The following is a 134,295-nucleotide window of genomic DNA, read 5'->3' as shown; positions in this document are numbered from 1 at the left end:
GGAAGTGGCTTCAGGGACCCAAGAGAAAGCCTCCAGCTGGCCCCATGGCCACCACCTGGCCTTGGATTTTGGAGAATGAGCAGCTTTTCTCAGGCAGTGCATCCTGAGGGCAGTCAGTTCCACAGGATGCAGGTGGAAGGAGCAGAGGAGCAGAGGCTGAGCAGGTGGGGAGTGGGGACCGCAGACCCAGGGTTCAAGGTGGGCTAGGCTGGGCTGAAAGGGGTGGGATGAAGGGAGCAGTTGGGTCTAAGAGGAAACATGGAGGGCTCTTGGAATAGGGGAGGAGGAGGATCTGACTCCAAAGACCTTGAGTTTGGGGCCATGTCCTGGGCCAGGGTGGGAGCCTAACTGCTGGACTAGGTAGACACAGGCTGAACCTCAGGGGCCCAGAGGTTGCCAGGGCCAGCCAATGCTCTTCAGGCTTTGAGCCTGAAGGAGGTAGCAGGGACGAGGGGGCCGACATCCCATTCCCTGAGTCAGCAGGACCCATCCCCACCAGGCTGTGATGTCGCCTTTGATGGCCTCTTCTCTCACTCTGCCCAGATTAACCCATCCCAGTGCAGCTCCCACCTTCTCCCCAAGCCTTCCCTGATCACCGTGATGTATAGTTTCATGTACATGGACGCATGAACAAGATCATATGCCAATCAAAGAGTTATCACCTATGTTTTATAAGGATGTCACTATAGAGTATGGGCTTCCCTGGTGGCTCAGTGGTAAAGATTCCATCTGCAAGGCAGGAGACACGGGTTCGATCCCTGGGTGAGGAAGATCCCTTGAAGGACGGCATGGCAACCCATTCCAGTATTCCTACCTGGAGAATCCCATGGACAGAGAAGCCACAGTCTGAAGGGTCACAAAGAGTCGAACACAACTAAGCCACTGAGTACACATGCTGCTGCTGCTGCTAAGTCGCTTCAGTCATGTCCGACTCCGTGCGACCCCATAGATGATAGCCCACCAGGCTCCCCCGTCCCTAGGATTCTCCAGGCAAGAACACTGGAGTGGGTTGCCATTTCCTTCTCCAATGCATGAAAGTGAAAAGTGAAAGTGAAGTTGCTCAGTCGTGTCCGACCCTCAGCGACCCCATGGACTGCAGCCTTCCAGGATCCTCCATCCGTGGGATTTTCCAGGCAAGAGCACTGGAGTGGGGGAGTACACATGCAGTATGCAGTATATCATATGTATTATAAATGCTTAAAAATAGAAATGAAAAAATATAAGAAAACAGCTACAAATAGAAGTTGGGATGTATTCTGCCTGCTCCTTAAAAGATGACCCAGCATCCCCAGGCTGCAGACATCCCGCTTTGAGACAATAGGGCTGCAGTGTGAGCTGCTGGGGTGTGTTGATATCTCAGATTTTCTCCCTGTGTCTCCTTTGTAAATAATAATTGTGTCATGGGCATAGTAGGTGGTCAGTAAATATTTGTGAAAGGGACAAAGAAACAAGTGACCCAGGAAGGTTTTATTTTTTTAATTTTTTTTCTTTTATTTTTTAAATTTTATTTTATTTAACTTTACAATATTGTATTGGTTTTGCCATATATCAAAATGAATCTGCCACAGGTATACATGTGTTCCCTATCCTGAAACCTCCCCCCTCCTCCCTTCCCATACCATCCCTCTGGGTCGTCCCAGTGCTCCAGCCCCAAGCATCCAGTATTGTGCATCAAACCTGGACTGGCGACTCGTTTCATATATGATATTATACATATTTCAATGCCGTTCTCCCAAATCATCCAACCCTCTACCTCTCCCACAGAGTCCAAAATCATCCCACCCTCTCCCTCTCCCACAGAGTCCAAAAGACTGATGTATAGAACAGGAAGGTTTTAGAATAGAGGCTGTGTCACATCATGGCCAGAGGTGTGGACTTTGGAATCAGATGGATTGCAGTTCAAGTTCCAGCTCTGCCCAGCCCTGACACTGAGGGCAAATTCTTAGGTCCCCTGGACCTTGATTTTCTCCCTGGCGAAAGGGGCACAATGCCCAGAGTTCCCTGTAGGGTGCTGTGGGTTGGAGCTCACCACGAGGGGGGCTACTGCCAAGCAGCGGTGTGACATGAGCCCCCTGAATAGCCAAGCTCTCATAGGAGGGCACAGGGTGGGTGTGAATTTCGGCCAAAGTCAGTGACTGGAACTTGAGCGCCAGGGGAAAGTGGTCAAGGCAGGACTGAACCAAGAGTAGCTTCCCTGATGTTGTTCCAGACAAAGGATTGGTTTGTTTTCAATTCTGAAAATGGTACTTATGGAAAACTGCTATGTGACCAAGCGATTTTCTGTTTTTTTCTTTAAATAAAGCTTATTATATTTGCTTCATTATAAAGCAAATTTATAAAAGGAATGAGAAAGATGTAGAAAAAATGAGATGAAAAAACTCACGTTTCCACCACGGAAAGATCATCTTTCTAACATTTGCTGTATGTTTAGTCTTAAAAAAATTCTATACCTTTTGAAAAATTGTGAATATTATATAAATACATATATGTGTGTGTAATCTATAAGTTTGTCCTATTTTGTATTTGACATTATGACATAGTGTTTTCCTCATTATGACAGATTCTTTCTGAGCATGAATTTTAGTGACCATGTCCATCCCTGGAGCTGTTTCCCCATGTGTTTATGGAGCCTCTGCAGCTCGGCTGTCTCCTCCGGTGGTGGGCAGTCCAGCCTCCATCCTTGTGTCTTCAATGGGCAGAGCCTGACTCCAGCATGGCATGGAGCTCCGTGGCACATGGACCCAGCAGCAGGATGAGGTCTGTGTTCAGAAGACGCAGGTGCCGAACCACACTCACCTCTGACCTTTACTCCTCTACTTCTTCCAAGTAGTAACCACGAGACCTGCCGAGCAAGGCAACTTTGAGGTTATGTGAGATTCTGGCTCTGAGGCCGCTCTCTGAATTGCCTGGTGTTGTCCAAACCTTGGTTTATTGGATTCATCAGCGTACTTTACCTGTGAGCAACAGGAAGCCAAGGTCAACACAACTGCCTCACAGACCTGCAGAGTCCAGATGCTGAGGTCCAGTGGGACCCAGAGCCTGAGGGACACAGTCACAAGCCTCAGTGACCTTTGTCCCACATTCCTGCTCCTTCAGTGGCCACATCCTGGGACAGATTCACCCAGCATCTGCGCCCTCCCCCACCCCTGCATCCAGGAAGGCGTCCCCACTGCTGGCAGCCCCCGAAGAAAGCATGCTCTCCCGACTGCTCCAGCAGAGGCCCAGGCCCCATGCCCTCTGCCCCAGTGGGGCCCACCCACCTACACTCATAACCTGAGAGTGGGAAGGGGGGAACCAGGAGATGTGGGGAAGGCTCAGCAGGAGATGTCCACTTCGCTGGCCATCACTCCTGCCACTGTGGCCAGAGTGAGGTTCTCAGAGCACCTCAGTGTGAGGGAACTGTGGATCTCCCGGGTCTTGGGTTCGAACACTCCCGGTGGCCCTCCTCCTCCTCCCCCATTGGCTTCACACGGAAACAATCAACATTCTCTTCCCGAATTCCCAGCAATGGGGCCACACCCCCCAGCGCTCCCGCCTGGTGACCCATGACCAGGGAGGAGGCCTCACGGAGAGGAGATCACTGGAAAGTGACCTCATCAGGTGACTCAGCACCCGAGGAACACAGGCCAGGGTGTGTTAGGGACCCCAGCCCAGTTGAAGGACCCCACAGAGCTCTAGAGGCCCCAAAGTTACCGCTGAGAAATCAGAGCTGTTTCTTCCTGGAAGGGTGGGGGCGGCAGAGGACAGACTGGGGAACTGTCAGAGGAAGGGTTGGCTGCATCAGGTCAGGTGCCCCAGAAGGCCCAGGTCTGTTTATCTGGGAGGTAAGGTGTGATCAGCGCACTGGGGGATCCCAGGTGTGGTGGGGGACTCTGCAGACAGCAGGGTTCCTGTTCTGTCTCCCGGGGCATCCTGCTATCTCCGTGTATTTGTCCTTGGTCCCTGCCCCGAAAGCTCACAATCCACCTGATATGGGGTCCGTCCAACAGCACAGAGGGTGTGTGCACAGCCAGGTAGGACCCATTCCCTCTAAGAGGAGGAGAAAGAAGCAGGCCTCAGAGAACCTTTTGGAGCCCTGGTGGGTAGGAGGGGAAGGAAAGAGGGAGCCAGAGGCCTTTCTGATGAAGAGGCCCCAGATCTGGACAAATACAGGAGGAGGAGATTTGGGTCAAGAAGCAAGACTGATAAAAGAACCGACTGCCTTCAGAAGCCAGGTGGGAGCATGAGGCCAGACCTTGACCCAGAGCCTTACAGGGAGCAGAGGAGGATCCAGTGCCCCCGGGGGACAATCAAAATTGTCCAGGCTGGGTGGGAACTTTCAGAAATTGGAAAAGTGCTTAGCACACCCTCCGTCGGGGCTCCCGTGGATTGACCCTGCTGTGGAAAATGTGAAGATTCAAGGAGAGGGCGGGGTGAGGACATGTCTCTGTGTTTGTGTTGCAGCCCAGGCCTCCAGCTCCCAGGCAGGGGGTGGTGGGGGGGTAGAATTCCAGGGCGGGGACCGGGACGCCCAGCTTCTCCTAGTGCACGTGGAGGGAACGAGGCGACGCTTCAGTGGGGAGAGTGGAGAGGGGACCTGGGAGGGTGCCTCACTCTGCGGTGCCCAGCTTCTCCTAGTGCACGTGGAGGGAACGAGGTGACGCTTCAGTGGGGAGAGTGGAGAGGGGACCTGGGAGGGCACCTCACTCTGCGGCGCCCCTCCTGGATCCCCAACTCCATCCCCACCATCAGGAGAGGGGGGGCTCCAGTTAAGCTCCTTAGGGACAGGCAGGTTGGGCCTTTCATGCCTTCAGCCACCTCAGGCCTGGGTGACAGGTGACCCCCCCCACCCCGCACGCAGCTGCCACAGTGGGGGCTGGATTAAGGGTCTCCTTGGAGAAGGAAATGGCAACCCACTCCAGTGTTCTTGCCTGGAGAATCCCAGGGACGGGGGAGCCTGGTGGGCTGCTGTCTATGGGGTCACATAGAGTTGGACACGACTGAAGTGACTTAGCAGCAGGCTCCCTCTGGGAAGACATTTCTGGAGAAAGGAGGCCTCCTAAGGAGAAAAGCAGGGAACAGCTGAGGATGGAACAGGGCCTAGGAGGGAGCACTGCTGAGCTGGCAGAAAACAACCACGCTACCAGTGATGATTGTATCGAGGGTTGTATCGAGGGCTTGTGAGTCCCGCTCACTCCTCATGCAGCTCCGAGAGGCCGATGCTGCACCAAGAGGTTGAGCGACTTGCCTTAGGCGACACAGCCAGTAAGCTGACAGGGCAGAGAGAAAAAGGGGTCCCTCTCTGGACCATACAGGTGCGGATCAGCTCTTTCTGGGAAGGTGCCTACCCGAGGCCTCTGACCTACAGTTCTTTCTCCAGAGCTGGGGGAGGGGAAAGAGCTGCAGATCAAGGCAGCCACATCACCTGGCACCCGTGGGTCAGCCTGGAGGTGTCTCTCTGAGTTCTGGGGCTCTGTTTGAGCCACTGGAAACAAGAAAGACCTTAGGAGGTCCCCAGGACCTGGGTGGACTTTACAGCAAGTCGGGCCATTTCCCCTGGGGGCCGGCCACCCTCTGCGGGAGCCAGGAGGGATGTCATTGGTGAGGAGAAGAGACCTAAATGGTAGAAATATAGCAGGAGGCATAATTTTGAATATCACAGAGAAAAATATCTAGCAGTGTTCAAATGACACTGTTGGCCATCAGTCCTAAGGCAAAGAGTTTTTTTGCAAAAAGTTATCCATCAAGTCTCTGTGTATAAAAGACAAAAGTTAGAGACACCCCCAACATTCAACAGCAGTGGAGCTTATATAACTCCTGGCTGTCCACACAGCCATTCAAAGAATGGTGACAAGCCCCTCGCAGCATGGAAAAATGCTTATTGTAAAAAGTAGGAGCCAAATAGTACACTGTGATTTTTCTAGGTGAAAACATGCTTATTGGAAAGAAACAGGAAAAATAGAAAAGTCAGTAAAGGTTTAATAGCGGTGCCAAATGATGGGTGGAGTAGAGTTCAAACACAGTTAAATTATTTTTGAAAGACTATAACCTAAAGATTAACAAACAGTTCAAAAACAAATGCCATGGCAAAGAGACAAAGCACTGGTTTTCTGGTTACTTGGCAACATCCATAGGACAGGATCCATGGGCCTGGGGCCCTCGCACGGCAGGATCAGGAGGTTGAGGTGAAGTCCGTGCGCTGCAGGAGGCTGGCTGGTGATCACACAGGAGGACTGGCTGTGATAACACCGCCTGGGGACAACCCGAACCTGGCTGGATGGAGCACAGAGGATGGGGGCCAGCTGGGGCTCCTTGCCCAGGGGGAGGAGTGCAGAGTCAGGGCTGTGGGGGTCTCTCTTCTTCCTGCCTCTGCTGAATCTCCTGCCATACCTCCTCTCAAAGCAGCAAGTAACCTGCACTGGGTGAGCCCCAGAGCTGGAACGACATCAGGCCGTGAGAAGCCCTTCCAGGAAGAAGGCAGACATGCCATCAGTGTGCCCACCCTGAGCAAACACTGGTGTCCCACAGGTAACACGCAATGCAGCTGGGGTCCCAGGAGTGGGACACCCTGCCCCTCCCTCTCTTTGCTGCATTTTCCCGTGGGGAGAGGGGAGCAAGGTCAGCCCCGAGTGAGGCCCAGGTGGGCTGCTGCAGGTGCCGCAGGAGGGAAGGTGCGGGTAGAGAAGAAAGGCGTGAAGGGCCCTCAGAGCTGGACTGAGAAGGATCCCAGTGGCCCCAGGCTGTGCTCAAACCCCCACTCAGGCTGGTGTGCTGCTGGCAGCGGAGGTCCTGAGGGGGCAGGGATGGGTGAGGCCCAAGGTGGGTTTCAGACCCCTGAAGGGCCCTCTGGTGGGGGAGGGGGGAGCAGGGGATGCACTTCGGAGCTGAGACTCTGCTCTGAGTGGCCAGGGTTTGAATTTTGGCTCTGTCACCTACTGGTTGTGTGGCCGTGAGCAAGTTATTTTAACCTCTCTAAGCCTCAGTTTCTCCAAATATGAAATGGCACTAATAAAAGTAACTCCTCTTATTGGGTTGTTCTGAGGATTAAATGAATCAGCTTTGTGCCAGTGCGAGGCAAGGACTGTCAACGCTGAGCGTTTGTTCAATAAAAATATAAACTAGTGGCCAGAGCTTCACAGGGGACTAGGTTGCCACACCAGAGTCAGTTGGATGCAGAGATACCCTGCACCTAGTAGGGTGTGTAGTCATTGGGGGACCCCTGCCCCATCCCAACCCCACCCCACCCCATGCCCATCACCTTGGCACACAAGGAGCTAGGTGGGCGATGAAGTGAAGTGAAGTGAAAGTCGCTTAGTCGTGTCCAACTCTTTGCAAACCCATGGACTACACAGTCCATGGAATTCTGCAGGCTAGAACACTGGAGTGGGGAGCCATTCCCTTCTCCAGGGGATCCTCCCAACCCAGGCAGAGTTAGCCCAAAATCATAGTTAAGTCCAAACTGTCATAGATCTCCATCTGTGGCTGCAGGAGTGGTGGGTGTGGCCCAGGGACCGATAAACACACCAAGGGGCCCCTGGCCACTCAACAGTGACAACAAGGCCGACTAGGAGGCCTAGGGTAGGGGGTGGAGGCGGCGGAGTGGAAGGGAGGGCAGCGGGAGGGGGGAGCCTGGTATGCAGGCAGTAGCGGCTTGGAGGCCTCTGGAGCAATGAGGCCTTCCCCAGTCACTGGGTCTTTCTGGGATTCATTTCAGCTCAATTCCACTTAATAAACATCTTAAAGCTACAGGATATGGTTGGCGAAGAGAATGAACACAGAAGCTTTGTCCCAAAGGGCTCACAACTGACTTAGAAGAAGAGACCAAGCTCAATCTTGCCAACCACCGGCGCCCACTGGGCACCAGCAACTCCCACACCAGCACTGGGAAGTTAGCACGGCCTCATGCACACTTACAACAGCCGGGAAGGGGCACAGAGGCACCGAGAGGTGATGCAGGCCTCTTTATTAAAGTAACACAGCTTGTGAGGAGGGGCAGTGGCGTTTATGTGTGACTCGGGGGTCTGTGCCCTCAGCAACACATGTATCGTCTCCACTGCTACCTGTGATAATAAAGGCAGGAGGAACACATGGAGTGTGTTAGGAAAGAGCTCCAAGCCTCAGTTTATTCACCTGTGAAATGGGCACAATGACCTTTAGTTTCCTTTAGTTCTATTGTTGTTATGGGGGCCCAGCACAGATAGTAACAGGAGCCACCCTTGAAGGGCAGAAACCAAGTGCTACAAGGCAGGGGGAGGAGCATGAGCCAAAGCCCGAGAGGAACGTAACTGCTCCAGTTTCAGGCGGAGAGGAAGTTTCAGGGCTAAGATGAGAAGCTGCTTGGCTCCTTTGTTTTTCTCCTCCCCTCTGCACCCCTAGAGCAAGTTCTACTGGCCCCTGTTTGCACTTTCTCCCTCTCAGGTCTTCCTCAGGCCACATAGTCTGGCCTCTGCTCGTATCACCCATCACAAACACTCCTGCCAAGGTCCTACTGCCAGTCCAATGGCCATCCTTGGATCTTATCGTCCCTCCTCAGCATCCCAGGCATGCTCCTGACCTCCTCCTCAGAACACTGCCCTGGGGCTCTATCAACATGCGGACGTGCGTTCTGGGGTTTGCTCCTCTCCATGTTGGACTCTTCCCCTCTGTCTCCTTTGCTGGCTTCACCCCCTGTGCCACCTGGGTGTTGCTGGGGCTGCTCCCGGACCTACTTCTCCAACACATGCTCACCAGGAGACACATCTGTTCTAGAGGGTTATCCACTGCCTCCATGTGGATACCCAGCCCCCGAGCTCTAGCCCAGCATACCCTCTGAGCACGGGACCCCTGTGCCAAACTGCCTGCTGGATCTTTTCCCTGCACTAACTCCAGGCAATCTGAACTCAAATGAGCCTCAGGGACTCACCACATTCCCCCAATTGCTGCAGCTCCTGGGCCCCTCTTCAGCACTCGGCATCACCAATGCAGGTTGCCCAAGTCAGACCCTGGGAGTCATCCCTAACATCTCCCTCATTGACACTTGGATGCCCAACATCTTTTGTGCCTTTCCTTCTTCCCCAGAATCATCCCCATTGCTGCAGAGCTCCTGGGATGTCTTCCAGACTGCCCCACTGCACACTGACCCAGCTGCCCCATAGGCCCAAGTAAAATGCAAACCAGCATGGTCACTCTCTGTTCAGAAGCCTTTAAAGGCACTCTATTATGTTGGGCAGAGAAGGCAATGGCACCCCACTCCAGTACTCTTGCCTGAAAAATCCCATGGATGGAGGAGCCTGGTGGGCTGCAGTCCATGGGGTCGCAAAGAGTCAGACACGACTGAGTGACTTCACTTTCATTTTTCATGCATTGGAGAAGGAAGTGGCAACCCACTCCAGTGTTTTTGTCTGGAGAATCCCAGGGACGGGGGAGCCTGGTGGGCTGCCATCTATGGGGCCGCACAGAGTCGGATACGACTGACGCAACTTAGCAGCAGCAGCATTATGTTGGAAATAAGACCTGCACTTCATTGCATGCCACTCGGTGTTCCACCTTCTTCACTGCACACCTCTCACTGTCTTCTGGTCTCAGTTCCAGCCAGGCTGAAATCATGGAGTAGATTTACCTTCCTTCACTCTAATCCTCCCGATCCTTACAGACCCTAGGGCTCAGCTTGAAAGTCACCTCCTCCAGGCAGCTTTCTTGTTGCCCTTCTTTTGTGTTCCCACAGCCAATGTACGCAACAGCTCTTTCGCTACGTTACGCTTATGCGTTCTCTTCTTGCTCCCCACCCTGAGACCTGAGAATCTTTGGAGTCAGGAACTGTCCTTGCGCTTTGTTTTTCTAGTGCTGAGAAGTATTTGCTGAAATCACAGGATCTGAAAAGAATCTTAGAAACAGACGCTGAGGGTGTTCTTTTAGGGGAAATGGGTTACTGTAGACACTGAAAGGAAGCAGTCAGATATTAACTACAATTCTTAGCCTCCTTCTAATGGGTGACCGTGTGACCCAGTTTGGGCCGACAAAATTTAAGGAAAAGTAGTTGAGCATGCCGGAGAAGGCAATGGCACCCCACTCCAGTACTCTTGCCTGGAAAATCCCATGGACGGAGGAGCCTGGTAGGCTGCAGTCCATGGGGTCCCTAGAGTCCGACACGACTGAGAGACTTCACTTTCACTTTTCACTTTCCTGCATTGGAGAAGGAAATGGCAACCCACTCCAGTGTTCTTGCCTGGAGAATCCCAGGGACGGGGGAGCCTGGTGGGCTGCCGTCTATGGGGTCGCACAGAGTTGGACACGACTGAAGCGACTTAGCAGCAGTAGCAGCAGCAGCAGTTGAGCATGCACAGGAGAGATCTGCTTCCCTGATGTGATCACAGCCCCTTCCTATTTTCCGTATTCCACCTCCTCCCTGGAATTAGGAGAGGAAGCTGGTAGAGGAGCCAGCCATGAGGACAAGAAAGTGAAAGTGTTAGTCGCTCAGTTGAGTCTGACTCTTTGTGACCCCATTCACTGTAGCTCTCTAGGCTCCTCTGTCCATGGGATTTTCCAGGCAAGAATACTGGAGTGGGTTGACATTCCCTTCTCCAGGGGATCTTCCCAACAGAGGGATCAAACCCAAGTCTCCTGCATTGCAGGTGGATTCTTTGCCATCTGAGCAACCAGGGAAGCGCACCACACTAAAGAATCTTGAAGGGACCTAGGTCATGATTCTGGACTACCTACTAGCGTCTTCTTGTTATGGGAGACCAGTAAAACTCATTTAAGTCCCAACTTCAGTTAGCCCAACTGTTGGGTCTCCACTACATTTAGGTGAACTCCCCCTAGGAAAGGTAGATGATGGCAGATAACCATCTGTGGGCATCTGAATAGACCTTTCCTTTAAAGATGATGCTAGTCCTGAGAATGGGCAAAGGCAAGATTAATGGAGGAGGAAAAGGTGGGGTTGGAGAGGCTGACCCTGCCTGGGATTCTATCAGAGGACCACAGCAAGGCCTCACTCAATGTGTGAGGAAGATGCTCTAGTGATGCAGCCCTAACATGACCATAACCTTGACCTGGGCCTTCTCTGCTAACTGCTTGGTCTCACTTGTGAAATGAGGCTGTTAGAATAGATAACTTTTCAAAGGTACAGCGCTATAAGTCTGGACTTTGGAGTCAGGAAAGCAAGGTCCATGTTCATGGCTTACTAGCTATATGACTTCCAGGCAGTCTTTGTGGTTGACCTCATCATCATCTGTAGAATCCAGGTTATAACAGTGCTAATAACTGTTGGGCTAATGCTGGGGTTCTGTGGCGTCACATCTGGGAGTGCTAGCAGAATGCCTGGTGGAGTCCGCCATGGCTGCTAGAGCCCAGTGCCCAACACATGCTGAGTGCTCTGTAGGGGGCCATTTTTGTGTTTCAAATTCTCCAAGCTGGCTTACTAACCACTGACGTTTCGTGTTTCCTCTGGGTCTGGGCCTGCTGCAGGGCTCCCAAAAGCCTCTCTGGTTGACTCTTGATCTGTGGGTGAGAGAACTGGCCCAAAGCCACTTACAGTCCAATGGCTTTTCCTCCAGCACTCTGTGCTGTTGTGTCCAGGGTCCTGGGGCCACAGGTGGAAAGGAGAAGCCCCTGGACACAGACAGCCCAGACCAGGCCCAGAAAGGCATCAATCAAGCCTTGGGTAGAAATAAGAGACCTACTTGGTCCATCTGTCCTGTGGCTCCTGTCTTAGCCAAATCTCCCTGGGAATTGAGGAGCGTCTTTTCCTGGGAATAGGTGGGAGGGGGGATGTGTGTGTGTGTGGGGGGGTGGCTTGAAAACGTTGGCTCTTCAAGAATGACAGGAATTAGGCAGCTGGAAAAACACCTCCAGAACTAGATTTCTTAGTGCAGCTGCTTTGGGCAGAACCTTCTTACCCTTCCTTGGAAGTCTCACCTTCTTTCTCTTTCCAGCACTATGTATCTTGGTGGAAAAAATCTTAGGGAAAAAAAATTAAGCGTCTGTTCTATTCCAGCCCTGAAAAGGAGATCAGTGGGTGTACCCCGTTTGTCCACGGCCCCACTCTCACCGCTCCTCCCGACTCCCACCCTCTTGGCAACACTCCAGGCCAGAGCGAGCCAGGCTGACACTCGACAGCACCTCCAGTTTACCTTGGCTCGGGTCCAGCCCGGGGCGGCCCCCACTTCTCCACCTTTGTTACCCGGCCCCTCTCTAGTGCAAAGAGCAGTTTAAATATAAATCAGTCCTCGACACAAACAGAGCCTCAGCGAGTCTCAGAGCCATCACCGGAACTGAGAGCCCAGGTTTTCGGCGAGTGCAAACAAGCAGAGACCGGCTCTGTAAATCTCCCAGATCGCATCGGGAGGGGCGCGGAAGCTCCCCCTCCCTTCACAAACTTCGGCTCCCCTCCAACCACCCTGGCTCCCGTTGGTTCCCTCAGCGCCCCTCGCCCCCGCCTCCTGTCTTCTAGCCTCGTAGCCCTGCCGATCCCTTCTCTGGCCCCCTCGAGTCTGCGGGCCCGCGGCGCCCACCCTGCCACGCCAGCGCCCCGGGTGCCCCCACGCTCTGCAGCCGGCCGCTCCCCCTGCAGACCTCCCTCTCCCCGGCCCGCCACCCCCGCCCCCACCCTCCGGCGGGCGGGACCTTCTCGAGGGGCGGTCGAGCCTTGCGGGTCCCAGCCCAGCTGCGGACGCAGAGACAACTTCGGCCGGAAAGAGGTCAAGCGCCGCCGGCCACCGCGTCACACCTGTCTGAGGGGGCGGCGGCGGCCGGGCGGGGGCTCGCAGCGCCTTTGACACCGAAGGGAAAGAGGGAGGAGGGAGTGCGCGTTTCATCATCGGCGGCGGCGGCGGCCACTTATAAAACTTCTAGGCGCGCACCCTCGCGCTCAGTCTCCTCCGGCCACCGACACGGCGCCTGCCACCCGCTGGCCGCCCGCCCCAGCCCAAGCGCCCCGGCCCCGCTCTCCCGGCCTCCCGCCCCGTGCTGCCGCCTCCATGGGGCTCCTGTCCAAGCCCGGCGCGCGCCAGGGTAGCGCCGCCTCTACTGGCCAAGCCGGCTGCAATCCCCGCTCTATCTTCAGCAACATTAAGGTGAGCGGAGAAGCGGGAACGTCGAGCCCGAGCCGCACGGGGCGCACCGTCGGCGCGGTCCCGGCGTCGGTGCTGCAGGCGCCTGGGAGGCGCTGAGGGTGCGGGCGCCCACCCTCGCAGTCCCTCGGTCGGTGCTGCGCTCCCCAACGCATCTTTGCGGACCCCGCACCTCGGGCAAGGGGGCGCCCTGCCAGGCAAGCCGGTGCTGGCCGTGTGTGCGTGTGCGTGTGTGCATGCGTGTGTGTGCATGTGTGTATGCATGCGTGAGTGTGTGTATGTGTGCGCGTGCGCTTACTCACGCCCTCCTCAGGGTAGGAAACGGCGATGCAAGTTACCTGCTTATTGGGCCAGCTCTATTCAGGTAGTCTTGGCACTAGGGTAGGGAATTGCCCAGTTCTTTGAACAAGAACATCTCCGGGACACGGTTTTGGGCTCCTGTGACAGTTACTTTGTTAAGGGCGTGGGCTTGGAAGTGCCTGGTCTGGCGCCTTGAGGGAACAGGCTGTGGTCCCTCTGAGATGAAGATCAGAGCCCGTTTCAGCTTGAGTGGGTGGCAGAAGAGCCATTCTCCACTATGCTTTCCTCGTCCCTGAGGGCGGCAGCCAGCGCGTGGGCTCTGCTACCTGATCGGGCTGCTGCCTGCAATGTTAAGAATTCCCCCGAGGCTGGCAACCTACACTGCAGCTCTTGGACCAGCTTTCCAGGTCCGGAACTAGCCCCCGGAAAGCAGCGGCTTTTGGTCTATGCAATAAAGTCTAGGCAGGTGCCTGGCAAGTTGTGGGGAGTGGGTGAAGAAAAGCTGGGTGTAGGCAGTTGTGTGGTGAGGTTGCTTTCCTCCACTCACAGGTCCAAGAGGACTGGAATGGTGGAATCCACACTCAGGCTTTTTTGCCTCTTCTGGGAGGGCAAAATGCACCTCCTGTGGTAAGGATGTGGGAGGTAGTGGAGCCCAGGTCAGGTTTCCTTGGAGTCAGGGCAAATGGTGCAGACAGGTTGTTTATGGCAGTCACACAGTCAGATTCGGGGTGGTAAAGCCTCCAGTGGTACAATTAAGGGGGACCCAGAACACACGAAGGGAGGATAAAGGTCTCTCTGGGCTGGTTTTGTGTCCAAAAGAAAGGGATCTGGAGGTCACATTGTTAGCAATAGAGCTGGGCTCCCCACTCCTGCTTCTCTTCTTTCCCCATACCACACTAGGCTGAATTGATTCCATGGTTGGATGTAAGTAAGACAGAAATTTTGAGAGAGTTTAAAATAATACTCAAATCTCCTCACCTTTGGCCAGACCCTGATGAGAACACTGTGTGTGGTTTTGGTCCCATCATTTTAAGAAAGTTTAGAAAGGTTTCAGCAGAGAATTGTGGAAAAATTTGGTGTTTATAAATTAGGAATTGGGAGGAAAGGGCCAGAGTAATCATCAGGTGGTCTGAAAAGAAAGAGGCCCAGAAGGGAGCCAGACTGAGGCTAAGTCCTCTATTTTCACCACTCGTAGTGTTGGGAGCAGGAGGGACAGCTCATAACCAGGGTATCCCCAAATGAAATTGATCTGTTTAGACCCGCCCTGAGTCTCTAAAATAAATGAGTTTATGGCAGCAGTTTCTTTGAAGATCTATAAAAATAAGATAATTTATCACATGCTGATGATTTAGTCACACGTGCCCGAGGCCTGGGCCCAGGCCAATTGGCCTCCTTAAGACTCATACCAGTTAAAAGTTTTTCTGATCTCTGAAAACCAGAATTTTTTCAATCATTTCCTCTCTTAATCCATAGTAATTCTAAGGCCAGAGTTAGGAGCAGCTTCCACTTAGCTTCACTTACCAGCTTGAAAACAGGTAGGAAATTTGATATCTCAAGGCAAATCTGGGGGCTGGAATTCCATTAGTTAAACTCCCTGAAGCCTTTTCTTCCAGGGGACATTGCTGACATGTGGGGGCTTTGCGATTTGATGAGAGATTTCCTCCTCCCAATAAGAAGGTTGGTGGCTGCCCTGCACCTTCCCAGGGGGTGTGGACTGCACATGTCTTGTGACATGTGTGATATGAGAGGAACAAGGGACACCCAACCTAAGGACCCATCATTTTTCCAGGTTCCTCATTGTTGGGACAGATTGACCAATAGGCTTTAGGTGTGCACGTGTTTAGACGCTCAATCATGTCCAACTCTTTGCAACCCCATAGACTTTAGCCCGCCAGGCTCTTCTGTCCATGGGATTTCCCAGGCAAGAATGCTGGCATGGGTTGCCATTTCCTCCTTCAGGGGAACTTCCTGACCCAGGGATCAAATCCTCCTGCACTGGCAGACAGATTCCTTACCACTGAACCACATGGGAAGCCCAGTAGGCTTTATGACATTCCTGCAATACCCCACATACCATATGGGTTGGGAAAAGGCATGAAACAAGGGGACTAAGACCCAAGCCTCATGCCATCCCCTTACTTAACTAGGTGACACAGGAAAGCATTCCTGAGCCTCAGAGTCCTTAAGTGAAAAATACTGGGTAATATGAACAATGCCTACCTCCCGAGGGCTGGTAGGGGAGGGCTTCCTAAGAATTATGTGGAAAGAGGCAGAGGAAACAGCTTTGTAAATCATGCTGGGCTTTCTGGTATTGGCATCACTGTGAGGTCAGTTCTTGCCTCAGCAAACAAGACTCAGCATACAAACGTCATTTCGGATCTATTATTCCACCAATTACACCTCATTCTGTGAGACACAGTTAATAGTTAAGAGAAACTGCCGTTTATAATAATAATATCCCCAAAATAACAATAGTAGCTAACAGCAACGGATCTGTCTGAATGTACTTGAACTATGGAAATAGTTTACCCACATGCAATCCTCATTACAGCTCTATCAACTTTATACTGTTACTGTTCCCATTAGTGATGAGGAAAACAAGGCTTTGTGAGGCTGGTCTCTTGGGTGTGGATACATAGGAAGGGTGGTGTGTAGAGGAACCAGGAATCTGAGCCTCCGGAGTCAGAGCCCCGAGCCCTAACCCCTGTGTGCCTGGCCCTGTCTATTGCACGGTGCTGGTTAGCTCTGTATAAGCACGTGGAGATACCTTGGATGTACTTATTCCGAGCAGTCAAGGGTTTCCCCAGACTCTGGTGACACATCCAGTTGTAACCAGTGGCTGCAGCTCAGATGTGTAGAGGCGCTAACAGGTTCAGATCTCTTCATTCTCCCTGGTCTCATTTCAAGAGCCTGGTGACTCTCAGGCGTGGGGTGAGTTTTTGGTACCTCCTTCTGCAGGAGTCAATACAATTGTTATTTACTCTGGAGAGTCACTGTTGCTTCTGACTTGTGTGCATGCCTGCATAATTGCTCAGTTGTGTCCGACTCTTTTGTGACCCTGTGGACCGCAGCCCACAGTGTTAGTGAACAAAATCTTGTCTTTCGCTGCCCACTGAAGCCAAATAAAAATTACAGAGACAGAGTCTGGAGGATATAAAAAGGTGGCTTTAATCCTCAGCTGGCTGAGAGGGCAGCATAGTAGGCTCATGCCTCAAGAACTGTGCCATCCCTCCTGAGGAGGGGCCTGGGGTTTATATGCAGTTAAGGGTCAGTGATGAGGAACAAAGGTGTTAGGATCTTGTCATCTTCCCTCTTGCCTTGTTTCAAAAATAGCCGTAGGCTGGCTTCAGGTAGCCTCTGGCAGTCTGGTGGCCCAATAGTTGGGTCCATTGTGTATTTTTACTTGGGCCTTCTTTCTGATACAGAAAAACTTCTGAGGGTTGATCTGCCAAGAGAGTGCTATAAAGGTGAACACCAAATACAGGATGTAATTGGCATAGAACCAAAGGATAATAGGTGCAAAATGTAGCTTATGCAGAATTAGGGGGCAGAAAACCAAACTTATTTACAGACATGCAGAGTTAGGGGGCAAAAAAGCAAGCTTAGTTACAGAGTACAGATTAGGAACAGTTAAAAGTAAAAACTAGGAAAGTTTGGGACTGTTCACTGTTCTCTTTATCTTCTTTGTTCTCAGGAAAGAGAAAGAAAAACTCATTCCTCATTTTTCCTTTTCACTGCAATACCAGGCTCCTCTGTCCATGGAATTCTCCAGGCAAGAATGCTGGAGTGTGTTGACTTTCCCTCCTCCAAGGGATCTTCCCATCCCAGGGATCAAACCCGCATCTCCTGCATTGGCAGACAGATGCTTTAGCACTGAGCCACCTTGCTTACAGCATTCTTTTTTTTTTTTTTTTTTTAACATGTAATGCTTTTTAGTAACATAAGGCTAATTAGAATGTTACTGAATACAAATTATAAACACATGTTTTTAGAAATAATTACTGTGTGTATTATATTTTTTAAACTTCTTTTCTTATTAAATAATTTTTAAATTAAGAAGTAGAGGACCTGCTCCGGAGAAGGCAATGGCAACCCACTCCAGTACTCTTGCCTGGAAAATCCAATGGGCGGAGGAGCCTGGTAGGCTGCAGTCCATGGGGTTGCAAAGAGTCTGACACGACTGAGCGACTTCACTTTCACTTTTCACTTTCATGCATTGGAGAAGGAAATGGCAACCCACTCCAGTGTTCTTGTCTGGAGAATCCCAGGGACGGGGGAGCCTGGTGGGCTGCCATCTATGGGGTTGCACAGAGTCAGACACGACTGAAGCGACTTAGCCGCAGCAGCAGAGTACCTGCTCACCAGCTATTGTCAGGGGGAGCAGTTCAGCATCCAGAACTCCTAAGCTTCAAATTAAGAACAGGTTCATTCAATGTTTATGGGGCACGAGTCGGGGAGGTGAGGGGAAATCTTGGTGGCTAACATATCCTAGCAACCTCAAAGAGATCTGTTGCTTCTTAAAATGAAACTTTTGGAGCCAAACTGGGGTTATCTTATAGAAGGAGTGGTTGATTTGGTAATTGCTGCCCACGAACTTTCACGCCCAGGGTCCCAGCCTAGCGAAATAATGGCTGTCCTGTCAGTGGGGGTGAAAGGCGGGGGAAGAACAGTGGGAAGAAGGAGATTTCACAGCTGGGCCTGAGTGGCTCTGGTGATTCCCCCCCCCAAGTGAGGGAGGGGTGCTTTGTTCTGGCCTGTGTCCATAATGTCCGGAGGCTTCTGATCCCCAGCCGTGGGGCAGCAGCTTGGGCCTAACCTCTCAGTTTCCAGAGGAAAGTGCTACATCCCCACAACCTGCAATCCATGCCTGGGGAGACTCTGAAGAGAATCCCCTGGGCCAGAGAATGCCCTCATCCCCCTATGAGTTGACATGCTTTCCTTCCTGGGCTGTTTCTCTGACACAAGGGACAGCATATGTTATTCTCTCCAGGGTGTCTATCCCCTGAGAGGCCCACCTTGCTCTGCTTATGGGTGTATTGGGGGTCGAGGAGGGAGAATTATGGGACTGGGTGGGGTGGAGGTCAAAGGTTATTCAGATCCTTTCCTCCTGTGATTGTGCCTCAAGCCCTTTCCTGGTTTTCATTTTGTCTCCTGGTGATGAATTTAACAAGTGGAAAGTGAAAGTGAAATTCGCTCAGTAGTGTCCGACTCTTTGCGACCCCATAGAGTATACAGTCCATGGAATTGTCCAGGCCAGAATACTGGAGTGGGTAGCCTTTCCCTTCTCCAGCAGATCTTCCCAACCCAGGGATCAAACCCAGGTCTTCCACATTGCAGGGGGATTCTTTACCAGCTGAGCCACCAGGGAAGCCCAAGAATACTGGAGTGGGTAGCCTATTCCTTCTCCAGCAGATCTTCCCGGTCTAGAAATCAAACCGGGGTCTCCTGCATTGCAGGCGGATTCTTTACCAACTGAGCTATCAGGGAAGCAAGTAGAAGAAGGATTTATTTTGAAATAATTACAGATTCATAGGAAAAATGGTGCTGAGAGGACCTATGTACTTTTTACCTGGTTCCTTCCAAGGGTTTCACCTTACATAGCTGCAATGTAAGACCAAAAATAGGAGAGTGAGATTGCAGTAATGTGTGAGTATAGTTCCAGGCCATTCGATCATGTGTACAGGTTTAGGGAACTGCCATCCCTCTGCTTTAAGACTGTCCCATTGCCACCGAGATCTCCTTCTGACAACCCTAATGTTCTCTAGCACTGTAACTTTGTCATTTTGAGAACATGATATAAATGAATCATGAAATATGTGTGTGACCTTTTGAGACTGCTTTTTTCATTCAGCATAATGCCCTTGAGATCATTCCAAGTTGTTCCATGTATCAATAGTTTGTTCCTCTTTATTGCTGAATACTGTTCCATGGCATGGATGTTATCATGATTTGTCCAGCCATTCACCTACTGAAGGACATCTGGATTGTTTCCAGTTTGGGGCTATTACAGATAAAGCTGCTATGAACAATCATGTATAGATTTTTGTGTGGGCATAAATTCTCATTTTGTTAGGGTAAAAACCCTAATGCTGGGAAAGATTGAAGGCAGGAGGAAAAGGGGATGACAGAGGATGAGATGGTTGGATGGCATCACTGACTCAATGGACGTGAGTTTGAGACAGCTCTGGGAGTTGGAGATGGACAGAGAAACGGCGTGCTGCAGTCTCTGGGGCCGTGGAGTCAGACACCACTGGTCGACTGAACTGAACTGAAAAACCCAGGAGTGCATTTTCTGGGTTGCATGGTGGTTTCCTGTTGATTTTTTTTTCTTAAAGAAACTGCCAAACTATTTTCCAGAGTGGGTATAACACTTTACATTTGCACTTGCAAGGTTTGAGAAATTCAGTTCCTCTACTGAATTTGATGTTGTTACTGTTTTTTATTTTAGCTATCCTTTTTTTTTTTTTGAAAGAATTCCTCCCCTACAGAAGGGCACTGCCTTCTGTAGTGAAAATAAACTGGAGGACCCCATTTTTATACAACAATAGAATGTCAACACTGGCCAGAACCTCCTCCAAATGAAAAAGGGACCCAGAGAGGGGTGGTGACCCCTGCAAGGTCTCAGGGAAGTAGGAGTATTTTAGCTGTTTGAATTGGTGTGTAGTGAGATCTCAGTGTGGTCTTTATTTGCCTTTCCCAATTGGCTGGCGCTGTTGAACATCTTTTCATGTGTGCATTTGCCATGTGTATACCCTCTTCAGGCTTCCCTGCTGGCTCAGTTGGTAAAGAATCCACCCACAATGCAGGAGCCCGAGGTTCAATCCCTGGGTTAGGAAGATCCTGTGGAGAAGCAAATTGTAACCCACTCCACTATGCACGCCTGGAGAATCCCATGGTAGACAGAGGAGCCTGACGGGCCAGAGTCCATGGGGTTGCAAGGAGTCAGACACGACTAAGCGACTAAACAGCAACAGCAGCAATACCGTCTTCACTGAAATATGTGTTCATATATTTTGTCCCTTTTCTTATTGATTTTTGAATTATTGTTTTGAGACTTTTTTTTTACATAAATGACATACAAGTCCTTCATCGGGCATATTGTTTGCAAACATTTTCTCCCAGTCTGTAGCTTTTCATCCTCTCAGCAGAATCTTTCACAGAGAAAAAGGTTTTGATTCCAATAAAGTCTAATTTATCAATTTTTAAACTTATGGATCCTGCTTTTATTGTTGTCTAAAAACTCTTCACCAAATCCTAACTCAAAAAGAGAAATCCTGTGTTTCTTCTAAAAGTTTTATATGTTTTTTTTACATTTCAATCTGTGACCCATTTTGAGTTAATTTTTTGTATAGGTGTGAGGTTTAGGTCAAGGTTTCATTGTTTTGCCTGTGGTTAGGAACAAATAAATGGTTCCTACACTGTCTATTGACAAGACTGTCCATACTCTACTGGATTGCCTCTGGGTCTTTGTCGAAGATCAGTCGGCCATACTTGTGTGTGTCCGTTCGGGCTTTTCCATCATGCTTCATTGATATATGTGTTTATCTCTCTGCCCACACCACCATGTCCTGATTACTGTAGCTAAACAGCAAGTCTCACTGTCAGGTTAAACTTGACTTTCATCCTGCAATGGTATGATTACCAAATCTTATCACCCACTCAGTTTCCCTTCTCCTTTGCCTTTTACGAAGACTTAAGAGCAGATTCAAAGCTTGCTTTTAGTAACTGGATGGAATCTTATGTATTTACATGCTCCAGCTTTTCTTCTGGCTTGAGCTGAATGGTTGTCTTTTCCCTTGAATTTGATTTTTCAGTATATGTTTCTAAACTTTTTCTATTCGTAATAACAGCCCCGCAAAGGAGGTATAAGCATTTCCATTTCATGCTTGAAATCTAGGTTCATCCAAGGCCACATATCCAGTCAGTGGCAAAGCAGGAATTCCCACAGGTGTCAGCTCACTCCAACCCTCTCCTTCCCATGGCCACAGAATGCCTCTCAGTTCCAGATACTCTTGTCCATGAGCATTTGGGTCTGAGCTTAGTGATCTCTGAGGTCCTTTTAGGTTCTCAGATTCCCACCTCATGCTAACAAGTTGCTGATTGAGATGAAACCAGGAGTAGGGCCAGATGGATCTGAGCTTTGCTGGCAGATCTGCTCTCAGTTCAGTTCAGTTCAGTCACTAAGTCGTGTCCGACTCTTTGCAACCCCATGGACTGCAGCACGCCAGGCCTCCTTGTCCATCACCAACTCCCAGCGTTCACTCAAACTCATGTCCATCGAGTCGGTGATGCCATCCAACCATCTCATCCTCTGTCGACCCCTTCTCCTCCTGCCCCCAATCCCTCCCAGCATCAGAGTCTTTTCCAATGAGTCAACTCTTTGCATGAGGTGGCCAAAGTACTGGAGTTTCAGCTTCAGCATCAGTCCTTCCAATGAACACCCAGGACTGATCTCCTTTAGGATGGACTGGTTGGATCTCCTTGCAGTCCAAGGGACTCTCAAGAGTCTTCTCTAACACCACAGTTCAAAAGCATCAACTCTTCAGCGCTCAGCTTTCTTCACAGTCCAACTCTCACATCCATACATGACCACTGGAAAAACCATAGCCTTGACTAGAGGGACCTTTGTTGGCAAAGTAATGTCTCTGCTTTTCAATATGCTGTCTAGGTTGGTCATAACTTTCCTTCCAAGGAGTAAGCATCTTTTAATTTCATGGCTGCAGTCACCATCTGCAGTGATTTTGGAACCCCCAAACATAAAGTCTGACACTGTTTCCACTGTTTCCCCATCAATTTCCCATGAAGTGATGGGACCAGATGCCATGATCTTTGTATTCTGAATGTTGAGCTTTAAGCCAACTTTTTCACTCTCCTCCTTCACTTTCATCAAGAGGCTTTTTAGTTCCTCTTCACTTTCTGCCGTAAGGGTGGTGTCATCTGCATATCTGAGGTTATTGATATTTCTCCTGGCAATCTTGATTCCAGCTTGTGCTTCTTCCAGCCCAGCGTTTCTCATGATGTACTCTGTATATAAGTTAAATAAGCAGGGTGACAATATACAGCCTTGACGTACTCCTTTTCCTATTTGGAACCAGTCTGTTGTTCCATGTCCAGTTCTAACTGTTGCTTCCTAACCTGCATACAGGTTTCTCAAGAGGCAGGTGAGGTGGTCTGGTATTCCCATCTCCTTCAGAATTTTCCACAGTTAATTGTGATCCACACAGTCAAAGGCTTTGGCATAGTCAATAAAGCAGAAATATATGTTTTTCTGGAACTCGCTTGCTTTTTCCATGATCCAGCGGATGTTGACAATCTGATCTCTGGTTCCTCTTCCTTTTCTAAAACCAGCTTGAACATCAGGAAGTTCACGGTTCATGTACTGCTGAAGCCTGGCTTGGAGAATTTTGAGCATTACTTTACTAGCTTATGAGATGAGTGCAATTGTGCGGTAGTTTGAGCATTCTTTGGCATTGCCTTTCTTTGGGATTGGAATGAAAACTGACCTTTTCCAGTCCTGTGGCCACTGCTGAGTTTTCCAAATTTGCTGGCATATGGAGTGCAGCACTTTCACAGCATCATCTTTCAGGATTTGAAATAGCTCAACTGGAATTCCATCACCTCCACTAGCTTTGTTCATAGTGATGCTTCCTGAGGCCCATTTAACTTCACATTCCAGGATGTCTGGCTCTAGGTGAGTGATCACACCATCGTGATTATCTTGGTCATGAAGATCTTTTTTGTACAATTCTTCTGTGTATACTTGCCACCTCTTCTTAATATCTTCTGCTTCTGTTAGGTCCATACCATTTCTGTCCTTTATTAAGCCCATCTTTGCATGAAATGTGTTCCCTTGGTATCTCTAATTTTCTTGAAGAGATCTCTAGTCTTTCCCATTCTGTTGTTTTTCTCTCTTTCTTTGCACTGATCACTGAGGAAGGCTTTCTTATCTCTCCTTGCTATTCTTTGGAACTCTGCATTCGATGCTTATATCTTTCCTTTTCTCCTTTGCTTTTCACTTCTCTTCTTTCCACAGCTATTTGTAAGGCCTCCCCAGACAGCCATTTTGCTTTTTTGCATTTATTTTCCATGGGGATGGTCTTGATCCCTGTCTCCTGTACAATGTCATGAACCTCAGTCCATAGTTCATCAGGCACTCTATTTATCAGATCTAGGCCCTTAAATCTATTTGTCACTTCCACTGTATAATCATAAGGGATTTGATTTAGGTCATACCTGAATGGTCTAGTGGTTTTCCCTACTTTCTTCAATTTAAGTCTGAATTTGGCAATAAGGATTTCATGATCTGAGCCACAGTCAGCTCCTGGTCTTGTTTTTGCTGACTGTATAGAGCTTCTGCATCTTTGGCTGCAAAGAATATAATCAATCTGATTTCGGTGTTGACCATCTGGTGATGTCCATGTGTAGAGTCTTCTCTTGTGTTGTTGGAAGAGGGTGTTTGCTATGACCAGTGCATTCTCTTGGCAAAACTCTATTAGTCTTTGCCCTGCTTCATTCTGTATCCCAAGGCCAAATTTGCCTGTTACTCCAGGTGTTTCTTGACTTCCTACTTTTGCATTCCAGTCCCCTATAATGAAAAGGACATCTTTTTTGGTATTAGTTCTAAAAGGTCTTGTAGATCTCCATAGAACTGTTCAACTTCAGCTTCTTCAGCGTTACTGGTTGGAGCATAGGCTTGGATTACCGTGGTATTGAATGGTTTGCCTTAGAAACGAACAGAGATCATTCTGTCGTTTTTGAGATTGCATCCAAGTACTGCATTTCGGACTCTTTTGTTGACAATGATGGCTACTCCATTTCTTCTAAGGGATTCCTGCCCGCAGTAGTAGGTATAATGGTCATCTGAGTTAAATTCACCGATTCCAGTCCATTTTATTTATTTATTTATACCTAATAGCTCCTTTTTATTTATTTATTTTAATTTTATTTATTTATTTATTTTTTAAATTTTATTTTATTTTTAAACTTTACAATATTGTATTGGTTTTTGCCAAATATTGAAATGAATCCACCACAGGTATACATGTGTTCCCCATCCTGAACCCTCCTCCCTCCTCCCTCCCTCCAGTCCATTTTAGTTTGCCGATTCCTAGAATGTTGACGTTCACTCTTGCCATCTCCTGTTTGACCACTTCCAGTTTGCCTTGATTCATGGACCTGACATTCCAGGTTCCTATGCAATATTGCTCTTTACAGCATCGGACCTTTCTTCTATCACCAGTCACATCCACAACTGAGTATTGTTTTTGCTTTGGCTCCATCCCTTCATTCTTTCTGGAGTTATTTCTCCACTGATCTCCAGAAGCATATTGGTCACCTACTGACCTGGGTGGGGAGTTCCTCTTTCAGTATACTATCATTTTGTCTTTTCATACTGTTCATGGGGTTCTCAAGGCAAGAATACTGAAGTGGTTTGCCATTCCCTTTCCAGTGGACCACATTCTGTCAGACCTCTCCACCATCTAAACTGCCCGTCTCGGGTGGCCCCACACGGCATGGCTTAGTTTCATTGAGTTAGACAAGGCTGTGGTCCGTGTAATTAGATTGACTAGTTTTCTGTGCTAATGGTTTCAGTGTGTGTGCCCTCTGATGCCCTCTTGCAGCACCTACCTCTTACTTGGGTTTCTCTTACCTTGGGTGTGGGGTATCTCCTCACAGCTGCTCCAGCAAAGCGCAGCCACTGCTCCTTACCTTGGATGAGGGGTATCTCCCCAGGGCTGCCCCTCCTGACCTTGAATGTGGAGTAGCTCCTCTCGGTCCTCCTGTGCCCACGCAGCCACTGCTCCTTGGACGTGGGGTTGCTCCTCTTGGCCTCCGTCCTGCTCTGAAACCTGGCAAAAGAGGAGGATGTGGGCTCGTTGGGTTGTCTGCAATTAATCCCAGCTCTCTTTGTTTAGAGGACCTTGATTCCCTGGAATGGATTAAATTTGATCAGGAGTGATGGATGAAACCAAGGCCCAGAGACTCAGACTACACTGCAGGCTGGATGGATGGGATGATGCTGTGCAGTGATCAGCCCTCTCACCATCTCCCCGGCCTCGTCACCTTGCTGGGTGGAGGTGCAACTGAGGCTGTGGGTTGAGCAGAGAGCACCAGCTGGGGCAGTAACCCGAGGACTGTGACCTGTGGGACACTCAGTCTGGTCAGCATCGGCACTGACCCCTACAGGGTTGACCTCTGCCTCTAGAAATGTGGGAACATTAACCCTTTCTTGAAGATTTAGTGTGTACCCAAGTCCTTTAGGACCCTGAGAGTCCCGATGATGAGTTTTGTTTACCCAAACATCAGCCTTAACTATATATGTTCTGAAGTGTGTCCCATCCAACACCCTTGGGAGGTGCTGGCCTGGAGCACAGAAGGCCTCAGTTAAAATGCAGATGGCACCAGGGGAACTTCAGTAAGCTAGTGGCTGGCCCTGAATTCTAAAGGAGTGACCAGATCTCCACACTGGAGGAGGACAAGGGGATGAAGGTGGGCTCTGGAGATGTGGTTTAACTAACAGTGATTATTACATTTCTGTGGTAGTTGACATTTTATCCTAGAATCAAGTGAATTTTATATTTTTCTCCCACACAATGTATCTGTGTGCTTCCAAATAATATGTTGTGTCTACCTCCAAATGTTGTAGTAACGCTGATGCTCCAGGAAGCCACACCATGTTTGGCTCAGGTCGTCCAGATGTGACCCCAGGTAAAGTTTGGGAAATGATACCCCAGGCCTCAAGTTAGAACTGGTTTATGTGATTAACTCACTCAGCCGGCTTGTTGGGCATGGAGGGAACGATACCTAGGAAATGTCAATGGGACAGGTATGGGGTGCAGATGCAGGCAATTCCTGGGCTAAGCCCATGGGACACCCCAGGAGAGGAGCTGGCTAGAGGGTGCATGAGGTCCCATGGGCTTCGGGAGAGGGGGTGCCTGGTTGGGGGCAGACAGCAGGCAGCAAGGGCCACACTGGTCCTGCCCCACTGGCTGCCTGAGAGATTGCAGGATGAATTAAACTGTTTTAGAAGTCCTTCCTGCCAGAGTCCAGGCCCTTATGAAATTGCCCTGCTTTGCCTTCTATTCACAGTGCATTTGAGGGAAGTGGGGGGAGCTAAGCATCACTCGCTCACAAGCCTGTACAGCATGTCTACGGTGGAGGCACGTCCCCAGACGTCACTGGTTTCACTCAGCTCCTTAAGAGGCCCCCATGTTTCCAAGAAACAATGATCTGTAGCGCCCTGCCTCTCAGTGTGATGCACGGCCTCAATTTGTGTAGGACCGAGGGGGTTCCCAGCATGTAGACTTTCAGTTTTTTTTATATATATAAATTTATTTTAATTGGAGGCTAATTACTTTGCAATATTGTATTGGTTTTGCCATACATCAACATGAATCTGCCATGGGTGTACAAGTGTTCCCCATCCTTCAGTTTTAAAACTGAAGATGTTCTGGGCAGATGGGGATAAGTTGGTCACCCCACTGCCTCCCTTGCTGTGACATTTTACAAGAATGGACTTCCAGCCCCTGACTATAGGGTGGGAGAGGAGACTATGGCAGGTCAGGGATGGTACCCAGGATGGAAATAAGCCTCACGGCAGGAAGGAACTGGAGGCTTCCAGGAGAAGACGGGTGGTAGGGCCCACTTCTCCCTCTTGTTTGTACGTGGAAGTCCTCCGGTCTGGCCCTGCCTTCGTTGCCCGTTATGACTTGTACAACATTTTAAACTTACTGTGTAGAATCCATACAAGTAATGATAAACCTGAGCTATAGAAACACAGCGCCAGAATGGAGCGGCGCAGTGGCAGAGGTTTCGGTATGACCAGGATGCAGATCCACATCTTGCTAACCGATCGAGTGAGGATCACCCCAGTGCCCAGGGCTCAAGAGCCCCTGTGCTGTTCACTCATTCATCGCCCATGCTCGCAACCTTATCTGGTGGGGCAGGAGTTTTGCTCAGCATATCCTCGAAGACAAGAATGCGCCTTGCAAGAGGCGAAAAATGGAAAAAGATGTCCCAGTGCTGCCCTAAAGCCTGAGAAGAAAGATGGGGTGTCCTTCTGTGCTGAACATGCCCGTGGGAATGCCCTGGTTCTTCATGCTCAAGCGAAGAAGACCAGTCCAGGGCTTGTGGGTGAAGCATTCTTGTGCCAGCTGAGCTCACATGCTAGGACAGAGCTGGGTCTTAGACTCCAAAATGTAGCTGCAGTGAGGCCAGCCAAATTTCGAATGTGCTGGCGTCTACATAGCTGAAGAAGTGGCCTTGATTATGCCTGAGAAGCTTATTTGTTTGCAATTTTTGTGCACTGACCAGGTCAGGAAGCAACAGTTAGAACTGAACATGGAACAACAGACTGGTTCCAAACAGGAAAAGGAGTACGTCAAGGCTGTATATTGTCACCCTGCTTATTTAACTTATATGCAGAGTACATCATGAGAAACACTGGGCTGGAAGAAACACAAGCTGGATCAAGATTGCCAGGAGAAATATAAAAAACCTCAGATATGCAGATGACACCACCCTTATGGCAGAAAGTGAAGAGGAACTAAAAAGCCTCTTGATGAAAGTGAAAGTGGAGAGTGAAAAGGTTGGCTTAAAGCTCAGCATTCAGAAAACAAAGATCATGGCATCCGGTCCCATCACTTCATGGGAAATTGATGGGGAAACAGTGGAAACAGTGTCAGACTTTAATTTTGGGGGTTCCAAAATCACTGCAGATGGTGACTGCAGCCATGAAATTAAAAGATGCTTACTCCTTGGAAGGAAAGTTATGACCAACCCAGACAGCATATTGAAAAGCAGAGACATTGCTTTGCCAACAAAGGTCCCTCTAGTAAAGCTATGGTTTTTCCAGTGGTCATGTATGGATGTGAGAGTTGGACTGTGAAGAAGGCTGAGCCCCAAAGAATTGATGCTTTTGAACTGTGGTGTTGGAGAAGACTCTTGAGAGTCCCTTGGACTGCAAGGAGATCCAACCAGTCCATTCTGAAGGAGATCAGCCCTGGAATTTCTTTGGAGGGAATGATGCTGAAGCTGAAACTCCAGTACTTTAAGGGCCACCTCATGCCAAGAATTGACTCATTGGAAAAGACTCTGATGCTGGGAGGGATTGGGGGCAGGAGGAGAAGGGGACGACAGAGGATGAGATGGCTGGATGGCATCACGGACTCGATGGACGTGAGTCTGAGTGAACTCCGGGAGTTGGTGATGGACAGGGAGGCCTGGTGTGCTGTGATTCATGGGGTCGCAAAGAGTCAGACATGACTGAGCGACTGAACTGAACTGAACTGAACTGAACTGACCAGTTTAAATGGCTTCAGCATCTGCTCAAAGAGAAGAAGCAATGTTACATAATTACAAAGTGGAACATGCAGCTCTAGGTAGTCTTGTGAGTGGCCCGGAGAGACTTCTGGCCAAAGAACGAGAGAAGTTAAAGCATCTAAAATGTCTTCAGTGGTATTGTCAGCGCTGTGGAGTGGAAGCCTTACCACACAGGCAAGCCGAAGGAGCGCAGAAAGCTGGCTGCACACAGTGCTGCCTGACAGGCTCATACCACTTGCTCCATTCAGAGGTGCTTGGTCTTTGTGGATTCCAGTGACCGGACACTGCCTTACTTCTGTATGTCAGGGCACAGATCAGGCTCTCTTCAATGCTGCCAGGGGTGTGAACAGGTACCGTGCAACAAACCAGTTCCCATCAGCCATTCTGAGGCTCCTTTTTGCTGTCCACTGCATTTCAAGTTGCCTCAGACGTATAAGCCCGAGCTGTGGGTGATGGTACACAGTGCCCTCCCTCACCCTTGCGTTTTGACCCTTCACTAACCCTTGAAGATCATCTGGTGAAAGAAATTGCTGAAGGTCCAGTGGACATTTTGGGCCACATGCAGATTCCTGGAGATGGCTGCTGATCACAGGGATCTCAAAATTCTGAGACAGCCTCTGCAACCATTGCCTCAGAGTGGCCAGAACCCACCCGTGTCAGTTGATACTGTGTTTCGGAAACCAGTTGACTTTGGGGGATTTGTATTTCCCATTCTCTAAGGCAGTATTTCTGACCCTCTCTCACTAAAGGACAACCCAGGCTACCTTGTTTTTCTTCTGGATTATTGAATGCTATATAGTCTAACCAAATGTTGGGGGCAGGGGCCAATAGTGTCTTTAAATTGTGATGTTTTCCCACTCTAGGCAAGGAAGAGAGTAGGTGATTCCTGTCATAGCTGCCGAGACTGGGGCTGTGCCTAAGGGGAGAGGGATTTTTGTAATGCTCTTTCCCAAGTCTTGGGATAGCGATAATCCCCTGGCTCATTATCTCTGTCTAGCAGCCTATATTTTAGCCTTTCCTCACCTTTTCCCTAATCGAGTAATCTGAAGCTCCTCTCCTCAGTGATCTCTGACCTATAGCCTCAGAAAATAGCCCACAGGACTGGGCCCTTCTTAACCATCTATTTTGCTTCTAAACTATGTAAATTTCTGTTGTGGCTATCTTATGTAAGATGCAATAAAAATATTATATATAGTTTCTGTTAAATGTTAAAATGTTATACATATATATATATATATATAAAGGAAACACAGTGCCCTTTGCACTTTTCAGAATTACTGAATTTCAGAATTGAAAGTGATGTGAAAGCTCATGTGTTCAAAGAGGCTGGAATCTTCCTGGCAATGTCCTTGCACAGCCCCAGTGATGGGGACCTCACCACATCACAAGCAGGCCCAACAGCTGTGGCCCCACAGGCAGTAGGCAGCTCTCTCCCATGTGGGGTCATGTCTGCCCTTCTATGTCTATCCCCTGGAGCCAATCCAGCAGAGCCCCTCTTCCTGGTCACTTTCCTCACTGTGTCTGATAGAAGGGCAATCTTCCTTCTCCCACAGGTCCTTCTAACTGGGTTGAAACAGAAAGCCCCAGGGGCCTGGGATACCCTCTTTAAAAACCTGTTTGGCCCTGAAGGTGGGCCTTGCTGAGGGGCAGATGTGGCCTCCAACTGCTCTTGTCCCGGGTCACAGAGCTGTAATCAGAACCTCACTGGTTCTGGTCATCACTCACAAGGGGGTCTCAGGCCCTGTGGAGGCTGGTGGGCCTGGGATTTCCTGGAACCAGCAAAAATCTTCCTATGATGGGCATCCTCACTCCATCAGGCCCTGCCAGTTTGTTATGCCCTCAGGAGCCCAAGGCCTACTCACAAGCTGCCTTCTCTCCACCGTCTTCTCTTACTTCTCCCTGACTTGGGAGCTCTTACGGAGAATCCTTGCCAAGCATGGAAGAACCCTGGAAAGGTCGTTGGGTCCATTCTCCAGGCTCCAGCTGGGCAACATCTCTCTGGAGCAAGTAGACGAGGGGCTTGCTGGGACCACACTCCTTGACTTTATCACCAGGGAGTGGGACAGAGACCCTTACGGAGGGCATCTGCCCTAATGCCAGTGGGAACACTCCTGTGGATCCCTGCCTGTACCCTAGACTGCACCCCCACATCCCACCCACCCATGGCCAAGCCAAAGTGATGTAGAACTGGCCTTGCTAGTGGGCCATCTGCAGCCCTGGACTTTGTCGCTGACTTGGACAAGTGAGCCTCAGGGCCGTGGCTGCTGTTGGGACGCTGCCCTGCTGGACTCGCTGCTGCTCCAGCCTCCCTGTCCTGGGAAAGCTTGGGGCCCATGAGTCAACCTGTAAGTTTAATACACAAACATGTATATACAGTTCATAAGGAGTGAAGAGGATATGCCTGAACAAAGGTAGTTCTCTGAGTGGGAAGCCTATAAATGGTTTTGTTCTTCCTCTTTGTGACATTCTGTGTTTCCTATATTTTTACAATAAATGTGTCCCGCATTTATAATTAGAAGAAACTACCAATTAAAAGCCCTGAAGTTTGTGATGATACCCCCATACCCACCTTTGCCTGGTGCAGTGAGGTCTGTCATTGTGGTCTGCGAAATGAGATGTGAGGAGGGACCTGCTCTCCAGGTCCCCGAGGATGGACCAAGGATGCGGCCAGGAGGGCAGCCAGGGGATGGGGTTGTCTGCAAGGACCATTCCTATGCCAGTCACTGTTCCCGCTGCAATTTTTTTTTTGGTTGCACTGGGTATTCGTTGTTGCATGCAGGCTTTCTCTAGTTTCAGTGCTAGGGCTTCTCATTGTCATGACTGCTCTTGTTGCAGAGCACAGGCTCTAGGCACGCGAGCTTCACTAGTTGTGGCTTTCAGGCTCAACAGTTGTGGCACATGGGCTTAGTTGCCCCATGGCATGTGGAATCTACCCAGACCAGGGATTGAACCTGTGTCCCCTTCATTGGCAGATGGATTCTTAACCACTAGACCACCAGGGAAGTCCTTCCACTGCATTTTTTTTGTTGTTGTTTTATGGCTCCTCAGGGATGGAGGTGAAGTAAGATAATAATACCTTAGTTCTTAAAGAGAGGCAAACCTATGGAACATTTTCTTTTCTGGGAAGATTGAGAAGTGTCTCTGTCCAGGAGGCCTCTCTGCTGTTCTGGTGCCCACTCCCAAAGGCTGGCTTAGAGCTTGGGAATCCAGTCCTAAGGGTTGGCCAAACGTCTTAGGGAAGTGAGTGTACCTGATGGGTTCTGTGCCATTTAGGAAGAGTGGGCCTGAGCAGTGAGGACAGAGGCCAGGACAGCATCTGCTCAGGGGTGCCTGGGATCCAGTGCTGAGTCTGGAGTTTTATACCTGGAAGGATGTGGTGACATCCCTGGGTGGGCTTTCATGCAATCATTTTGGTTAGCCCTGAGTCATTTGGTGACCACTCTTTGCAAGCTGGCACTCTGCTAATGTCATAAACAGCAAGGGTTTCAGAACTCTGAGGCCAGGAATGGTGTCAGGACGGCTGCCTGAAATGCAGTCATTCATTCATTTATTCATTGTTGTTCAGTAATTCAGTCATGTCTGACTCTTTGAGACCCTATGGACTGCAGCATGCCAGGCTTCCTTGCCCTTCACTATCTCCCAGAGTTTACTCAAACTCATGTCCATTGAGTCAGTGATGCCATCCAACCATCTCATCCTCTGTCATCCCCTTCTCCTCCTGCCCTCAACCTGTCCCAGCATCAGGGGCTTTTCCAATGAATCAGCTCTTCATACCAGGTAGCCAAAGCATTGGAGCTTCAGCTTCAGCATTAGTCCTTCCAATGAATATTCAAAGTTGATTTCTTTTAGGATTGACTGTTTTGATATCCTTGCTGTCCAAGGGACTCTCAAGAGTCTTCTCCAGCACCACAGTTTGAAAGCACCAATTCTTTGGCACTCAGCCTTCTTTATGATCCAACTCTCACATCCATACATGACTACTGGAAAAAACATAGCTTTGATGATATGGACCTTTTTAAGCAAAGTGATGTCTCTGCTTCATGTAATACGTAATTATTGATCACCTAGGCTCAACCATTGAAGGTACAATGATGAACAAAACAGAGTGGACCAAGCCCTCCTGAGAGACATAAACAGTAGGCAGATTCACAAATAGATGCAAAGTAATGTGTCAAATAAGAGGGGAAATAATTGGGTTTTGTGAGGAAGGAGGAGGTAGAAACAGAGCTGGATTCTGCTCAATACATTTGGGGTCATGTACTCTGAACCCTAACATGCCACCTTCATGCTTCTGCTATTTAACCTCTGCATGGGGAACACGAATGTGAATCGGAAGGTGCCTGTCTTCCAAAGGCTTTTGTTTGTTTGTTTGTTTACAGGTTTATTCAACATAAAACAACCCCTTTCCAAAGGCTCTTGTTAGTTGCAGTAAGATGAGAGAACTCTAGTGAATTGTGGTTTTCATCAATATGACAGGTTTACATAACATGGGACCCTCCTATTACAAATAATTAAGAGTTTCTGGATACAATAGAATACCATCAAATATTTGAATACAGAGCTGAACTTATAAGAAAGGAAGTGAAATCTTCAGGGGCAGGAAGTAAAGAACAGTGTATCTGCTGACTCTGTAGCAGGGATTAAGGGGAAACTGTGTAAAGAAACTCGTGATGGAGATTGGGTATTAGTAATCTCACAGGCACCAAATATGACATGGGGTGTTGGCACACAGACTCATGCATGAAATTGGGTCCTTGATGAGAAAGTAACCAGAAAAACTCTGCCCACCACCTGGTTAGAGGCAAGAGGCATATCTCTAACTGGACCTCTAGGTGAAACAATTCTGAGAAATAAAAATCTCATGTCTGAGCCACGTGAACTTGGAAGCAGAATGTATACTATCCACACAGTATGGGGATCTCTAATCAAGTAAATTAGCATAAGAAATTGGTTCTGGACTGGTGCTAACTCTTTGCTATCTGGTAGACATGGAGGAAAACCACTCTGGAGGGATACTTCTGCAATCCAGACCAAAAGTATCCCAAGAGAAGACTGTGCTCATGGAAGAGGAGCTTACGCTAAACAGTCACACAGAAAATGACCCACCATAAGCCACAGACAGCACATACATCATATATCATTGAGGAAGACTAGCACCTCAAGATTTTGAGATAATGGTACACTTTGAAAGAGACTATAAAATTATATTGAGGGCTTCCCTGGTGGTCCTGTGGTTAAGAATCCACCGTGCAATGCAGGGCACACTGGTTTGATCCCCAGTCTGAGAAGATTCCACATGCTGAGTGGCAACTAAGCCCGTGTAACACAACAACTGAGCCTGAGCTCTAGGAGCCTGGGAGCCACAATTACTGAGCAGTGGGCAGCGACCACTGAAGCCCATGTGCCCTAGAGCCCATACACCACAAGAGAAGCCACCACAAAGAGACGCCCATACACTGCACCTAGAGGTAGGCCCACTCCTGGCAACTAGAGCAAGCCCACGTGCAGCAATGGAGACCCAGTGGAGCCGATCAATAAATATAAATATATACTGACATGTTTAAAGAAATGTAAGAAGAAATAGAAAACACCAGGGAAGAACAAACACTATAAAAAAGGAACAAGCAGATTGGAGAAACACATAGAAATTTTATAGCTATAGAAAGTAAAAAGTGAATGGTTAGGTAGTAGGTTAGATGCGATGACTGGTTAATTAATAGAGTAGATAAGTTCCCAATTTGAAGTCCTTAACTTCATGACATCTGCACTAAATGATACTGAGTGGAAGACAGGGTTGAAGAGTCACCTGAACGCAGCACAGAGGAATAAAGAAGTGAAAACTGTGACGCTTCCAGAGGAGAAACCTGGCAAGCTCAGCCTTGGCCAAGTGACCAAGTTTAGCATCACCAGTGATAAGTTATCTTGAAAATATATACCCTTTAACTAATAGGGTGAGAAGAGCGTTTCACCTCTGTGGTCTTCCTCCCTGAAAAATATATCCCCTGTCTAACCTTGAGAAAATCATCAACAAACCCAATATGAAGAGCATTTTACAAAATATCTGATCAATACTCCTCCAAACTAGGAACATCTGAATGTCTTGTCACAGTCAAGAGGAGCCTAAGGAGACCAGACAGCCAAATGTGGTGTGGTGTCCTGGCTGGGATTCTGGGACAGAAAAAGGACATGAGAAAACCCAATGAGATCTGAATAAAGTATAGTTTCATGAGTTAAAAGAAAAAAAGAAGTGAAAAGTATAAAAGGCAGTTTAAGACACATGGAAACAGTAAAAACAAAGTCCAATTTAAGTCTGAAATGAGTCCCAAAGAAGAGAACAGAATGAATAGGTGAAATAGACAGTATTGAAAAAAATGACCAAAAAATCTCCAGAATTAATAAGACATATAGTACCTCAAAAAAAAAAAAAAAAAAAGCATAGTAATGTCTAACAGGAATTTACAAAAAGAAAGTATCCCTATACGTATCATGTATGGCTTCCCTGCACCAGCTTCCCTGGTGGCTCAGTGGTAAAGAGTCCGCCTGCAATGCAGGAGACCCTAGCGTGATCCCTTGGTTGGGAAGATCCCCTGGAGAAGGGAATGGCTACCCACACCAGTATTCTTGCCTGGAGAATTCCATGGACAGAAGAACCCGGAGGGCCCTAGTCCATGAGGTCGCAAAGAGTCAGACACAACTGAGCAACTAACAGGCTGATTTGACTTGAGTCCCTTACTTCTGTCTCCTACCCAGACTCAGGAAAAGGGAAGTAGCTCACTTCTGGGCTCTTTCTTCAGCAGCATCATTTCTCTGATCTACAATTACAATTTCCCCCCTGGAGAAAGGAATGGCTACCCACTCCAGTATTCTTGCCTCAAGAATCCCATGGACAGAGGAGCCTGGTGGGTTACAGTCCATGGGGTTGCAAAGAGTCAGACACGACTGAGCAACTAAGCACAGTGTCCGTATATAGGGGTTGGGAGGCTATTATTTTGTCTACTGCAGGGTTTAATCACACCAGAGCCAATAGCAGATACAAACACACATACGTATGTATTGATATATGCGTTAAAAGATTTATTTCAAGGAGTTGGCCTATACAATTGTGGGGGCTGAATAAGCAAACCCAGAATTCACAGGGCAAGCAGTCAGGAAAGGATGATCACAGGCATTGGGCCAAAGCTCCTGTTGAGGGGAGTCAATCTCTCTCTCTTTCCACTGTGCTTTTAATGTCTTCTGATTATTTAAACCAGGCCCACCCAGGTTATCTAAGATAATCTTCCTGAAAGTCAACTCATTATATATTTTAATTACAGCTGCAAACTTGCTTCACAGCCAACACCTAGATTAATGTTTGATTGAATAACTGGAGACTGTAGCGTAGCCAAATGGACACATGTAAATGCTGTCACAGGGTCAAAGGGCAGTGACATTCAGGACAAGTATGGAACAGAATGTGGCAGCAGGGAGGAGAGGTGAGGACCCCTGGGCAATAGGCCTGCAAAAGGAGAGATTTGCAGAGGGCTTTGCTGACATCACTGATGGGAGGAATGGGTACGTAGGGGTGAGCTTCTGCAAGGGGGCCTGAAATGGGGCATGACATTTTCTCCTTCCCACAGTGAAAATCCCATCATCAGTCTGTGCTTCCCTCCCCTCCACAGAGCAGACCCCCAGTGTATCACTAACATCTTGATGACCCTTCCTACTCTGCCCACTGGTGTTCATCTTTGACCTGCTGCTGCAGTCATAGCCCCCTGGGCTGCAGACATGAGTTGGTCAAGATACTGGAAAGGGGGTGAGCTCATGCCTGCCGCCCCCAAGGCTGTGGCTTGTAGGTGTCAAGTATTCACTTAGCTAATCTTTCTCCATCTACAGATGCCTATTGATGATTTCATTCAGGAGTCTTGAAACCTGCTGGGAGAGAGCACATGTGGATGATGAAACCACATTGCCTTGCACTTGCCGTCCAGAGCTCCAGGCGAGGCAGCGGGGGTGTTCCAAGGAGCTGAGAGGCCAATGGAAGTGCACAGTCAGAGCTAGTTGTGGGGTGCTCCTGGCTGCTGCCATGACAGTGCTGACAGAGCCTTAGCATGCAAACAGACCCCATACCCAGATGGGCAGATGGCCAAGGGGAGGGCAGAGGAATCAAGGGTGTGCCTCTCAGTTTTACCCTCATTCCTTTGTAATGGGTTTACAGAGGTTAGGCCTTGTCTCCAGGAAGGAGATGCTGGACAGAAGGATTTGGGTTAGAGTTCAGGGGGACCTACTTGAATCTGAGGCGATGGTTCCCAAAGTGTGGCCCCTGTACCAGCAGCATTGGCATTACATGGGATCTGGTTAGAAATGTGAGTTCTTGTGCCCTATTGCAGATTTACTGAATCCAAAACTGGCGGTGGGGCACACCACTTTAACAAACCCTCTAGGCCACTCTAGTGTGCCCTGAAGTTCAAGAACCTCTGCTCCGCCTCACTGAGGCAGCTGTGGTAGTCTTGTCCCCACAGTATTCGTTAAAGTGACTGATGGGAAGTAACCGTATTAAACCAAAATGGTTGCCAGGAATGTGTCTAATGTGGAGTCGTAATTGATGGGAAGAACGTTGGGGAACATTCCAGGCAGGCCAGTGGAGGCCTCCCAGGGCACACCGTGGAGAGAGGAGGTTGGGGAGGGGAGGGTGGGGTGGACAGAGCCTTCTTGGGCTTGACAAGCATGGTGGCCACGTGTTGGAATTGGGAGAATCTCCAGGGGAGCTTGGGTACACAGGCATGCTGTGCGAGGCTGAGTTCCATTTTAACCTCTTTCTTCCCACAGGTGGTTTGGAAATGGCAAATTTTCTCGGAGGTCAAGATCAGGGGTGTTCTAACTAGTGATATTTATAGCTTAAAGCTTACTGTAGGTAAACAAGGAATTTGAGAAATTGGCTTGCTTTCCCCCTTGCTCTTGCTCCTGCCCTCATTTCCTGTGTTTAGACTGGACATTTCACGTCATAGAAAAGACCTTGATACCCTGGATGACCCCTCTGGACAACAGGGTGACAGAGGAGGTCCCTGTGGCCCACTCCCCTGAGCACTCCCTGGGGCCCTGGGCGGCGGAGGTGGGAGGAAGCGGCTGAGGGTGCGGGTACCAGGGAAGGATGTTCGATTGCTTTTATATAATGTACTTTCTGATGGGAAGGAGGCTAGCATGCCTTGCTTGGCCTCCTGCCTTGACCTTTCCCGTAAGAGTTTCCTTTCCTCTCTCAGTCCAACCTAGCACCCGAGGAAATTTTCTAAGAAAGGTTTTCAGCATTTTCTGCAGTGCTGATGGTCCTCTCCTATCAGCTGAAGGCTGGATCCCACCCAGTGTCTTCTACCTTGCCCTCTCCAGACCCTGCAAGTGTTTCTCCCTTTCCCCTGCTCCTTGCTGATCTGAGGAGTGGAGTGGGGAGGAAGGCAGACAAAGCGGAGGACAAGTGGAGGCATATAGGAGTCCAAGAGGTGAGGCCGTGGAAGGGGAGGCCCTCAGTCCAGACAGGGCCGGAGATAAATTGAAGTGGTGGAGAGAGGGGAACTGGAATAGAGGCTCCTTCTGGGGCAGAGATATCCTGGGCCACTGTGCTGGCCAGGGGTGACCAAAGAAGACCAAGCAGATGTGCTGACCACCTGCATTCGGATGTAGCCTTCAGTGACAAAGCTGCCCACCCCTGGAGCAGGGGGCCAGACAAGCAGACTCTTACCCATTTAAAGACTAGACACAAGACTGGACTTGGATCAAATCATATATGTTGTTAGAAATCAGGTCGCCTCTGTCAGGCACCAGATCCTTTATCTTTCAAGTCAGAATTCCCTTGTCCCAGAGAGCCTCATCAAAGGCCCGTTTTCCCTCCAGATTCTTCTGCAAATTTAGCTAGTGACATTCTGTTAGGAGAAATCCCTGGGGCCCCACTGCAGGCAAACCTTACATCCATAGATGGTGTCATGCATCCGTGTGAAGTCTAACAAGGCACGAGGCTCTGCCCTCGTGGAACAAAAGGTAACAGAGATAATCAGACAAGACATCTTCCCACAGCTGCCTTCTTGCTCAAAGACTGTCAACATAAAGCCCTAAGGGGATTGATTTCAAGACCCCAAATAGTGGCTACTGAGTCACCATTTTAATTTAGTGATTAGTCCCTGGATTCTATATGGTCCCGAAGGGATCTTCTTTCTTCCGGGGTGTGGGGTTCAATAGCTGTCAGAAGTGAGTCTCTTTTTCCCTACGGGCACCTGCAGCTCTCCTGAAACCAGGGATGGCTCTATTAATATGCACTTGGGTCTTTCCCTGCCCCACAGCCCACTCTGCTTCCCACCACTTACCCTGCTCCCCATTGTCTTTGGAGCCCCCTGCTTCCCTTTCCTTGGTCTACAGATGCTCACCCCACCCCCACCTCTCCTTAGTCATCAGGTCATAACCTTCTCCCTTGCTGACGTCCCCTGGTCTACTGACACACCCTGACTGGAGACTCCTTCAGTCTTGTCCCCAGATCCTTCACTGGCCTCCCTGCCTCTACTCTGCTACAGGTTGTTGTTTTTCAGTCACTCAGTGATGTCTGACTTTTTGTGACTCCATGAGCTGCAGCACACCAGGCTTCCCTGTCCTTCACCATCTCCTAGAGTTTGCTCAAACTCATATCCATTGAGTCAATGTTGCCATCCAACCACCTCATCCTCTGCTTCCCCCTTCTCCTCCTGCCTTCAGTCTTTCCCAGCATAAGGGTTTTTCCAGTGAGTCAGCTCTTCGCATCAGGTGGCCAAAGTATTGGAGCTTCAGCATCAGTACATTCAACGAATATTCAGGGTTGATTTCCTTTAGGATTGACTGGTTTGATCTTGCTGTCCAAGGGATTCTCAAGAGTCTTCTGCAACACTACAGTTCAAAAGCATCAATTCTTCAGTGCTCAGCCTTCTATATGGTCCAACTCTCACATTTGTATATGACTACTGGAACATGGGAAATAGATGGGGAGACAGTGGAAACAGTGTCAGACTTTATTTTGGGGGGCTCCAAACTCACTGCAGATGGTGATTGCAGCCATGAAATTAAAAGACGCTTACTCCTTGGAAGGAAAGTTATGACCAACCTAGATAGCATATTCAAAAGCAGAGACATTACTTTGCCAACAAAGGTCCATCTAGTCAAGGCTATGGTTTTTCCTGTGGTCATGTATGGCTATGAGAGTTGGACTGTGAAGAAGGCTGAGTGCCGGATAATTGATGCTTTTGAACTGTGGTGTTGGAGAAGACTCTTGAGAGTCCCTTGGACTGCAAGGAGATCCAACCAGTCCATTCTGAAGGAGATCAGCCCTGGGATTTCTTTGGAAGGAATAATGCTAAAGCTGAAACTCCAGTACTTTGGCCACCTGATGCCAAGAGTTGACTCATTGGAAAAGACTCTGATGCTGGGAGGGATTGGGGGCAAGAGGAGAAGGGGATGACAGAGGATGAGATTGCTGGATGGCATCACGGACTCGATGGACGTGAGTCTGAGTGAACTCCGGGAGTTGGTGATGGACAGGGAGGCCTGGTGTGCTGCGATTCATGGGGTCACAAAGAGTTGGACACGACTGAGCGACTGAACTGAACTGAACTGGAAAAACCATAGCTTTGACTATATGGACTTTTGTCAGCAGCTTTACTTCCAAGGAGGAAGCATCTTTTAATTTCATGGCTGCAGTAACCATCCACAATGATTTTGGAGCCCAAGAAAATGAAATCTGTCACTGCTTCTACTTTTCCCCCTTCTGTTTGCTGTGAAGTGATGGGACCAAATGCCATGATCTTAGTTTTTTTTTTTTTTAATGTTGAGTTTCAAGCCAGCTTTTTCACTCTCTTCTTTCACCCTCATCAAGAGGTTCTTTAGTTCCTCCTCATTTTCTGCCATTATAGTATCATCTACGCATCTCAGTTTGTTGATGGTTCTCCTGGTGATCTTGATTCCAGCTTGTGATTCATCTGGCCCAGCATTTTGCATAATGTACTTTGCATATAAGTTAAATAAGCAGGGCGACAGTATACAGCCTTGTCATACTCCTTTCCCAATTTTAAACTTGTTGGTTGTTCCATGTCTGATACTAACTTTTGCTTCTTTACATGCCTACAGATTTCTCAGGAAAGATGTAAGGTGTTGTGTGTGTGGTGGTGTATGTGTGTACACATACCTCATCGTATTTACAAACTGCTCTAGAGGGGTTGAGCCCTGCTTAACCCATAATGATATTCAATAAACATTTGCTTATCACATTACTTCAAGTGTTCCTTCTGGGAGAAATTAGCAATAATGTACCCCTGTATCCCCTGCCCCCTCTAGCCCCCACTAAGATTTGTTAAAGCAAATAGACCAAGGGAATTGTAGACTGTGTCTGCACCTTTGCCAGAGGGAGGCACCGTTTCAGTTTTCATAAGGAGACACGGCATCCCATGAAGGTTAAGTCTTGACTTGTGTGTTTTTTGAACTAAGCAAGGTCTTTGGGAGCTGATCCGCTGTATAACCATGATGGCCCTGGGGTCACAATTGTGATGGTGTCAGAGAGAGAGGTCCACAGCTTCCTAAGGGGATGTGTCAGCAGGGGAGTAGCCTAAATAAGGGAAGCCATGTTCAAACAGAGCTTGACAAGGGGAATCAGGCCAGCAAGGAGGCAAGGGAAGGGGTGGGAGAATGTTCTAGGCATAAGGAAGCATACACAAGGACTCTGAACCTGGATGAAAAGGACCACATTCAAAGAGTAGATACAAGTTCAGTGTGTTGGGGCTGCTGAGCCAGGAGACCTCTTAAAGGTTTGCAGGCTGTGGGCTCTCATTTAGAGCAAGTCTAGAAAAGCCAATCAGTCTGGAGTTCGGTCCTTCATAAGGTCCAGACAGATTGGTGGGTAGACGTTTCTGGCCTGTGGAGAAATGCCTGGAGACTGACCCTGCTACTTGTGAGAATTTGCCCTCAGTGAAGGCGGCAGGACACCCTGCAAGACAGCTTCGAAAGGCAGGAGGGGAGGCAGTTTCACTTTGTGGAGACAAGGAAGGTCCCTCCATTCCACATGGGCTTCCTATAACTACTTGGTTTCCACAGAGGAGAGGTCCACACGTTTAGGGAAAATTCTCATGGAACGTGAGTCAGGTCCCTCCAGGAATGGAGAGAATGTGGGAGAGCCTGGGGATAAGAAGGAGACACCCAGGTCAGGGGAGTGGAGCCCAGAGGCAATCAAAACAAGGGTGGGAGGGGAAGAGGCATAGGAGGCTTTGGCTGTCATGGTGTTTGTCCACAAAGGAAAACCATGAGCAATAAAAGAATTAAGAAAACAGCTGGGTGAATTGGGAGGGACATGAACAGCTAAGAAAGCAACCTGCTTCCTCAGTCACCTGAAGAGTGGGTGAGTGCAGACTCTCTGAAGCTGGAGAAGGAAATGTAGTGGGCCTGAGAGAGGTTAAAGATGGTTTCTAGTAGGGTCAGCTGAGGACATCTGGGCCAGAGGGACAGGATTCTGTCATTTAACAGAGTGAAGAGGACCAAGGGAGTTGCAGGCATGCTTCTAGTGATTGCCAGAAATCCTTGGCTTGTAGCCACATCACTCCAGTGTCTTCTGCCTCCAGTGTCCTGTGTCTCTGGATCCAAATTTGCTCTTGTAAGGGCGCCTGTCATTGGATTAAGGCTCACCCTACTCCAGGATGACCTCATTGTAACTTGATTATATTTGCAAAGACCCTATTTCCAGTAATGTCACATTCACAATCACCAGGGGTTAGGCCTTTGACATATCTCTTTGGAGACACAATTCAGCCCATAATATCCAGCAAAGAGGCTGGGGACAGCACAGGTCATAGAAAGTGTCCCTAGCAGAGGCAGAGGGTGAAGAGAGAGGTAAGATCAGTCATGAAGATCATAAGATGCTGGGGGACATAAAGATCATAAAGATGCTGGGGGACCACATGGGGGACTGGAGGGAGGGGCTTGTGGGGAGGGGAAGTGGAGGCCCATGGGGCATGATGGCGACAGATATTCTGGGTTCCCTGTCAGAGTTATCTGCAGGTAGCGTGGTTCCTTTGGGTTCATATCCTTGATATTTTGACTGTCATCAATCAGTAGGGAATGGAGACCATCAGCTTCCACGTCCCTCTGGGGATCCCCAGGAGGTCAAGGGTGGGATCTGGATTTGTGCTCAGCACTTACAAAGGACACGTCATCCTCCTGATGCATCTGACAAAGCCTTTTCCTCCTGCCATGCTTCTACTAGCAGCCAGGAAAGCAGAAGGAAGTCATGCCACAAAGTGTAGCAATTGTGCTGTGTTGGGGCATCTGCCCTGAACATCTTGTCCTGCTGGCAGGGGCGGGCTGGAGTTTCCAGGGGGCTGCTGTCACTTTCAGATTGATGGGGTCTTGGAAGGAAATGGGCACGTGTGAGGACCACTGTGGTTGGGAATGGGCAGGGGAATGCTGGAGTGAGCAGGATGGGGCGTGAAGATGCTTCTATGCAGGAGAATGTTGCTGCCAGGGGCGGCCCATCGCAGGGGAGCATGCCTTTCTGTTGCTTGTGTACGGCTCTGGAACACTACAGCCTCAGGAGACGCTCTAACATCAGGTCAGCCAGTGAGGTGGACAGTGACAATGAGCAGACCCGGAGTCTTGGCGTCCATGCACGCCCATGTCCTGGCCTGTCCTGGTGGGCGGCCGGCCCACTCTTGTATCAGGCGTGTCTGCTGTCTTTGACTCTATTACAGGTTCTTCAAGCTTGGTTCTCAAATTTCCAGTGACTTTAATTGGGCGGGGTGTGCTGTGGTTTATCAGGAACTCGGCGGCCTCTGAGAGGGTGAGCACAGGCTTCCAGGCAGGGCTTCCCTGAGCGAGGATTCCTTCCTCGGCCTGCTGGGGCACCTACCATTCCCTATAGAACCTCAAACTCCTCGAGGGGCAGCCTCGGGGGGACACTCAGACCTGCCCCCTTCATTGCTCAGTGTGACTCCAGTCTTTCTGTTAAAAAGCCTGGCAAGAGGTGACCATGAGTCCAGGGTTTCATTTTTCCAAATGGAGATGTTTGGGAGCTCTGATGTGCAGCTGGCCCTGGGTGTCACCCTGCTGACAGTGAAAGAATTAACAAGAATTTGCTAAGTAATTGATTTATCTCCTTGGGAGATAAATGGGCACAATAGAAGGAGAAAAGGAAAAAAAAAACCCTATATCTTCAAGGAATTCACAATCTGCTTTAATAATTTTACATCTTCCTACTCATGGCTTACAGGTGCTGATGTAACCGGTGGTTACATTCCCTGAAGTTCATTCTTTCCCGTTGATTTGTTTATCGTCAGATATTTGCCAAGCAGATCACCTCCTTCTCATAAAGTAGTAGCCAGCCGTGCTTTGCGGTCATTTCCCTCCTCCGCCCACTGGCTGGCGACGGCTCTGTGCTGGATGCCAGGATTGCCGTAGGGCCCCAAACACGCAAGGTCGTTGTAATTGCAGTCTGGGCTCAGGGCCATGAAGGAAGAATGGAGAATGTGTGACAGGAGAGACATTCTTCACCATCATATAGATATGTGAGTAGAGGCTAAACAAGGGAGGCGGTGGGAATGAAGAGCCCCCTGCCCCAGACCCTGGTAGACAGAATGGGCCCCACCCCCAGAAGCTCTAAGGTAACACGTCATCTCACACAGGTGATGAGTTTTCCAGCCAGCTACAAATTTTACTGCCTGTTACCCCAGACCGTAGCTAGGGTAGTACGCAAGGAGAGGCCGTGGTGGCGGGAAGCTCAGCGAGGCCAGAGGTGGACGTGAGCTGGAACAGGGAGGCCCTGCAGGCTGGGGTGCTCTGTTTGATCTTGATCTGAGCTGGTGGAATTCCACTGGAGGGATTTTTCATGGGTCATGAGAGGCTCTGATCTCCATCTTCAGAAGATCACGCTGACACTCCATGCGATTGTACTTCTGTAAAGTACAAACCCGGCAAATTACGTGAGCTGCTAGAGGACAGGCGATCACTACCCTGGAGGGGAAGCTGACTGAGAGGGTGCCGGAGGCTGTCTGGGAAGCTAGAAATGTTCTGTTTCTCGGTCTGCGTGCTGTCCCTCTGGCACTGTATCAAGCTGACTTGTGCCTTTTTGTGGTGAATGTTATCCATTCTTCAAAGATCACTCTGGCTGCTGGCTAGAGAATCAATTGGAAGGAGGAAGGAGTGGGCTTCAGGAAAGCATAGACCCACCTGACCAGTAGTGGCCAAGTGGGCCTGCCAGCCTCTGGATGGAGGGCGGCAGTGGAGGCGGAGACACAGCATGGCCTGGAGCCTTGGTTTGAAGGTGAATCCGCAGGAGGCAGTGTAGGGTAATGTGGTCGTTTGAATTTCAGATACTGGTTGTTGGGAGTAAAGTCAAACCGTGTGGGAAGTAGGGGGTTGAGGTGGGAGGTCTGCAGTCTAGCATGGACTGGAGGCTTTGGCATGCCACAAGGGTGAGCTGTTTGGTGGATGAGCAGGATGCCCATGGGGTGTGTGTGTGTGCAGAGAGACAGACAACGGGGCTAAGGATGGAACAGAAAGAGCTCCCACAGGAATTTCTACGGAGGAACACTTACAGAGACTGCATGAGCTCGGGAAGCAATGGCATCAGAGATGCTGAGGGAAACAAGACTGGCAGGTGCTGCAGGACTCAGGTAAACCTGTCATCGGATTTGGCACTGGGTTTGGCAGTTAGGTAACCAGCTATCTTGATGAAGACAGCTTCAGTGGTGCCATTTTTGCCCAAACTCTCATGCGATCAGGGTGCTGGGTGGAGCAGAATGATGGTGTCACTTGGCGTACCTTGGGTGCTACCATTTACCAACTGTATGATAAGAGCATTTTGTAAGCTTAACTGAACCTCAGCTCCCTCGTCCTTAAACCAGCAGAATCGTATTTGCCTCTCAGGGGTATGAGGATTCACTGTATGCAGCAGGTATTTATTAGACATCTATTATATGCCAGATGGAGAAGGCAATGGCACCCCACTCCAGTACTCTTGCCTGGAAAATCCCATGGACGGAGGAGCCTGGTAGGCTGCAGTCCATGGGGTCACGAAGAGTCGGACACAACTGAGCGACTTCGCTTTCACTTTTCACTTTCCTGCATTGGAGAAGGAAATGGCAACCCACTCCAGTGTTCTTGCCTGGAGAATCCCAGGGACGGGGGAGCCTGGTGGGCTGCCATCTATGGGGTCACACAGAGTCGGACACAACTGAAGCAAATTAGCAGCAGCAGCAGCAGCAGCAGCATGTGCCAGATACTCAGCCAGATGCAGAAGATACAGATCAAAAACAAGCAGACAAACTAATCATTACACAAACAAGGTGATGTGAGGAGAACTGCCCTTCATGCTTCCCTGTGGCCGTGAACCAGCCTTCTTGGGCAGAGGGGTCCCTCCTTCCTGGCCAGCTTCCCAGGATCCTGGGCTCTTCCAATACATGCTTCCACACCCTACTTTCTCTCTGAAAAACTCACTTCCCCTTCCTTGAGAGCAGGAAGGGAAGGGCTTAATCTGCAAACCCTTCAGGGAGGTGAGGGAAAATATTAACATCCCATCTTGTTTTACAAAGAATAGGAAGAATATAAAATAGGTGAAGTTTCTATATTAATACAGTATGAGTGGTGTTTTCCTGCCACAAATGGATTCAAAGTTTCCCGAATGGCGCCTTATTTCACCTAACAAATTACTCTTGTGCCAACTTCCAAAAAAAGACAAATGGTACTTGTTTTCCAAGAAGGAAAGCTTTTCTGACTTAAAAAATAAAAGTGACTTTGGAAATTTCTAGAGAAGAATTTGGACACATACTTACATAAATGTCAATGATAATTTTGTTTCAAAGTTTTTATTTTTCTGGGAACCCTTGAGCACCATGGTTCTAGTTAATCTAAAGACTAAATCACAGACTAAATTCATTTAGTCTGTGTGCTCATGTTTCATCTCTTCCAGAATTTTTTTAAATCTACGATTTCTGAAGCCCACGCCACATGTCCTGGTCACCTTGGGCCATCTCTCGCCCTTCGCTCTTTCATCCTCCTTCACAAATGCCACCAGGAGAGTCTAGACATCTGACTTCCTCGTGGCTGGGGCTGAGCTTCAGACAGTCACCACCAGGGAAAAGCCAAAGGAAATCAACTGCAGCCAAAAGTGTTTGAAGATTTCTGGTATCACTGCAGTGTCCCTTCCGCTGCCACGGAAATCCACATGTTTCTTTATAGATAGTGCTGATTTTTGTACATCCAAGGGCCCTCAGGATTCAGTCCTATCAAAGGCCTCTCCTAGTCACAATAACAACAAAAACTAGAGAATTATGTGGCTTGGGGCTTGCAGTGTCCTGTTCAATTTTCTCTTACCTAGAGGCCTTTAGGCGAGATTTTTTTTTCTAAGCGAGTGGACTAAACTAAAAAATGGCTGGAAGATCCTGATCTAACCCAATTCCTTGGCGATCTGGATTGGAGAGGTCCTTGGCCCACCCCACACCCCCACCAAGCAGTGTGACCCATGGGAGAGACCACTGAAGTGCTGTGGTCCTCTGGGCTTGCTGTGGCATCTGGTGGACTCCCGGCCTCCACTGAAGCTCCAGTCCTCCGGAGAGCAGCTCCCACAGACCTCCGATGGCCGTTTGCGGTCGCATGAGGAGAACCTGCCAGACAGTAAGATCATGGTGTGGAGAGCAAAAGCTAGTGAGAGGGTGCTGGGCAGAGACGCCTAGGGGCCTCCCCGATGGGCAGAATCAGAGTCTCAGCTCTCCAGACTGGCCACTGCCCTTTTACGGAACAAGGAAGCCATGAGGGGAATCTGTGTTGTTCTTTTTAGATTGTTCTGATTTTCAAACTTCCCAGAGCACCCAGGACCATGTCTTATCAAAGGCTTTGTCTAGTTTATGATAATACGAAAGATACTACTACAGGTACCTTCCGTGACTACCTCCTGCTTGGACCCTGGGCTGGGCTGGCTATTTTGAATCTCTGAGCTTTATCTTGTTCAGGCATTCTTCCCACGTGGGAATGTACCTGATTTCCTGAATCACTTCTTAAAAGACATATTCCCCTTTGGGGCCACTGAACCATGGTTTGGATCCAAAGTCACACCCTGCTGAAGGTACAGGAGGGTAAGCAGGCGGATGGGGCTGAAGGAGGCCTTCACTCCATGACCCATCTTTGCTTTGCTTCCCTTCTTGGCAGGACAGGGGCAAGATTCCCCTCTCCCCTCCAGCTCAGAGGAGCCAACCCACAGACCTCCTTTCCTTTCAGATGCTGCCTCTTTGAGGTCATTGGGAACAGCCGGAAGTCACCTTTTCTGAGTTTCCTTCTTTGTCCCTATTGCATTAGGACCTCTTGAGCCTGGAGTCTCACCTCCCAGATCTTATCCATTGGGTGAACTTCCAACCAGGACTGAGAATGGGCTATGAGAGTAAAGACACTAAAAAAAAATAGAAATATTTAGGTGGAGATGGAGAGACACCCTAAGCCAGCACCACTTTCCAGCCATGTGACTTCTGTTGGAGATAGACTGACCACTTTGGAAAATCCTAGTCAAATGAATGAGGTGTCAGGATGCATGAGTATCCTAGGGGTGAGGGAGGGAAGGTTTTGGAGAAGAGCCTGGGCACACTTCTTGGCTTGACTACTTAGGCCCCTGACAAGTACATATGCCTTTTTTTTCCCTTTGAAAAAGTGAGGACAGAATTATTAATTTGTTTACTGGACTTAGCATCAGGAGGTGGGTTTGGTTCATAATTCAAGATGGCAGGCTCAGCATGTGTTTGTCTCCCTTCATCTCTAATACCCTCGTTAGGATAAGAGCAATGAATTAAAAAATTATGAGAACTAATAACAGAAAAAAGAAAAGTACAGGAATTATGAGTGGATGAAACACCCCCAAAATTTCAGTAAGATGGAGAGTGGTTGGAAAGTATCAATAGATGAGACAAAGTGGAGGAGAGTGGACTCTGAAGTGCATGTGTGGGGCTGATAGTGGGGGAGCCCCTGGACTTGGAACTTGGCACAGTCATGGAGAGCTGCAGGTTCAGAGTGGGCAGGGATGGAAGAAGGAAGAGATGACAGACAAGTGGAGCTGGACCTGAGGGGTTAATACAGCGCAGCCCTTTACCTTAGGCTTCTCTCCATGCCTTGAGGGATCGTCAGCTGGTGTGGGTGGGCACCCAGAGGGTAAGCCCCACTGCTGGCTCCAGGCTTGCTTGCCACAAAGTGAAGTATTTATATCCAATAAGGATATAAATACTGATAGAACTATTAAAAGTTGGGGGGAAGAGGGAGAGAGAGGGGACCTGAATAAGTGAGCTAAATCCTCTTCTATCGTGGCACACAGTCAAAAGTGATAAATCAAGAAATTGCAAAACAAGAATATTATTTTGAGATATGTGGATGTAATCGACAGAAACACTAAAAAGAGTATGTCCCTGGACTGTAGTACTTGAGGTAGCCTACAGTTGAGCATAGGGCTGGCCTTGTCATTCTTAGTCCTTCCACGTGACAATTAAAAAAAAAAAAATGTGCATGTGATACATTGAATTCAAAATAAAAGAAAAAAGTGAAAATAAATGTAAGTGGATTGTGATTAAGTAGGAGGGATCCCAGCTGACCATGAAAAGGGGCTTCTGAATGGCAATGTGGCTCAAACCCAGCTGGGTTGTCACTGTGGCTGGGCAGCTCTGGTGCTGCCCAAGGGATGTGCGAGCCTCCAGCTGTTCCTGCCTCCCTGCCCCAGTCCACTTCAACCTGGTGAGGAGGATCAACAAGGATTCTGGGGCCAGATCTTATCCCACACAGGTTGGAGGGACTAAAGTAAGTGGTACCTCTAAGACTCCTCTCCGACAGGAGAACTGTGAGCAGCCATCCTCTGAGCTCTGCCTGCACTGCTGGGCTGGGCCAGAGTAAGGTTTCCCTGAGCTCTTCTTTACTCTTTCTTCTCAGTCTTCCTCCTTCCTTCCTTCCTTCCAAATAGCTCCATTTAGACTACTGACATCTGCTGTTTAAGGATGGGAACATCCTTGATCTAAACTGGGAGGTCACAGCCAGTGTCCCAGTCCAGTCCCATCTCCTGCTCCTGAATGGCTTTCTTCCCACTCCTGGTTCCCATAAGTGTGTTAAACTATCTCAGAGACATCACATCCTGGTGAGCCTAAGGCATCGGCTGAATTTTCTAGAGTTTTGCCTTCATCGGGATGCATGTGGACAAAATCAGACTTGGTTGACAGCAGAGTCAGTGATTAGATGGGTAGTAATCCTGTGGGGACCACATTTCAGAAATTCTTCTAGTGTCCCTATAATTCCAAGTAGGTGCTTCAGATCATAGTTCTCTGTTTAGTTCAGAAAAGAATGTCATGAACCTGCAGAGCAGAAGAAACAATGGCTGGGCTGCACTTTGACCTTTTCTTTTCATCCCGAGCTCTAAGGGTGTCACTGTCTGTCCTAACAGTTTACCCTCACAGTCTGATTATTTACTTACACAGAGCTCTGCAGTTTGGCTGGGGCCTGGGGTTCCACTCTGAACCTTCACTTGGTGTCTCAGCATCTTTCAGCCATTCTTAGCTCTTTGGCAAAGGTGGTAAAAAGAGTCATCTCTGTTAGAAGAAAGATCTTCATGACCACTCCAATCTCTCTGCTTCCTTCCTGTCTGAATTTCCTCTCCATGTTTGTTAAGATTGGAAAAAGAATAGAGCTGTGAACGTGAACAGTTAGATGTTTTAGAGCTTCCTGTCCACCACACCCTGCAAGAATGTTGTTCCCTTGCATTAACTTTCCTTTCGTACTTCCTTCTACAAGATGTGCCTGAAGACTTGTATAGTTTTAACACACACACATTTAAATATCTACTTGGATTTTGATGGTTTCAAAGTGAACTCTTTAACAGATTTATTCCAATGACACTGCCAACGCTCATAGTTTAAAAAAAAAATACTGTTTGTGGAATTCCCTTCAAAGCCTCAGAAGATTATTTTGAATACCTTGCTGGTTGCAAATCATTTTGAAATTAAATTTTCCTTAAATCAACTTTATTGAGGTATAGTTTTCATATTATAGGGCTTCCTTGGTGGCTCAGATGGTAAAGAATCTGCCTGCAATGCAAGGGACCTGGGTTTGATCCCTGGATTGAGAAGATCCCCTGGAGAAGGGAACGGCAACCCACTCAGTATTACTGCCTAGAGAATTCCATAGACAGAGGAACCCAGTGGGCTACAATGTGTGACCCATGAGGTCACAAAGAATCACACACGACTGAGTGACTAACACTTCATTTCACTTTACATAATAAAGTGCACAGATTTTAAATGATTGATGAGTTCCTTTAGACTGATTAAAAGCAATGCTGAAGGGGAATTTTATAATGATTGAGGACAGACCATTGGAACAAACCTGCAGCTTCCCAAATGGCTCCTCTGATGGACATATATTCTGGAAGAGAGTTCATCAGTTAGACTATTTAAAGACCTATTCATTCACTTGACAATGAATGAGCCCCAATTAAGGACTAGGCATTGTTCCAGACAAGAAGACATGGCATCTTAAAAAGCACACATCATTTTTCCTCTGTGAATTCTTCTGGATTTTGGTGGGGTGATGACCATAAGTGATAAATGTGTGATGTAATTTTAGGAAGCAATTCCGTTCACTTCAGTTGCTCAGACGTGTCTGACACTTTGCGACCTCATGGACTGCAGCACACCAGGCTTACCTGTCCATCGTCAACTCCCAGAGCTTGCTCAAACTCATGTCCATTGAGTCAGTGATGCCATCTAACCATTTCATCCTCTATTGTTCCCTTTTTCTCCTGCTTTCAATATTTTCCAGCATCAGGGTCTTTTCTAATGAGCCAGTTCTTCGCATCAGGTGGCCAGAAGTATTGGAACTTCAGCTTCAGCATCAGTCCTTCCAATGAACATCAGGGTTGATTTCCTTTAGGATTGACTGGTTTGATCCCCTTGCCATCCAAGGGACTCTCAAGAGTCTTCTCCAACACCACAGTTCAAAAGCATCAATTCTTCAGCACTCAGCCTTCTTTATGGTCCAACTCTCACATTTATACATGACTACTGGAAAAACCATAGCTTTGACTAGACGGATTTTTGTTGGCAAAGTAATGTCTCTGCTTTTTAATATGCTTTCAAGGTTTATCATAGCTTTTCTTCCAAGGAGCAAGTGTCTTTCAATTTCATGGCTGCAGTCACCATCTGCAGTGATTTTGGAGCCCAAGAAAATAAAGCCTGTCACTGTTTCCATTGTTTCCCCATCTATTTGCCATGAAGTGATGGGGCCGGATGGCATGATCTTAGTTTTTGAATGTTGAGTTTTAAACCAGCTTTTTCACTCTCCTAGGAAGTAATAACGCTATAAAAAGGAAAAAAAAGTGGAGTGAGGAGACAGAAAATGCTGGTGGGCTATTTTAAAAAGATAATACAGCCATGTAATAGATATTTATTTTCTTTTCCTTTTGTGAAGAAATCTCAAGACCCAGATTCTACCATTAGCTACTTTTAAAAGGGATGTGGAATCCTTCCATAAACTATATTCTGCAGAATGCTAGAGTCTGTAGACATTTCATATATATACAGGGGTCACATGGCTAAAGAAACCATGGAGAAAGTTGGGTAAAACAAAGCTAAAAGCAAGTCTTTACTGAAGGTTTTCTTAGAGACTTTAATATTCTGATACGAACTGTAAATATTCACAAGGAAGGATGGTAGCATGCAAAGTTTTCCAAACTTTTTTGTCCTGGGAATCCTTTCAACTTGGAGCATCTCAAACAAGTGGTGACCTGCCTAACACATTGTGGGAAACTCTGTCCTAGAGTTTTCATGCTGCAGGAGATGGGAAAGCAACAGAGAGGTTCAATTATTTGAGCAGGAGGAGTGAGAGGTGGAAGCCTGGGCTTATTAGCTATCTCTCCAGAATGTGGAGCACACGCTGTGGGTCAAGCAGGTCTCTAGGGCTTTAAACACAGACCCTTTTATGCAAACCTCCCAAGACAGCAGGAGTAGGTATTGTCAAAGCTCCTGTTTGCCAGTGGGAAAACTGCTGTCAGAGGGTCAAATACATAGTCAGAGGTCACACCATTCATTACAGAGTCAGGATGTGAGCTTCAGCTTGTTTGAGTCCCAAACCCCAACTATCAAATCCCACGACACCATGTTGTCTAAATGGTAGTGGAGGATGGGTTGCAAACCCTTGAGCAAAGCTTTCCTTCTCCCACCAGTCCGTCTCCTTATGCTCATAAGCCCCACAGTCTCACAAGGGATGGATTTCTATCTGCCCTGTATGGTGTCAAGTGTTTGCTGCTCCATATTACACTGGCCATGGAGCTGCTACTGCTGCTGCTAAGTTGCTTCAGTTGTGTCCGACTCTGTGCGGCCTCATAGATGGCAGCCCACCAGGCTCCTCCATCCCTGGGATTCTCCAACCAAGAACACTGGAGTGGGTTGCCATTTCTTCTCCAATGCAGGAAAGTGAAAAGTGAAAGTGAAGTCGCTCAGTCATGTCCGACTCTTCGCGACCCCATGGACTGCAGCCTACCAGGCTCCTCTGTCCATGGGATTTTCCAGGCAAGAGTACTGGAGTGGGGTGCCATTGCCTTCTCCAGGCCATGGAGCAGGCACTTGATAACTTCCAGTAGCCTCAGTCCTGTCCATGTAAGCTCAGTAGTGAAACCAGATGGCTGTGACCTTGAGCAGCTCTGGACAGAAATCTACTGGAATCTTCTCTCCACTTCTATCTCTTTACCCGCATCTTCTCCCCACCTTTCCTTCCCTTGAAGCCACAGATCTCATTCCTCTTCATCTGCTGAGTCCACTGGAACCTGGGGTCTCAGATACACACCAGCACTTCCACTGGGGCACCTGTAAGGGACCCCAACCCGACAGGGCTGCAGTGAGTGAAAGCTGGCAGTGCAGTAGGCTCTGCTGGGGTGTGAAGTGAGAAAGGCGCCCTCTAGCTCTAGGTGGAGACTTCGACGTCGTGTCTGAAGGGATTTTTGTATTTACTGGAAAAAGCAAAGACGTATCTTTCAGGAAAAGATCTGAGACAGATTTTTTTCTCCACCATCCTCACCTTTCTCTCCTCAGACTGCTAGGGAACCAAGTAGAGATTGTGTGTGCTTCATCCCTCAGTCAGGTCCGACTCTGCAATCCCATGGTCTATAGCCCACCAGGCTCCTCTGTCCATTGGGGTTCGCCAGGCAAGAATACTGGAGTGGGTTGCCATGCCCTCTTCCAGGGGACCTTCCTAACCCAGGAACTGAACCCAGTTCTTCCGCATTGCAGGCAGATTCTTTACTGTCTGAGCCACCAATCAGCTGCTCGAGTAGAGATCAATCAGTCCTGTTAATTCATTACTGATTTGCTTAGAGGGAGACTGGTGTTTTTGAACTTTATCTGCAGTAACTTGGGTGTTCCAAACTTGAACTCCTGTCCTCTCTCTCCATCTGCACCTCCTCCTGGGCCCCCCGTCTCACGCACAGCCTTGACCCCTTCCTGGCCCTCAGGCTAGAAACTCTGCCCCTTTTCTTCCACCTCAAATCAAGAACAAGAGCCTTGTCAATTTAACCTCTGCAAGAGCCTCTAAGCTGCCACTCCCTGCCTCCCCACTGCCCTGGACATTGGCCCAGCCCTCAGTGTCTCTCCCAGGCTGCTCTAACAGCCCTCAGCCCTCTTCTGGATGCCACCCTGAATGCCAGTCACATGCCAAGTCATCCGGAAGCCTCTGTGCAGAAGTCAGCATCAGGTGCCAGGACTTTCGGAAGCTACTTTGAACTGGACACATAGCTGAGCCCTGTGCTGGGCAAGGGAAGCATTGAAGGGTTATCCAGACAGAGATGGGAAAGATGATTTTGTAAAGACTGAGCAGAGATGCAGACAGTGAGTGTGTGCTGTGGGGTAGTGTGTGACCTTGATGAAGTTTGAAGGACAAGAGGTTCTAGCTCTAGTGTACATAACAAAGCAGCCCTAAACTTAGTGCTTAAAACAAAGGCAACATTTAGTTTGCTCATGGATCTGCCCTCTGTGGAAGGCTTGGTGGGTATAGCTCACCTGTCATTGAAGTCTGGAATCCTAAGCTGGCTACAGGCTGAAACTTTAACTGGATTTATAGGCTGGAACATCACCATGTGGATTCCCCCATGAGTAGGGAAGAGGGGCTTCCTTATAGTGTGATGTCTGGAGTCTAAGTTTCCATGAAAGAGCTGGGGGATTCACTATTAACTTTCAAGACTTAACCACAGAGGTCACAGAGCCTCACTTCTGCTTCCTTCTCTTTTTCAGAAGCAAATAGGTCAGATTGACCCATATTGAAAGGAAGAGAACGCAGATGCCACTTCTTGATGGATGAATGTGATTGTCACATTGTAAGGGGTGTATGTGGGACAGGAGACATTGGTGTAGCCATCTTTGTAAAACATGATCCACCCAGCAGACTAGGGAAAAGAGGCAGTCAGAGTCCAGGACCCGTAGCATCATGGATGACTCTCCAAAGGGCATTGGTTTTCATCTTGTGAAAAGTGGGGAGCCAGTGAGAGGTATTAATCTGGGTGTAACTGGCTCACATTGCTGTTTGATAAAGCTCTTCCTGGAGTGATGAGATGGAAGACTGGAAGGCGGCAGACAGGAGATCTGTGATAGGCTGTTGAAGGAATCTGGCGGAGATAAGAGAGGGAGGGCCTGAAGCCAGACATAATCTGGAGGTGAGGGCAGGTCAAATGCAAGAGGCGCCAGATGAAATCACAGTGGCACCAAATGTCAGAGGTGAGGACCGTGCATCCAGGAGGATTTCCGGTTTCTGGCTTAGGGCACTGAGCAAACATGATGGGCAGTGAAGGAAAAACTGGAGAGGTTTCTGGGGGGAGGACATTGGACCCTATTTAGGAAGTGATTAGTCTGGGGGAGGGGTTTGAGAATGTCCATATGGACACGTCCAGCACAACGTGTGATGCCCTTGAGTGTAAAAACCCTGGGGGACATTCTGGAGCATAGTCTGAGATGTGGGCACCACAAAGGGGGTTTCCAGTGCACATGCACAGAAAGGGCACCGTCCAGGGACGGTGACTACAGACAATTTGAGTGGGGCAGGTTGGGGGGCGTTAACCTTCAGGGGGTAATCAGAAGAAGATAATCTGGTAAGGCATCCAAGACTAAATTGCCTGTATCCTGGACGTAGCAGGTGCTGCGGGCTTAGTGCCAGGCTCTCCAGGTGCCTGGCATGCCCGGTTCTGGGCCTGCCTCTCACACAACGGAGTAGCCATGGCAGGTTCCTGCCCTCGTGAGCCCTTGGTCTCCCCAGCTCTGAGGCGCTAGGATTTCCCGCCTCTCTCCCTCTCTGAACTTCTATTTCCCCATTCGTAAGAGAGACTGCCATTTTCCAGAGGGCCTTTATCACAAAATGTGGAGAATTCCAGTACACGAAAAGAAGCAGAGCTGAGCCTCCCTGAGGAGGCAGGGGTGGTGAGTGGACAGGCTTCCTTCTGCCACCCATGAGGCAGATGGCTGTGACCTTGAGCAGCTCTGGACAGAAATCCACTGAAACCTTCTACTCACTTCAGTCTCTTTACCCGGCAGTCTCTTTACTTCTGCCCACCTTTCCTTCCCCTGAAGCCACAGATCTCATTCCTCTTCATCTGCTGAGTCCACTGGAACCTGGGGTCTCAGATACACACCAGCACTTCCACTGGGGCACGTGTAAGGGACCCCAACCCGACAGGGCTGCAGTGAGTGAAAGCTGGCAGTGCAGTAGGCTCTGCTGGGGTGTGAAGTGAGAAAGGCGCCCTCTAGCTCTAGGTGGAGTCTTCCACGTTGTGTCTGAAGGGATTTTTGTATTTACTGGAAAAAGCAAAGACGTATCTTTCAGGAAAAGATCTGAGACAGATTTTTTTCTCCACCATCCTCACCTTTCTGTCCTCAGACTGCTAGGGAACCAAGTAGAGATTGTGTGTGCTTCATCCCTCAGTCAAGTCCGACTCTGCAACCCCATGGAATGTAGCCCACTAGGCTCCTCTGTCCATGGGAGTTCTCTAGGCAAGAATACTGGAGTGGATTTCCATGCCCTCCTCCAGAGGATCTTCCCAACCCAGGGACTGAACCCAGTTCCGCAATGCAGGCAGATTCTTTACCAGCTGAGCCACCAACACTGCTTCTGCCCTCTCTCCCTGGCTTCAGTGTCTCCTAGCTGATCCTGGCTTCTGACCTCTCAGCCCATCCTTCTTCCCTCTAACTTTGATTTGCATCACTGAGGGACAGTGTAAATTCCACGAGGCCCGCTGTTCTGGGGTGGAGGCCACAGCCTCCTCCTCCCGGGAGCCCAGGTGCAGTTAGATCTTCCCTTGACTTAGTGAAATTCAGGCCGACACAGGCAGCTTCTGAGATGGGTTGAAAAGACGGCAGACCAGGAGGGGAGTGGCAGTGCTTGGACAAGTGTCTGGTTTTGTGGTGTGTTGGCCACCTTGATTTGGATGTATGAGCAGGCAGCTTGGGCTGCACCCTGGGCTTCCAGAGGCTTTACATTGACAGGTTGGAGAGGAGACGTCAGTTCTGACCCCGAAGCCTAGAGTGGGGCCCCTGTGGATGGCTGGCTTGGCTTAACAAGGAAATAGAAATGAGGGTGGATCCCTCTTGCTTTCCTGAGATGCCAGCCCTTCCAGTGAGGGAAGAGCTTTGGCAGACTAGGAGACAGACTGGCACCCCGCCCTTCCCTGAAGGACAAGTGCTGTCCTCAGAAGGGGCACCTCCAGGGGGTTTGGGGCTCTGAGCCTGCTCTCAGCCCAACAGCCAAGAACCCAGGAGCGCTGAGCGTGCAGCCAACTCCAGATGCCACGATCCCTCTCCACCCTTGCCACTGTGTATCTGCCCCGGTCAACCACGGAAAGCACATTTGCTTGTCACATTTACTCACACCCACAGGACCAGGCCTATGGGACAGGGTGGGATGCCTTTCCCAGGCCTTTATCTTCATCCAGAGGAGGAGCCAGCATCGGCACAAACACCTCGTATAAGAAGAGGTGGTAGCAAGCTGGGCTGGTGTGTTCACTGAATCGGCCTGGGTGAGAGCCCACCTGCAGCCTCACTGGGGTATGAGAAGGGAGTCTGGGGGGATGGGTGTCGATGGGGAAGGGGAATGGAGGCCCGGTCAAGAGGTGTGGAGCAATGTGACCCCCCTGCTTGTTTGTGACATGAATGGGCTGGGAGGGGGACCCTCAACCTTCATGGGACCCAGGAGGAAGGGCAGAGCTATCAGAGAAAAATCTGATCAGCCAGACCTTTAAGGATGCTTCTCCAACCCTGCGGTTTTCCTGCTGTGTGAAAAGAATGGCTGAAATGATGGGAATGACTGCCATGCCTTGACCAAGGTCAGAGATGAAATGGGTCTGAGGATGACAGCATTTCACTGGGACCACCTGATGGAGAACGTGTTCCCAACGAACAAGGGAGGGAATGGGTCAGGCTGCTGGGCCTCTGTGCCCCAGAGGGGAGAGCGGAAGTGGGCAGCAGGGCTCACTGTCCAGCGGCCTCACTGCCCAGTCTCCTCCCAGGTGTTCGTGCTGTGCCATGGCCTCCTGCAGCTCTGCCAGCTCCTGTATAGTGCCTACTTCAGGAGCAGCCTCACCACCATCGAGAAGCGGTTTGGCCTCTCCAGTTCTTCGTCAGGCTTCATCTCCAGCTTGAATGAGGTAAGCAGGATGCTCGAGTCCATCGGAACCTACCCAAGCATCACTGTGCTCACGGGACCCAGCAGGGGGCTCTGGAGGAGCAGGTCAGGGCAGGGGGCACACGGGGGATGGAGACAGCCAGATACACTTCCCCTGGCACCAAGCACTGAGCTGAGAGCCTCCAGAGTTACCTGACCTCCTCACCACTCCCCTGCGAGTGGGTGATCTGCACCTCCTCCAACAGGTGAGGGCACTGGGGTTCAACAAGGTCAGCAGCTTGCCCGAGGTGTGCAGGCCTGCTGCCTCCAAACTCCGTGCCTCTGGCTGAGTTCTGCGACCACCTACCAGTTTACATGGCCTCCGTCCATCCCCATCCAGGGGAAGATGAGCCGCAGGATGCAGGTGGGGAGCAGCTCTTGGAGGCCAACTCAATGGCCTTGACTCCCAGACGGGGTCACAGGTCTATGACTTCCTGTCTTTCCTTTCCATGAGGCCCACTGTTCTGGGGTGGAGGCCACAGACTCCCCCTCCCAGGAGCCCAAGTGCAGTTAGGTCTTCTGTTGACTTAGTGAAATTCAGGCCGACGCAGGGACTCTCATGGGCAGCTTCTGAAATGAGCTGAAAAGAAGGCGGGAGGTCTCCCAGCGGCCCCTAACCACCACCTTCCGGCCAGCTCATCCCCCAGCCAGCTCCCTGCTGGAAATGCCCCTTTACCCTTCAGTCCTGTGCCCCCCCAGGCGCTCACAGGAGAGCCCCTCAGGAACCCTCCCCACCACCCCAGGGCAGATCCCCCTGCAGTCCTCACAGGAGGACTGCCTTCACAGAGGTCATGTCTTTTAGGCAGAAAGCCTACCCGATCCTGGTGGCCACACCAGATCAGAGCCCAGGTCTGTCTGACGGCCACCACCCCAGACCTCCCTCTGATCCCCAAAGCCCCTCTTCTACAACCCCCGCCCTGCCCTTTGTCCACCAGCCCTGCTCTGCTCAAAAGCTAGTCCCCAGACACACTGCTGGAATCTCTACTGCTGCCTCTCTTGACACGCGCGCTCTGCCTCCCTGGACTTCCTCCACTGTGATGGGCACACCCTTGCACACATGCAGCCCTGGGACCCATCAGTCATGCCTGCTGGCCTCATGGGCCTCAGATCCTCCTCTGAGCTCCCAGGCCCACGTGATATTTTCACTGTTTTCTGGATGTCTAATTTCTCTTTCCCAAACTCAGATGAGTTTTTCAACAATCAGGTTTTAGATATCCCTATGGGCATTGTTCGAAGCAAATATAAGAAAGTTAATTCCTTGAACCTAACAATCCTGTGTGTGTGCTTTGTATGAAAATGTGCATCTCTCTGTGTGTATATCTGTTTCTACATGTGTCTGAATCTTTGTGTGTGTCTGTGTATGACTGTGTGTGTCTGTGATCTGTGAGTATATTTGTGTATCTGTCTGTGTGTACTTGTGTATCTGTGTGTGTCTGGATGTGTATCTGTGTGTGTTGAAGGCAAGTGAATGGGTGAATGTGTGGAGTAGGTAGGATAGGAACTCAGCCAAAGGGTCTTCAACAATCCCACTGATTCTTTTTTTTTTTAATTTTTTGAAAAATTTATTATTTACTTATTTGGCTGCACCATATCTTAGTTGTGTCATGTGGACCCTTTGATCTTCATTGCAGCATGAGGGATCTTTATCTGTGGCATGTGGAATCTAGTTCCCTGATCAGGGATCAAACCCAGGCCCCCTGCACTGGGAGTATATGGAGTCTTAGCCACTGGACCATCAGGGAAGTCCCAATCCTATTGATTCTGACCCCAGCATTTAAAAACAGACTAGGAAAGTAGGGGTCTTACTGGGAGAGCAGAGGGCAGCCAAATAAGACGGAGCTTCATGGTCAGGCTCGAGGCTCCCAGCTATTGGGATGGGCAGCAAGGAACTGGCCTGGCTTCTTGAACAGAGTCAGGGCTGGGTGTATAGTCAGTGAAGATGAACCCTCTGGAGAGGAGCCTGGGAGACACCTGAGGTAGAAGACGGTGCATCCTGAAGTCAGATGGCTAGGAGGCCTTCACTAAGCCTGGCTTGAGCAGCTAGGGGAGAAGAGGGCCCTGGTGATCCTGCAAAAGAAGAAAAGACAGGATTTGGTAGCTACTTGAGCACAGGATTGAAGGCTAAGTGAAGTGAAAGTTGCTTAGCTGTGTCTGACTCTTTGCAACATCATGGACTACACAGTCCATGGAATTCTCCAGGCCAGAATACTGGAGTGGGTAGCCTTTCCCTTCTCCAGGGGATCTTCCCAACCCAGGGATTGAACCCAGGTCTCCCATATTGCAGGCAGATTCTTTACCAGCTGAGCCACAGGGGGATTGGAGGCACCACAGACCAAAAGGCAGCTGCCTATCAGAAGCATGAGGGGTGTGAGAAAGAAAAGGCCTGGTGGAGGGGAAGGCAAACCCATCTGATTGCCTGGAGTGTGCAGCCAGCTTCCAGAGGTGGGAGCCTGCACGCTGCAGGCCAGTCTCCAAGCCAGTGGGGCCCAGCGGTGAGGGGAAGGGGAGACAGGGTTGGTCGGACCAGGCCGGCAGCAGGAGGAGGGGCTTGGCTGGCAGGGAAGATGTGAGCATCTGCCAGTGAAGCACCAGCTTCACCTACAGTAGCCCTTAATGCCCGCTGTGGTTTGCCCTGGGTCCCTTTGTTCTGAGACATTAATGGGCAGGGATGTGTTACAAATGCTCTGACAGGAAGCCCACAGAGCTGTCTGGGGCCAGGTCAGGGCTGAGGGATGTGGCCTGGGCTGCAGAGCCCCTCCTCTCCTCAGCTAGAATTGCTGCTGCTGCTTCTTTTGTTTTTGTATTAAAGAAAGTAATTTTTTTCAAAGGAGCTCCACTGCTGAAGGGAAGATTGGGAACCAAGGGCTTAAGCCAGTCATAAGAGCCATAGAGGCCCAGGTCCCTCCAAGAAGCCAGCCAAGTCTGCTCCCAGTGCTTAGGGCTGGGCGCCCCCCAGTCCTTCCTGAGCCTCCCTTTGGGGCCCTCCACCATTCTTCTCCAAAACCTTGCAAGTCAGCCTCAGTTAGCTTAGCTGATATGGTCTGAAATTTACAATTACTTCCTGCAAAATGATAGGGAAACAAGAAGGGAATAAAATCTAAGAAGCATAACAAAGCTTTGTTTCCAGGTACTGGTTACAGAATGTCCTAGAACCACATCTGGCCGGGAACTGGCGCAACTTCTGAGTCAGGCTAGGCCTCCTCACCCACCTTCATATTCCCTTTCTCTGTGTGTCACAAACCATTCTTTTTCTTGGCCACACAGGAGGGGTCTCCTGGGTAATCCTTCCTCTTCTTGAAAAAGCCTACCATTTACTCCGTCATCCATTCATTTATTCAACAAACCTTTCATGAGCACCAAATGTGTGTCAAACACCATTCTAGGTGCTGGGGAGACAGGAATGAACAGACAGAAAAAAAATCTCTGCTCAAATATCATTCTAATGATAAGTGTGACATTTACTTGTAGAAATGTGCTTCTAATCTCCTTATGGGGGTTAGAAGCATATACAGAACAAGGAAAGCTGTGGGCTGGCTGAGCTCCCAAGACAAGAGCTGAGGTGCGGAGACTGAGCTCAGAGAGTTGAGACATCAGAGAGGCAAGAAGGAACCAGCCAAGGAGACTGAGAAGGAGCAGCCAGGGGCAGCAACTAGGAGACGGTGGTGTCAGGGAAACTCAGTGAAAGGAGGGTTTTAGGAAGAGAGCAGTGGTTAACTGAATCAAAAGGTGCTGAGAGATCAAGTGAGAAGAGGATTAGCCAGTGGGCTTGGCAATGAGGAGGTCACTGATGATCATGGGAAGAGCCACATACCAAGCCTCTGGTCCCTATTTCCTGAGACAGGGGCACCTGCTTTAATAGCCAGAAGGAGACTGTGGCATGGACAGGGCGGGTGCTATGCGTGCTGACATCCAGGGCTCCTCTGGCTCAGGCGAACTTACTTTCTGGGGTAGATGACCATCTTGGAGTCAAGGTCAGATCTGCCAGCCCCTCTTTTACCATTGAGGAGCCTGCTCCCCAGGCTGGGGCCTTTGATTCCCCTCTTTGGTGGGGCTCAGAGAGCACGCCTTCCAGGGAGCACCAGCTTGAGTTACTGGTGTTTCCAGTTGGGAAGGGACTTGGGGCACTTTAATCCTCATCCCTTATTCACAAAAGTGGAAACCAACCCAGGGAGAGCCAGGGCTGATTAGAAGCAGAGCTTCTGGGGCAGAAACCCACTTCTGCAAGGGGCAATAAACCAGCGCAGTTAAGACAGGGCACTTTAAACTCAGGTCATCCTGGTTTGAGCCACCTCTTGACCTCATGGACACAGCAAGTTACTTAATATACTGAGTCCCAATTGTGCCATCTGCAAAATGTCTTGCTGCATGCTGAAATGAGATAGTACATGTTGCTTGGTGGTTATTCTGACTATGAAATCAGAGTCCTTAGGGACTTTAGTTAGAGAACATGCACTGTTTCTAGGAGCCAGCCAGAATAGGAGGCTTTCTTGAATTTGGCCCCAAAAGGTTTGGCCCTAAGATGGTTGAACTTCCCGTGGTCTCTAGATACTTCCTTTGGTCTGGCCTAGAAGGCTAAGGCTGGGAAGGGTTTCTGACAACAGGGAGAAGGAGCTCTGCTTGAGCCCTTAGGTCACACCAGGCAGCTTCTTGCCTCTCTTTTTTGATGGTCAGGTCCACTATGGGTGGGTGAGGACATAGCCTGTGGTCTCACTCGGCTCCTCTGCTCTCTCTGCAGATCAGCAACGCCGTCCTCATCATCTTCGTCAGCTACTTTGGCAGCCGGGTGCACCGTCCAAGGCTGATTGGCATTGGGGGTCTTCTGCTAGCTTTGGGGGCCTTTATCCTCACCCTCCCACACTTCCTCTCAGAACCTTACCAATACACCAAGACCATCATGGGTAAGTGGCCTCCCATTACTGCTTCAAGGGAATGAGGGTACATAGTTCTGTGTGTTCTGACTGTCAGATACACTCTGGGGAGGAAAGCCAAGGAAACTTTCTGGTGGGATAGGACAGCAGAGCTCAGAGTGGTATCCATTGCCCAGAAGTCCCCCTGCCAACTTTGTGAGACACTCCCTCAATCCTCCTGTGCTTTTGGTGCACATTTAAGAATTTTTTGCTACATTCCAGTCAGGAAAAACTTCTACCCTGTGTTTTTATAAGTTTCATAGTTTCACATTTACGTTTTGAGTTAGTTTTTTATAAGGTTCTTTTTCTTCTTTTTGCATATGGATGTTAAATCCTTTAAGCTTCGTTTGTCAAAAAGACTCTCTTTTCTCCATTAAATATTTTTTGAATCGTTATAAAAAATCAGTTGGACATTTTTTAAAAATAAAATAAGAGACACATTTTTAATTTATTTTTCGCTGTGCTGGGTCTTCCTTGTTGCATGGGCTTTCTCTAGTTGCAGTCAGCAGCGGGGGCTCCTCTTTAGTTGTGGTGTGCAGGCTTCTCATTGCGGTAGCTTTTCTTGTTGCAGAGCATAGGCTCTAGGGTGTGCAGGCTTCAGTAGCTGTGGCCCGGAGGCTCAGCAGTTGCGGCTTCCAAGCTCTAGAGCGCAGGCTTAATAGTTGTGGTGCGTGGGCTTAGTTGTTCCATGGCAAGCGGGATCTTCCCGGACGAGGGTTCAGACTCTTGTCTCCGGTACTGGCAGGCAGATTCTTTACCACTGAGCCACCAGGGGAGCCCTCTGTTGGACATATTTGTAAGGGTCCATTTCTAGACTTTGTCTTCTGTTCCATCAGTCTGTGTGTCTATTCCTTTGTCACTGCCACACTCTTGATTACTGTAGCTTTACAAAGAAGTCTGAAAGCTGGGTAGTGTGATTCCTCCAACACTATTCTTCTTTTTCAGAATTGCTTCATCTATTCTTACTCATTTGTCATTCCATGTACATTTTATAATCGGCTTGTCTATATGTTAAAAAAAAAAAAACCTTCTGGAAGTTTGATTAGACTTGTATTAAATTCGTAGGTCACTTTGGGGATAGTTGACATTGAGTCTGCCAGTCTGTGAACGCAGTATGCATCACTGTTCAGTTCAGTTCAGTTCAGTTGCTCAGTCATGTCTGATTCTTTGCGACCCCACGAATTGCAGCACGCCAGGCCTCCCTGTCCATCACCAACTCCCGGAGTTCACTCAGACTCACGTCCATCGAGTCAGTGATGCCATCCAGCCATCTCATCCTCTGTCGTCCCCTTCTCCTCCTACCCCCAATCCCTCCCAGCATCAGAGTCTTTTCCAATGAGTCAACTCTTCTCATGAGGTGGCCAAAGTACTGGAGTTTCAGCGTTAGCATCATTCCTTTCAAAGAACACCCAGGACTGATCTCCTTTAGAACGGACTGGTTGGATCTCCTTGCAGTCCAAGGGACTCTCAAGAGTCTTCTCCAACACCACAGTTCAAAAGCATCAATTCTTCGGTGCTCAGCTTTCTTCACAGTCCAACTCTCACATTCTTACATGACCACTGGGAAAACCCTAGCCTTGACTAGACAGACCTTTGTTGGCAAAGCAATGTCTCTGCTTTTGAATATGCTATCTAGGTTGGTCATAACTTTCCTTCCAAGGAGTAAACGTCTTTTAATTTCATGGCTGCAATCACCATCTGCAGTGATTTTGGAGCCCCCAAAAATAAAGTCAGCCACTGTTTCCCCATCTATTTCCCATGAAGTGATGGGACCAGATGCCATGATCTACGTTCTGAATGTTGAGCTTTAAGCCAACTTTTTCACTCTCCTCTTTCACTTTCATCAAGAGGCTTTTGAGTTCCTCTTCACTTTCTGCCATGAGGGTGCTGTAATTTGCATATCTGAGGTTATTGATATTTCTCCCGGCAATCTTGATTCCAGCTTGTGCTTTTTCTAGCCCAGTGTTTCTCATGATGTACTCTCATATAAGTTAAATAAGCAGGGTGACAATATACAGCCTTGACGTACTCCTTTTCCTATTTGGAACCAGTCTGTTGTTCCATGTCCAGTTCTAACTGTTGCTTCCTGACCTGCATATAGGTTTCTCAAGAGGCAGGTCAAGTGGTCTGGTATGCACATCTCTTTGAGTATTTTCCACAGTTTATTGTGATCCACACAGTCAAAGCCTTTGGCATAGTCAATAAAGCAGAAAGAGATGTTTTTCTGGAACTCTCTTGCTTTTTCAATGATCTAGCAGATGTTGACAGTTTGATCTCTGGTTCCTCTGCCTTTTCTAAAACCAGCTTGAAGATCTGGAAGTTCAGTCTTCACGTATTGCGAAAGCCTGGCTTGGAGAATTTTGAGCATTACTTTACTAGCGTGTGAGATGAGTGCAATTGTGCGGTAGTTTGAGCATTCTTTGGCATTGCCTTTCTTTGGGATTGGAATGAAAACTGACCTTTTCCAGTCCTGTGGCCACTGCTGAGTTTTCCCAATTTTCTGGCATATTGAGTGCAGCACTGTTACCCTTACATTTTAACAACGAACCATGATTTAGCAAACTCTACAGCTGATGAGTGAGCTTTCCAGGTTGGTCAGTGGTAAAGAATCTGCCTTCCAAGGCAGGAGACATGAGTTTGATCCTTGAGTCAAGAAGATCTCCTGGAGAAGGAAATGGCCACCCACTCCAGTGTTCTTGCCTGGAAAACCCCATGGACAGAGAAACCTGATGGGCTACAGTCCATGGGGTGGCAAAGAGTCGGACGTGACTTAGCAACCGAACAACAACAAAAACATCTGATGACTATCTCTATTCTCCAACAGAACAAAGTAAGGATCCTGTAATGTTTGGATTCCCATCATCTTCTGCCATCTTCCATGTTATTGTTGACTAATATTTTAGTTTTGCCTGTCTTTAACTTCCTCCCAGTGGTCATTATTACTATAGTTGTTATTTATAAATAATTCAGTACTTATTTCTACTTACCCACAAGCTTACTGGTTTCTTTGCTCACCATTGCTTCTTGCACTTCACTCACCCTTATTGATTTAACTTTGTTTTTCCTGAAGTACATTCTCTGGTATAACTTTCAAATAGTTTTCCAAATTACCTGCCCTGTTTTCATGGTTTCTTGATAATCCCTTATGATTCCTATTTTCATTTTAGTTTCATCAGTTATTTTGAATGTACCTATTTTTATAATCCCTTTCAGATTGTTTTATTGGCACAGATTTTTAGAATGCTAATCCTCCCACGTTCTGTGTCTGCTTGTTCTTGTTCATGGTGGAGTGTTTCCTTTCTGTTATGTAATGTTTGATGGCGGGGTCACTGATAGTGGGAATTCTTCCCACTGTGGACATTTTTTGTGGTCGAGGTAGGAATTGCCCCAAGAGTGGCTTTATATTTGCATTTACTTGGTATCCTGGGAATGCCACTGCTTTGGAGCTAAATGTGTGATAATGTACTGGCTTGGGATAAATTTGCACTTGTTTTAAGGGCTGTGGTATGTGGCAATGGTTTTGTGAGGAGCAGCCAGTGAGAGGCCAGTCCCTAAGTGCTCATCCTTGGTCCACTGTATTGGAATTCAAGATGTCTGAGGATAGATGGGCCACCGAGGGGTGCACTGAAGGGATAACTGATTGCTGTTTGCTTAAATACCAGGCTTATTGTTAGTCATATGTGCAGATGGGGTCCAAGAGATGAATCACTGTCCATGCCAGGAGGGAATCCCTTGTAGATTGTGAGACCTACACTGGGGAGGTAGGCTGTGAGACCTAGCCTGTGGTGTGGGGAGGTAGGCTGTGAGACCTGCAGTGGGAAGGTAGAGAGCTGGAATGGGAAAAACGTGAATCAGGAACAGCCACGTCTAATGATGAAATGTTAGTTGAGTTCTGGCCGTGGGACTCTTTTCCCCACCTCCATGGTAGTCCCCAGTGAACTAATTGTTTCTTATAATTCATTGTGGCCTTGGATCTGTTTGGACTGTTTAAGCCTGAGTCTTGCTTCAAGTAGGCGCAAGAGGAAGACAGACCCAAGCCTAGGGGTCTAAGCTCTTTCCCTCTCCTTGATCTAGACAAAGGATCTGAGGCCAGCTCAGAAGGAGAGTCAGGATTTGCTGGCCACATCGGAAAGCCTTGTGCCATGCCCGCTCCAATGCAAGATCCCAGTCCTTCCCCATCGGCAAGAAGAATGGGGTAACGAAATCAGCAGGGGAGCCCCAGACGCTGGGGCCAGGCTGCAGGGAGGGCATCCTGCCAGGCGCCACACGGTGGCCTGCCTAGCCTAGGGCGGGCTCCCCCAGCCTCCCCTAGCCTGGGCCACATACCAAGGGCAATGGCTCCGCACAGAGCAGCCACCAAAGAGGGTGGGTGGAGATGGGCGGGGCTCTGAAAGCAGCCCCTCTGCCCCTTGTTAGGGATGGTCAGGTGGCTTGGGTCCTTTCCACCACCATCCTCCCTGCTCCTAGGCAAACACTCCAGCTTTTAGCCCACCTCTAGGGAGAGAGGAAAGAACAAGACTTGCCTCTCAACCTGCAGGAATGAAAAGCTGGCCAAGAGAGTGAGGTCCTTGTGTTTTTGTTTGTGTCGATTCTATTTGCAACAATAGGACACAGTCCCTCTCGTGCTGGCTGGGATCAGAGCAGCAGCTGGAAGTGCTCAGGGCTGGGCTACCTTCAGGGCATCTTCATGTTGCCAGGGGCTCGGGCTAAGGAGGACTTTGGCCCAGGAGCCACACTGTGGGACCTAGCTGAGGCTGTGGGTGCCAGTGCAGCGAGGGCATGTACTATGCTAATATGTGCAAACAAAAATATTTATAAAGTTTCACTTCATGGGAAAATTTTGAAGTATGATTCTTCAAATGTATTCCTATGGGAACTTCAGTTTTGAACTATGCAAGACATCAACAACAAATGAATTTCATTAAATGCACCACCCTGAAGGGTGACATGCGTCTGGACAGTCCTACGTCCGAAGCTGGGCTTTGAGACCCCTTAACAGCATGGCCTTGGGCCACTTCCTTTGCAGCTAAGTCTCAGTACCTCCCTGTATAAAATGGAGTCTCCCTCGCCCGGCTGCAAGGACTGAAGGATGTGTGCTCTAAGTTTAGCCCAGTGGCTGGCACATGCAGCAACTATTCAGTGGTGGCCTTTATAACCAGCGGTGGTGGGGACAATACACGTATTATGCTGGGTAAACAAGGGTTCCAAATGAGGAAGCGCCTGCTTCCTATGGAGTGTCTGACAGCTCCCGGCCAACAGGCTGGGCATCCTTAGGGTATCTGACTGCAGCTTCTCCCTGGTCCTCACCGTCCATCCGTCCTCTGCTCTAGCTGGAGCACGGCCCCTCCTGGGCATATCCTTGCCACACCTTCACATGTGAGGCCATAGGATTTCTCTTTCCTGAAGCTTAGGCTGCTGTTCTGATCCGTTCCTAGACCCTTAAGTTGGAGGTACCTGGTAATGGGGAGAGAGAACAGAGACTTTCAAATCCCAGCTAAGCCATGTAGGTGCTAAGTCTCCTCAAGCAAGCTGCTGTTCACCTTTCTGAGCCTCAGTTTCTTAATCTGTAAAGTGGGAACAATAATTTCTCCACTTTTCAGCATGTTCTAAGGGCAAAAGTAAAATTAAATTGTGTAGATAAAGTGCTTGGCCCACAGTAGCTGTTCAGCACACTTCTCTTTGCCTGCCCTTGATGTGGTATGTGAAATCTCTTACTCATCAGCAGTGACCCCTGGACCTGGTATCATGTGTTGCCTGCTGATTCTTTCCCTTTGGAGCAGAGCTGCTCCAGAAATGGACATGGGAAATGAAAAGTGTTTTAGGAAAAACAAATTAGAGATGGAGCCATTGTGGGAATCGCAGAGACCTTTAACAACTAATTGCTAATTCTAAAAAGGCCATGCAGACGTTTTTGAGTGTTTAGATTTTCTAAATGTCAGTGGGGTCCGGAAATATGCCTGGCGCCTTTAGAGAAAAGACTAGCCACCGAGCCAAAGCCTCTAAGACCACTTCTGGAATGCGTGGAGAAGTTGGGATAGGTGGGAGACAGGCCAACAGGAGACCATTTCCCCCGGGAGACAGAAGTGTCTTCGGAAACCAGTGTCTGGGAGGAGTAGGTGTAACCTGGGAGAGGTCCTGAGCCAAGGCCAGAGGGAAGTCAGCTCCTCGCAGACAATGGATGCACACGGGAGGGGGTTTCCTGTGGGAACTGTGGGGTCGGGGGAGTCAATGGTATTTTTGGAGCAGTCAAGAAAAGAAAGGGAAGAGTTGCTTTCTAGTCCCCTATTTGTGAAGTTGCCAGCTCCTCACCCATGCTTGTTCATCAAAAGTGGCAGGAGGGTGGTGGGAAGGCCTGGGGACAGGAGCCTCAGGCCCCTGAGTGACTGAGCCCCTTCACTGGAGGATGCTCAGCCCCGGAGCAGAACCCATGGCACTGAACCCCAGAGCCACGCAGGGTCCTGGCACTGAGGGAACTGCTCAGGGATGCTGAGCTCAGGGCTGTTCAAGGGGCAGCATCTGGCCATGGGGTGAGAGGGACGTGGTGGGGAAGGAGTGTGTTTTGGGGGTGTATGGGAGTGTGTGTAAGGGAGGCTGTTCTCTGTGGTGGTAGGTGGCTGTACGTGGAGGAGGTGGGTGTGTAAGGGAAGAAGTGCATGTGTGTGTGTGGGGGGGTGGGTGTGTACCAGAGGTGTGGAGAGGGTGGGGGTCTTATGGGTGTGGAGGTGCAGACAGGGATGGACGTGGGGGAGCAGCCTGGCAGGGGTTGGGGTCCTACACTTACATAAATGTCAGCGTGTGTGTTGCGGGGTGTAAGTGGGTGTATGGTCGCACAGCCTGGCCAGTTGGATCTATTTAACCTGAAAAGGAAGAGAAAACAACGAGGGGAAAGTCACAAAACACATGAGTGTTATTAAGTCAACTGAGAGGAAAATATTCCCGAACTGATGAGCACAACGAAGCTAATGAGACTTGATGTGGAACACATTTTCAATACACAGTATAGGAAGGACAAGAAATGAGTGTGGAGACACGACAGAAAACACCAGGCTGCTGTGTTGCCTGTCAGGGGATGGCCGGGAAAAGAGCTGGGGCCACAGAGAACGGGCCTCTCTGAGAGATAGCCCCAGCAGCTGACCGGAGAGTGCTTGCCTCTGTTGTGTGGCAGAGTCACAACCCTTGTTCTTCTGGGTCTCCAGTACAGGCCCCAGTAGAGACCTGAGCGTCACTCTGCCTCCCCTGGAGGCTTGTTCATCACTTCCCTTGCTCAGGAATGAGGCTGGGGGTATAGGCCTGCTTGGGTCTGGAGGGGAGGGGAGGGACGCCTGTGAGCCAGGCTGCACCCTGCATCCTGGCTCCTCTGGGAAGAGGGCCTCTCGGGGACCCGTTGTGGACTGTCTGTCTTGGGCCCACCCAAGGCAGGGAGGTGGTTTCCTGAGGAGAGTCCACACTCAGACTGGAAAGGAAGACTGGTTACTATTCCAGAGGCTGTGATCACCCCAGGAAAACTGTCAGGGGGATGGCCCCACAGAAGTAGGGTGCCAGCCCCTGTCCTGCAAAGCACTATGGTTTGAAGAAACCATCGAGGCCGCCTCTGAGGACCCCCCAGGGGACACAGGGAGGAGCTCCTGCTCTTTTTCTAAGGGAACAAAAGGACTGCAGGACCCAGAGCTTGGATTGGCCTCCGTCAGGGAATGTAAGTAAGGCTCAGAGATCTAAAGGGGGAAGCAGCCAAGAACAGTCAGGTTTTTGGAGGCAGGGAGCTCATGGAGGTGGAGCCCCCTGGTGGGGTCCATGCCTCTGTGGAAGAGGCTAGAGAGCTGGCTGGCTCTTTCAGCCCCGTGAGATTGCAAGAGAAAGTCAGCAGTCCAGCTCCCACCGGAACCCCAGCATGCTGGCACCCTGATTTTGGGCTTCCTGTGTCCAGAACTGTGAGAAACCATTCTGCTGTTTGTAAGCTGCCCAGGCTGTGACCCTTTGGTATAGCAGCCCCCATGGACTCCCTTAGATTCAGTCCCTTTGTTTGGAGCCCCTCCTCATAACCTTGGGTCTTAATTTTGAATTTTCAACCTTTGGACTGTCTTATTAACCACTGATACCAGCCTCAGGCCATTCATGTCATTCACAAATATGTCAGCTGTTCTCAGCCGTGCCCAGGGCTGAGTTGCACGATGGACCCGAGAGCCACTGTCTTCCAGGTCACCCTGGCCCGTCCGCGCCTGCACCGGGCACGCTTTGAGACGTTCTCCCCAGAGGACGCTCAGCCACGCGTCTGCATCTAGTCTGTATATCAGTCAGGATATCATGACTGGCTTTGTTAAAAGGCTTCCTCCAGTCAAGTAACACCGTGTTACGGCTTCCTGCCGGTCTCGGAGCCCCATTAACAAAGGAAATGAGGTTGGTTTGGCATGACTGGCTCTTGATGAACTCATGTTGGCTCAGCTCATCCCATTTTTTCCCCTTCAAATTGCTCCTCATCAGCCTGTTAATAAATCTGTGAACAATAAATTCTGCTTCACTCCCAATTGGGAGTGTGCAAATTAAGCACGCATTCTCTTTGAATACTAAAATTAAATGGCTCTGAGCCTCCCTCCTGTTCCTTCAGGTGTGTCTTCTTCCCTTCCTATCCACTAAGAAACAGTTTTGATGCAAGATGAGCCAGGCAATTCCTCTTTCCCTGGTCTGATGGCAGTTCCTCAGGAGCAGGTGGGTGTGCAGGAGGGGGGTGACAGGCTGGAGGCACGCCCCTTGTCTGCAGCATCACCCTGTGCATAATGGACTTGCCCTCTCACACCGACCTCGCTGGTTATGGCCTTCTCAGTACAAGTAGGCATTTCCCCATGGCCTCTTTAGTACTGAAAAGCTGTGTGGGAAAGGGTGTCCAGCCTCAGTCTCAGCCTTGGAAACCCAGTCTTGAGAACAGAGCAAAGGAACCCTCTTCTTCCACTCCCCTAAGCTCACTCTTTCCCTGCATGGATGTGAATCCTTGCAAGCAACCCACTTGCCCTCAACTCCTTTATTATATCCATTCATTTCTAGTGACCAGCACTGATCTTACTTGTTTCTGGTTTCTGGACCCAGTTCCCAAGTCTTAAAAACCTGGGCAACAATGCCTGTCTCAAGAGTTCTGACATCTCTCTCATCTGTCTGAATTTCTCAAAGTTTCTGGCTTGAAACTTTGAATGAAAATTGATGTTATTGTGTAATCACCATATCCCAGGTTTTGTTACTGTTATTAGTTTTAATCTGAATAAGAGGATTACAAAGTCGATGTTAGTATCTATATCTGTTTCAGAGATGAAGAGACTAAGGTTCTGAGAATTCTCATTTGAACCTGGTCTGTCTGATTTCAAAATACGATTCCTTGCACTGCTCAAGCATGTGACTCTGGCTGTCAACCCCAACTCTGTTCATTTCTGCTGGTGCAGAAGAATGTTTTATCTTAATTTTTTTTCTCTTAATGTTTTCTCTTAGATTCCCAAAATGAAAGTCAGAAGGCACATGCCCATAGGAATTGTTGTCTAAGGGGAGGCTTAGTCTAGTTGGAAAAGAACACGTGTTGTCACAGGGGCATGATGAATTGACAAGGAACCCAGCCACTTCTGCTCTGCAAACAGGTCACTTTATAAATGACTTGGAGATCTCCATCATGAGTTTGGACAGCCTGTTCCAGGCCTCCTGGTGGGTGTTGCCAGAGTTCCAGGAAGAACTGTTGAGTAGCCGAATTTAGGAGGATGAGGAAATAGGTCCTTCAGAGTGGAACATTCTGAATGAGGGTCCAGGAGCTTACTGATAGTCCAGTGAAGCTTGGCACATTGGGTGTGCTTCCAGGAAACTCTCCGGAAGCACCACTGCCTTTTTCTGTTGTACTCTTATGGGCTGCTTCTGAGGTCTTGCTAACCTCCTCCTCGTTTGGCCCTACTCACCCACCAGCAGTGCCCCCTTCTGAGTGGGGAGGTAATGGGTAGCTCTAAAGGTGCTGCCCTCCTGTTTCCTGGCAAGAATTCTCTCTTTCCTCTACTAGAATGACAAGAAAGATTAGTCAGAGGAAAGCCCGCTCCTGCCATGGCCTTCCTGTGTTGCTCAAACCTTCTAGCATCCTCTCATAGCCCCAGGGCTGGATTTTTGTGCAGAGATTCTTATTTAGACCCTTGATAGCCTACTACCTCAGCCTGGCCACACTGGACTGTGTGTCCTTGAACAGTGAAGAGGCCAGACCTTGGTCTGCCCAGATCCGCCCATCTCTGTGGGTCCTGCTCCAGGAAGGTAGCCCTACTACGTCCCCTCTTTCTAAACTGGAGGAGCTGTTTAGAAATTAGAGCTGAAATTCTGTGTATTTAAATTGTGGGGTGAGTCAAAGGGTTGACTGGCATGCAGCTGGGCTGGTATGGGGGGTAGCTGAAGGAGGGGAGAGGTCCCGGCCTGTTTCTAGTTAGCATCTCGAAGCCCTGTGAAAACTGGCACAGCTAGATCTCTGGTGTCTTGTGGGAAGAAGAATGTGCTCTGATAAGCTTGAGCCTTCCAGAAGTGGGCCTCAGGGAAGATGGGAAATAGACTGACAGTCAGCTAATGAACACACCTCCCTCCTTCCCTTTCCCAGGCCCCTCAAGTTGGAGGCAGGCAGCCCCTGAGACTGTGGCTGGAATTGGTGGGCTTTTCTCTGACCTTATCACAGGATCTGACAGTTGCAGGTCTGAGGAGGAGGAGGGCAATGAGGTTCTGTAAGTCAGTAGAGAAGACTGGGTGCCTGGCCTTTGCTGAAATGCCCAAAAAATGAAGAGAGGCTGCTCTTGCTTCTTCACATGGGCTGAGCTCCTGAATTCGCTCCAGGGAAGAGGAGGGGGTGGGCTGCAGAAAGTTGAGCCCCCCAGTTCTGCCAAAGGGTCTTGATACGAGGTCTTGTCACTCCATCACTGTCTTCTTTTTAAGAGAAGAGCCTAATATTTTAACTTCTAGAAGACTGTCTTCACCAGAGTGAGCTGGCCATGGCTGCCCACTGCAGGGAGGCCCAGGCATGGGCTCTTGGAAGGCCCACATTCTGTCTCTGATGCAGACACCTTTTCCACAATAAGTCAGGAAGCAGTGGTCTCACCCACCACCACACGCTACTCTACCTGGGTCCAGGGCACCCTGCCCCCGGGACAGACAGCTGCCGCTTCCCTTCCTGAGGGTGGTGCTCCCAGGTGGAGGAACTTCTCGTTCCCTTTCACCTGTGTCAGAGCCTGGTCAGGGTGGGGTGGCCCCATTTAGGGGTGGCCCCATTTAGGGCTGGCATAAGGAAAAGAAAGTTTGTTGGGAGACCTTGAATCAATTTGGAGTGCAGAATGCTCCAAGAGGAACTCGGTAGACTTGGATTTAACTGGGGCCGATTGATTATTTTTGAAAATGCGCATGTTTAATAAAGGCAGTTTCTGACAGGTAATCTAACATTCTAAAAGTTAATGTAAAACAGTTAAAAGATCCCCAGAGAATTTTGCTTCCTGGACACTTCATTAGGTGAAATTTCATGAGGACTTTTGTGGCCTTGGTGCACCGTGCAACATGCTATGTAAAGGCTTAATAAGCCAGTCAACATTTTTATGAGCTTTGATCACTGTTAAATGGCTCACAGAAAAATAATTTTGCCAGCAACAATGTTCTAATGAATATGACTTTAGTTGAATAATAAGAATCAGTAAAATTAAAAACAAGAACTCTTAAAAGAAGCACTTTTTCTCTGGCCCTTTGTTTCTCAGGCTCCTGCTCCCATACAACAAGCCTGGCCTTGTGTATCTGCTGCACACCTGCCCTGGGCTGAGCAATCCTGTGCTCACAGCCGTGGATTGGACCAGCAACCCCTGCCTGCCTCTCACGTAGCACACAGCCTCACCTGTTTTACTATCCAAGTAGCTCTTGGCTGGGTCAATTCCACTGTTTCCACATGGGTCTTGAACACTGGTTAATCTCCCCTTCATGATCATGACCCTCTGGGTTCTCATTAGGATATAATCCAGGCCCCTTCATGGGACACAGCAGCCCTCCAGGGCTGGCCAGGCCTCACCGTAGTTGTGTTTGCACACTGACCCCACCAAACCTCTGTGCTCTTCCCTTCTGTCTCTTCCTATTGAGTCTTCTCAGTGCAGAGCCCATGTCCTCCAGGAATCCTTCCCAAATCCTCTCCCCAGTGAGCCTGGGTTTGGCGCCTCCCCCACATGCTCCCTGTACACTTTCCTTTCCAGCTCAGTGGATGTGAGTGTGCATGCTAGTCGCCCTAGTCGTGTCCGACTCTTTGTGACCATGGACTGTAGCCTGCCAGGCTCCTCTGTCCCTGGGATTCTTCAGGCAAGAATACCGGAGTGGGTTGCTGTGCCCTCCTCCAGGGTATATTCCCAACCCAGGAATCAAACCCACATCTCTTGCATTGGCAGGTGGGTTCTTTACTGCTACTGCTACCTGGGAGCCCAACTCAGTGGATACCAGGCTGTATTTTTTTATTGTGGTAAACTATACATAACATAAAATTTGCCATTTTAATGTGTCCAGTTCAGGGCATTAAACACTTTCATGCTATTGTACAACCATTCTTACCATCCATCTCCAGAACGTTTGCATCTTTCCCAACGGAAACTGTACTCCTTAAACACTAACTCCCTCTTCCTCCTCCTCCCAGCCCCTGCCTGGCAGCCACCATTCTGCTTTCTGTCTCTATGAATTTATCTATTCTAGGGTCCTCATGTAAATGGAATCATGCAATATTTGTAGTTTTGTGTCAGGCTCATTTCAGTGAGCCTGACTTCAAGGTTCATTCATTTGCAATGGAGCAGGTGTATAAGGCTCAGTGTTATTCCACTGTATGTGTGTGTCACATTATGTTTATCCATTCATCCGTTGATGGACATTTGCATCATTTCCCCCTTTTGGCTATTGCAGATGATCTTGCTATGAACATTGGTATACAAATATCTCTTTAAGTCCCAGCTTTGATTTCTTTCGGGCAAATACCCAGAGTGGTATTTGGGTAAAATACTATTTACCCAAAGTGTAAATGCTGGATAATATGGTAGTTCAATTTTTAACTTTTTGAAGAACTATACCATTTGCCACAGTGGCTGCGCTATTTTACATTCTTACCAGCAGTGCCCAGCATTTGTTTTCTGTTTTTCAAAGGGTGGCAAGTGGTATTTCAATGGGATTTTTATTTGACCAATATTTTGACAATATTGTGGTTGCTTCTTTGATGATGAGTGTCCCACAGCAGTCAGAGGCTTTGGAATGGCAGCTCCTGGGCTTGTCTCAGTCACCCCAGCAGAGTGCCTGCCCCCAGTCACACTTGACCAAGTAACTGAACAGCCAAGAGTGAGGCAGGCATCGTCCACGGAAGCTGACAGGCCTGGGTGTGGTTCTTCAGTGGCTGCACTGGGAGCAGGGGCCAGTGCTTTGCACCTCTTTCCCGGTGTGGTCATTTGCCACCTAGCGCAAAAGGGAGGCCTGGTCCTGCCACCCCATAGCTGATAAGACAACACTGAGAGGGAGCTTTTGTCACACCTAGACAGGGACAGGCAGCTTAGCCAATCACATTTGCAAGTGATAACAGCCCATGGTTTTAGGGAACTCCAAACTTTACTCATTTCCTCATGCAAAATCTACTTGAAATTTGTTTGAATCTTCTAAGAACAAATGCCCATTTGAGAACTTGGTGGCAGCTTTTTAATTTATCAGTCCTTTAGACATGCTTCAGCTCAAAATTGGCAGAAGGAGGTGAGCAGGGCGTGTGTGCCGACTGAGTGACCACAGAGCTGCACCTGGCCAGTTGGGTTAGAAGGCCACCCAGGTCAGGCGGCCTGCTCTGGCCTCATTCCTGAACCTGTCCAAATGGTCTTGAGAAGGGTAGTGGGGTCTTTTTCTAAAGATTAGCACAGCCCACCGTGTGTAAATGCTCATCAGCTGGGGTGTCCCAGTGGCTGCCAAATTGAGGGCCCAGAGCGAGCTGTGAGCTCACCAGCAACCACCCACCTCTGTGCATGGCCCCTTCCCTGGAATCCTCTGAGGTCTTTAAAAGTCAAGGTCACAGATGTAGGGAGTCAGATTCAGGACTAGGACCCAGATCCCAGGCCCCCAATCCAGCCATTCCAACATCTGTGGGTCTTGCCTGTCCATGGCCAACTGGGCCTCCTCCTGGGGGTGGGCATGAGTCTGCCAGAACCACACCTCTGGTTCTGAGAGCTGGACATGGGGCAGTGTTGGTGACAGGGTTCCTGAGGGCAGTGAAGGGCTTTCCTCCTTCTCAGCAGGAACATTTCACAGTTTTGTGCTTCCAGACTAAAGTGAGAGTCAAGCCTTGCAGCACCGCTGGGTCATACCAGCCTTCCTACAAGGGGGCCAGCACATCTGTCAGCCATGCTGACTGACCAGTGGGTCTGACTTTTCATGCCTGCTCCCTTCTGGAACTATTGCCTTCTAGCCCTTTAGTGACCCACAGGAGCTGTCCCTATCTAGCCACATTATGGTCTCTGCCTAAAGGGAAATTGAAGCTCAGAGAGGGTCAGAGACTTGCTTAAGATCACACAGCTACTTAGGGCTAAAATCAATTTTTCTTTCTTTAAAAAAAATGCCTTTATTGAGATGTGATTGACACGTAAAGTGCTATACATATTAATATATAAAACTTAATGAGTTTAAGTATACACCCATGAAATTGTCATCACCGTCAAAGCATATCCATCATGTCCCCAAATTTCCTTTAATAATAATAATTATTATTGTGTGTGTGTGTGTGTTAAGAACACTTAAGATCTACCCTGTAAGTAAATGTTGAGTCTACAGTGTGGTATTGTTATCTATAGGCACTATGCCATCTAGCAGATCTCTAGAACTTCTCTGACAGAACTGAAGCTTCTTACTCTTCACCATAGCCTCCCCTTTCTCCTTCCCCTGGTCCCTGGCAACCACCATCTGCTCCCTGCTTCTATATATTTGACTAGTTTAGATTCCATGTATAGTGAGATCATACAGCATTTGCCTTTCTGTGTTTGGCTAATTTCACCAAAACCAATTTCTTCACTCTTTATACTCTGCTTGTTTTGTCTCTTTGTCTCGGATTTCAGCAGAACTCCCAGCAGCCAGCCCTTCCCAGGATACCTCTTTCTGGGAGGAGGTTCCCAGCCACCTACAGAGATCAGAGGGCTCATGTGCTTGAATGTAACTAGGGAGGAGCAGAGGAATCACCCCAGACCTGCCTCCCCCATCCCTGCAAAACCTGTGTTGGATCTTTTCAGAGCTGCCATTTCAGACTTGATTTCATTAAGGACTTTGAATCAGGCACACATGGGTTCAAATGCCAGCTCTGCCCCAAAGCAGCCAGTTAGATGGGCCAGTAACCTCTAGGCAGGACACAAAGTACGTCACAGCCTTGGCAGTGTCTGCTTGTGCAGTAAGGGGAAGTTTTAAAATTCTGGTGCTGGAATTTGGGTCTCTACAGGAGAGCATGTAAGTCAGAGAAGAGCCCAGCACTCCACCAAGGAGAGGCCTCGGGGAAGATGGGTGTCAGAGAAACTTGGCTCTGGTGTGAAGCACACCTCTGCAGGCCCAGGGCAACAGCTCTGGAACCAAGAAATAAGAAGTGAGAATGATTGTTAAAGTTTGGCTATATACTTTTTATGAAAAATATTTTTAATTGAAAAGTTTTCACTGTTGCTTCATTTCAAAAGCATCATGTGTTCCTTATAGAAAAAGTAGAAAGTACACAGAGGCAAACACACATGCATGCAAAGATGCCACAATCCCATCACCCTGGGACAGCCATGGTCTTCCAGTTTTTCTCTGCATATTCAACGAGATCACATAAGTTTTATAAATTAGGGATCATGTTCTTCTCCAAACTACTAGGTAGTTTTTGAATCTACAAGATGTTATAGCTTCCTTCCCATGTCAGCAAAGCTACCTCCCTCTAAGAGTCTGTCTCCCACCTACCCTTGTGGTTGGACCACTCTACCCAAACCCCATACCCTGCACTGAAAGGCAGGATAATGGGTGGGATGGAGGGACACTAACCAAAGGGGCTGGGTGCTAGGCTGGGTGCACAGAGCTTCCTTGCATGCAGCTACTATCAGGTCTGGACGACCTTGACCAGATGACATCTTGGCCTCCTTTGCTTTTACTGAGCAGGCCTCCCTGATTGATGAGGGGACCCCCAAGCCAGCAGTTTTCACACGTGTTCAACACAAACTCCAGTGAAGAGGAAGGGAGATGGGGAGGCCTGGCTGGATGAAGCATGTGTGTCTGGTGAAGAGGAGGGGAGATGAGATGAGGAGGGCAGACCCCTCACCAGCCCCACCGCCCAGAGCAGCCCTGAGCTCAACAGCACCAGGCAGAGTCGAGGAGGATGGACAGATCTTGTCCACAGCCCTCATGGTTCCTCTCCACGGGACTCTGAGGTCCACCCAGCTCGGAGCTCTGTCCTCTCTGAAAGGACAAATGAGAGTGAAACTGAACCCCACGGAGCAGGGTCAGGGATGTTAGTGGTTTCCATTGGCCTCTTCAAGGCTGGGAAAGAAGGCATCTCGTGGAAAGGAGCCCTCAGGGCCTTGGAGAGCTGGCAGTGCTGTCTGTTTAGTGTGGGCCAAATTGGAAACAGCGCATGGGAACAGCAGGCCAGCCTGGCCAGGTCCCCAAAGCCATGGGCACTGGTGCCCACAGGCCACGATGGGGCCTCTGGGGCCCTCACAGTAGGTGCAGCCTGGCTCTTCTTGTGGGTGCAGCCTCAGCCCCTATCTGGAACAGGAGGTTTGAACCAGAGGGTGTCAAAATCCCTTTAGCATCCCAAATTCTTGATCCTTGGCCAGACTGGGTAGCACGTTCAATGCCTTTGGCAGTAGGGCTCCTTAGTGTGACCCAATGTGTGGCTTATCCAAGAGGGAGAATTCTGGGAGTCATGACCCCTGGGAGCCTTCCAGGCTGGAGGCAACACCGTCTTCTGGGGTACAGAATGACTTCTGTCTTGCTAAAGAGAAAACACATCTTGGGGGCCTGAGCCTGAGGCTGCCCACAGGGGCGCTGAAGGCCCACAAGCCTGGATGTGGATCTTGGCTCCCCATTTCCCCGCTGGATGGCCTTGCCTCCAGGGCCGAAGCTTCGTGTTACTAACACCACCCCTCTGCCAGTACCCAGACAGGGGAAAGAATGGTCCCCCAGAAGAGGAAGATGCCTCTCCCATCCAATGTGGGCTAGGTCCCCTTAGAGCAGGGAGTCCACCTCTCCCGTCCTCTCACCATTGTTTCTAGAGCCACTCCAAGAAGGCCTGGGAGAAAGGCCAGGTTTAGAGGCCACAGCAGGACACCAGGGTGGCAGTGACGGGTGTGTGCTCTCCCATTGCAGGGAACAGCAGCCACCTCCAGACCGAGCTCTGTCAGAAATCCTGGCAGGGCCTGCCCCCCAGCAAATGCCACAGCAGCCCCCAGGACTCTCAGAAGGAGACCAGCAGCATGTGGGGCCTGATGGTGATCGCCCAGCTACTGGCAGGCATCGGCACGGTGCCCATCCAGCCATTTGGGATCTCCTACGTGGATGACTTCTCGGAGCCCAACAACTCGCCCCTGTACATCTGTGAGTCAGGCTTGAAGAGGGCTTGGGTTGGGGGCGGGTCCTCACATGGCACAGCCAAGGCATACAGACGTCTGGGGACCTGACGCACCTTGTTTGAGTCCCAGCCCAGGCTGCAGCTTTTCACCAGAAGGACGAGGCCCACGGGCTCTGGGTGCTGGAGCCGTGGGAGTCCCCGAGGGTATCTGCATGACCCCTTGGTCCTGGGCCAGGAACAGGGCAGCTCCTTGACCAGCAGTACGTGGTCAAGTATCGGGTCAAGCTACTGGTCAGGAGCAGCACCACTGCTTTCCAGACCAGGCACCGGCCAGCACACATGTCTTCTGAGCCACCCATGGAACAAGTTGGCCTCATAGAAAAACATGCAAAATAGATAAAGTGAAAGTGACATCGCTCAGTCATGTCCTACTCTTTGCAACCTCATGGACTGTAGCCTACCAGGCTCCTCCATCCATGGGATTTTCCAGGCAAGAGTACTGGAGTGGGCTGCCATTTCCTTCTCCAGAAGATCTTCCCGACCCAGGGATCGAACCCGGGTCTCCTACATTGCAGACAGACACTTTACCATCTGAGCCACCAGGGAAGCCCAAAATAGATAGCAAAATAGATAGCAAATGACCAAATTCTTCCCTTAGAACAAGCCACACTGAGCATATCCTCAGGGCCCAGACCAGACAGGCCACATCCAGAGGCTCTGTGGCCCACAAGCTCCCACCATGGCTGCCACATCATACCTGCAAGGAGCCTTGCCCCCAGCCCACGCCTGGGCCTTCATCTGTAAATGCCCAGGAGGCCGCTTCTCTCCCAGCAAGCAGATTGCTCTGGCATCTAGCCAGAGGAGAAGCAGCTTGGGTTCCACACCTTCCAGGGTCTCGAGTGGCTCTGGCGTTGTCTGTGGGAAATGCTACAGGTGTGGACTTGTCAGGGCCAGGGGACAGACTGGCGAATGTCCCGGGAACCCCTCGGTGAGGGAAAGAGCCTGGGTGCCCCCCTCAGTCCTCTCAGCCCCCTCAGCAGCCTTTCTCTCTCCCCTCTCCAGCCATCCTGTTTGCCATCGCCGTGTTTGGACCAGCTTTCGGGTACCTGCTGGGCTCGGTCATGCTGCAGATCTTTGTAGACTATGGCAGGGTGGACACAGGTGAGTGTGTGCCAGGGCTCCCTCGCTCCCCACTCCCTCCCTCCCACCTGCAATTGTCAGCTGGCCTCAGATAGTGGAGAGCAGACAGCATGTACCTCCTCTCTCCAGAGCCAGGCTTTATCATGGAGCGGGAGTTGCCGCTGAAGAAAACACACTTTCTTCCCTAAGAAAACATACTTTCTGCAGTGGGAAACCTTGAGACCTGGGCAGGGCTTCAGGTGTTGCTATCACAGCTGCCTTCTGAGGTCATGGTGTTAAAAATAACTCTATAGTTCTTTGATTCTAAGATGTTCTATAATTCTTTGATTGTTTAAAAAATTTTGAGAAGACTTCTTTAAGGGAAAGGAAGAAGCAGTATGTGAAATATACACATGGCTTATGACTCCCACCCAGAAGCGTGTAACAGAGTTTAACCATGTGGACACAGATAGCAGGGAACCTGTGTCTCATCCTGGATCCACCTCTACTAGCTGAATTCTACCACCTCTACTGATCTTGGGCACAAACCTTCATCTTCCTATGCCTCAGTTCCTCATCTGTAAAATGGGGCCAATGATAGTGAAATAAAGTTGCTGTGATGTTTAAAAATGGCCGATATATACTGAGGCTGACAGAAGTCAGCTATTAACAAAATGATATGGATTAAGCCTCTCTATCTCAGGATGAGAAAATACAATCCACAGACAAGAGCACATGTACTGAGTTAACCATTCAGGGAGCCGACCCCGGGATGAATCCTACAAGGGCATATGGCTGTTGTAAGCCTGCCTGACACCCCCAGCCTCCTGCAAGGCAGAGAGGGCCAGCACCTAACAGAGGGACAGGCAAAGTGCTTTGGCAGTTCCAAGGCCAGAAAAGTGCTTCTGCATGAGGTGATGAGGGAGGGCCTCCCAGGGAGATGATGCGTGTCTCCATCCCATGTGAGTGGAAATCCCACAGCTGGTGGTGGCTGGTGGCAGAGGCCTTCCCAGGTAGAGGAAACCATCTGGACAAAGTCAAGACAGGGAATGCACGGGGAGTGTGTGCGTGGTATGTAAATTCCCGCAGGCCTGATGTGGCTGGAAGGCAGGTCTGCCAGACCCTCAGAAATAACATCCCCACCCCAAGTGCCAGGCACTCAGATCAGAGCCTGCCTGTCTCACAAAGAATGTGGGCAATCATGCTGCCAGACACCACAGACTCCTGACCTTGGGACTGTCAGACCACAGTGTCATCTGCTCAGTGTCATCCACCTGTACTTCAAATCAAAGGGCAAAGCTGGAGGAGCTGTCTGCTCGGGGTCAAGCCATGCTTGCCCTTCATTGGCACTTCCTGAGCTGGGTCCTAGCTCTTCATTACCCAAAGAGACCGGCCCCTGAGCTCCCAGTCCACCAGGGACAGGGCCCAGGACAGTGTTCTCCCTCTTCTCCCTCCCTGCATGCCCATGTGGCTTCTTTATTTACAAAGAGAAACACAACAGCAGACCCTTGGGTGTGGATGGGAGACTGCACAGGAGAAAGCATCTGCTTACCCAAGAGCCTACTCTGTTCATGGTGGTTTTTTGAGTTTCTAAGAACTGCGAGGCCTCCTTCTTTAGGGGTTAACAAAAGTGGGAGGCAGAGCACTCAGTTATTAAGAGTGCAGGTCTGGAAACCAAGAATGCATGGGTTTGAAACTGGCCAATGAAATGGTGCTTGCAGGGCAAGGTTAACCTCGCTGATCCTCCCACAGGCCTCTGTTCTCTGGGAAGAGAGAGAGGATGTTGTCTTGACCAAGGTGCTAGTTCCCTTGATGAGTAAAGTGAGATCATGCATTCATCCAACAAATACTTGTGTCCTGTGCTTTCTCTTCAGCTTCGGTTAACTTGAGCCCTGGAGACCCCCGATGGATAGGAGCCTGGTGGTTGGGCCTGCTCATTTCCTCTGCCTGCTTGGTTGTCACTTCTTTCCCCTTCTTCTTCTTTCCTCGAGCAATACCCACAAAAATGGAGGTAAGCTTCTGAGAACCCACAATTCTACCTATTATAAGAGTTTCCTAAAAGGAGGTACTGTGTCAGTCATTTAGTCCTGTCTGACTTTTTGAGACCCCATGGACTACAGCCTGCCAGGCTCCTCTATCCATGGAATTTTACAGCAAGAATACTGGAGTGGTTTGCCATTTCCTTCTCCAGGGGATCTTCCTGACTCAGGGATCAAACCTGGGTCTCCCACACTGCAGGTAGATTCTTCACCATCTGAGCCACCAGGAGGTATGGAGGGGTAGATAATAAAGCTGAGAAGTTTCAGTAAGTTAATTCTGGGTGAAATCTAATCAAGTTTCTTGATGCAGGACTTCTCAGAGGCTTTGAAAGGTGAGCGTGCTTGTGAATTTCCCAAAGATGTGATTTCATCAGTGTTCCCTCACCATGGTAGCATCTCAGGGATTAGGAGGGCTCCAGGGAATATAGTCTGGGGGAAGTTCTGAGTTATGTAAAGTGAGATAAAGAATTAAGAGTCAATAAAAACTGAATATGTGACCTGGAGCAGTTGACTTTTGCATGTAATAGGGCTGGTCATGTCTAATCCTAAAGGACTGAGTAAAAAAGACATTCCTAGTGCTGAAGAGTGTGAGATTGGGCTGAGAGTGGAGCATACTTTGAGCAGACTGACCTGCATGCATCTTCCAGTCATATCTGTTGGGGAAAGAAATCAGGGAAGGATGAGATTGGAAAACAGTGGGGAGAAGTCTGAGTGGGGGCCTTGACATTAGCCTGAAGGATCTGAAACTTGTTCTGATCTCGTGAAGTTCTAAGTGACTGGAGCCCACTTGGGTGACAACTACATGAGGTTGTGGTTGGGGAGTCGGGAAGGAATGAAGCCTGGAGACGTGATGCAGCCAGTGTAGACATGATACAGCTGAGGACCAGGGCTGTGGCTGCCAGGCACCTGGAACAGGGCAGTATAGATGTCCTCGGAAGGGTTGCTCAGAAGGACTTAGCCACGAGCAGCTAAAGTTTGTGCCAAGGCTTAAAGCCAGAGGCTGAGCTGGACGTTCTGCAATAAGGTATGTGAGACTGGGTGAAATCTAGGCCCGGCTGGGGTGGGGGTGGGGCAGGGATAGATGGCCTCAACTTGTCTTGAAGAAGAATTTCAAAGTGTGGCAGCACATCATCACAATGCTGGAGTCGGACAAACCTGAGTCTGAATCTAGCTCTGCTACTTCTAAACTAGCTGAGAGATCCTAGACAAGTTTTCTTACTCCTAAGTTTCCTCTACTTTAAAGTACTGGAGATAGAGACTTCTCTGGGGTCCCATGGCTAAGAATCTGTGCTCTCAATGACTCCTGGTCTAGGAACTAAGATTCGACCTGCTGCAACTAAGACCTGGCACAGCCGAATAAGTAAATAAAAATAAATACAAAAGTACCAGAGATAAGAGCACCTCTTTGAGGAGGAGGTTGTGAGGAATGGGACAGTGTATGCAGAATGCTGGGCACGGGGCCCACCATGGAGGAAGCATGACATAAGTGGGAGCGCCTGCACCTGGTGATGAGTCTGCTGGGGGATCCCAACAGTGTCTGAGCTCGGGGGCCTTGCATCTGTTTAGTGGTTCAGAGCTGGGCCTTGGGCTGCAGCTGACAAGTTCAGAAGTGGAAGGCGAGTTCACTGAGGGGGTTTGCACAGAAAGTGCAGGCTAAGAGGCAGGTCGGAGCCTTGGACAGGATCCAACTTTGGGCCAGAAGAACGAAGGGACTCCACAGAGGAGACTGAAAGAGAGAGCTGGGAACAGAGGTCATTATAGACCAGAGCGTCCCAGAGGCCCATAGCTCCTGGAACCTGAGGACAAGGAAGAAGTGTAGCCATGACAGACAGACAAAGGCTGATGTTCACTCATGCCTCTTGGCATCAGCCAACAGTTAGACATGAAATAATATGCACAGATATGAAATCATATCTGGGAGGCCCTAGTGTGGATGCATTCTGGCCAGTGGCCAAAGCACGAGGCTCACTGACATGCATGTGGTGACTGCTTTGGACACCCTTCCATGCACTTCCAGGGTGGCTGAGCACCGCCCTGCCGTGAGCCACTAAGACCAGAAGGATCAAGGGCCTGGGAAAGATGGCTGTAAGGAACCTGTTAACATTCAAGGATGTCGTTAACACTCACCCCCTTTGCTGCCTTCAGAGGACTCATCCCATGGTGGATGAAGCAAGGAATATGGAAGAGGTCAAGTCAAGAAGATCCCTGGTGGATTTCATTAAAAGTAACTGAGTGACCTGGCAGTCCTGGGTGGGCTGGCTTGGGGTGGGGGTGGTCTAGGGTCACCTGGCCCATGTGGGATTGGGTGTGGTGAGTGGCAGTAAAAGCAACACTGGCCCATCGCTTCATGAGAGGTTCTGCCGACTGCTGCTTTGCAGAGAGCAGGAGACCCAAAATCAGGCAGAGGCAGCCCCGCCCTCACAGTCTGGCCCACATCCTCCTCTCTCTTCCCTTCACATTGATGCGGCTGTCCTGTGTAATCACCCGCCACCTGATTTCTTCCAGGCCTGTCCTCATTTTATTTAGCCCGTGAGCATGTTGAGTGGATCCTGAGTGGCTCTGTGTCCCCAGCTGGCCACTGAGCAGCCTGGGGCCTGGGTTTCTGTCCGGAGGAAGAGAGGGGAACTGCCGGGGGGGCAGGAAGGGCAGAGGTCAGGCTTGCGGAGCCCAGTGACCACTGCCTGGAGGCGCAGCCCTGAGAGCAGTCTGTCCACAGGGTTCCCCCGCATCTTCCTGAGGCTCCTGATGAACCCACTCTTCATGCTGGTGGTCCTGGCTCAGTGCACCTTCTCCTCCGTCATCGCCGGCCTCTCTACCTTCCTCAACAAGTTCCTGGAGAAGCAGTACGGCGCCTCCGCAGCTTATGCCAACTTCCTCATCGGTGAGTCCCCAGGGCTGCCGCAGTCGGGCCTTCCCCCGTTCATCCAGGGAGGTGCGCCAGCAGACCGGATAAGGGCAGGAGCCAGCGGGTTCTTGCCCAGGAGAAAGGATTTTAAGGACATTTTTCCTGGTTGGCAATCCAGAATGTTCTTGGCAGATTTCTTGGGCCCCTATAATTCTGGGCAGGAGTGGGTGGAGGTTGGGGGCTGCTTCCTCCCTGTCAGAGGGGCTGAAAGCCTGACTGTCTCCCAGAGGCTCTGACATCATCAAGGACAAGAGAGGAAAGAGCACAGATTGAGCTGGGGGCTAGGCAAGATGCCGCTGGGTGTTTTTCTTCTCCAAGGGCTTGAAGACATTCACCTGGATAAGGACTGTGGGGCCCAGTGATTCTCAAGCCCCTATACTTTAAGCTCCCCAGGAGAGCTTTAAGAAATACAGATGCCCAGGCCCCACCTTCGAGCAGTGAGGGCAGAATCTCTGGCAGAGGGTGCCAGCATCCAGCACGTGTGTTTTTGGCAGCTGAGGTTGCAAAATACTGATGCAGTCCCATCAAGTACCCAAGGGAATGATGGGGGCCAATTCACTGGTGAACTTGACCATGTGGATGTGGCAGGGTGGTCAGGGCATGACCCCTGACCTCCTGTGTGGCTCTTGGCTGTGACTTCACCCTTCTAGCCTTTGGCCTCTGACTAGCACATCAAGCAGGAAGCACCACCAGAGCCTTGCTAACCTCCTGTGGTTACAGTGCAGTAAAGGGCCAGGTAATGAAAGGCTTAATAAGGGCTTCCCAGGTGGCTCAGCTGGTAAAGAATCTGCCTGCAATGCAGGAGGTGCAGGAGACTTGGGTTCAATTCCTGGGTCCAGAAGACCCCCTGGAGGAGGGCATGGCAACCCACTCCAGTATTATTGCCTGGAGAGTACTATGGACAGTATTGTGCCTGCCTACAGTCCACAGGATCACAAAGAATTGGATGCAACTATGCCCGCACAGAGTTCTTCGGGCTTCCCTGGTGTTCAGACTATAAAGAATCTCCCTGCAATGCAGGAGACCCAGCTTCTATCCCTGGGTAAGGAAGATCCACTGGAGAAGGGAATGGCTACCCACTCCAGTATTCTTGCCCGGAGAATCCCATGGACAGAGGAGCCTAGTAGGCTAGAGTCCATGGGGTCACAAAGAGTTGGACATGACTGAGGAACTAACACTTTCACTTTCTAATAAATGCATATTCAACCCACATCTCTGGTTGTAAGGGTCCCACTTCTTTCTTTACTGTTTGCACCAGCAGGGCAATCCTCCATGTCAAGATAACTCTGTCAGTATGCCAGGCAAACAGTAAGTGCTCAATTAATGTCATCTATTACTGTTGCAATTAAACATATCGAATGTCCCTTCAGGAAGCCATGCCCCCTTCTCGGTGGTCCACATAAGCACTCCAAGGCCTATGCGCCCAGACCAGCTTCTCTCTGTCTGTAGGTGCTGTGAACCTCCCTGCTGCGGCCTTGGGGATGCTGCTTGGAGGGATCCTCATGAAGCGCTGTGCTTTCTCTCTGCAAACTATTCCCCGTGTAGCTGCCACCATCATCATCATCTCCATGATCCTTTGTGCCCCTCTGTTCTTCATGGGCTGCTCCACCCCGCTCGTGGCGGAGGTCTACCCCCCCAGGTAAGGGGAGCGAGGGTGAGGAGTCCAGAACCTGCAGATGGCTGCCACATCTTTCTGCTTCTTCAACTGTCCTCTCTCCTTTTCCCTTGTTGATCTGATCTCGTATGTGGCGACTGAGAAAGCCAGGTCTTAGCGTGCTCAATTATGAGAAGAAATCAGAGAGTGCTAGTGGGCCACTAGCAATCAGGATTAGCGTTCTGCGTTTTAAGAAGCAATAGAAACTGATTTGTTTGGTTTCAAGATGAATCTGTAGTGCTGTGAGCCTCAGGAACCAGGAAATAGCTATGTTTAGCATCTGCTCTCTACCAGCTAGAATTACAGAGTCTTATTGAGCTGCTGAGGAAAGATGAGAGACAGAGACTTGAAAAGGTTTGGAGAAGAACAATGAAAGTGATGGCAGACTTAAAAAATTAGGGCAGGTGAGGAAGAGGGCAGGTAAAGGATACCTGTCGGCTTGCATAAAGCGACATGGTTTTAAGTTCTAAGTTTGGCTTCATGTTCAGGAAGGGCTTTGAAGCCAAGGAGGGGATGTGCTTTTTTGCTTTTTTCCCTCAGAGCCACCTTTCCACACCTCTTCTTTTAGATTTTGCCCAGTGAGGTTGCAATACCGGAAGATAGCGTACTTTTCAGTTTTGGTGCTCTATCTTTGCCTGTGAAAGGACCTCTCCTGTCTCCAGAGGGTGTGAAGGAGGGGGTGTTATTCAGGATGGAACTGCCCCTCCCCAAGCTGGCCCACTCCCAGTTTGTACTGCTCTTCTGGCTGTGGTTGACAGAGGCCAAGAATGCTTTCCTGGGTGTTTAGCACAGGGCTTTGTCATCAGACCAGGTCCGAGGTCTGGCGCTGCTCTTTCCTAGTTGGGGAAATTTACTTCAGGTTTCTCATCCACAAAGGGAGCATCATTATCAGAACATTTACTGTGGTGTCAGTGCATGAAAAGCCCTAAGGCACAGTGCCTGGAGCATGGAGATGCCCCATTACTGTTAACCAGCACTGGAATAATTATTTTAGCAAAGTTCTGAACTGTGGTTTATCAGCCCCTAACCCCCACCCTTCCCAGAGGAGATCATGAATATTGGATATGGAGGGCGGAGAGACTGGTGTGACCAGCCAGTGAAACCCCTGGGTTAAAGCTCAGGTGGATGCAGTAACCTGGGCGATGGCTACATAGACCCAGAGACAGGAGCCATTGAGACCCTAGATGACCTCAAGGGGCCTCAGCCGAGCCCACATGAAAGAGAAAGGAAGGGAAATATCACCTGTGACTTTCCCATAGCATCTGCCTTCTCTCTCATCAGAGTCCTGGCAGGTTGTTCGTCTCGACCCCTTCTGCAGTGGGGGATTTGCCAACCAAGTATTCCCAATGACTAGTTGGTAGGTTTGGGCTCCTACTGGCAGAAGAAGCAGAGGTGCCATGAACACCGGCCAAGTTGACCCTTGGCTCCAGTAGACATGATTCAGATCTCTGGGTGGCGCTGGCCCAAGACAAACAGAGAAGCACAAGCACGCTAACCAGGCGGGGAAGTCACGCTGGGCTGGAGTGGCGAGGCTTTCCTTTGGTCTTGCTTTGTTTGATTCCCATTTCCTGTTTTGCTGGCAGCACATCAAGTTCTATACATCCACAACCTGTCCTCTGCCAACGGAACTGCTCGTGCCCAGATTCTGTCTTCCACCCGGTCTGTGGAGACGATGGGATTGAATACCTCTCCCCTTGCCACGCTGGCTGCAGTGAAGTCAACTTCAGCTCCATAGCTCTCAAGCAACCGGTAAGGGCCGGAGGGGCCCCAGGTCTCTGCCTAGTGTGTGCTCTGACAGCCTGCTCCTCCACTTGGGATGGGCAGGGCTCCACCCCACTCATTCCCAGCATCCTGGCCTCTGGGCCACACCCACCTTTTCTCCACCTCCCGTACCCTAGGGTCATGATCAGATGCTTATAGCCCAAAGTCAATTAAAGACTGGCCAATGTCCAATGAATTCACATTCCTGAAGCCTAACAATGCTCAAAGCAGAAACAAGTCAGAGCACTCCTTCCGCTGAAGCCTGCCAGTGTCACCCTGATGGGTCCTTATTGGGCACACCAGCATCCTGCAACCTTGTTATGTCGCAAAGCCATATGGACAGGCCCACATAGATTGAGGACAGAGGGCCTCTGTGATGTGGACCTGGAAGGTTAGAGCCGGAAGTGGTGACGGAGGCCCTTTGGTTCAACCCTTCTGAGCACTCTCAGCTGTGGCCACACGACTGGCTTGAAGGCTGTAGCTATTCATGGTGCAGATCTGGGACTAGAACCCAGGGTGCTGCCTCAGCCCAGGGCATGTCTGTGCAAGATCAGGTGTCTCCCAGCCACAGCCTCCCACTCACACAGCTCACATTCACGATACTCACTTGGCAAGGTCCTGGCCAGCCCTCAGAGTGCTCCCTGCCTCCCCAGATCAGACAGCAGCAAACCAACTCCAGTTGTCTGTGTGGTTATTCAACAGACACGTAGTGAACACCAGACACATTCGTGGGTGCTGAGGATTCAGTGGGGATCCCATCAGCCCATGTCCCCACCCTCATGAACTTGTATTCACCAAATAAAGGCACAAGAGTGTTTTTAGAAGGTAACCCATTCCACGAAGAGACTTAATGAGACAGAGAATATCTGGGGACCTCCCAGAGGAGGTGACGTTAGGACTGAACCACCAGAGGAAGAAAACCCTATGAAGACCTGGGAGTGAAGCAAATGCAAGAGCAAGACCCAAGGGCATGAATGATCTGGCAAATGGGAAGAGCGAGAAGGCTAGGGCTGGCACAAGGTGTGGAGGAGGGTCATACCCAGCTAGGCCTGGGAGCAGGCAGGGCTCAGGCTTCAGACTTGGACATTCTTTATCCTAAGAGCACGGGAAGTCTATGCAGCTCCCTAGGGAGAGGATGCAGCCTGTTCCTTTAAACCTGTGTGGAGGGCATGGGCAAGGCTAGCCATCTTCCCTGAGAGGACAGGCAAAGCTGCTTCCATGGCCACCTCTGCTGGCAGAGGAGCATGGTTCTCAGGAGGTGCAAGGACCAAGAGCTTGGACAAGATGCCTTCTCGGTTGCCTTCTTGTTGGAGGAGCCTGTGGTGGCTTCTGTGGTTTTCTTATCTTTATTTACTTACCTCTGAGTTGTCTACCTCCAGAAATAATCTTGACAAGTTTCCAATAACAGCACAAGCACATCAAGACCAAGGTTCATCAGCATAATATCAAGAAAAAAATAGCAAATTACAAGGGAATATATGTGTAAAAAATCCAGACTGAGGAAGGTAGCAGCAACATTGTATACAACTTAATTATGAGCTTCCCAGCAGCCCAAGTAAAGAAGGTCCATAGTTCCAGTCCTTGGGAGAAGGAAGCATACCAGTTTATTAGTTCCAATCTCTGCCCTCTAATGGCTTTGACACTTAAAGCAGTTGGACCATAGGCTGGTCCATCAGATGATGTGAGAGGGAAGATGAAGCCACCTGACAGACAGGGTCCACCAAGGTGAGCTGTACAACAATGTTGAGCTGTATGGATTTATAGACTTGGGACAGAGACCTTTAGAGGAAGGAGGAATTTATCTCAGGCAGAAAGTTCAGTGGATTTCACTGTGTTTCCTCTGGTGCTGTGCTGCACTGCGCTTAGTCGCTCTGTTGTGTTGGGCTCTGTGCGACCTCATGGACTGTAGCCTGCCAGGCTTCTCTGTCCATGGGGATTCACCAGGCAAGAATACTGAGTGAGTTGCCATGCCCTCCTCCAGGGGATCTTCCCAACCTAGGGATTGAACCCAGGTCTCCCGAACTGCAGGCAGATTCTTTGCCAGCTGAGCTACCTGGGAAGTCCATTCCCACTGGTATCTCCTCCTATTTTTATCTTCCTTTAATGTCCCTGCAATAAACACACAAACAGCAAAAACAAAAACCCAGAAAACCACTACTGCTGGGCAGCAGGTGGCCTGGCCCAGAGGAGGGCCCTCCCAAACCCAGGTCCACAACTGGTGGACCATACCTGGCAGCGGGATCCTGCAGACCCCCTCGTGGTGTAATTGCAGGAGGAGTCCAGCGCACAACGGACGACTGGTTTTGGTGAAACAAACACTGTTTGTTGCCCAGTGATCAGAAGCGAGATCCCCGGGGCACCTGAAATCCCCACCTCATCTCCTCTCCAGTCTCTGCATCTAGCATCACCAGGTCCCCAGGGAGGGCAGAGGGGTGACCGTTGGAGCAGGCATTTAAAGTGTGTGGACTCGAAATAATAACAGCAGGTTTCCCCTGTTCCCCTCCATCTCCTTCCAAGATCTACTTGAACTGCAGCTGCGTTAACAGGGGATCTGCTTCAGCGAAGACAGGCCCGTGTCCCGTCTCCTGCGCCCACTTCCTGCTCCCGACCATCTTCCTCATCTCCTTTGCGGCGCTCATAGCCTGCATCTCGCACAACCCCCTCTACATGATGGTGCTGCGGTGAGTGCACCTCTCCTCCCCAACGCTCCCCTCACTTAACGTCCAGCTGCCCCCTTCTCAGCTCTCCTGCCTCTCCTGGTCCTCTGAGTCCTCGGACATGAGATATTCTTGGGGTGATGCAGGGAGATAATACTAGTGCGCCAGTGTCAGGGCTTTGGTGCCAGCCCGTGTGGAGTTCCATACTGCAGCCTCATTTGGTGGGTGTCTCTGCCTCTCCATCCTGTATGAGGAGGGAGGAGGAGGCGGAGCCTGGAGAGGAGGCGGGCCTGGAGAGGAGGCGGGGCCTGGAGAGGAGGCAGAGCCACGTGACCCCTCCAGGCTTCCAGGCTCCACGCTGACTCCACACCTATAGATTCACCTATCTTTAACTCTCAAAAGAACAGAGAGGAGGGAGGAGAATTCAGTTAGAGGCATAAAATCAGAGAAGGAAAACGAGAAAAGTTCCAGAGACAGAATAAGGACTGTGGAAAGGATGACAATGAGAAAAGCCCCCGTGTACTAGGAGCCAGGTCAGAAGGGAGGGCAGGACAGGCGGCAGGCCAAGGCAGGTGTCCTGTTACAGTGACACCAAGCTGCCCCTGAGGTGTTGACATGAAATGACCCTCCATTCACCTCACCCTCTGGAAAGGAGAAAATAAGGTTTCAACCAAGTTGGCATAACTTACCCCTGCCTACCTCCCTCCTGTCCTTATCAGTCTGGCAACAGAGATGGAAAAACAGGATTTGAAAGACCCGGTCCAGGGTCAAAGGCCTAGCTCTACCATAAACTGGCTAAATGTCCTTCAGTGTTGTCAAGTTCACCAAGTCTCAATTTCCTCATGTATGTGTGTGCTTAGTCACTCAGTCGTGTCCAGTTCTGCAACCCCATAGACATAGCCTGCCAGGTTCTTCTGTCCATGGAATTTTCCAGGCAAGAATCTGGAGTGGGTTGCCATTTCCTACTCCAGGGATCTTCCCCACTCAAGGATCAAACCCACATCTCTGTGTCTCCTGCATTGGCAGGCAGATTCTTTACCACTGTATCACCTAAGAAGCCCTTCCTCATGAATGAAAGGGCATTAATGATATTGGCCTCAAAGGATTCATGTGGGGGTTGTATGGTAAATTGCTTTGCTCTGCATAATGGTTCATTATCAATATTTACCAAATTATTCAGTTCAGTTCAGTTCAGTTCTCAGTCGTGTTTGACTCTTTGCAGTCCCACGGACTGCAGCACACCAGGCCTCCCTGTCCATCACAAACTACCAGAGTTTACTCAAAATCATTTCCATTGAGTCGGTGACGCCATCCAACAATTTCATCCTCTGTCATCCCCTTCTCCTCCTGCCTTCAATCTTTCCCAGCATCAGGGTCTTTTCCAGTGAATCAGTTCTTCACGTCATGTGGCCAAAGTATTGGAGTTTCAGCTTCAGCATCAGTCCTTCCAATGAATATTCAGGGCTGATTTCCTTTAGGATGGACTGGTTGGATCTCCTTGCTGTCCAAGGGACTCTCAAGGGTCTTCTCCAACATCACATTTCAAAAGCATCAATTCTTCAGCGCTCGGCTTTCTTTATAGTCCAACTCTCACATCCATACATGACTACTGGAAAAATTATTACCACCAAATTATTATTACTATTCTTATCAACAGCTAGTTTCCCCAGAAGACTAGGAGTTGAGGGGTCTGGGGTTTTATCCTATTTACAAGTTAGCTTGCAAACTACCGAGCTCCTGTTTCTGTTACTGTTTCATAAGGATGCTGGCAGAAGCCGGAAGACTCCTAGGTCAAAGGCAAAGGACTTTGTTGCTCACAGGACAGCAAGCAACGTGAAGCTCATGCTGCATCATTTATTTGTGACCCCATGTCCTACTGGGTGACGTGGAGGGCTTCAGGTGTATGTGTCACTGCAGTGGGTGTAGGGCACAGCTGAGGAGCCCTGAGCTTGGGAGAGCCACTGCTTCTATAGACCAAGCCTGCAGCAGGTCTAGCAGCTTTTACCTCATGCCTTAGGTCTGTTCACTGCAACCACACCCTTGGGAAATGACCCAGGAAGCACACAGTCAGGCCCTTACATTCTTAGCATACTCCACGAGAATGTGTAGGGGTGCTCAGAGTAGGTTGCTTGTCTCAACACCGTCGCCACCCTCTCCTCTACCGCTCTGCATCTGTGCATTCCAAGTACTCATGCTTTCACTCAAGGCCCCTGCGTGTGGGTCCCTTCTTGCACTCCAGGTCAGATGGACCACAGTGGACCCAGTAATTCTGAGAAAGGTACGTGGGTGGCCATGACAAAGAGAGGGAATAGAATAAAGAAATTTCATAGGGAAGCCCCCAAACATTGGAGAAGGGCATTGCTGTTAGATTGCCTCCCAGAGGACTGCCACTATCAGGGATGAGGAAGTAGTGGAGGGAAAGCACCATTTGAACCCCAGGGTGGGCTTTTTTAGAAAAATCTCTCCCTTCCAAGTTTGGTCAGGAGCTGGAGTGAAATTGAAGAAGAGGCCGCAGTATCCCCAAATAATTTAAAGATAAATTCCCCTGGGAAAGATGAAAGAATGGATGCTATGTAGTGCAAAGAAGGTGAGGGGTAAAGCCAATGTTGTACGTGGCCCAAACCTTATTTGTATCACTCATGGCCCTCAAGCAGGCATGGAAATACAGTCTGGGAGTGAAGATGTGCCAATAATGTATCACAAGACAGAGGTCAGAGAGCCAGTGTTAGTTCAGGGGTGAAGGGGCAGAGATCACAAGGAACTCAAACTCTCTGTTAGAAGCCAGTTTGGGGTTCCCAAGTCCCATTTAGTTGAGAAACCAGGAGAGTCTATCCAGAGATAAGGACCAAAACATGGAAGCAAAGGACCAAAACAAATCCATCTATTGTGGATTGGCCCATTGAAGGGACTTATTTCAATAAAGGGAGTGTCCATTAGATTGGGATTTGAGGCACTTTCCACTGGGGGCTCCCAGTGGGTACCTCTCCCCTGCTTCACCCCAGTGGGGATTCTGAGAAGCTGAAAGATGGTCCCTTTCCAGTTTGCTAGCAGAACTGTGGAAATAAAACAATATGTGTGTGGAGATCTGAATTCCCTTCAGCTCTGAATGCTTTCCCCCAACCAGCTCCCACTCAGGAGTGTGCGCTCAGGGCACATGGAAGCCTGGTGCCCTGGCTGGCCCACTCCTGACTCCCCATGTCGTGGATGGGGGCCTTCCTCTCCGCTCCCTGCCTAGCTGGCATGGCAGGGCCCAGCAATTCCTCCTCCAGACAGCCTCCCTCTCCTCTCTCAGTCTCCTTCCTCAGGCAAGTGCTTTCCTCCTCTAGAGGGAAGAAGGGCGGGGGCAGGACTGGCTGCATAATTTGCAGGACCCAGTGCAAAATGGAAATGCAAGGCTCCTGGTACCAAAATTATCAAGAATGTCAAGCCAGCCACAGCAGAGCACTGAAGCGAACATGGGGCCTTTCGGAGGGTGGAGCCCGGCAAGGCCACACAGGTCACATGCCCACCGCCCCAACCCAAAGTGGAGGATTCTGTTAGCTGCTCAAAGGAGCCCTCAGCCCAGGGGCTCTGGCTACACTTTGCATCAGGGCTGTCTTCTACTGCTGTAAAACACCACCAGAGCTATTCAGACCTGTTGCCATAAACACAGCCTTCAGTATCCTCTGGTTCCCAGATGCTCTGTCCTCTGCCTCTTGGAGGGAGCTCTGGGCAGCCCTGAAAATCACAGAGACCAGTGGTTCTCAAACCTGAGTGTGCACAGAATCTTCTAGAGGGCTTCTTACAATACAGAGGGCGGGGCCTCACCCCCAGAGCATCTGCTTCTTCATCTGAGGTGCACCCTGAGAATCTGCATTTCTAACAAGTTCCCAGGGAATGCTGATGATGCTGTTGGTGCAATGATCACACTGTGAGATCCACCAGAGGAACAATAGGAGCACAGGGCCCAGGGGAACCCAGGGGGGCCTCTCGAGGGCAGGTCTGATGCGCCCTGAGGCTGACTGCATCAGCAGAGGGAAGGCTCAGCCCTGAGTCCTGCCCCGGCTGATTTCCTGTTTGCCTTTTCAGTGTGGTGAACCAGGATGAAAAGTCCTTCGCCATCGGAGTGCAGTTCTTGCTGATGCGTCTGCTGGGTGAGTATCAGGGACGCCCCCTTCCTGGTGGCCCCAGATTAAGGGAAATCAGAGGGCTGTGGGGTGTGGGGTGCGGAGGGGAAAAGCCCCATCTCATCTCTGTCATAAGAAGCTGTACATAATAAGCACAACAGCAAATGCCAAATCCCATATGGACTGTTTCCGCATCACTTGAGATTAGGAAAGTTTCCATCTATGGCATTAATTCCAAACAAAACTGTGTAAGAAGGAAAAGTGGACACAGCTGCGAATGCCTAATAGAATGCTGAGTGTAGGTATTTTTTCATCTCTCTCCAAGAATTCACTGTAGGAATAAAACCTCGCGTTCCTGCCGCAGCCAGAACAGCAGCAGAGCCCAGCCCTGGCTTCCCTTCCATTTTACAAAATCCACTCCTCCTACCTCTATTCAGCAAAGGGGGGCCCTCTGCTGGCAAACCCTGCCAAAGCAGTGAGAGCCCGAGGAGGAAGGGCGCTGTGCCCAGGGATCAGGACTGGCTGTGAATGCGCTGTCTGCAGGCATCTGCAAGCACCCAGCTTGCCCCAGGTGTGAGGACGCTGCAGGTCCTTTCCCAGACTGCTCATGCTGGACTGTCCCCTCTGGCTGCCTCCAGGCACTGGATTAAACACAAGGCACTCATATGGAGACTTGCAGTGACAGGTACAGGAAATAAAGGCACTGATTGAGGAGGGATTTATTAAGGACCCTGGGGGTTCCCACTGCAGTGGGGAATATGCTGACTTCAGTGACGAGACTTCAGTTGGCATCAGAGTGCACTTTCTGACCTTAAATGCTGAAATCCCTGAAAAGCCTGCAGTGCATTATTATTCGGGAGCCTGGCTGCGCTTCACTCTGTAGCAACTTCCATGATCACCCTGGGGTGTGTGGGTGATGTCTCTCCTGGGCCTAACCAGCGGGGGCCCTCTCCTACCAAAGTTGGGTGAGTGTGGGATAAGGAGGAGTGAGCCAGTTCTGTCAGTGGAATTTCTTGGTCTCTGGCCACTTGCTCCGAAAGCCCCCTTCTTGAGACTCTGCTCCTCTGGCCTATATTACGAGGACACAAAGCACCAGGGTCTACCCTGTCCTAATGGCAGAGGCACAGTTGTCACCACAGTGCCTTTCCATTTATAACTTATCATTTATAACTTGCTCTGAAACCTCCACTGGGAAGGAAACCTTACATTCTACCCAGCTCAACAGCAGCTAGGATAGGCTCTGGAGCACCTCGCCCTGCTTCTTCCCACCACTGTGAAAACACCCCCTCCTGTGCTCAAAGCACCTGCTGCCTTTGTTTTTTTCATTCAAGCTCAGATAACTCAATGTGAGATCACAGATAGAAATTGCAGGCTGGAGGGATCCATTCATCACCCAAGAATGCAATTCCACCCTGGGTAGAGAAAAGGACTTGGCCAGCTTCAAATTACCCACTGGAACTTAGTTAGAAATTTTTGTGGACTTCATTTCTATTCAGGGAACATCATTTAGGAAGGTCATTCCTTGTGGCCAACTTCCATCCCCCATTCACCTGGAGATTTGGGAGCAAGCAGGTCTGATACAGAGGCTGGTTCTTAAAGGTCCCCACTTCACAGCAGAGCCACAAGCAGAACATTGCCTGTTTCTTTCCCCCAGAAGCAGCTTCTCACAGGGCCCTAAACAGAGTCTGGGAGGCTGTTTTCAGTGGGTCTGAGAATGGGGTGGCCTGACCGGGGTGTGGATCTGGCCAAGCCTGCCCCTGTCTAGACCCGTAGCTAAGGATGCAGGACTGACCTGAATATTCAGCAGCCATAGGGCACGGCCCCTGCTGGACCAGTTCTCAGCACTCACCTTTGGGGCAGAGGCTCTGAACACCCAGGGTGTTGGGGGCCTGGAGGTGGTGCTTGCTGTCTAAGGGCAGCTTGCCATTGTGGAAGAACGCGGGATTCGAACCTCCGAGAACTAGGGTTCCAAGTCCAGCCCTGACTCTGCTTGGCTATGCAAAGGTGAGCCAGCCGAGCCCACCTTCCTCCCCATTAAAATGAGGGCACCTGCTTGCCTCTGGGTTGCCCTGAGGGCCTGAGGAGTCGGTGTCCTCAAGAGCCTTCTCCTGCCACCTGGTGAGCCCAGCAATCCCAAGCGTGGGAACTCTGGTACCTGTCTGAGCTGGTACAAGGGGACACCTGCAGCTCACTGTCCTGGAAGGATGGCTCAGGTCCCTCTTCTCTTCTGAGCCTCCAGTGAAAGAGTAATTCAGGCTTCACAGAAAGCTAGTCTGCTTTCCAAAGTCACTGTGGTTCCCAGGGGTGGGGCAGAGCTGTTCTCATGCCTGTGAGCTGTGTAGGGGCCCCAGGCACCTGGCTCCCCACCCTGCCCTGGTGCCTCTGCTGACAGCTCCAAGTGACCTGAGCTCTCTCAACTCTCTTCCTGCTGATGCTAGCCTGGTTGCCGTCTCCAGCCCTCTATGGCCTCACCATTGACTACTCCTGCATCCTGTGGAGCGCAAAGTGCTCGGGAAGGAGAGGGGCCTGTGTCTACTATGACAACAATGCTCTCCGGAACAGGTGAGAGCCTGCACGATGCGCCAGGCCCCAGGCCCGAGTAAAGGGCGGTCATTACTCCAGTGGCAATGTGAGGCTCTCAGGCCTGCGAGGGAGAGCTGGAGGGGAACTTGCCATGGGCAGGAGTGGGGGCCACCACTGACCAGCAAGTCAGGCTCACAGAGAGCCATCCAAGTAACAAGACCCAGAGGCTGCTCTGATGTGTCCTGGCCCTCGTCTTCAGGCCCCCCTGGCCCTCGAGAGGGACAGCATCACAAAGAGGGTTATTAAAGGAAGAGGTCATGGCTGTGGAACGATGATGCCAGGCCAGCCTCCTATTGCTCGGAAAGAGGTGGCCCATCATAGCTCCTGGCAGAGACCAAGGGCAGGTGGGACCAAGCCCAGCTGCAGCACCACTGAGCTCTGCACCCCTTCAGCCACCTCACCTGCTGTCTTGTCACAAACAAAGTGGGGAGAGTGGGCTTCAGGGGGCTGGACGGGGTCTGGAAATGCTGTGGGAGGGGCATAGAAGTCCAGGAGGAAGGCAGACCAAGAGGGCAGGGAGAAGGCACCCTTCCTGGCTGTGCTGGGACACAGCACCCTCCCAGATGGCTGGTGCTGCAGTGCTTCACTGGCCCTCTGGGGGGTGAGGGGCACCAAGGAAGGTGGCAACAAGGAGCACTGGACTGGGAGTCCCACGTAGCTCCCACGTCCTACAAGCCTCTCTAGGCTTGTGTACAAAAGGGATGAGGAAGGTGGCTCCCACTCAGCTGGGGACGGATCCTTACCTGAGTGGTGATGACACATGACCCCGGGGCCACTGTGACAATGATTCTGCTCTGCTCAGTGGCCCTGGCCTCAGAGTCGCCATACCCCTCACGTGTCCTGCCTCCTGCTTCACAGGTACCTGGGCCTGCAGGTGGCCTACAAGGCTCTGGGCTCGGTGCTGCTTATCTTCATCAGCTGGCGGGTGAAGAAGAACAAAGAGTACAATGTGCAGGAGAAGGCGGCCAGCCTCATCTGACCCTCGGCCTCAGCTGCTGCCCTGCTCCTGAGAGCGGACCTGCCCCCATACCTGCCCATATTTACTAACGTTACCACGGCGCCTCCTTTCTGTTTCATAAATGAGAAAGAAAACCCCGTCACCATTAGCTTTCCCTGTCTCCTCCTCCCGGAGCACCCCCAGCGTGCCCAGGGGCCTGGTGGGCACAGAGCTGGAGGGCTGGGTCTCTCCTGGCCCCTTGGGCGAGGCCCCCACAAGCCCAGTTTCGTCCTGCGCGATGGGGATGCTCACTGACGCAGCCCCGCCGGTCCCTCACCAGCCCTGTGGTTTCTCTGGGTAGAGACCTCTGGGTGTCTGCCCAGAGGAAAGAGGGAGGGGGGTGAGTTATTACTGACCAGAGCCAGGCTAGGGGAGGGGAGGCTGGCTGCAGTCCCTTTTGTATCTGGGTTCAACACCAGCACAGAGCCTAGGAGGAGCGACTTGCTTCCCCTCCGATCCTTGCTTCCTGCCCAAGAGGCTGCTTTGGAAGCTCTCATGGGGAAGTATGGCCAGTGGGTCCTCTCAGCTACCCACGCTCAGGACCAGAGCTCGGACTAACACCTGAAGACAGGCCATCCAAATGGTGTTCACGTTAACTGTAGACTCTTCTGTACACAGCTCTGTGTAGGTTTATCTCCGTCTTTCCAGGAGTATGTCTCACACTAAGAAAGTCACATGGTGGTGAAGACCTGTGGCTGGCTGTGGATGGCCATGACACCTGGCCCCCACCCCACAGTGGGGAGACAGGACTCCTCATCTCAGAGTGATGGGAGGACCACCCTCCCCAAAGCTGACTCGGGTGCAGATGAGGTGGCTTCACATGGGCTTCTCCATCTGGACTTTAGCCTGTGGGTCGTGGAGTAAAGAGAGGCTGTCAGGGATGTCAGCAATCAGGTTAGGAAGTCCAGCGAATGTCAAAAGCCGTCAAGCTGTCTGGTCTCCTGTAGCCCACAGAGTAGAGGCCTGAGAGGTTGACTTTCCTGGTTTTGAACATGCTTGTGCTTATTAGCATTTTCTCAGCCTCTTCTCACTGCCTCCAGTGAGGTGGGTGCCTTCCCTGGGCTTGGGCTGAGAGGTACTGCTGCCCTGGGTGGAGGTTCAGAGTCAGAAGCCAACGAAGGACTCCTTTCATCCACAAATGTTTATTGGAGACCAACTTTGTGCAAGGCAGCACTGGGGGGGCATGGTTCTCCCTGGAGCTTCCCTGCCCTCCATCTACACTAAGGCTGCCTCCCAGAGCAGGCTCACTGGGCGGGGAGGGACACACAGCAAGAACCTGGAGATTATCAACAGAACCTTGACCGTCCATGCCTCAGCATACTGAGTCTGCTCCTGGCCTTTACTGTATAGGGAGCTGACTTACCATGTCCTCTGGAGTTGCTAGACATTGGTCATGGTCACATGCAGATCTCTTGAGTGCCACTGCTCTTAGAAGACCCTTCCAGAAGCCACCTCTGGAAAGGCCTCATATGATGGAACCTCAGTGGCCACAGTGCCATCGTCTGAAGTCTTTGTGAAAGCTACTGACACTGTGACACAGACAGCCTGATTCCAAAGCCACCAGCTCTATTTCCACAGATCTCACTCAGGAAGGGAAGCTCCATGCAACCTCAGAAGCCAGTTTCAGCCCTTTCAGTGGTCTTGCTTGGAAAATGATTCTCTGCAATTAACCCTGGTTCTTCTCTCTGCAGTTTAACCAAATTCTGAAGGCACTGCCTTTAGCCGAGCTCATGAACAATGAATGCCAGCCTTCAGATTCTAGAAGATGGTTGCTATTCCAAGCCTTTTTTCTATTTTGATATTTCTATTAATATAATGTAACTTGGTCATGAATTTGTACTGTCATGTATATTTGCTAGAGAGCAGACAGAACCTATATGTTCTGGCCAGAGACTGTCCCTTGCCCAATCCTTGGGGGCCTAAGACCATGGGGATGGGAGGTAATGCGACTCCCAACTTATCATGCTGGTACAGAGAAGCAGCAGGTGCCTCTTGTCCTTTCAGTGAAGTCCCTTCAGTCAAGACCCCACAGTGCTGGGCTCTCAGAGTCTCTGATCCCTGCCCTTGAGTTTATATGCAGAAGTGGGGTAAGACACAGACAGCTAAGTCCATGATATGATGTGGAACTAATATCATAGTCATCACTGATCACTTGGTCACAGCCAGTACAACTACCCTACAGCAAATCTGCCTGCAGGACCTGTAATGATATCACCTTCATTTCCCTTCAGGTGCAAAGCTTAACAAGCTTCCTTGAGTGTTGGACTGTCATAGAGCGTGTCGTTAAAATGCAGATCTCTGGGACTTCCCCGGTGGTCCAAGGGCTAAGACTCTGCACTCCCAATGCAGGGGTTTGGGTTCGATCCCTGGTCAGAGAACTAGATCCCACGTGTCGCAACTAAGACCCAGCACGGTCAAATAAAATACCTGTGGAGGATTCATCTCGGTATTTGGCAAAACCAATACAATATTGTAAAGTTTAAAAACAAAATAAAATTTTAAAAAAAAAGATAAATAAAATAAAGTGCAGATTCCCAACCCTCTCCACCCTGCCCCAGGTGCTATTTATATGGGGCTGAAGGGAAACCAGGAGTGGCATTTTTAACAGGTCCTTTGTGTGAGGCTGATGTGGGTGGTTGTCAAACCCTGTGTGAGGGTCATCAGAGCCTTAGGGATGCCCACTTAGGCTTGGACCACTGAGAAATTGACAATAGGCCTTTGGTCCGCTCAAATGTGAGTGGAGGTGACTGATTTCCTGGGTGGCTCCAATCAGGGGCTAGTGGACATGGAAAACAATGCAAGAGCCCACATTTATATTAGGTTCTATCAGTCCTGAGAGTGGACTTCTCCCTCTGCAAGCCTGAAAGTGCAAATGCGGCACAGTCATTTCTTTATATTGGTTGTGTCTCACTTCAGGCCTTCATGGTGCTGCCTGGCTGGAAAGTCAATATCAGTCAGCCTTGGTTTGGCTCTCAGAGCCATCCACATGTCCTTGGGTCCTGCCACTATTGGTTTTTGGTCCTTTCCTGGTCTGAGGCCCCTAGAAGCCCGGTTTCTCCCCTGAGCCTGGAAACTCTGCAGAGGCTGGATCCCAAGACTAGGGTCCTGTGTACCCCAGTGATGCCCCCTCCACCCCCATCCAGTCTAGGAAAACCACTCCCCTGCCAGCCCTTCAGGGGCTGGATGAAAAAGCCAGAGAAGGAAGGGTCTGCAGGAACCTTTTTGTCTTATCCTTCTTTGAGCCTTCTTGGCACAGGAGAGGGAAAATGCAGTAGAATTAAATGCCATATCTCCATAAATCATCTTTTGGCCCAAAGCCCTTTTGGGTGATCTTTGCCATAGCCCCATGTTGGAGGCCAGATTGGTCTTAAGGCTCCATTTGAAGATGAGGAATCTGAAATTAAGGAAGTAACCATGTGATCAACTTTATGCAAATAAAAACTGGTTGGGCCTGGACTCCAATCAGGCTGTCCAGCCCTCTCTGCTCCAGCTCCCCTACTGAGTCAGTTCCCATGGAGGTCCACCGGACCACAAGACAGGGGTGGGGAAATCTACTGAGGGCCAAGTAAAGTTGTTAATGGAGGTGGAGAGAAAAGGTAATATTTCACTTACCCACCTTCTATTCAAGTAACAAGAACATTATAGCTGTTCATTAAGCAGGACCACGTCAGCCTTATAGCACCACGAGTTTAAAGAGAGTCACAGAGAAAAGGGACAAAGAGGAAAAGGTTTTAAAGAGAAAAAGCCTTGGAAGAGCTACAGGCAGACAGACCTTCAAGGAGACACCCCCACTTGGTGACGAGTCAGCAGGGTTTTGCTTAGGAAACAAAACGACATTGTGATTTTCTCCAGCTGCTTCCAAAGATGGAGAGATACAGTTAATCTGGGGGCTGAATCCGGTCAGTATCAAACTGTTATTAAAATATTATAGATTCCCAGAGATTGACAGGGGCTGTGTGTGTGTGTGAGAGAGAGAGAGAGAAGAGAAAGAAAACAAACAAAAAAACCTGTGAATCCAACAGAAAAACACTATCTTTTTACAACCATAAGAATTAAATACCTGGGAGAAATGTCCATCTCCTGCCAACAGCACAGGATTCCTTGTAACCTTTCATCAGAGATTAAATATGTATACAGGTTGTGGGCAAGCCCTTGGCAAATTATGAGTGAGAGAAAGTTTTTCTCCCACGACACACCCTGCCCACTCATCCGCTGCGATCCACCCTGACCCTGCCGTGTTGTTGCCACACCACACAGGGGGTCACCGCAGTTTGATGAAGTCCCTGCCCTGCGGGCACCTGTTGCAGCTTGATGACAGTGGCCAAAATGTACACAGATCTTTACAGCTCACAACACCATCTGCTCATTTAACAAACTCCTTTAACTGGGAACTCGGGATAGGCTTGGCTGTGCTGGGAAACAAACAAATCTCACCAACTGTCACATGACGCAACAAGAGCTCACGTCTTGCTCACCCAAAGTCCACCGTCAGTCTGGGCGACTCTCAGGGCAGTGGCTCGGTACCTCCTTTACATAACACACTGCCACGGCGGATGAGGCAGTGCCAGGGAGTCTTTGAAAATCTTGCACCGCTAAGTAAACTTCTGGCACAGAAGCTACACGCTTCACCTCCGCTTCCTGCCCCTTGGCCAGAACTAGTTGCTGTTGCTGCCTAACTGCCGCAGAGATGGGGAAAGATAATCCTTCTGTGAGCTCAGAAGAGACAAAGCAGATATGATGGACAAGCTCTAGGCTCCTCCACCACTGGGGCAAACCTAGATGGAGACAGGTGCTCACTGCAACACGTAAGCAAAGTTTGCCAGGTGCTGGGGGAGGGGGCGCAGCCAGAAGAAAGTTTTCTGAAGGCGGCGACATGAACATTGGGTCCCCGAAGGCGAGGAGATGAATTTGAGGCAAGGCTGAACCTGCAGGCAGTTTGCAGAAGAACGAGGAGATGAGGAGGGAGGTTGGCTCAGAGGAAGCGGATGGTGTAGTGGCAGAGGGAGATGTGGGGTTTGGAGAGGGGTCTCCTGGGGTGAGACTTGCTGGGGCAAAGGGCCAAAGACTCAGGGAGGCTGAAGAGCCAGAGAAAGGCCCTAAGGAGGAAGAGAGGGTGAGTCGATCCTCAGTGGAGGAATCTCAGCCAGAGCTCCCACCAGCCCTGAAAGGCCAGTAGGACTAGTCCCCTCCCAGCCGTCACTTGTGCCTTATTTATTTATTCACTTAGTCCCCGATGTAGATGAGGACAAAAGATTATGCACATATGGTTCCTAACCTCCAAGGTCACATAATTAGAAGCAAGAATTAGGTGCAAGGGCTGAGAGCACATTCAACCAAGTGATCAGAGAAGGGGCTTGATCCATCCTTACAAGATGGACTAGATTTCAAGAAACTGCAAGGTGCAAGAGAAGACATTCCAGGAATTCTGAGAACTCACTGGACATAGGGTGCATGAAGGAGAGCTGGGGTCACCTCTGGCTCCTGGGGCAGTGCCCAGGCCCCCCTCTTCCCACTTGGGCCCGACAGAGGGCCTCAAGCCTCAGCCAACAATCCCAGGAAGGTCCTCCTAACTCAGGCCCCCTCCTGGACTCTGTCTACACTGGGAAGGGGCTCCCGAGTGGGCCCTTTCACCTTTCCAGGAGTGGTCCTCTTGACACCCCAGCCATGCCAGCCTGCCCACCAGTTCCCAGGAAGTCCCGCCTCTGGAGCTTGGAGGAACTGCCCATTTGCAGTCCCCTTCTTGGCCAGAGTTCCAAGGCTGCCCCAGCCCAGGGTGGGATGGAAGCTTCTCTATGCCCTCTCATCCCCTCTCCTGTCTTCCCACCCAAGCCCTAGAAACTCAGGCTTGGAGCTGGGAGTCAGAAAGGTTGAGTCTCAGGGCACAAAATGGCAGCTAATTTAAAGGAACGTCCATGCAGTCCCCAGTGTGTTGCTGCCCGCTTCTCCCTTTTGTGGTCCATGCATGTGCGATAGGACAGGAACCCCCTTCTACAGACACCAGATCCATAACGTGACCTCAGAGATTCCAGACGGGGCCCAACATTTGTTTAAACCTTGGCCCTCATTACACTTCACTGACTTTAACTTACAGAAGAGGGAGCAGTTGAGTCCAGAAGAGGCAGAAGCTCTCCCCTGGGTCCCCACTGGGTAAATCTGAGGTGTGTTTCACACTCTTCTTATCTGGCTCCTTGACCTCAGCTTCCTCTCTATTCACTCTGAGATTCCAGAAGGGCTCCTGCAGCCCAGCATTCAGCAGTTCAGGGTATTGAGCACCCAGACTCTGCCCTAAGAGCTTCACATAAGTTTGCACCTTCATTCATCACCAAAGAGATGCAATTATCATGCCATTTCCCATGAGGAACCTGAGGCATAGCCAACTGTGGTCAGTTCAGTTCAGTCACTCAGTCGTATCTGACTCTTTGCAACCCCATGGACTGCAACAAGCCAGGCTTCCCTGTCCATCACCAACTCCCGAAGCTTGCTCAAATTCATGTGCATTGAGTCGGTGATGCCATGCAACCATCTCATCCTCTGTTGTCCCCTTCTCCTCCTGCCCTCAATCTTTCCCAGCACCAGGGTCTTTTCCAATGAATCAGTCCTTCGCATCAGGTAGCCAAAGTACTGGAGTTTTGGCTTCAGCATCAGTCCTTCCCATGAATATTTAGGACTGATTTCCTTAAGGGTTGACTGGTTTGATCTTGCGGAGAGTTCGAGGGACTCTCAAGAGTCTTCTCCAACACCACTCCAACACCAACACATCAAAAGCAACAATTCTTTGGTGCTCAGCTTTCTTTACGGTCCAACTCTCACATCCATACATGACTACTGGAAAAACCACAGCTTTGACTAGACGGACCTTTGTTGGTGAAGTAATGTCTCTGCTTTTTAGTATGATGTCTAGGTTGGGCATAGCTTTTCTTCCAAGGAGCAAGTGTCTTTTAATTTCATGGTTGCAGTCACCATCTGCAGTGATTTTGGACCCCAAGAAAATAAAGTCTCTCACTGTTTCTCTTGTTCTCCATCTATTTGCCATGAAGTGATGGGACCGGATGCCATGATCTTCGTTTTCTGAATGTTGAGTTTTAAGACAACTTTTTCACTCTCCTCTTTCACTTTCATCAAGAGGCTCTTTGGTTCTTCTTCACTTTCTGCCATAAGGGTGGGGTCATCTGCGTGTCTGAACAGCTGTGGTCAGAGCCTCCTGTCTCTCCTTTCCGCCAAAGGCGGGCTGGGCAGGCACCAGGGTAGGCGCCGGGGTCTGCAGAACTGCACCTCGTGGGAGCCACCAGGGGGCGCCACCCGCCACGCCGGCCCGGGTGTGGAAGGGGCGCGAGGAAGACCGGATTTGCATCCCCACTGGGCGCGTCCTCTGCGCCCCCGCACCCCCGCTCCCCTACCCCGCCGCCAACTAGCCCCACTTCCTGCAGCCCAGCGTACCCGCCCTGGCGTCCACTCGCTCACCCCACCCCAGCGTGCATCCACCGATCCTGGCCACCGCGAATCTGTCCGCAGTCTGAGTCCGCCTGCGCCAGCCTTGCGTGTCCTTGAGAAGATGTCCCACCCGCGCCGCGCGATAAAGCACCGTTTGGTCTGTTTATTTGTATTTTTAGTACGAGAGTGTAATAAACACATTCAAGAACGAGGAAGGTAGAGGAAAAAGTACCAGGAAGCCCGAGAGGGTCGGGGAGCACACACTGCTTCCCTACGCCCTCCAAAGTGCGGTGGGCGGGGGAAGGGGAGTGGGAGGGTGTCACAGCCTTCCCGTGGAGCCGCCGCCTGGGAACCATCGTTCTGTGGCTGCAGGGCGCTCAGGTATCCTCCCATCCCTCCTTCCTCCGGCTGGCTCCCAGAGCACCTCGTGGGACCTGACCCTGAAACAGAAGCGGGCATCAGAGAGAAACCGCAGATCCAGGCCCTGTCCATCTCAAGGAGTGCCGATTGCCCATCCTGTCGCAGACTCTAGCATCCGGCAGGTGCTGGGGTGGGGGTGGGGGTGGGGGGCGGCAGGCAGTGAACAAGACAAATAGAACCCATTCCCTGGGGGAATTTACGGTTTGGGAAGGAAAGCATAACCAAGACATATCCAAGAAGGCACACAAACTGTGTGGTTGAGATTGGCTAATCATTCCAGATGCAACAGTGCCATGGAGGAGAGATGCAGACAGATGCCTGCATCAGAATGCAGAGGGGAGAGGTATGTGTGGTGATATCACAAAGGTGATAGAAGCCAGTTTCTTAGTGCGGTAAGGATCAGTAGGGAGGGAACTCCAGCTGCATCATGAAGGATGGCAGCAAGGATGGCGCAGGGGCCTCAGAATGAAGGTGTTCTGGGCAGAGGGAACTTCAGGCTTGGAGTCTCACAGGTGAGATGCTTGAGGTGTGTTTGCCTGGAGGGCAGCAGGGAGGAAGCACGGTTACAAATGGCTGGAGGTGGAGTGTAGTGGGAGGCAAGCTCTAGAGGGAGGGTTACTGTGTATACACCTCCTTCAGTGGCTGGATGCTGCTGTGGATAATGGGGAGCCACCAACAGGTTTTTAAGAGGCAAGATGCCACCCGATTTCTGAGTTTCAAAAGCCACTGGGGCTGCTTTGTACTTGGGAAAGGGAGCCTGGCTGGCACAGGTAGGTTCTTAGGAAGATGGCCTCCTTCTTGTCTTTGTGGCTGCTGGGGGGCTCTGGCACAGGAGGAGATCCGAGCCAAGGGGCTCCAACAGGTCAGAGCGGAGGGCAGGACCAGTGAGCAGCAAGAGCCTCCCAGGCGCCTCCCTGGAGCCAGGCCGAGCTGCCCAGAGTACTGGGAGTTAGCGTGAGACGTGCTGGAGTAGATTCTTGCACCAGAATGTGCCTTGTTAAAGAGCAGATGTTGGGAACTGGCTGTCTGTGGGCCCAACACATGGGGTCTAATTGGCCCACTTGACACGTTTTTAAATTATCCGCAAACATTGAGAGAGTTTGAATCTTGGGATTTTTTCTTTGAAAAAACCTGGACCAGCACTCAAGTCCTACAACAAGTCACTGCAGCTGAATAGAGACAATCTTGGGAGCTGGTCCCTGTATTCTTAGGGTTACTGAGGATCCCCACATCACCTGCTCAGCCCCTTTGGGTATTTAAATTTCCACACATATCCACACCCTTAAAGAATCAAGCCAAGCCACGGAAATCTGGGTGAATGTTGGAAAGGGCCAGTCCAGAAGCAAAAAGTTGTGTTTGAGAAATAATAGCCGGATAGATGACTGTCTGGGAGAAACTGTGAGGGACAAGTGACTGCAGGTGCTTGATTGGGCCCACTGGAGGATGAAGTCCAAACAGAACGCCCATATTTCTCCCCAGACATCCTTTCACTGACTTTCCCATCTCACTTAACAGCACTCCAGCCTTCTAGTTTAGTTTAGTTCAGTTTAGTCGCTCAGTCGTGTCCGACTCTTCACGACCCCATGAACTGCAGCACGCCAGGCCTCCCTGTCCATTAACAACTCCCGGAGTCCACCTAAACCCATGTCCATCGAGTTGGTGATGCCACTGAACATCTCATCCTCTGTCGTCCCCTTCTCCCCCTGCCCCCAATCCCTCCCAGCATCAGGGTCTGTTCAGATGAGTCAGCTGTTCACATCAGGTGGCCAAAGTATTGGAGTTTCAGCTTCAACATCAGTCCTTCCAATGAACACCCAGGACTGATCTCCTTTAGGTTGGACTGGTTGGATCTCCTTGCAGTCCAAGGGACTCTCAAGAGTCTTCTCCAACACCACAGTCCAAAAGCATCAATTCTTCAGCATTCAGCTTTCTTTATAGTCCAATTCTCACATCCATACATGACCACTGGAAAAACCATAGCCTTGACTAGACGGACCTTTGTTGGCAAAGTAATGTCTCTGCTTTGAATATGCTATCTAGGTTGGTCATAACTTTCCTTCCAAGGACTAAGCATCTTTTAATTTCATGGCTGCAATCGCCATCTGCAGTGATTTTGGAGCCCAAAAAAATAAAGTCAGCCACTGTTTCCACTGTTTCCCCATCTATCTCCCATGAAGTGATGGGACCAGATGCCATGATCTTAGTTTTCTGAATGTTGAGTTTTAAGCCAACTTTTTCACTCTCCACTTTCACTTTGATCAAGAGGCTCTTTAGTTCTTCTCCACTTTCTGCCATAAGGGTGGTGTCATCTGCATATCTGAGGTTATTGATATTTCTCCCGGCAATCTTGATTCCAGCTTGTGCTTCCTTCAGTCCAGCGTTTATCGTGATGTACTCTGCATATAAGTTAAATAAGCAGGGTGACAATATACAGCCTTGAGGGACTCCTTTTCCTATTTGGAACCAGTCTGTTGTTCCATGTCCAGTTCTAACTGTTGCTTCCTGACCTGCATACAGGTTTCTCAAGAGGCAGATCAGGTGGTCTGGTATTCCCATCTCTTTCAGAATTTTCCACAGTTTATTGTGATCTACACAGTCAAAGGCTTTGGCATAGTCAATAAAGCAGAAATAGATGTTTTTCTGGAACTCTCTTACTTTTTTGATGATCCAGCCTTCTAGTGATTAGACCAAAAACTTGAAGACAGTAGAAAATAAGCTTTTCTAAAAAAAAAAAAAAAAAGTCAACTTTACTGATATGTAATTTGCATATAACAAAAAGCACTCATTTTAAGCCTACTTAAATGAATTGTGAATTCATTTAGTGAATTTTGAATCCAGATACATAGTTTCCACAACTGCCAGAAAGCTTTTTGATACCCTTCCAGCAGTACTCCCCTCACCTCCCTAACCCACCCTCCCTCCTCATGCCAATCACTGCTGATCTGCTTTATTTCTACAGATAACTTTACTTGTTCTACAATTTCATATAGTCTTCTGGGTCGGGCTTCTTTTGCTTAGCATCATATTTCAGAGAGGCATTCATGTGGTTGTGGATATGTAATAGTTTCTTCTATTTATTGCTGGTTAGTATTCTGTTGCATGAGCATACCATAATTTATCCATTCACCTGGGCATTTATGGAGAAGAAATGGCAACCCACTCCAGTTCTTGCCTGGAGAATCCCATGGACAGAGGAACTTGGCGGGCTACAGGGCATGGGGCACCAAAGGGTCAGTCACCACTGAAGTGACTTAGAATTCATGAATGAACAGGGTATTTAAGTTGTTTTCAGTTTTTTGCTTTTGTTTTGTTTTTGCAATAAGGTTGAGCTCCTTATTGCAAAATTCAGGCTTAAATTGAAGAAAATAGGGAAAACCACTAGACCATTCAGGTATGACCTAAATAAAATCCCTTATGATTATACAGTGAAGGTGATGAATAGATTCAAGGGATCAGATTTGGTAGACAGAGTGCCTGAATAACTATAGACAGAGGTTCATAATATTGTACAGAAGGTGGTGACCAAAACCATCCCAAAGAAAACTAAATGCAAGAAGGCAAAATGGTTGTCTGAGGAGGCTTTACAAATAGCTGAGGAAAGAAAAGAAGCAAAAGGCAAGGGAGGAAAGGAAAGATATACCTATGTGAATGCAGAGTTCCAGAGAATAGCAAGGAGAAATAAGAAAGCCTTAAGTGAACAATGCAAAGAGATAGAAGAAAACAATAGAATGGGAAAGACTAGAGATCTCAAGAAAATTGGAGATACCAAGAAAACACTCATACAAAGATAGGCACAATAGAGGACAGAAACAGTAAGGACCTAACAGAAGCAGAAAATATTAAGAAAATGTGGCAAGAATACACAGAAGAACTATACAAAAAAAGTCTTCATGACCTGAATAACCACAGTGGTGCAGTCACTCGCCCAGAGCCAGACATCTTGGAGTGTGAAGTCAAGTGGGCCTCAGGAATCATTACTATGAACAAAGCTAGTGGAGGTGATGGAATTCCAGCTGAGTTATTTCAAATCCTAAAAGATGATGCTGTGAAAGTGCTGCACTCAATATGCCAGGAAATTTGGAAAACTCAGCAGTGGCCACAGAACTGGAAAATGTCAGTTTTCATTCCAGTCCCAAAGAAGGGTGAAGTCAAAGAAGGTTCAAACTACCGTACAATTGCACCCATTTCACATGCTAGCAAGATAATTCTCAAAATCCTTCAAGCCTAGGCCTCAACAGTACGTGAACCAAGAACTTCCAGATGCACACGTTGCATTTGGAAAAGGCAGAGAAACCAGAGATCAAATTGCCAACATTCATTGGATCATAGTAAAAACAAGGGAATTCCAGAAAAACATCGACTCTGCTTCACTGACTTTGCTAAAGCCTTTGACTGTGTGGATCACAACAAACTGGAAAATTCTTAAAGAGATGGGTATACCTGACCACCTGACCTGCCTCCTGAGAAGCCTGTGTGCAGGTGAAGAAGCAGCAGTTAGAACCAGACATGAAGCCACACGCATGTGTGCCAAGTCTCTTCAGTCGTGTCCAACTCTTTGTGACCCCATGGACTGTAGCCTGCTAGGCTCCTCTGTCCATGGGATTCACCAGGCGAGAATACTGGAGTGGGTTGCCATTTCCTTCTCTAGGGGATCTTCCTGGCCCAGGGATCGAAGCTAAGTTTCTTATCATCTGTATTGGCAGGCAGGTTCTTGGCCACTAGCGCCAATTGGGAAGCCTGGACTAGGTCAAAAATGGGAAAGGAGTATGCCAAGCCTTGTATACTCTCACCCTGCTTATTTAACTTATATGCAGAGTACATCACGATAAACGCTGGACTGAAGGAAGCACAAGCTGGAATCAAGATTGCTAGGAGAAATATCAACAACCTCAGATACACAGATGATACCACTCTAATGGCAGCAAGAAAAGAGGAACTAAAGAGTCACGATGAGGGTGAAAGAGGAGAGTGAAAGAGCTGGCTTCAAATGCAACATTCAAAAAACTAAGATCATGGTATCTAGTTCCATCAGTTCATGGAAAACAGAAGTGGGAAAAGTGGAAGCAGTGACAGGTTCATTTTCTTGGGCTCCAAAATCACTGTGGACAGTGACGGCAGCCTTGAAATTAAAAGATGTTTGCTCCTTGGAAGGAAAGCTCTGACAAACCCAGGAGGAGGAGGAAGTGAAAGCTGTTCAGTTGTGTCTGATTCTTTGCAACCCCATGGACTATACAGTCTATGGAATTCTCCAGGCCACAGTACTAGAGTGGGTAGCCTTTTCCTTCTCCAGGGGATCTTCCCAACCCAGAGATCGAACCCAAGTCTCCCACACGGCAGGTGGATTCTTTACCAACTGAGCCACAAAGGAAGCCCTAAAATACTGGAGTGGGTAGATTTTCCCTTCTCCAGTGGATCTTCCCAACCCAGGAAACGAACCGGGGTCTCCTGCATTGCAGGTGGATTCTTTACCAACTGAGCTATCAGGGAAGCCCATGACAAACTTAAACAGCATATTAAAAAGCAGAGACATTACTTTGCTGACAAAGGTGCATAGAGTCAATCTGTGGTTTCTCCATTAGTCATGTACTGATGTGACAGTTGGACCATAAAGAAACCTGAGCACTGAAAAATGGATGTTTTTGAATTGTGGTGCTGGAGAAGATCCTTGAGAGTCCCTTGGACTGCAAGGAGATCAAACCAGTCAACCCTAAAGGAAGTCAACACTGAATATTCATTGGAAGGACTGATGCTGAAGCTGAAGCTCCAATACTCTGCTGCCTGATGCAAAGAGCTGACTCACTGGAAAAGACCCTGATGCTGGGAAAGATTGAAGGCAAAAGGAGAAAGTGGGCAGCAGAGGATGAGATGGTTAGACAGCTTCACCAACTCAATGGATATGAGCTTGAGCAAACTCCAGGAGATAGTGAAGGACAAGGGAAGCCTGGTGCACTGCTGTGGTTGGAATGGCCAAGAGTTGGACATGACTTAGTGACCAAACAAGAATAACATGAGTAAAAGTCCTATGAAAATTTGGGCACATATCTTTTTATTGATCTATGTTTTCATTTCTCTTTGGGAAAAACCTAGGAGTAAATATTGCTAGATCAAAGGGTATGTTTATGTGTAACTTCATAAGAAACTATTAATACCTGTTTCCAAAGTTGAAATGGAGGCAGAAAAACACAGGAATGATCTCTTACATAGAATATAAGTATCACTAACCATAAAAGAAGATTGATAAATTGAACTACATGAAAATTCAATACTTTCTTTTATCAAAAACACCATTAAAAGAGTAAAAGAGCAAGCCACAGAGAAAAGAGATTTCCAACTTATATAATAGATAAAACACTTGTATCCAGATTCTATACAGAAAATAAGAAACAGATACACCCAACAGAGGAATGGGCAAAGGACTTTGTACACATAATTCTCAAAAAAGAATATCCAAATGCCAACAAATACATTAAAATGTACTTAATATCATTAGTCATGAACAGCATGAAAAGGCAAAAAGATTTGACACTGAAAGATGAACTCCCCAGGTCAGTAGTTGCCCAATATCCTACCAGAGTAGAGAAATAACTCCAGAAACAATGAAGAGATGGAGCCAAAGCGAAAACAACACCCAGTTGTGGATGTGTCTGGTGATGGAAGCAAAGTCCAATTCTGTAAAGAACAATACTGCACAGGAACCTGGAATATTAGGTCCATGAATCAAGGCAAATTGGAAGTGGTCAAACAGGAGATGGCAAGAGTGAACATGACATTTTAGGCATCAGTGAACTAAAATGGACTGAAACAGGTGAATTTAATTCAGATGACGATTATATCTACTCCTGTGGGCAAGAGTCCCTTAGAAGAAATGGAGTAGCTCTCATAGTCAATAAAAGAGTCTGAAATGCAGTACTTGGGTGCAATCTCAAAAATGACAGAATGATCTCTGTTTGGTTCCAAGGCAAACCACTCAATATCAAAGTAATCCAAGTCTATGCCCCAACCACTAATGCCAAAGAAGCTGAAGTTCTATGATGACCTACAAGACCTTCTAGAACTAACACCAAAAAAAAGATGTTCTTTTCATCATAGGGGACTGGAATGCAAAAATAGGAAGTCAAGAGATACCTGGAGTAACAGGCAAGTTTGGCCTTGGAGTACAAAAAGAAGCAGCACAAAGGCTAACAGAGTTTTGCCAAAAGAACACACTGGTCATAGCAAACACCTTTTCCAACAACACAAGATAAAACTCTACACATGGACATCACCAGCTGGTCAACACCAAAATCAGATTGATTATATTCTTTGCAGTCGAAGATGCAGAAACTATATAGTCAGCAAAAACAAGACTGGGAGCTGACTGTGGCTCAGATCATGAACTCCTTATTGCCAAATTCAGACTTAAATTGGAGAAATTAGGGAAACCACTAGACAATTCAGGTATGACCTAAATCAAATCCCTTATGATTATACAGTGGAAGTGACAAATAGATTCAAGGGATTAGATCTGATAGACAGAGTGCCTGAACTATGGACAGAGGCTCGTCACATTGTACAGGAGGCAGTGATCAAGACCATCCCCAAGAAAAAGAAATGCAAAAATGTCTGAAGAGACCTTGAAATAGCTGAGAAAAGAGATCAAAAGGCAAAGGAGAAAAGGAAAGATATACCCATTTGAATGCAGAGTTCCAAAGAAGAGCAAGGAGAGATAAGAAAGCCTTCCTCAGCCATCAATGCAAAGAAATAGAGAAAAACAATAGAATGGAAAAGACTAGATCTCTCTTCAAGAAAATTAGAAATACCAAGGGAACACATTTCATGCAAAGATGGTCACAATAAAAGACAAATAGTATGGACCTAACAGAAGCAGAAGATATTAAGAAGAGGTGGCAGGTATACACAGAAGAACTGTACAAAAAAGATCTTCATGACCAAGATAATCACGATGGTGTGATCACTGACCTAGAGCCAGACATCCTGGAGTGTGAAGTCAAGTGGGCCTTAGAAAGCATCACTACGAATAAGGCTAGTGGAGGTGATGGAATTCCAGTTGAGCTATTCCAAATCCTGGAAGATGATGCTGTGAAAGTGCTGCACTCAATATGCCAGCAAATTTGGAAAACTCAGCAGTGGCCACAGGACTGGAAAAGGTCAGTTTTCATTCTAATCCCAAAGAAAGGCAATGCCAAACAATGTTCACACTACCACACAATTGTACTCATCTCACATGCAAACAAAGTAATGCTCTAAATTCTCCAAGCCAGGCTTCAACAGTACATGAACTGAGAATTTCCAGACGTTCAAGCTGGTTTTAGACAAGAAGAAGGAATCAGAGATCAAATTGTCAACATCCATTTTATCATAGAAAAAGCAAGAGAGTTCCAGAAAAACATTTACTTTTGCTTTATTGACTATGCCAAAGCCTATGACTGTGTGGATCACAACAAACTGGAAAATTTTTCAGAGATGGGAATACCAGACCACCTGACCTGCTGCTTAAGAAATCTGTAATGAAGGTCAAGAAACAACAGTTAGAACCGGACATCACAGCAACCAGATCACGGCATCCAGTTCCATCACTTCTTAGCATATAGATGGGCAAACAATGGAAACAGTGAGAGACTTTATTTTCTTGGGCTCCAAAATTACTGCAGATGGTGATGGCAGTCATAAAATTAAAAGACCCTTGCTCCATGGAAGAAAAGCTATGACCAACCTAGACAGCATATTAAAAGGCAGAGACATTACTTTGCTGACAAAGGTCTGTCTACTCAAAGCTATGGTTTTTCCAGCAGTCATGTATGGATGTGAGAGTTGGACCATAAAGAAAGCTGAGCACCGAAGAATTGATGCATTTTGAACTGTGGTGTTGGAGAAGACTCTTGAGACTTTGGACTTTGGATCTCCTTGGACTGCAAGGAGATCCAACCAGTCCATCCTAAAGGAAAACAGTCCTTGAATATTCATTGGAAGGACTGATGCTGAAGCTGAAGCTTCAATATTTTGGCTACCTGATGTGAAGAACTGACCCATTGGAAAAGACCCTGATGCTGGGAAAGATTGAAAGCAGGAAGAGAAGGGGATGACAGAGAATGAAATGGTTGGATAGCATCACTGACTCGATGGACATGAGTTTGAGCAAGGTCCAGGAATTGGTGATGGACAGGTAAGCCTGCAGTCCATGGGGTCACAAAGAGTCGGACATGACTGAGTGGCTAAACTGAACTGAATATCATTAGTCATTCAGGAAATAAAAAGTAAAACTCCAACATGGTTTTACTACATCTCCACCAGGATGGCTACAGTCAAAAAGACTGGTGATACTAAGTGTTGCTTCGGTTCAGTTCAGTTCAGTCGCTCAGTCATGTCCAACTCTTCATGACCCCATGAACTGCAGCACGCCAGGTTTCCCTGCTGCTGTGGCTAAGTCACTTGAGTCGTGTCTGACTCTGTGCGACCCCATAGATGGCAGCCCACCAGGCTCCCCTGTCCCTGGCATTTTCCAGGCAAGAACACTAGAGTGCGTTGCCATTTCCTTCTCCAATGCATGAAAGTGAAAAGTGAAAGTGAAGTCGCTCAGTTGTGTCCAACTCTTAGCGACCTCATGGACTGCAGCCCAACAGGTTCGTCTGTCCATGGGATTTTCCAGGCAAGAGTACTGGAGTGGGGTGCCATTGCCTTCTCCCCAGGCCTCCCTGTCCATCACCAACTCCAGGAGTCTACCCAAACCCATGGCCAATGAGTCGGTGAGGCCATCCAACCATCTCATCCTCTGTTGTCCCCTTCTTCTCCTGCCCGAAATCTTTCCCAGCATCAGGGTCTTTTCAAATGAGTCAGCTCTTCATGTCAGGTGGCCAAAGTATTTGAGTTTCAGCTTCAACATCAGCCCTTCCAATGAACACCCAGGACTGATCTCCTTTAGGATGGACTGGTTGGATCTCCTTGTAGTCTAAGGGACTCTCAAGAGTCTCCTCCAACACCACAGTTCAAAAGCATAAAGTCTTCAGCGCTCAGCCTTCTTTATAGTCCAACTCTCACATCCATACATGACTACTGGAAAAACCATAGCCTTGACTAGACAGACCTTTGTTGGCAAAGTAATGTCTCTGCTTTTCAATATGCTGTCTAGGTTGGTCATAACTTTCCTTCCAAGGAGTAAGTGTCTTTTAATTTCATGGCTGCAGTCACCATCTGCAGTGATTTTGGAGCCCAAAAAAATAAAGTCTGACACTGTTACCACTGTGTTTCCCCATCTATTTCCCATGAAGTGATGGGAGCAGATGCCATGATCTTCGTTTTCTGAATGTTGAGCTTTAAGCCAATTTTTTCACTCTCTTCTTTCACTTTCATCAAGAGGCTTTTGAGTTCCTCTTCACTTTCTGCCATAAGGGTGGTGTCATCTGCATATCTGAGGTTATTGATATTTCTCCCGGCAATCTTGATTCCAGCTTGTGCTTCTTCCAGCCCAGCGTTTCTCATGATGTACTCTGCTTATAAGTTAAATAAGCAGGGTGACAATATACAGCCTTATGTATTCCTTTTCCTATTTGGAACCAGTCTGTTGTTCCATGTCCAGTTCTAACTGTTGCTTCCTGACCTGCATATAGGTTTGTCAAGAGGCAGATCAGGTGGTCTGGTATTCCCATCTCCTTCAGAATTTTCCACAGTTTATTGTAATCCACACCGTCAAAGGCTTTGGCATAGCCAATAAAGCATAAATAGATGTTTTTCTGAAACTCTATTGCCTTTTCGATGATCCAGAGGTTGTTTGCAACTTGATCTCTGGTTCCTCTGCCTTTTCTAAAACCAGGTTGAACATCAGGAAGTTCACGGTTCACATATTGCTGAAGCCGGGCTTGGAGAATTTTGAGCATTACTTTACTAGTGTGTGCAATGAGCGCAATTATTGTTAGATTGAGCATTCTTTGGCATTGCCTTTCTTTGGGATCAGTAAGAATAGGAATTCTCATATGTTGCTGCTGGGGTGTAAATTGGTATGATCGTTTTGAATGCATTTTGGCATTTTCTACTGAGGTTGAACACATGCATATCATCTGACCCAGAAGCCCCACTCCTAGGTATATACCCACTTAAAGATACAGCCTTTGTGCAGGAGGCACAGGCAAGCTGTTTCATAATAAAATCATTCATAACAACCCCACTTGGAAAACCCGCCATATATATATAAGAGCACATACAGACACAACACATATAGCAACTAATATACCTTCATGGATGAATTTACAAACATTTAATTGAGTGAAAAACTGAGACACAAAAGAATTCATACACAGGGCTTCCAGAACTACTCAAATGAAAGTGCCTGTTGTAAGTCAGAAAAGCATTTATGTTTGGGAAGAAAGGAAAGCTTAGTAACTGGGAAAGGAGTGAGGAAAACTGCTGTGATTGTAGCAATGTTCTGCTTCTTGAATGCCTGGTGGGTATATTCTTTTGTGATAATTCTTGAGCCATACAGTTATGTTTCATATGCATCTGTGTATCATCATTCACAGTATAAAGTGTCAAAATAGCAGGCATTCGTCTCTGTTGGGATCCATCATAACTGTACTGCTGACCCAGGGATGAGACACAGAGTCATCCTTGGGATAAAACTCACATCTAAGATTTGATTTTCCAAGGTTTTATTTAATTATGGCCTTTTGGTAAATTCTGTATTAAAATCAACACTCATGGTTTTATTATACAGTAACATGTTACTGAAACTCCAATACTTTGGCCACCTGATGTGAAGAACTGACTCATTTGAAAAGACGCTGATGCTGGGAAAGATTGAAGGCGGGAGGAGAAGGGGACGACAGAGGATGAAATGGTTGGATGGCATCACTGCCTCAATGAACATGAGTTTGACTAGACCTTGGGAGCTGGTGATGGACAGGGAGGCCTGGTGTGCTGCAGTCCATGGGGTTGCAGAGTTGGACACGACTGAGCGACTGAACTGAACTGAACATGTTACTATCTTTTTAAATAAATAGTCTTTGTATTGATGTGCTTCAAATGGAAAGCATTTCCAACTGTAAAAGTTTCACCAATTTACCTTTGTATTTATGATTTTTTTAAATGAAGGCCAGTATTCTCATGTTACACAGCACCACCTGCTCTGCAACTTATTTTAGACAGAGAAGGTTTCAAGCCAAAAGTCTGCTATTTTTTGTAACTTAAAAAAATGAAGAAAATAAGTGACTTTTTTATTCCCTGCTTTCTCAGTCTGTACTGTCTGACTGGGGAGAAAACAAATTAGGTGGGAAAAAAATTGAATTATCAGTTTTAACATTCAGCATGAATTATAAAAAATTTTAATCTTTATTGTTCAAACTTCATCTGGCAGTTATGATGTTCTAATTAATAGCTTTTTACCCCAAAATATATGCATACATTTGTTCTCTCTTTCAGAGCACAGTATTTACTTGTTAGATTGTTTAACAATTTAAATTGTTAATAATTAATTAATAGCTTAATTAATTTTATAATAAGGGATCTTAATTGTTAATACATAGTTTAATTTTATTCTCAAAATCTGCCTTTTTTAAGAACAAAGTTTTTATTTTATAAAGTTCAGTTCTCTAACCATGAATTTTCTTAACTCATTTAATATGCTTGAACACATTTTAGAATTTGAAAATCACGCTCTTCCGCTGGCCTTTGTATGAGATTGCAAAGGAGGGCAACGGGGAGGGCAGGGGGACTGAACAGAAAGTTTCATTGATCCTTAAGGCAACGAGTCAGGAATCTACCAATCACTGTACTGTCTGTCTGAATACCCCTTGAATCCTATTCCATGTCTTTGGATGGGTAACCTCATAGGACCGTGATGATATGTGCTGAGTAAGGATCCATGGAGACACCCCTTCCTCTCTCCTACCACCTCCCTGTGCTGGGATGTTCATGGCACAAATAATTCACACTTTCAAAAGAAACAGAGCTGTAACCATGGTGCAGCCAGAGAGCAACAGGAGACCCTCCCAACCAGCATGGTGCTGCCGGGACTTCATCAAGTTTGGGTATTTCGTGGGGTGCAAAGCAGAGGGCACACATCCAGAAAGACGCTACACATCCTGAGACACACACAGTAAGCGTCCCCTTTTCCTTGTGGGCCCCACCGTTTCCGTGTGAATGATGCTGCCCCAGAACACCCCACCGGCAGTTTGGGAAAGGAAAGAGACACACACATGGTCAGAACAGACTCCTGTGGAAACAAGCCCTAGGGTGGCCATTTCTGGATCAATACACCGCTTTCTGACTTCCGGTCCTCACCCAGGGCCCCGAAGAGCAAACACTCAGAGCACCAGCATAGGCGTCTTCTCAGAGTGAGGGTTTATCCTCTTGCACAGAGAAACTTCAGGGAAGAGAGGCCAGTGGGTGCCAGGGGAGCGCTGAGGAGAGCCAGGCCTCTGCCTTGGTCTGGGGCAGAGATGGAAACCTACCAGGTTGGGGTTTCACAATTTAGATCAGAGTAAATTCACACATTCACAGCTTTCAGATGGAGACCTTAATTTATACAGTGTGAAAAGAGGAAAACTTTGCTAGCTGTTTCTCCATCTTAGGCTGTGTGGTATGCTAAATGGCCCCCACATCCTCGTCCTAATCCTCTGAGCCTGTGAAGGTTACTTTATATGGCAAAGTCTTTGCAGCTGTAATTAAGGATCTTAACACCGGGAGATTATCCTGGATTACCTGGGTGGACCCTAATGCAATCACAAGTGTCCTTTTAAGAGAGGGGAAGAGAAGATGACACAGAAAAGGAGAAGGCAGTGGAACATGGAGGTAGAGACGGTGATGCAGAGGCCACAAGTCAGGGGAAGCAGGCAGCCAGCAGCAGCCAGAAGAGGCAGGGACTGAATTCTCCCCTCAGCCTCTGGGAGCACTGCCCCATGCACCCACCTCTTCAAACCCCCACCCGGGCTGCCCCAGCCCAGTTCTTAGTTTCAGCCCAGTTCTGGCCTCTAGAACTGTCAGAATAAATTTCTCTTACTCTCTGTTGGTTATAAAAAATTCTGACCAAAGTTGTGTTATTTGTTACAGCAGCCAAAGAGAGTTAGTATACCACATCTCAGCCAGAACCCTAAATTCTTAAAGAAAACTTCCTCTTGACAGTTTCGAAAATGTTGGTTCTCAACCCATTTAGCTGGCAGGCGTTTCCTTTCTATATATGACTTAGTGGTTATAAAACATAATGAGCCACCTCTTAGCCTTGAGCTGGTTAGGGGTTTGCTGTGCACCCAGACCTGATGGAGCTGCAGGCTGGGGAGCTGGCTCCATCCACCCCCACTCCCCATGAATCCATGATTGTCAAAAACGGATTCTATGTTTTATTTAAAAGTGAATATTCCTATGTATTTTTAGAAGAGAAAGCTTACCGTTAAATTTCTTATTCTCCATAGACTCTACTTAGTTTATATACTCTCAGGTTAATTATAACAGGGTCAGAGGGGACACAGTCAATGATTACTTTTCAAGGATTGTGAGCAAATTTATCTTCCTACCACAAATACAGTTTGCAATAATTTTTATAATAAATATCTTAATAACACTTTTCTCTAACAAATGTATAAAGTCAGCATAGCATTTCTGCATCCTGAGATTAAAGGTTACATTCCAAAGAGAATTAACAGTAAGCCTAGAGTTAGAAGGTTGCAGGGTGCTCCTACAAATAAACTACTTAAGGTAATGATGAAACAATTTGAATAAGCAGAACATTAATTTTTAAAAAATTTCTCTTTTATATAAAGGAAAACCAGTATGAGTTTTGTAGAAAGAATGCATATTATTATAAATTATTCAAGCACTGCATAGAGGTTAAAAAAATTAAATGCCACTGCTCATAAAAAATTAGTATTTACACTAGGAGGGTATCATTCTAAACATCATTCCATGTATGTGTTCAAGAAAAGCTAAATAGATATACTGAAATATTTTATTGTTTCTCAACCTTTTGGCTAAGATCAAATGCAGATATATTGAAGTATTTTGATAAACGTGATTTTTTAAATATGTTTTTGTAATGTTATTGCATTTGAATTCATTTGTAGTTAAAACTTGAAATAAATCAAAATGAACATGAAAGAATGATAAAATTTCAAATAAGTGTTTGTTCACTTCAAGAGAATTCTATAGGGACTTCTCTGGTGGTCCAGTGGTTAAGAATCCACCTGGCGATGCAAGGTTTGTTCCTCTTCTGGGAGGATCCCACAGGCTGGGTGCCACAACCACTCACCAGAGCTGCAGAGCCTGTGAGCCGCAGCTGCTGAGACTGTGTGCCTCAACTGCTGAAGCCCACGTGCCCAGAGCCCAAGCTCTGCCATAAGAGAAGCCACTGTAGTGAAAAGCCCATGCACGGCAAGGAAGACCAACGCAGCCAAAAAATCAAATTAATTAATTAAAAAAAATAAAAAGAGTTTTGCAAAAGTACAAGATGCTTCTGTAATTACAATAATAGATTTTTTTTGTTTTATTTTATTTTTAAACTTTACAGTATTGTATTAGTTTTGCCAAATATTGAAATGAATCCGCCACAGGTATAACTGTGTTTCCCATCCTGACAACAATAGATTTTGGAGGAAAAAAACATATTGATATGAGGGTAATCATTTTTACAATCCATACTTCAATGTAGGTATTATCATTGGACTCTCTGATGTGAAAGCTGAGGTCATCTGATCCAGAGCCTTTTATCCCCCATGTTGTAATATTATATGATTATATAAATAGTATTTATATTTTAGTTGTGAGTTTTCCAGGTGGTGCTAGCGGATATTTTAGTTTGTAACTGTAATTTGTAAAATGTTTTATACTACTACTATTTCATAGTTAAATGTTTCCAAATCTCAGCACAGTTTCTTCACTCATGAAATCATTTTGATTTATAAACATTTAACTTCAAATAAGACCTTAATCCCTCCCTGATATTTATTTCTTGAATGGTTTTATTCTCAAAAGTATTTATTTTCAATAATACTTCCCCTTGAGTTTTTCACTTGTGATTTATTTTTTCTTGAATATTTAAAAATTTCCCAAGGGTTACACAAATTAAAATTTTTTACCTAGTGCCACACAACTACGATGCAAAGTCAAGATGCAAATACAGGCCTAATTTCAAACCTCACCGTTTTGTCATCCATCAATTATCCGCTGCCCTCATCCACTTATACACTTGCTCATTATCATCATTCCCAGCTATGTAGCTCTGATCTGTTATTCCCATCCACCCATCAAACACCCATCTATCTACTTCTTCATCACTCCATTCACACATAACTTATATGCATATATATGTAACATATATGATTCAAACTTACATGCATATATATGTAGCCATTTATCTAACCCCGTTTTCTCTGTCAGTTTACCCACCATCCTTCCATTCATCTATCCATTTATCTACATTTATTTACTCCAACATCCATCCAAGTACATAGATTCATACATAATTATATCTACTCTTTCAGACATTCATCTATTCACCCACAAAGCCACTCATTCAAAAATCAGTCCATTCTGTCTCTCATGGATCTGCTCATCCTTTCTATTAATTCAAATACTCATCCAACCAGGGTGTCAATTTATCCAGTCACTGATAGCTCTGTAACCCATACCGTCCACAGAACAGGGAGTAGTATCCTAAAATTCTCTTGTGATCTCATTCCATTTTCCCATCGTCAAGAGAAGACCACACCATTGCATGAGAGCAATAAAGAGGTCAGCGAGCTCATACTCTATGTCTCAGCCATATGAAAATTCTTACAATAGCTACTGTGGATCTTAAGATATACCCTACTAAGCATGGAGCCCCCTGTTAACAATCTCCCCAATAACTGAACCTTCTAAACTTACAGTACCAGATCTCTTCTTTATTGGTGAATCATCACAAAGATTACAGCCACAGACCACGAGGCAGAAATTTTGCCCATATTTGGACTGCTTTAGACCTCCTCTGACATTGGCCTGATATTTTTATTGTGGGCAAACCTTTCATAAATCCTCCCACTGCCTAACTCTCTTTCTTTATAGTCCAACTCTCACATCCATACATGACTACTGGAAAAACCATAGCTTAGACTTAGGTGGACCTTTGTTGGCAAAGTAATGTCTCTGCTTTTTAATATGCTGTTTAGGTTTGTCATAGCTTTTCTTCCAAAGAGCAAGCGTCTTTTAATTTCATGGCTGCAGTCACCATCTGCAGTGATTTTGGAGCCCAAGAAAATAAAGTCTCTCACTGTTTCCATTGTTTACCCATCTATTTGTCATAACATGATGGGACCAGATGCCATAATCTTAGTTTTTTGAATGTTGAGTTTTAAGCCAGAGGAAATATACATGTGCATTTGGCACATATATGCATCAAAAAAACACATCTAAGAATTTTCATGACACTGATATGTGTAATAACTAAACACTGGAAACAATGGAAATATCCCTTTATAATAGATGGATAGATAAATTGATATATTTACACCCTGGAACACTATACAACCTCGAAAATGAAACAACTGCTACTACATGGAACACCATGGCAACTCTCCAAAGCCCAGTATTTAATGAAAGAAGCCAGAGATGCAAGAGTACATATGGGGTCCACTTCTCCAAAGTTTACATATGGGCAAAACCAATCTTTGCTGAAATATCTGATTAGTTCTTTCCTTTGTGGGAGCAGAATAATGCCTGGAAGGGGCATTACAGAGATCTCTCAGATTCCTTTCCCTTTTTTTTTTTTTGAAGTATAGTTAATTCACAATGTTGGGTTACTTTAAGTGTACAGCAAAGTGATTCAGTTACATATACACACGTATATATGTAATATTCCTTTTCTTCATCTGAGTGATGGTTTGATAGGTATGTTCACTCTTCAAAAATTCATTAAGCTGTACACTTGTGATTTGTTGACTTTTATGCATGCATAATATATTTCAACAAAAATTTACATTAAAATGTGTTAGTAGAAAGATGGAGTAAACGTACTTTTCCCTATTCCTTCTGCTAAATACACTAGATAATTACAATTGAATACACTAGATAATTACAAAAAACCCAAACATAAGAAAACTGTAAAAGGTAGAAGAAGGTAGACAAGCTTTGGACCTTGGGACCTGAGGAAGACACAGTGATGCGTTCCCTGGGTTTTCTTGTTATCGCATATGTCCTGAATTTGGAGCTGAAGAAACTAGTGACTCAGAAATGCCACTGAGCACAGACGAAAATAAAACCTGAACCAAAGTTTGCCCTCTCTAGTCAATAAAGCAGGAAAGGAGCAGCCTAGTAATATAGAAAACTTGTAGTTAAACACTGCAGAGAAAACTGTGAGGGCCTCTGACTTCCAGCTACCAGCCCCAGCAAAGTCCAAGTGGTGAGTATAGACTTCTATCATTGCTAAGCTAGATCGAGGTGTTCAAGGCCAAGGTGGGAGCTGGGCTTGTTGTCCCCACTGGGGGTGCGGAGGGGAGTACCTCCTGCCTGCAGTGTCAACAAAGACCATCTAGGGAGTCCAGATGTTCACCCCTTCCCCAACAATAACAAAGCCCAACTGATCTTTGACAAAGGGAAAGTGAAAGTCACTCAGTCATGACCAATTCTTTGTGATCCCATGGACTATACAGTCCATAGAATTCTCCAGGCCAGAATACTGGAGGGGATAGCCTTTCCCTTCTCCAGGGGATCTTCCCAACCCAGGGATTGAACCCAGGTCTCCCACATTGCCGGTGGATTCTTTACCTGCTGAGCCACAAGGGAAGCCCAAGAACACTGGAGTGGTAGCCTGTTCCTTCTCCAGAGGATCTTCTGGACCCAGGAATCGAAGTGGGGTCTCCTGCATTGCAGGCGGATTTTTTTTTTTTTTTACCAACTGAGCTATCAGGGAAGCCCGATCTTTGACAAAGGGTCAAAAATTTCAGTAGATGAACTACAAAGGTGCTGAATCAGCTGGACATCATAGATTAAAAAAATCCCCCAAACAAGCCTCCAACCTAAGTCTCATGTGCTCAGGCACTCAGTCGTGTCCAACTCTTTGCGACCTCATGGACTGTAGCCTGTGAGACTACTCTGTCCTTGGGATTCTCCCAGGCAAGAATACTGGAGTGTGTTGCCATTTCCTTTTCATAGTTCACACAAATTTAACTCAAACTGAATCATGGACTGAAATGTGAAACATAAAACTATTTTTAAACTTAAAAAATTTTTAATTTATTTTATTTTATTTGACTGCATTGGGTGTTAGTTGTGCCACGTGGGATCTTTAGTTGCAGCATCGAACTCTTCACTGGGGCATGTAGGATCTAGTTCCCAGACCAGGGATTGAACCTCAACCCTTGCATTGGGAGCCCAGAGTCTTAACCACTGGCCTACCAGGGAAGTCTCTGTTTTTAAATGTTTAGAAGGAAACATAGAAAATCTTTGGGACTCTGAGCTTAGTGAAGAGTTCTTAGTCATGACAGCTAGAGCACAGTTCTTAGAAGAAAAAAATCAATAAGGTGGGCTTCATCTTATTGATTTGAAAACGTTTACTCTGCAAAACATCCTGTTAAGAGGATGAAAAGACAAGCTTCAGACTGGGAGAAAATACTTGCGGATCATATATCTGGCAGAGGACTAATATCTAGAATATACGGAGAACTCTCAAAATGTAACAGTAAAAAACAAACAATCCAATTTAAAAATGGAAAAAAGACAAGAACAGTTATTCCAGAGGATATACAGATGGCAAATAAGTACATTAAAGGATGTTCAACACTATTAACCATTAAGGAAAAGCAGATTAAAACCACAGTGAGGGCTTCTGGCTGAGTAGAAGGACGTGCATTCCTCTCCTCCTACAAGAGCAGCAAAATCACAACTAGCTGTTGAAAAACCATTGACAGGAGAATGCTGGAACCTACCAAAAAAAAAAAAAAAATTACCCCATGTCCAATGACACAGAACAAACCTCAGCAAGATGGCAGGAGGGGCACGATCATGATAAAATCAAGTCCCATACCCTCCAGGTGAGTGACCCACAAACTGGAAAACCATAATACCAAGGCCAAACTTTCCTGTTACCCCAACTATCTCTTGACTTTCTACTTTTGCATTCCATCCCCAATGATAAATAGAATATATTTTCTTGGTGTTAGTTCTAGGAGGTCTTCTAGGTCTTCATAGAACTGATCAGCTTCAGCTTATTTGGCACTGGTGGAAGAGGCATAGACTTGAATTACTATGATGCTGAACGGCTTGCCTTGGAAACAAATAGATCATTCTGTCATTTTTGTACCCAGGAACTGCATCCGGCCCCATTACTTCATGCCAAATAGAAGGGGGAAATGTGGAAGCAGTCACAGATTTCTCTTCTTGGGCTCTAAAATCACTGTGGATGGTGACTGCAGCCATGAAATCAGAAGATGATTGCTCCTTGGCAGGGGTTAGTTCAGTTGCTCAGTTGTTTCCGAATCTTTGCGACCCCACAGACTGCAGCATGCCAGGATTCCCTGTCCATCACCAACTCCAGAAGCTTGCTCAAACTCATGTCCATCTAGTTGGTGATGCCATCCAACCATCTCATCCTCTATCATCTGCTTCCCTGCCTTCAATCTTGCCCAGCATCAGAGTCTTTTCAAATGAGTCAGCTCTTTTCATCAGGTGGCCAAAATATTGGAGCTTCAGCTTCAGCATCAGTCCTTCCATTGAATATTCAGGACTGGTTTCCTTTAAGATTGAGTGGTTGGACCTCCTTGCAGTCCAAGGGACTCTCAAGAGTCTTCTCCAACACCACAGTTCAAAAGCATCAATCTTTGGTGCTCAGCTTTCTTTATGGGCCAATTCTCACATCAATGACTACTGGAAAAACCATAGCTTTGATCAGATGGACCTTTGTTGGCAAAGTAATGTCTCTGCTTTTTAATATGCTGTCTAGGTTGGTCATAGTTTTCCTTCCAAGGAGCAAGCATCTTTTAATTTCATGGCTGAAGTCACCATCTGCAGTGATATTGGAGTCCCCAAAAATAAAATCTCTCACTGTTTCCATTGTTTCCCCATCTATTTGCCATGAAATGATGGGACTGGATGCCATGATCTTTGTTTACTGAATGTTGAGTTTAAAGCCAACCATTTCACTCTTCTCTTTCACTTTCATCAAGAGGCTCTTTAGTTCTTCTTTGCTCTATGCCATAACAGTGGTGTCCTCTGCATATCTGAGGTTATTGATATTTCTCCTGGCCATCTTGATTCCAGCTCGTGCTCCACCCAGCCCGGCATTTTGCATGCATATAAGTTAAACAAGCAGGATGACAATATACAGCCTTGATGTACTCCTTTCCCAATTTGGACCCAGTCTGCTGTTCCATGTACAGTTCTAACTGTTGCTTCTTGACCTGCATACAGATTTCTCAGGAGGCAGATAGATGGTCTGGCATTCCCATTTCTTGAAGAATTTTCCAAAGTTTGTTGTGATCCACACAGTCAAAGTCTTTAGCATAGTCAATAAAGCAAAAGTAGATGTTTTTCTGGAACTCTCTTGCTTTTTCCATGATCCAGCAGATGTTGACAATTTGATCTCTGGTTCCTCTGCCTTTTCTAAAACCAGCTTGAACATCTGGAAGTTCACGTTTCACATGCTATTGAAGACTGGCTTGGAGAATTTTGAGCATTACTTTGCTAGCGTGTGAGATGAGTGCAATTGTGTGGTAGTTTGAGCATTCTTTGGCATTGCCTTTCTTTGGGATTGGAATGAAAACTAACCTTTTCCAGTCCTGTGGCCACTGCTGAGTTTTCCAAATTTGCTGGCATATTGAGTGCAGCACTTTCACAGCATCATCTTTTAGGATTTGAAATAGCTCAACTGGAATTCCATCACCTCCACTAGCTTTGTTTGTAGTGATGCTTTCCAAGGCCCACTTGACTTCACATTCCAGGATGTCTGGCTCTAGGTGAGTGATAACACCATCATGGTTATCTGGGTCATCTGGGTTATCTGAAGATCTTTTCTGTATAGTTCCTCTGTATATTCTTGCCATCTCTTCTGAATATCTTCTGCTTCTGTTAGGTCCATATCATTTCTGTCCTTTATTGTGCCCATCTTTGCATGAAATGTTTCCTTGGTATCTCTAATTTTTGAAGAAAGCTGTAACAAACCTAGACAGTGTGTTGAAAAGCAGAGATATTACCTTGCTGACAAAGGTCCATATAATCAAGGCTTTGGTAGTTCATGCACTGGAGAAGGAAATGGCAACCCACTCCAGTGTTCTTGCCTAGAGAATCCCAGGGATGGGGGAGCCTGGTGGGCTGCCATCTATGGGGTCGCACAGAGTCGGACACGACTGAAGTGACTTAGCAGCAGTAGCAGCAGCATGGTATTTCTAGTGTTCACATACAGTTGTGAGAGCTGGACTGTAAAGAGGGTAGAACACCAAAGAATTGATGGCTTTGAACACTGGTGCTGGAGAAGATTCCTGAAAGCCCCTTGGACAGCATGATCAAATCAGTCAATCTTAAGGGAAATCAACCCTGAATACTCATTGGAAGGACTGAGGTTGAAGCTGAAGCTCCAGTATTTTGGTCATTTGATTTGAACAGCCAACTCAATGGAAAAGTCCCTGATGCTGGGAAAGATTGAGGGCAGAAGGAGAAAAGGGCATCAGAGGATGAGATGGTTGGATGGCATCACCAGTGCAATGGACATGAACTTGAGCAAACTTTGGGAGATGGTGAGGGACAGGGAGGCCTGGCATGCGGCAGTCCCTGGGGCAGCAAAGAGTCGGACATGACTGAGCGACTGAACAACAACAACCAAGAATACTCTACCCAGTAAGGCTCTCCTTCAGATTTGATGGCGAAATCAAAAGCTTTCCAGATAAGCAAAAGTTAACAGAATTCAGCATCATCAAACCAGCTTTACAACAAATGCTAAAGGAACTTCTCTAGGCAGGAAAGAAGAGAAGAAAAAGGCCTACCTACAGAAAATAAGCCCAAAACAATTGAAACAGTAAAAGGATCATACATACAATAATTATCTTAATATAAATGGCTTAAGTGCACCAACTAAAAGACAGAGACTGGTTGAGCAGATGAAAACAGGTGCGTGTATGCACTTCCACTAACCACATCACTCTACTTGACCTCCTCAAACTGTATGTAATTATTTTATATTGTTAGGTTAATCATGTTAATCATCATGGCTTGCAATTGTAATTACCTTTTTTGGCGGAGGGTCTGGCTATTGATTGTGAAAACTGATAAATATCTTTCACTACTGTGATTATGTAACTATTACTGACTTAATACCATTGTATCATGACTGGTCAACAGGTAAATAATAGAATTCTATACCACCAAAACTACCATTTAATAGAAAAACCTATAATCACTTTAAAATGCAGATGCATATCAGAATTATCTTGGAACTTTTTGGAAAATACAATTGCCCAGGTGTTATTTTATTTGCCAGAGCTTTGGATATGTTTTTAAAGAGTAGCCATGTTTAAAAACAACTGGACCATATGAGAATCCTTTATTTTCATCTAGTTTATTTCACTTTTTCTATTTCATATTCAGTGCTCCCATTTCATTTAGTTTATGTTTTCCAATTTCTCCATCTCTTCTTCTTTTTTTTAATTTTTTTCTCAAGTCTTTATCAAGTGTAGTAGAAAAGCTCTTGTATACATCAGTTCAGTTCAGTCACTCAGTCGTGTCCGACTCTTTGCGACCCCATGAACCACAGCATGCCAGGCCTCCCTGTCCATCACCAATTCCCGGAGTTCACTCAGACTCATGTCCATTGAGTCAGTGATGCCATCCAGCCATCTCATCCTCTGTCGTCCCCTTCTCCTCCTGCCCTCCCAGCATCAAAGTCTTTTCCAATGAGTCAACTCTTCGCATGAGGTGCCCAAAGTACTGGAGCTTCAGCTTTAGCATCACTCCTTCCAAAGAAATCCCAGGGCTGATCTCCTTTAGAATGGACTGGTTAGATCTCCTTGCAGTCCAAGGGACTTTCAAGAGTCTTCTCTAACACCACAGTTCAAAAACATCAATTCTTCAGCACTCAGCTTTCTTTCTTTCATTTTTCAGCTTTCTTTATAGTCCAACTCTCACATCCATACATGACTACTGGAAAAACCATAGCCTTGACTAGACTTTGTTGACAAACTAACGTCTCTGCTTTTTAACAAGCTGTCTAGGTTGGTCATAACTTTCCTTCCAAGGAGTAAGCGTCTTTTAATTTCATGGCTGCAGTCAACATCTGCAGTGATTTTGGAGCCCAGAAAAATAAAGTCTGACACTGTTTCCACTGTTTCCCCATCTATTTCCCATGAAGTGATGGGACCAGATGCCATGATCTTCGTTTTCTGAATGTTGAGCTTTAAGCCAACTTTTTCACTCTCCTCTTTCACCTTCATCAAGATGCTTTTTAGTTCCTCTTCACTTTCTGCCATAAGGGTGCTGTCATCTGCATACCTGAGGTTATTGATATTTCTCCCGGCAACCTTGATTCCAGCTTGTGCTTCTTCCAGCCCAGCGTTTCTCATGATGTACTCTGCATATAAATTAAATAAGCAGGGTGACAATATACAGCCTTGACGTACTCCTTTTCCTATTTGGAACCAGTCTGTTGTTCCATGTCCAGTTCTAACTGTTGCTTCCTGACCTGCATATAAATTTCTCAAGAGGCAGGTCAGGTGGTCTGGTATTCCCATCTCTTGAAGAATTGTCCGCAGTTTATTGTGATCCACACAGTCAAAGGCTTTGGCATAGTCAATAAAGCAGAAATAGAGTTTTTCTGGAACTTCTTGCTTTTTCTATGATCCAACGGATGTTGGCAATTTGATCTCTGGTTCCTCTGCCTTTTCTAAAACCAGCTTGAACATCAGGAAGTTCACGGTTCACATATTGCTGAAGCCTGGCTTGGAGAATTTTGAGCATTACTTCACTAGTGTGTGAGATGAGTGCAATTGTGCTGTAGTTTGAGCATTCTTTGGCATTGCCTTTCTTTGGGATTGGAATGAAAACTGCCCTTTTCCAGTCCTGTGGCCACTGCTGAGTTTTCCAAATTTGCTGGCATATTGAGTGCAGCACTTTCACAGCATCATCTTTCAGGATTTGAAATAGCTCAACTGGAATTCCATCACCTCCACTAGCTTTGTTTGTAGTGATGCTTTCCAAGGCCCACTTGACTTCACATTCCAGGATATCTGGCTCTGGTCAGTGATCACACCATCGTGATTATCTGGGTCGTGAAGATCTTTTTTGTACAGTTCTTCTGTGTATACTTGCCACCTCTTCTTAATATCTTCTGCTTCTGTTAGGTCCCTACCATTTCTGTCCTTTATTGAGCCCATCTTTGCATGAAATGTTCCTTTGGTATCTCTAATTTTCTTGAAGAGATCTCTAGTGTTTCCCATTCTGTTGTTTTCCTCTATTTCTTTGCATTGATCACTGAGGAAGGCTTTCTTATCTCTTCTTGCTATTCTTTGGAACTCTGCATTCAGATGCCTATATCTTTCCTTTTCTCCTTTGCTTTTCGCTTCTCTTCTTTTCACAGCTATTTGAAGGCCTCCCCAGACAGCCATTTTGCTTTTTTGCATTTCTTTTCCATGGGGATTGTCTTGATCCCTGTCTCCTGTACAATGTCACAAACCTCAGTCCATAGTTCATCAGGCACTCTATCTATTAGGTCTAGGCCCTTAAATCTATTTGTCACTTCCACTGTATAATCATAAGGGATTTGATTTAGGTCATACCTGAATGGTCTAGTGGTTTTCCCTACTTTCTTCAATTTTAGTCTGAATCTGACAATAAGGAGTTCATGATCTGAGCCACAGTCAGCTCCTGGTCTTGTTTTTGTTGACTGTATAGAGCTTCTCCATCTTTGGCT

The 134,295-nt window shown here is 48.3% G+C and overlaps 1 protein-coding gene and 1 pseudogene across 2 annotated transcripts; both read left to right on the top strand.

The window, feature by feature from the left end:
• The first annotated feature begins 12,622 nt into the window (after positions 1–12,622).
• SLCO2A1 (solute carrier organic anion transporter family member 2A1) lies at positions 12,623–102,431 on the top strand. Of its 2 annotated transcripts, none has more exons than XM_070376100.1 (14): positions 12,623–13,031; positions 58,165–58,302; positions 63,055–63,217; positions 80,576–80,803; positions 81,840–81,938; positions 83,771–83,907; positions 86,081–86,159; positions 86,652–86,816; positions 88,386–88,479; positions 90,078–90,243; positions 92,773–92,936; positions 96,981–97,045; positions 99,457–99,580; positions 100,460–102,431. In XM_070376100.1, the coding sequence occupies exons 1-14, from the start codon at positions 12,936–12,938 to the stop codon at positions 100,578–100,580; spliced, it is 1,839 nt and encodes a 612-aa protein (XP_070232201.1). In that variant the 5' UTR covers positions 12,623–12,935; the 3' UTR covers positions 100,581–102,431. The 2 variants fall into 2 exon arrangements, with proteins under 2 accessions (XP_070232201.1, XP_070232198.1); XM_070376097.1 differs by having other exon boundaries at positions 12,624–13,031; positions 88,290–88,479.
• LOC102280827 (KAT8 regulatory NSL complex subunit 2-like) lies at positions 27,146–29,801 on the top strand (annotated as a pseudogene).
• Positions 102,432–134,295: the final 31,864 nt, after the last annotated feature.

The sequence above is a fragment of the Bos mutus genome, chromosome 1 (genome assembly GCF_027580195.1).
Source record: "Bos mutus isolate GX-2022 chromosome 1, NWIPB_WYAK_1.1, whole genome shotgun sequence".
Taxonomy (NCBI): domain Eukaryota; kingdom Metazoa; phylum Chordata; class Mammalia; order Artiodactyla; family Bovidae; genus Bos; species Bos mutus.
This window is presented reverse-complemented; position numbering and strand designations above follow the sequence as displayed.

Bases quoted from the DNA above. Each gene is read 5' to 3' on its own strand.
- SLCO2A1 (XM_070376097.1), top strand. From the start codon at position 12,936: ATGGGGCTCCTGTCCAAGCCCGGCGCGCGCCAGGGTAGCGCCGCCTCT. The intron at 86,817-88,289 runs GTGAGTCCCCAG...CTCTGTCTGTAG, and splicing joins TTATGCCAACTTCCTCATCG to GTGCTGTGAACCTCCCTGCT. The intron at 88,480-90,077 runs GTAAGGGGAGCG...TTTTGCTGGCAG, and splicing joins GCGGAGGTCTACCCCCCCAG to CACATCAAGTTCTATACATC.